We start from the raw sequence: 143,463 nt of genomic DNA on the forward strand, positions 1-143,463 counted from the left end.
TTCTAGACCCTGCATGTCCTCCACAAAGAAGTGCAGCCCTTCACACCTTTCCAAGAACATGAAGACCTGCAAGAACACTATTCAGCACTATATTTGGATTTAATGTCAACATAAAATCTTAAAAATGGTGATAGACAACTACGAAGCTTCAGGCTTCCCTCTTGACAGCAATTTTTCAGACTGCTTCAAGCAGTGAAAGAATACCACATAGCACATGCTTCCTGGACTATACTAATTCTTAAGATCAATTTTCCTTGCAAATGACTACATTCAGTGACACTTTTTTTAAAGTTTTGGATGCAAGAGTAATGACTTGCACTAGTTTGCAGTAAGTGGGGATAATTAGAGCCCTGCAAAAGCTATGGATATCAGCATCTACAGATGCAGATACAAAATTTTGTATCCATGCAGGGCTCCGAAGATGCTTACTATTCCGACATGGGCAACCAAACTGACCAGCAATCTATATAGGTTGAACCTCTCTAATCTGGCAACCTCAGGACCTGACGGTGCCAAACCAGAGAATTTGCCAAACTATGGGATGCTAATGCTGTCTAGCTGCATTGTCAACACTTCCATTGCTTACTAGGCTTTTAGAAGACATTTAGGGGTGAATTAGAGCTAAATAACAGCCTAAAACACAGAGCCAGGACTGGTAGCTTGTAAACAAATTGTATGGGATTCTAAGAAACTTGGCCATGCCCATAAGTAAACATCTAGCCAAAATCATGCTGGATCACAGATTTGCTAAGTAAAAGTGCTGAATTAAAGAGGGTCAATTTATACTTATCCCTGTGCTTGTAGTTTCCTGGATCGATTACTTTTGTGAGACTAGTTGAGTTCATCTCTTATGCTAGTTCAGTAAAGACAAGGAGTCCTCTTGCACCTTTAAAGACTAACCTTATTTGGCCATAAGCTTTTATGGGCTATAACCTATTTTGTCAGATGTATCAACAAATAAGCTTGTTTAGCCTTTGAGGTGCTGCTAGACTTCTCATCTCCTTGTTTTTGCTGAAACTGAAGAGGTTAGCTACTCCTCTGCAACTTGCCACCAGTTCAAGTAAAGGCTTCAGAGGATTGTATAAATTCCCATTTCTCCCCCAAAGTGCTCTCCAAGCTTATGCTGTAGAACAGGGGTCTCCAAACTTTTCAGCCCGAGGGCCGCATTAACTATCAAACAGCAGTTCGGGGGCCGATTACACACTTGAGGTCCAAATAAAAAACAATCAAAACATGGATGTTGTTTTTAATTATTTATTTAATATTATTTTATTCAGTTATTATTTAATAACACATTGATACACTACACATGAACACCTGTATTAGTGTGAATGGTGAAATTGTTTCCTGGATGCCAAAATAGCAGACATTTCTGGCTTTAGATTTGTTGTCCCTAACATCAACAGTGACCTGAGATTATCATCGGACAAGTTTGTTCTCAAATTGTTCTTCACGTAATTTTTTTCCGTAGACAAAAAGGTCTCCACGGGCCGGATGAGAGGGCCTCGTGGGCCGGATGTGGCCCGCGGGCCGTAGTTTGGAGACCCCTGCTGTAGAACACAGAAGTGAAGTGTGTAACGCCAGTTGCGGTGGAAGCACTGTTTAAAGGTACCATGCAGTTTGTAAAACAGCTGGATGTTACAGTAATTATGATGGGCGAGGACTGTGCGCCTGAAGCAGCTGTGGGCTGTTCATCGCCCCAGGCTTCTGACAGGCTCACTCCTTAACTGCTGTGAGTAGAAGCACGTCCCTGGTAACCCTCTTTTGCGCTCCGTCACTGGCAGCTTCTGGCATTATGGGCGAACAAAAAAAGGGCCCGCATGACAACTGATGTCTCGACTGGGGGGCGTGGCCCAACCTCTGCGGCCCCGGCGAGGGCAGGCGGCAGCTCCCAGCCCGGTGGAAGCGCAAGCCTCGCGGCGCGGGAGGGGGCGGCCTAACGCGGCCGGTAGTTCGCAGTCAGGGCCTTGGGGGTGGGCAGAAGCTCCGCGTTTCAGGCAAACCGCCGCACCACAGGAGGGCGCTAGTCCGCGGGCGGATCAGACCATTTACGCTGCGGGCGAGGGGGCTACCACCGGGGACACTAACCAGCGGCGTTTCTATAGAGATTAACCGCACTCGAGAGTGGTGGCAGTTAACTGGTTCCTTCTGTGGGGCGAAGCTGTGAGCAGCGCCAGTGCTGGAGTGCGCTCCCCCCCCCCCGTACACGGATGATGGGCGAGTCTGCCACGGCCGTTCGAATTGTCGCGGGAAGCTGCTCCCTGGGCGCGTGATCGAGCGCGCGCACGGTTCCTGACCGCGACTACTGAGCCGATCCCCGGCGCCGGTTTATTTTCTCCCCCTCCCCCACGCAGGCAGCGCGGGCGGGGGCTGCGGGAGGCTGTTCTGCTCGCGGTTGGAGCGTGTCCTGCCCTCGGCTCCCTCGCTAACCGGCCCGGGGGGCGGGGCAAGGTGAGTGGAGGGTAAGAGGGGGGTTGGGGCTTTGGGCAGCCCGTGGGGGTGGGAGCCGGAGGCGGGGGGGGGAGGGGTATCTGAGGCTGCGGCTGGGACATTAGCACAGTTTGTCCCAACCCCCAGCCGTGGCCTGGCGGTGTCACCTATCGGCTGCATGCGGGAGGTGCAAGGTTCGTCCCGGCCTCGCCGTCTTCCCAGTAGCGTGTGGGGTCGGTCCCCCGCCTTGTAACCAGGCTGCAAGCCCTCCCCTGGGTGTCTTGGCTCATGCACCTGGGTTTTGTTCCCTCTACTGAGGGCATCCTGCCTCATGCTAGAGCCCGCCCTGCGAGGCCGTGTAGCGACAAGTCCGTTTCAAGTAGCCTGTGATGACCTTACTGGATTGATTACGTTTTTTGTTAGATTTGTGTGCGGGGCTCCAGTGTGAGCATACAGGGGCACAGTGCTCCTCCACAGCTGAGAAACACAGGGTGACATTGGTAGCTTGGAGCTTTTTGGGGTTAGCTTCCCATATTATGCTGGTTAGTTTCTAGAGACTATAATTCCTGGAATTCGTTTTTGTTTTTCAACTTTCTTATGTGCCCTTTGAATGTCAGCATTTATTCTATCATGACCCCTAGGCGGTGTTCAAAGGGGCAGTCCTGCAGGGCTGATCCTGGGATAAGTTGTGCGGCATTGCCACACATGGAGGCCGGAGTCAGCTGGGGACTCCCCAGGTAATCCCAAGCCCCAGCACAGTATTTCTGCAAACCCAGTGTCAGCTCCAGAGTCCCCAGCTGACCCTGGGTTCTGGGGAAATGCCACAACACAACCCACGGTCGGCTGGGGAGTCCCCAGTTGTTTCTGGACTCTGCTTGGCATTTCAGCAGAACCCGGGATCAGATGGGGACTCCCCAGCTGCCCCTGGCTCTGCATGGCTTTTCAAATCCGCAGCGCAGCATGGAGCCAGGGGCAGCAGGGGACTCTGAGTCCCCCACTGATCCTGGGCTCCATGCTGCACTGCTGCTTTGAAATGCCCAAGAGTCCCCGCTGGGGACTCATGCACATTTCAAAACTGGAATGTGATGTGCAGACCAGAGTTAAGTCAGCAGGACTTCCTGCTGGCCCCGGAATGCATGCAGAGTTCCACATTCCTCCTTTGAAATGTACAGGTAGGAGCTGGTCCATAAGGGGAGCCAGTTTAAAAACCAGCTCCCTTCACAGACCGGCTGTCTGTCACCTCATGCTGTTGCCTCTAATAAAGAACTGAGCCTTGCTGCCTGTCCACCTGGCTCTTAAAACACTTTAAATGCAGAGCTGCAGCGCAGGTAGGTCCCATACCTGGCACAAGCCAGAATCTAGCAGGGTTGCTGGACAGCCTGCAAAAAAACTTACTGGCATGGGGGAGGAGGAGAAATTTGTGTAGTCTATAGCATTAACTGATAAGCTTTTGCTTATCAGTTAATTGACTATAGTATTATGTCCTTAGTTTAGACCACCGGATTATTTAGTCTGTCTACTACCCTCCAGTGAACCACAACTAAAAGGAGACCCAAGTCTTATGCTGCAGTCCTTCCTATGGACTATACTAATGCCTGAGGCCCCCTCAAAGACAGAGACATAATTGAGATGCTTCAGAAGAAAGAGATTCCTAATTCCCACACCCAGAATATTTAGGAGGATCACTTCCTGACCCCTGCAATGTCTCTTGCAGGTACATTACGTCTGCCCTCCTCCAGGTAGAATGTCAATTGAACCATCTGCACAGAATCCCTCCACATTGAAACTGACAATTTCCTTTAGCGAGGCTCTGAAAAGGGGCTGTTTATGTCAAGGATTATATTGGGGAGGACAGGGGGAGTGGGAATTGGGGGCTGGGTGTTTGAGGCAGGACTGGTATGTGTGTTACAGATATGTTCACATCGTGGCCCTGCTTTCTCCTATTACAGCTAGTTATATGAGAAACCAAATCTCCTAATATGCATTGCAACCAGCATAGAAGGGAAGCTGAATGATGGGAGAAGATTGCAGGAGATGGGACCTAACTGCTTTTTTGCCTGGTTAAATCTGAGGAACTTGCCACGTTTGGTGAAATTGCTCTGAACCCCCTTATCATGGCCCCTGCAGCAGCTTGCATGAGCTTGCCCTATTCACTCTCCTGGGCCCCAGTGCTACCCTGTGCTATATGGGTCTATGCAATACCTTGATTCCACGGTGCACTGTTAATGACATACAGGTAGCTTCATAGACCTACAATGCATTTCATGTACTCTTTGTTTGTAAAGGACAAGTTCCATGTTAAATGGAGACTAATGTGTCATTGCAGAAAAGTCATTTGAATACAAAACTTCTGTAAGTGACATGGATAAGAAAAGACACATGTCTGCCCTGTAAGTAAACAATGCTATAAGTTTTTCATTATCAATATACTCCCATTTCTTTAAAGTGAATTGAAATACTTCACCTTCACACAATTGAGACAGAGGTTGTTTTTTTTTTTTATGGGTGCCGAAAGTCAAAAGGTGCTGCTAACTGTTTAGCACTTTTAAAAATCAGGCAATTTATTTAGGAGCCTTATAGTCTGATCTGGTGGCTGTTTCCTTATAAACACAGGAGCTGCCCACGTATACCCATTTGTTGTCAGGGCCTAACTAAGGTCTTACGGTCCCTGTTTTGCAATTGACTGCGCTTGGGTGCATTGTTGTATGCCTGCATCGCCTTATTGGCTTGTGTAGATTTGAACTAGAATCTTAATAAGATGCACAATCTGTGAAGTGCATATTTTATTTTGAGTTTAGACTGCTGCGTAGACACACCCTTGCTTTTTCTCTGCAGTGGATGAGTAGGGAACAGGATATATGGCTCTAATCCCCACTAATAACTGGCCTGAGTAGGTAATTGAGGAAAAGAGCAGTTGATTTCTTGCTTACAACGGCCCTCTTTAAACTGTACCCTTTGGAGTAACAGTAATGCTTGGGTTTATGCCATTCATGCTCCTCCCCTTAGTAAGTATTGCCTAAATAGAAGTTTGTTGAGGAGTATGTGATGGTTATTTGTTTTTGTCTTTAAAAGGAAATAATTAACCTCTTTTTTTAAACATTTCCTTTGTCATTTGGTTTAAGATGTTATTGATAAGAAGTTAGGCACAGGTTATGTAATATGGCCCTAATTCTGATGCAGGAATAAAAAGAACAATAGTAGATTTATAATGGAGTTGTTTTTAAATAACTTCAGTATATTCAACTGTATATTTTCTTTTGTACATATTTAATAGCGAGAAGACCTCAAAGAAAAAAATGAAAAGAAATAAATTGGATGTAAGTTACCTTAGTTTTGCAGTCATTTAAACAATAAAATGTACTATTCTATTGAAGGACTAGATCCTCAAAGCTAATCTTTGTGTGTGGGCATAAGGGGTCTGCTTGCCTGGATGAGCTTTCATTCTCTCAGAACTGCATTTTGTAATCTGACTGTTTATCAGCTTTTGTGAGATTGATGCACCTTGAAGACAAATGGACAGTTTGCTTGAAAATGTGACAATAGTTATTAAGCCTTTACCAGGATTTGAAAAGTATACCATGATAAAAAGAGGCCATCCAAGACAGGATTATTTAATCCGTTTATTTTAAACTTTCAGTTTCACAATGAAAACTTTAATTTGGGGAACTATAGTATGCTCGTAGAATTGAAATGCAGGTAATTGATGTCTCTTCTCTGGTCTTCACTTGCACCTGCATAACTCTCCTTGAAATGTATCAGAGAGGTAGCTGTGTTAGTCTGAATCTGCAAAAGCGGTGAGGAGTCCTGTGGCACCTTATAGACTAGGCACCTTATAGACTAACCGAAGTGTTGGAGCATAAGCTTTCGTGGGCAAAGACCCACTTTGACATGTGTCTGACAAAGTGGGTCTTTGCCCACGAAAGCTTATGCTCCAACACTTTGGTTAGTCTATAAGGTGCCACAGGACTCCTCACTGCTTCTCCTTGAAATGAATGTGAGTTGCAAACATACAACTGGCAGGTTGATTGAGTAACCAAATTCAGCCACCAGTGACTTTTTTTTAAACCTGCCTTTTCCCTGTTCCACTAACAAGCAACTCCTGCTGAATGATCTACTTATACTTGCTGTCTGCAATTTTCAGCAAATTAAAATTATTTCATTTTTTAAAGTACAAGTTTTACAGCACTGGAAATCCAAATAAAAACACATTTTGAAAAGATATTGATTCTTAAAATGTGCTGATCTTTTATGTGTCTAAAGTAACACTTCTTACAAGTTTTATAATGTGCAATTAAAACTAATATTCTAGCATAATACAAAATAGTAATCCTCATCACTTCACATTACCTACATTTTTCTCATTAAAAATACTGAGTTTGAAAAAGAAAATGTATGCATGTTTTCAAATGTTTTGCATCATAGTTCATCATGGCTTCTATTTTAAATTTGAATTCTAAATAATATTATAATTAAGTATTTGAAATTGTCATTATATTTAGTTTGTTTTACACTGGAAAGTTTAGATGTAGAAGACTTTGCTTTAATATCCACCCAGGAATATAAATCCAAGTCTGATCCTCGCAGTGAATTACTTCCTTGTGAAGAACCAGATATTTCAAGGATATTGAAGATAACAGAGTCTGGGCAAATTGAGGAGACGGATGAATCATTTGGTTAGTATTTATCCTTTTAAAATTTGTTTAAGATGTTGTTTTTACAAGTTATCTTGCAAGTAAGTTATTAAAAACCATAAACAAAGACATCAAAGTATTACTCCTTGCCTATGGGAATGAAAAGGGGAAACTACCTCTTTTGTTTTGGGCTTTTGTACTTTTTACTTTTGAGTAAGGCTTACATACTACATTGAAAGGTGCTATATAAAAGTTTAAGGTAGACAGTAGATAGCAGAACATCTCTCAAAGTTATACAAAATGGCTTTTTTTTGTGGTTCTTGGTGTTTGTCATTTTCCTCCATTGTTGTTCTTCTAGGTAATGAGAACTGTGAAGTGAACCTGTCATGCTGAAATCTTAAGAATATATATGGAGATATTTTTAAACATTTTCAACAGCAGAGACGTGCTGTCATTCTCAAATATTATTAAAAGGAAATAGCTTATACTCAACCATATATGCATTATTTTCATGCTTCATGTGGGGCCCTTTTGATAGAAACCCCTTGCTTGCCCCAAAACATTTTTTTTATTTCTTCTCACAAAAATTTTAAACGGTGTATCTTTTTCATATTAAGTCTTATTTAAAAATACAAAGGAGACATACAAATCCTAACAATGCCCAATTGTATGAAATATGCCAAAACAGTGCTAGAATAGCTAGGTATTTTGCCTAAGCAGACAGTTGGAAACTTCTGTTTGTTTTTTTTATATATTAGATCACCCTTTACACAGCACTGCCATAGATGCTGGTGGCAATGTAGAATTGCTGAATGAGGAACACCTGTCAGCTGGTCATTCATCTGCTTCAGTTGCACAAGGGAAAAATGCAGAAAGAAGGTACAATAAAGTAAAATATTTTACAGTCCTGGAAAACTATTAGACAATGTTTGGAAAACTTGTTTGTTTTCTATGTTGTTGTTACCTCTGAATCATCCCGTTATTTCAAGAAAGATTTTAAAACTTCATCTCTTCATATCTTCATAGCTTTTTAAATGCCCCTGCTTAGAACTGCCCACGTAAGAAGCCAAAATCCAAATCAGTCAGTAAGTTGGAGGGAAAAGATCTATACAGTACTGTTTAGAATTTAGATGGCTGACATACTGTATCTGTATATTAAGACTTTCTTGCTGTCAGACATTTGTTGGGGGAAGTGAAGGGCGTTTAAAAAAAGATCTTTTAGTGAGACTTCTAATTGCAAGACTATTCAGCAAAAATGGCAAAGAAAATGTTAGAAAAAATTGAAAGAGAATCTAATTTACGTTGAGTCTGGAATACTTTTGTGGACCTGTGAAAATTCATCTTAATTTCAAACTCTTCTGTAAAACAATTTTCGTTCATACAGGTCTGCTCTGTTAAAACAGATTTGGTGTAAATACAAAGTAATGCTTGTTTGTATGAACTTATGAAGACCAAAAAATAATGGTTTTGAGCTTTCAGGGAACCTTTTGTATCTCGGAATTCTTGCAGATCATTTCTTCCCATCCCTTCATCCTAATTTCAACCACATGTCATCCACTTTTGGAGCCCAGTTAACATAGGGATTTTTATGGCAAGTCAGCACTCAGCTGAGCTCCTTTCAGAACTTTTTAAGTTGCGTTTCTTAAACTGACCATGTGAGTTGCTGTTGAAGGATATGTGGTTGCAGCAATGCTTTTTGCAGCTGATCACCAGGAATTTGAAAACAGAGAAAATTAAATGTGGGACTCCTGCAAGGTTGCACAGAACCTCCCCATTAGGTAACCAAAGGACACTTGGCTTTGTTTTTTTTATATATAAAGCATGTTGAGCACTAATGTGGTTACATGAGTTAGCATGTAATGTGTTGCACTTGCTTACAGATTTTTTTTTTAAATCATGCATCAGAAAAGTTTTTTACTCATCCTTATTCTAGAAAAAAAAGGTGCAGTTTGAAAATGCCTGAAGATAACAAATCAGAGATGGAGAATTCTGAAGATGAATCTCCAAAGGACAATGAGATACAGAAAAAAGTTCGTAAGAATGTTTCTAACTTTTATGTAGAACACATTCTATGCCATATTTGTATTAAATGAAGAAAAGGGAATAGTGAGAGTGATTTTAATCTGAAGAACATTATAGATATTTAATCTTCAGAATACTCCCATGAGACTGGCAGATATTTACTGCAATGGCCAAGGCTCAGATGGAATATCAGAGCAAGAATTAGAACGCAGGAGTTCCTGGATCCTACCAGTCCATTGGTCCTTCCTTGCTTGATTTGCAGCATGTTTTTTCCATAACAAAGAGGAAATAAGGTTATTTATGAAATATACTGTCATTCTTAAAGAAATATAGATAAATACTAAAGAACTATTCCTTATTTATCCAGTGTTAAAATTACAACAGACTTGTAGGAGTAGAATTTTGAGTTGATTATTAGAACTGCTTTTAAAAAAATTATATTAGTGCTAGTCAGGGCCATCTCTAGGGAGGTGTGGGACCTAACGTAAGAACATAAGAATGGCCATACTGGGTCAGACCAAAGGCCCATCTAGCCCAGTATCCTGTCTGCCTACAGTGGCCAGACCCAGGTGCCCCAGAGGGGATGGACCAAAGACAATGATCAAGTGATATGTCTCCTGCCATTCATCTCCAGCATTTGACAAACAGAGGCCGAGGCACTATTCTTCATCCCCTGGCTAATAGCTTTTTATGGACCTAACCTCCATGAATTTATCTAGCTCTTTTTTAAACTCTATATAGTCCTAGCCTTCACAGCCTCCTCTGGCAAGGAGTTCTACAGGTTGACTGTGCGCTGTATGAAGAAGAACTTTCTTTTATTAGTTTTAAACATGCTACCCATTAATTTCATTTGTAGTCCTCTAGTTCTTATGGTAACAAATAAATCACTTCTTTATTCACCCTCTCCACACCACTCATGATTTTATAGACCTCTATCATATCCCCCCTCGGTCTCCTCTTTTCTAAACTGAAAAGTCCCAGACTCTTTAGCCTCTCCCCCTATGGGGACCCATTCCAAACCCCTATTCATTTTAGTTGCCCTTTCCTGAACCTTTTCTAATGCCAAAATATCTTTTTTTGTGGTGAGGAGACCATATCTGTACGCAGTATTCAAGATGTGGGTGTACTATAGTTTTATATAGGGGCAGTAAGATATTCATCTTATTTTCTATCTCTTTTTTAATAATTCCTAGCATTCAATTTCCTTTTTTGACTGCTGCTGCACACTGCATGGACATTTTCATAGAACTGCAGGCTCCGCTCTGTTTCTGCTGCACACCTTCCTCAAGCTCCGCAATGTGAGCCACGGGAGGTTGCATCATCTTTCTTTGCCCTCTTCCCCCCTCACCCTCCACATACACACTCTCAATCTGGCCCCGCAGCCTTTGTCACTCCATCCCACCACCCTCTCCTGGCCGGCTGCAGTCATCTTCTCTGCAGCGGCAGGAAGCAGGGTGCCCTCTGCCATGGTGAGTGCAGAGGTGGTGGGAGAAAAGGGCATCTGCTGCTACTCTGTGCCAGACCCCTGTAATCCCCTGTGTCCCTTGCATCCATAGGATGGTTTAGGCAGCCACCACAGGATATGGGGCATCTGCACTAGGGATGTAATAGTGTAGTTGATAAGCAAAAGTTTATCAGTTAATAGGTTAGTGCTATAGATTACATATATCCCTCCCCCTACATCCCCCCGCCTGCCAGTAAATTTTTTAGCAGGCTGGCCAGCACCCCAGCTCAGTCCTAGCTTGTGCCATGTCTGGGACATACACTTTCATGCAGAGCTACTGTAGGGGTATTAAGAACCAGGTGGGCAGGTAGCCTAGCTCAGTTCCGGCTTGCACTGGGTCTGGGAGCTCAGACCCCACTGGAAACGGGCTGCTGCCACTCCACACTGCTGCCTCTGATACAGAGGCAGAAGCATGGAGTGTCAGGGGACTCCTTGGGAGTGGGGCCAGAGCACACTGGCTGCCAGCCCCACTCCTAGGCACTACAGAATAGTAGACTAACCGATGATAATTCATGCGATTAATCAGCTATTTAATTAACCGATATTGAACCATCCCTAAGCTGCACCAAATCATCCTGTGGATGGGAGGCTCTGGTGCTAGTTAGTTTGACACACGAATGGTTTTCCTTCAAAGCACTTATGCATTGCATTTCCACCATACTTAGTCTCTTGATACTTAAAAATTCTCTTCTCCCACTTTTTAATCTTGTTTTCTGTCAGTATGGAAGCTGTAACATAGTGGGGATTGTATTCACTCTGTTCGCTTCGTTGTGTGATATTCCTACTGTCCTGTACTGTTCTGTTGCAACTCTCTGTGTGTGCACCTCAGTTTCCCTGGGCACTGCACTGGTACCCAGCTGGGACTGGTTGCTGAGAGTGCAAGTTAGTCTCGGCTGGCTTAGGATGCAGGGAGAGGGCCCCAGCTGCTGGCTCTGGATCCCCCTCTCTCCAAGTTGGATTGTACTGACTGCTTCTGATTCCTGTGCTATGCTGTATCCCTATCAATGAATAAGCCTTCTATTCTACTTGCTTGCTAAAAGTCACATCTGAGTGCAGATGGGGATGCAGGGGCCGGTGAACTCCCCCACACTCTGTGACGGAAGCTCTTTATTAAAGTGACTGACTTGCAAATCAGTTTTTAATGAGAGAAATAGTACTCCATATGAGTCTTGCATGTTGACAGGAGCTAACAGGAGAGTTTGGAGAGGGAGTTCTCCAGCTAAAGGAGGAGTAAAAACGGGACCCTTGTGGTAAGTGGCTGTCTGGAGTGTGTGTTTGTGTGTGGGGGGAGTTATTTGCAGTGTGCTGAGCTTGTGTTTGGTTTGTTTGTTTGTTTGAAGGAGCTTCTAAAAGGTTTGAAATCTAGAAGCCTCTGTTAATTGGCTGAGCCTCAGTCAGGGGGAGAGGCTACCAGAGCTATATAAGCCTGAGACTCAGCGACCAGGAACAGCTAACAGGAGAGTTTGGAGAGGGAGTTTAGAGGGGGAGGTTAGAGGGCACTAGTGACTTCTGACCTTCTTTAAAACATAACTCTTAGAATAATCTATATTCCAGGGGTTTAAAAAGAATCCCAGTTTATACTTAAACTTATTCATTGGAAAAATGGAGACAGAAGCCCAGCAGCAGAGTGGGGGCTATCCTGTTTATTGTGTCGAATGTAACATGTATGATTACCTGCACTGTGGGCGGGTAGCGTATGTGTGCACCCGTTGCAAGGAGCTCCTGACCCTCAGAGACCGAGTTCGGGCTTTGGAGGCCAGGGTGGCTGAACTGGAGGAGCTAAGGGAGGTAGAGAGCTATGTTGATGAGACTTTCCAGGACACTGTAGTACAGTCCCACCTCCAGGCTGAGAGCCCCAGTGCTCTTAAGGAGGATGAAAGTCTCAAGGGAACAGAGCATTCAATGGGAGCAGAGGGAAACCATCCCATAGTTGGGACCCTCCTCCCAGAGGATGTTGCGGTATCCTCTTGCACTGAGGATACCTCTGAGGGGGAGGGAATGCCAGTTAGGAAGAGTCAGGTGTTAGTAGTGGGTGATTCAATCGTTAGAAACATAGATAGTTGGGTTTGTGATGACCGGGAGAACCGTATGGTCACTTGCCTGCCTGTTGCGAAGGTTGCGGATCTCTCGAGGCATCTAGATAGACTTGTGTAGTGCTGGGGAGGAGCCGGTGGTCATGGTACATGTAGTACCAATGACGTAGGGAAGGGTAGGAGAGATGTCCTGGAGGCCAAATTTAGGCTGCTAGGAAAGAGACTGAAATCCAGGACCTCTATGGTGGCATTCTCGGAAATGCTTCCAGTTCCACGCGCAGGGCCAGGTAGGCAGGCAGAGCTTCAGAGTCTCAATGCGTGGATGAGACGATGGTGTAGGGAAGAGGGGTTTAGATTTATTAGGAACTGGGGACACTTTTGGGAGAGGGGGAGCCTATACAGGAAGGATGGGCTCCACCTAAACCAGGGTGGAACCAGACTGCTGGCACTAAACATTAAAAAGGCTGTAGAGCAGTTTTTAAACTAAGAGATGGGGGGAAAGCCGATTGGTGCGGAGATGCACGTAAATCGGAGGGAGACTTCTCTTAGAGGAGAATCCATTGATAGAGATTCTCTAAACTGTAGTCAGAAAGAGAGGAGGGGAGAGGGCGAATCGTGGGCTAGGGCAGACAAACAACTGCATACAAAGGAATCCAATGCATCAGGGAAGGGCAGACAAATAAGCAGTGGCAAATTTTTAAAGTGCTTGTACACAAATGCTAGGAGTCTGACTAATAAGATGGGTGAACTAGAGTACCTCGTATTAAATGAGGAGATTAACATAATAGGCATCACTGAAACCTGGTGGAATGAGGAAAATCTGTGGGACACAATCATACTGGGATATAAAATACATAGAAAGGATAGAGCAGGCCGGGTGGGTGGCGGAGTGGCACTGTATGTGAAAGATAATGTAGAATCAAATGAAATAAAAATATTAAGTGAATCAACCTGTTCAATAGAATCGCTATGGATAGTAATTCCATGCTCCAATAATAAGAAATTAGCAGTAGGGATATATTACCGACCACCTGACCAGGACAGCGATACTGACATTGAAATGCTAAGGGAGATTAGAGAGGCTACCAAAATAAAGAACTCTATAATAATGGGGGATTTTAATTACCCCCATATTGACTCGGTACATGTCACCTCAGGAAGAGAAGTGGAGATAAAATTTCTCAATGGCTTAAATGACTGCTTCTTGGAGCAGCTGGTACAGGAACCCACAAGGGGAGAGGCAATTGTCGATTTAGTCCTGAGTGGAGTGCAGGATCAGGTCCAGGATATAACTGTTACAGGACCGCTTGGGAATAGTGACCACAATATAATAACATTCAACATTCCTGTGGTGGGAAGAACACCTCAGCAGTCCAGCACCCTGGCATTTAATTTCAAAAAGGGGAATTACACAAAAATGAGGAGGTTAGTTAAACATAAATTAAAAGACACAGAGACTAGAGCCAAATCCCTGAAAGCTGCATGGAAACTTTTTAAAGACACCATAATAGAAGCCCAACTTAAATGTATACTCCAAATTAAAAAACATAGCAAGAGACCTAAAAAAGTGTCACTGTGGCTTAACCATCATGTAAAAGAAGCAGTGAGGGACACAAAGGTATCTTTTAAGAAGTGGAAGTCCAATCCTAGTGAGATAAATAGAAGAGAACATAAACACTGTCAAATCAAGTGTAAAATTGTAATAAGAAAAGCGAAAAAAGATTTTGAGGAACAGCTAGCCAAAAACTCAAAAAGAAATAACAAAATGCTTCTAATGTACTTAAACAGGAAGCCTGCTAAAAAACCTGTGGGTCCCCTAGATGATCGAGCTATAAAAGGAGCAATCAAGGATGATAAAGCCATTGCGGAGAAACTAAATGATTTCTTTGCTTCAGTCTTCACGGCTGAGGACGTTGGGGAGATTCCTGAATCTACACCGTCCTTTGTGGGTGATGAATCTGAGGAACTGTCCCGGATTGAAGTGTCATTAGAGGAAGTTTTGGAACAAATAGAAAAACTTAATGTTAACAAATCTCTGGGACCGGATGGCATTCATCCAAGGGTTCTAAAAGAACTCAAATGGGGAGTTGCTGAGCTATTATCTGTGGTTTGTAACCTATCCTTTAAATCGGCTTCCGTTCCTAATAACTGGAAGGTAGCCAACGTGACACCAATATTTAAAAAGGGCTCTAGAGGCGATCCTGGCAATTACAGACCGGTAAGTCTAACTTCAGTACCGGGCAAATTAGTCGAAACAATAGTAAAGAATAAAATTGTGACATGTAGAAGAACATAATTTGTTGGACAAAAGTCAACATGGTTTCTGTAAAGGGAAATCCTGTCTTACTAATCTGTTAGAGTTCTTTGAAGGGGTTAACAAACATGCGGACAAGGGGGATCCAGTAGATATAGTATGCTTGGATTTTCAGAAAGCCTTTGACAAGGTCCCTCACCAAAGGCTCTTGTGTAAATTACATGGCCATGGGATAAGAGGGAAGGTCCTTTCTTGGATTGAGAACTAGTTAAAAGACAGGAAACAAAGGGTAGGAATAAATGGTAAATTTTCAGATTGGAGAGGGGTAACTAGTGGTGTACCCCAAGGGTCAGTCCCGGGACCAATCCTTTTCAACTTATTCATAAATGATCTGGAGAAAGGGGTAAGCAGTGATGTAGTAAAGTTTGCAGATGATACAAAACTGTTTAGGATAGTCAAGACAGAAGCAGACTGTGAGGGACTTCAAGAAGATCTCACCAAACTGAGTGGGCAACAAAATGGCAAATGAAATTTAATGTGGATAAGTGTAAAGTAATGCACATCGGGAGAAATAACCCCAACTATATGTACAGTATGATGGGGGCTAATTTGGCTACGACAAATCAGGAAAGAGATCTTGGAGTTATCATGGACAGTTCTCTGAAAACTTCCACACAGTGTGCAGCGGCGGTCAAAAAGGCAAATAGGATGCTAGGAATTATTAGGAAAGGGATAGAAAATAAGACCCAGAATATCTTACTGCCGCTGTGGGCGTACCATAGTTTTATACATCTTGAATACTGTGTACAGATGTGGTCTCCTCACCTCAAAAAAGATATTTTGGCCTTGGAAAGGGTTCAAAAAAGGGCAACTAAAATGATTAGGGGTTTGGAACGGGTCCCATATGAGGAGAGGTTAAAGCGACTGGGACTTTTCAGTTTAGAAAAGAGGAGACCGAGGGGGGATATGATAGAGGTCTATAAAATCATGAATGGTGTGGAGAGGGTGAGTAAAGAAGTGATTTATTTGTTACCATAAGAACTAGAGGACTACAAATGAAATTAATGGGGAGCAGATTTAAAATGAAAAGAAATTTGTTCTTCACACAGCGTGTAATCAACCTGTGGAATTCCTTGCCAGAGGAGGCTGTGAAGGCTAGGACTATAATAGAGTTTAAAGAGAAGCTAGATAATTTCCTGGAGGTTAGGTCCATAAAAGGCTATTAGCCAGGAGATAAATGGTGTCCTTGGCCTCTGTTTGTCAGAGGCTGGAGAGGGATGGCAGGAGACAAATTGCTTGATCATTGTCTTCGGTCCACTCTCTCGGGGCACCTGGTGCTGGCCACTGTCGGTAGACAGGATACTGGGCTAGATGGACCTTTGGTCTGACCCAGTACATCCATTCTTATGTTCTTACGTTGACCTGGCTGGTGTGTGAAATTCACTGTGTTCACACACTAGCCTAGTGTAGCCCTACGTGTAGTTGTTGCTGACTTTTTTTGGGGCGGGGGGTGGGGGAGTAGGCCAAAACGGTCTGCTTTTAGTGTTCAAAAGTATAGAGTGAATAATAGCTTGTGTAAAAGTCTGAGGGGTAGCTGTGTTAATCTGTAGCTGAAAAAACTTAAATGAATGGTTTTGCAGTACCTTAGAGACTAACAACAAATGTAGATAGTATCATGAGCGCTTGTGGGCACAACTCACTTCAGATGAATGGCTGAAGAATTGGATTGTGCCCACGAGAGCTCATGATTGTACCCACGAGACCGCATACTACTTATGCTTTTTATTCGTCTTAGGTGCAGCAGGACCATTTGTGTGTTAAGTTTTTTCAGCTTTTGTAAAAACCTCCAAATGTGGTTTCAAAACCACCACGGGATGTTGTAGTACTTTGTGGCTATTGTTTTCTCAAACTTGCTTTAAAAATTCTTACTATAGTTTTAATGCCATAGAGTTTAGATCTTTCAGAGTAATATTGCTGTTCATGTCTTTTTTCTTTTGCATACTTAAAAATCTGAAGATTTATTTTATTATTCATAAAGATATCAGAAAATGTCAAGACCAAAGTGCGGGACTCAAAGTTATCATCTGTATTAGCACTGAGGAGCAGCTCTTCAGAAAGCAGCATATCAAATAAGGTTACAAATTTAGTGAAGAAATTGAATGCACCAAAGGTAAATGTTGTCCCAGCTATAGAGTCCCAGAAACTATCAGAAATATCTCTACAATCTTGTGACACTAGAGAATTAAGCACCAAAACATATAGAGTGATCCCTCTTATCTGTTGAAAAGTGGGAAAATGTTTGTATTCAAGAAAGAATAATAGTTTTGGATGTGAGGGATAAGATAAAGGGGTGACTGAACAGAGGTCTTGTTTAATATTTCATTTAAATATTCTTACCTTGTGCAGCTTCATCAGTGATACTTGTCACAGTTCAAGACAACTGCATCTATATTCCTCTTCTGTGATCCCTCAAGGCCTCAATGCAAATCTTCTGAATTCTTAGCTGTTGTCTCTCTTGGGCAGAGAGGCCACATTTCTCTCCCTCCTAACTGAGGATTTTCCAGGCATCACGGTTCCCTGCCTACTCTTTGCTATCCCCAGCAAGTCAGTGTGTGTGCTTTGCTTCCTCTCCAGAGGCTATGCATTGTTTATTGCTTGCAGTTAGAAATTATTACGCAACTCTTTACAGGCAGTCCCCGGGTTACATGGATCCGACTTATGTCAGATCCCTACTTACGAACGGGGTGACTCACCTCGCACTAGCTGCGCCCTCCCCTCCCCCGCAGCAGACCGCCGAGACGTGCCGCGGCGGTCCCGCTGCCCGCGTCCTCCACGGCGAGAAAAGCCGCTCCGCGTCTCCCTGGTCTGCTTGGGGGGGGGGGCGCAGCTAGTCAGTAGCCAGTAGTGCCGAGGAGCGGCGCTGCGGGACCAACCCAGCAGCGCCCCACCTGCTCTGTCCCAGGCATCCTGATTCAGCCGCTGCTGAAACTGACCAGCAGCGGCTGAATCAGGACGCCAGGGGCAGAGCAGCTGGAGTGCTGCCGGGTTGGTCCCACAGCGCCGAGGTGCGGCGCTACTGGACCAACCCAGCAGCACCCCAGCTGCTCTGCCCCAGGTGTCCCCAAGTCAGCCGCTGCTGAAACTGACCAGCGGCTGACTACAGGAAGCCCGAGGCAGAGTTGCTCTGCCCCGGGCTTCCTGGAATCAGCCGCTGATCAGTTTCAGCAGCAGCTGACTTGGGGACGCCTGGGGTAGAGCAGCTGGGGTGCTGCCGGGTTGGTCCCGGCAGCGCCCCAGCTGCTCTGTCCCAGGCGTCCAGATTCAGCCGCTGTTGAAACTGATCAGCGGCTGATTCCAGGAAGCCCGGGGCAGAGCAACTCTGCCTCGGGCTTCCTGTAGTCAGCCGCTGGTCAGTTCCAGCAGCGGCTGAATCTGGACGCCAGTTCTGACTTACGTACAAATTCAACTTAAGAACAAACCTACAGTCCCTATCTTGTACGTAACCCGGGGATTGCCTGTATAAGAAGTACATTTACTCTTAAGATGAAAGTTGCACAGAAAACAATAAAAGAACTACAAACATGTTGAAAAGTTTACCAGAACTCATCATAACTCTAGTCTTGGGCTTAGCTGGTGTCAGTCCTTCAAAAACACACAACTGGATTATCCCTTTGGTTAGGAGTATGTAACTCTTAGAACCATCATGAATAGTTCAGTTGGGCCTTTGATCCTAGTCTCATACAATAGGTGATCAGCAGACAATTACCCACTCCTGAGGACTTAGCTTCAAAGGGCTGGGTTTTTTGGGGTGTGTGTTTGTTTGTTTGTTTGTTTGTTTTGCATAACTAGAGGTCCCCAGAGAGTCCCCAGGAAAACCATTTAACACTTTTTGTTCAAAAAATCCATTCTTGTTTGACACTTTGTTCAGCATAGTCCTTTGGGACTCTCCCCCCTTTCTTCCCCCCGACATGACATATATATCTCCACCCTCAAGAGGTTACATACATCCTGGTGCACAAAAATAAGTCATGCATTCATTTAATACAGTGAACACCAAAGCTACATTAACTTCAATAAGGTCTCCCAATAATATTCCCAGTAATACAGCTTTATCAGTGATATCAACAGTGGGAATGCTAATGCAATCTGGCACTTCTTTTTCACTGGCAGCATTATCAGTGTGTATTAAAACTCTACACCAGGGTTTCCCAAACCTATGGATCGGGACCCAAATATGGGTTGCCATTACATTTCAAAAGGGTCGCCAATTGTCTCCCCAGATAGCTCTGCCTCCCCTCCACTCTCCTCCCCCCGTTTTTGAATTGCTTTCGGTCACCAAGACTTTCTGAATTGTCAAAATGGGTCCCCATCTGGAAAAGGTTGGGAACTGATGCTCTACACAGAGCACATCTAGATTACACACTTGTTGACACTAATGTACAGCAAGCAGTGAGATTTTAATACCAACGGTTGTAATTAAAAATAGGTAATTGTATTACAGGTTTTAAATGATTGAATATAATTGTTCTTGGAAGTTAATCTGCTGCATTTTGTGTTGTAGAGGCCCCAAAACCGTGCTAAATCCCATGTGAAACCAAAGAAGTCTCCTCAAAAGAGAGCATTAGATCCTTCTGGTAAAAGGAATTCGATACTTTTCTCTTCATAATTTTAAACTTCCTGGTATTTTTTCCTCCTTAGCCATTAATTGGTTTTCCGTAAAATGGTTTTGATAATTTGGCATTGTGCAGTCTAGTAGGGTTAGAAATGGGAGTTTTATATAATTGGAATAGGGCGATTTTTATAGTTGGACTCAGCATGCACTCACTGGCACTATAACATCATGAGATACTGGGTTTCAAGACTGACCATTTTAAATATAAACAAACTCTTTGATGATGTTTTCAGATGTCTTTCTGACTCCCTCTGGATCCTGCCTGGTTGGAGTCGTGTATTTGGCTTTATATATGGAGATAACTAAACTGAAATTTATTTTATTTAGGGACTTTCTAAAACATTCATAAAATAGCTTTACCATAACAAATGCAATGCACATGCGATTGTATGGTATAAAAGCTTCATCCTCTTGAGTTTGGGAGGTCTGTATTACTCATGGAGGCCAGGAGTGGTTTATCTTATATATGTGTCTGTGTCCTTCATACCAAAACATTGTATATGTCTCAGAAAAACTATAGACTTTAAGCTTTATATGAAATGCCTTGAATATAATAATAGTCTTTCTAGCAAAGTAAAATATGTGCATCTCACCTTGTATATTTCAGGATTTTGTACTTTACTAGTGAGCAGAGTTAGTGACATTCAGTATGTTTGATGTTAGTTAAAAATAAATTTTACTTTATCATAAATATACCTTGGTTATTTATGCCGAATCTATCTTAAAGTTCCCTTACTGAATATCACTAGGCTATGAAATAAATTTACATGTTACCTTCGCACTTTGTTTTTTTACTTTAAAGTTTGCATAAGCAGATCTAGGTAGCTGGCATGCATCTTAGACAGGTGAAATAATTAGCATTTTAGAAAATTATCTCTTGTTAGGTTACTATGAAAGTCAGTTGAACATTTAATTTATTTTAAAACAAATGTTTTAAATTTTAATTGCATATTTATTTTAATTAGTTATTTTTGTTTCAGCTGATGATAGCCCATGTTCTTTAAAGATTTGGTGCCCAAAAGGGCTGAAAAGATTTTCCCAAGATATTACAGAATTCGATGTGGTTCTGGCTGAGTTTGAGAAGATAACTGCAGACTACAAGTAAATATATTGCTTTCCTTTGACTGAAAATTCAAAGTTGACAATATATTTAGGTTGTTTAAAACCAGACATCATAGAGCATTAGGAAGCACAGTATTGTGTGGGGGCAATCCTAATAGAGTGTGGGACATAAGATGTGATCCCGGGAAATTATCTGAAAGATTTGGTATTGCCCAAATATAAGTAATATTGCCATTGTAGATCACTATTTTGATTGGGGAGCTGTTTCTAAACACAATATATCTGAATATCAGCTTGAAGATTGTACATTGCTAAATCAAGACCCATGAGAGGTTGGAATCATCGTATGTTAAGCAGATTTCATGGGCTCAGTTTGTTTATAAGATTCCTAAATTAAGGAATAGCCTGAATTTCGATTGAAACATTCAGCTTTGAAGCTCCCTTAATATGCAGTTTTTTCTTTTCATCGGGGCTTTTGTGTTCTCAGACTGTTATTTTGGTCTCTTAATAAGAATTGAAGAGTTTATTCAGTATAAAACATCTATCCTAATTAATTAACCGTATAACTTTTTAATTCCTAGCACTTATGGAAAAACACTGGTGGTCGTCCCACAAGTTAGCTAAAGTCTACATATTAGACTTGCAAGCTTGTGTGGATTTGCGTTTAGAAAGAGGAGTGATTCATGATATATTATTACACTAGGAAAGTTACAAAGTGAAAAGGGGAAGCACTAAATGTAGTTTATTATTGGTATTGCTTCTTGCTGCCCAGAAAATCTCATTGCTCTTATTATCCCTGTGCTAATTTCTGTGTGCTTTGCCTCACTGAAGAATAGAAAACTTTCCTTTCAAGTAGTAACGTCCAAAGAGGTGAACTTGGGACAAGGAAAAAATTTTTTTAAACAACCAAATGTTTTATTTCCTTAGCTCTGCAGTAGGGATATGAAAAAGGGGGAGGAGGGCTGAATGAACTAAAATTCTTGGCTGCAGAAGTCCTCACAACTGGCAGACTTTTCAAGGGGAAGAGTTAGGCTGTTGTCAGTAATTGACAAGTCTGTCTCTGCCTGCTATACTCAAAGTCCAATGTTAGTATCTGTAAATTTTGCTACTTTAAGAAAATACTCAGATATGCACAGATACAGTTTTCCTATACTAACCCCAATTGTGTGCGTTCTACCCCCTTTCATCCATATTCCAGAGAAAGGGTGGAGTCTAGGATTTGCAGGTTGGCAATTGATAACTTCTATTCTGGCTTCAAGGAACAACTCACTAATATTGTAAGTAACTGTATTACTCAAATATGTTTATAATTACTAAGGTGATTGGAAAATTTTAGTACACGTATTTTTGTATGGTCTTTTACTAATGCATCTCAGGGCACTTTAAAAATCTACCTTTTGAGTTACGAATCATAGAACACTAGAACTGGAAGGGACCTCAAGAGGTCAAGTCCAGTCCCCTGTCCTCATGGCAGGACCAAGCACTGTCTAAACCATCCCTGATAGATGTCTGTCTAACCTGCTCTTAAGTATCTCCAGAGATGGAGATTCCACAACCTCCCTAGGCAATTTATTCTAGGGTTTAACCACCCTGATAGTTAGGAAGTTTTTCCTAATGTCCAACCTAAACCTCCCTTGCTGCAGTTTAAGCCCATTGCTTATTGTCCTGTCCTCAGAGGCCACGGACAACAATTTTTCTTCCTCCTCCTTGTAACTCTCTTTTAGGTACTTAAAAACCACTATCATGTCCCCTCTCAATCTTCTCTTTTCTAAACTAAACAAGCCAACTTCTTTCAATCTTCTCTCATAGATCATATTCTCTAGACCTTTAATCATTCTTATTGCTCTTCTCTGGACCTTCTCAAATTTCTCCACATCTTTCTTGAAATGTGGTGCCCAGAACTGGACACAATATTCCAATTGAGGCCTAATCAGAGTAGAGTAGAGTACAGAGTAGAGTGGAAGAATGACTTCTCATGCCTTGCTAATAACACTCCTGTTAATGCATCCCAGAATCATGTTTGCTTTTTTTTGCAACCGTGTCCTGCGGTTGACTCATGTTTAACTTGTCATTCATTATGACCCCCTGATTGCTTTCTGCAGTACACTTTCCTAGACAGTCGCTTCCCATTCTGTATATGTGAAGCTGATTGTTCTTCCCCACATGGAGTACTTTGCATTTGTCCTTATTAAACTTCATCCTATTTACCTCAGGCCATTTCTTCAGTTTGTCCAGATCATATTGAATTATGACCCTATCCTCCAAAGCAGTTGCAGTCCCTCCCAGTTTATCATCTGCAAACTTTTAATAAGCATACTCTCTATGCCAATATCTAAATAGTTGATGAAGATATTGAACAGAACCGGTCCCAAAACAGACCCCTTCAGAACCCCACTTGTTATGCCGTTCCAGCATGATTGTGAACTGTTAACTACTCTTTGAGAACAGTTATTCAGCCAGTTATGCACCCACCTTAAAGTAGCCCCTATCTAAGTTGTATTTGCCTAGTTTATTGATAAATAAACGATGAATGAAGATCTAAAACTTTGATATCACATTACTAGGGAGATTAAGAAGTGGGTATTTTGCTAATCATGTAGTTGATAAAAATTCTATCAACTACATGATTAGTTGATAAGGGAAGGAGCTTGCGCCTGGTTTGGGACCTACTCCTGCTGTGGCTCTGGAGTTTAAATGTAGTAAGAGCAGGGTGGGCTGGCAGCCCAGCTCCTATTGCATTTTGAATTGCAGCAGGGGTAGCTCCTGGACCACCACAGTGCAAGCTGGGACTGAGCAAGTCCAACTCAGTCCCAGATCGTGGGGAGTCCAGTAGCCCCTGTTTAGATGGCGGGGTCCTTGTGGAAAGCTGGGACCCCTCACTGACATGGACTGCTGCTGGAGCAGCCTCTGCCTGTGGTGGGCTCAGGCTTGCCATGGGCAGAGGCTGTTTTGCAGCTGGAGGCAGCAGCATGGGTGTGGAGAAGCAGGTGGCACTGCGTAGACAGTGCTGGGGGGAACCAGCTTTCAAGCCAGCTCCTCCTCCTCCTCCCCCCCCCTCCCAGCCCCTGCTGCCTTTGATACTGAGGCAGTGGGGATGGGGAAATAAGAGTAGTCAAGCAGTTGACTCGACTAACTGGTTAGTCAACTCAAATACTTGCTTAGATCACTAATCCTTATTCCAATTTGCTGCACATGGACAGATGGTGGCACCTGTGCAGAACCCCAGGGGTTCCAGCTGGGCCCAGTAATTTGATCATAGGCAATAAATTACAGGGTTGGAGTATTTGTCAGCTTTTGGGAGACAAGGACCTTCTCTTGTGCACTTACCACTGTAAAGCTGTGTGTTCAACATGTAAAGAAAAGGTGGAGACACTCCTACAATGAGCAAAGAAACGAAACAAGTAATCCTGTAGCACCATAAAGGCTAACAAATATATATATCATTTTATATATGTGTGTGTAAATATATAAATTTTTTGTTAGTTTTTAAGGTACCACAGGACAACTGGTTTTGGGATTTTTTTAAAGTTACAGATTAACAGGCTACCCCTCAGACTAATGAGTGGATGCAAATTGAAGGATTGAGACTTAGAGTTGAAGGTCTGCCAAGTTACATGATGTACTGCTTTTGTATATCTGCCTCAGCAAGCTTGCATTCATGAAATCGCTTTTCTGCTACTTGCAAGAGGGCCATGAATTTGGTAAAATTCAGGTCTTTAAAATTAGTTTAAGGCAGCGTTTCCCAAACTATGGGCTGCGGCCCAGTACCAGGCTGCGGGAAAAAAATACTGAGCCTCAGCATGCCTAGTGGCTGCCGGCAGGGCCGGTCTTAGCCCAATTCGGGCCCCGTGCCCCTGAACCCGGAAGTGCCGGCGAGTTACAGAGCCGGGGGTCCTGCTCCACTGATATGTGGAGCTAGGTCTCTCCCCCGGCTCTGCCTGGTGCGGGCGCGGGTGAACCCCCTGGTTTAAGGGGCTTCTAGAATATATTGCATGGAGAAGACTTCATTGATATCATTTTTCAGAACTTGACTGTAGAGAACAATAATTATAGTTGTGATAATTAAGATTTAATATATATAGTGAAATAAATTTAGATTGTTGGTCTTTAATTATGACGTTTGCCACAATCAATATTAAAATATTAGTTGAATGTTAAACTTGTCCATGCTAATAAATCATTTGAAAAAATAAAACTTCACATTATTTCTATAAAGAACCCAGAATTTTTAGATAGGGAGCTAGAGAGGGTCAGTCTTGCCTCCATGGTGGTGGAGAGAGTAGCATTTTATAATAGTCCTTGTTCTGAACTGGGGATGGGGAAAGAAAATGCCAGGCAAAATTACCAGTGACTAATTTCTTTAAACCAAAGTGAGCAAATTATTTTTTTTCAAAAATAATTCTTATAGCAGTGATTATAAAGAGAAACAATAAAAGGATAGGGGAAGGTTGTCACGCAAATCTTGCTGTCAGTACTCTGTTTTCTTTTTCCTGTAGATAACAGAAGTCCAGGAACTGAAGGATTTGAAAAGAAAAAATGCTAAGGTACAATAGAGCCGTTATCTCTTTAGTTGATGCTATGTTATTTTTAAACACTGGCTCAATACATTTCTGTATTTATAATGTTCAATTGTAAAATCAATTTTTGATGTTTGTTTTTAACATTATTAGACAACAAATATACCTAGATCTCAAAGCTGGTGAAACAAATTTTATCTGGGAATAACACTGTAATGTATTTGTAAAGTGCACCCAGTCAAAAACCCAGTTTGAAACGGTTTATTGCCAGACACAAAGATTTAACCAATTGTACTTGTTCATTAACCAGCAAACAGTCTATATAAACTAAAAATTACTGGAAGCTCTATATAGTCTGATCTGTGCTAAATCTTGTGTGTGGTATTACGGAAAGGTAAAAAATAATGCCTGCCTATGTGGAAGTGTATCAATAATTCAACGCTTTAAAACCAATACAGTAAACAAATCAATACACACTATTCGGTTTTTATTTTGCAGCAGTGGTGTCAAGATACCATTTAAAAGAAGAGTCCAATGTGACTAGGGATGTGAACGACTAGCAAATGCTTATTGAACAGTCTACAGGCTAGTCAACTAGTCACTCTCCTCCCACCCCCCATTCCCGGGTGTGTGTCTCAGAAAGAGGCAGCATGGGGGTGGAAGAGGAGGGAGTGCTTCAAAGTGGCAGCGCTATGTGGAGCCTGGGGCCAGAGCCCGGGCTTCGCACGGCACTGCTGCTTTGAAACATTGGTTGCAGCCCTGGGCCAGCTGGGGAGTCCCCAGGCTACACTCGGGATTTAAAAGCGGCAGTGTTGTGTGAAGCCTGGGATCTGCTGGAGATTCCCCCGTGGACCCTGGGCTCTGTGCGGTGCTGCCGCTTTGAAACGCTGCGTGGAGCCTGATGCCAAGCTCCCCAAGGCGTTCCAAAGTGGCAGTGCCGCAGGGAGCCCGGCATCAGGCTCCACGTAGTGTTTCAAAGCAGCAGCACTGAATGGAGCCCAGGGTCAGTGGGGGAGTCCCCAGCCGATCCTGGGCTCCATGCAGCACTGCCACTTTGAAAAGGTGCAGGGAGCACAGGGCCAGTGGGGGACTGCTTGAGCACCCCACTGTCCCTGTGCTCACCACAGCAGTTTTGCCTTCGGAGGTGCCCTATTGACTAATCGAATAGTCAATTCAATCTAAATTTAACATCCTTAATGTGTCCTTAAACTGCATTGTCAGTTTATTTTCATAAGTATCCTATGGCTGTAGTGTGGCTGCTGTGTGCAACTGATGCATATTGTGACTACAACCAAATGACAAAAATAAGCAAGTAATGTGCTTTTAAACCAACATGAGTACTCTGATCATATTCTGATTTGCCTTGTGCTTCATGTATATGAACATGTTCTCTTACTTGAAAATATGAGCACTAATGAATAGTTATTGGGACAGAGTGAGAATGACTTTATAGCTGTGATACTTTCATGTGTCTCCTGTAGCTTTTTATAGCACATGATATTAAAACAGTGTGATTTAATTGTTAACCTCTCAGGATGCTTTTACTATAGTTGACCAATTGTAGCTGATTAAAATATTTGGTCAGCCATTTTTGCTGTGAGAATATATATTTTTCTAGCATACTGCTTAAATATGAATATATAGTACTATGATAAATGCAGTGATGAATTCACACTACAGTAAACTTCCAATAATCCAGCACCTTTAGGACCCAGGGTTTGCTGGATTATCAAATATGCCGGACTATCGGAAGAGGGAGGCTATGAGGGCTCTGGGGTAGGGTGAGGGGGGATGCCACCCCAGACCTCTCATAGCCCCCCTTTCTGATAGTCCGGCGTCCTCGATTCATCCGCTGCTGAAACTGACCAACAGCTGAATCGAGGAAGCCGGGGGCAGAGCAGCTGGGGTGCTTCCGGGTTGGTCCAGTAGCGCTGCCCCTCGGCGCTGCAGGACCAACCTGGAAACACCCCAGCTGCTCTGCCCCAGGCGTCCCCAAGAGCAGCTGGGGTGCTGCCGGGTAGGTCCCGCAGCCCTGAGGGGCGGCGCTACAGGACCAACCCGGCAGCACCCCAGCTGCACTGCCCCCGGCTTCCCGGCGCAGAGCAGCTCCAATTGTCCGGCTGCCCGGAGCACTTCCGGGTTCCCGATGGTGCAGGACCATCAGGAGTGCCAGAGCATTGGATGCCAGACCAATGGAGTTTTTACTGTACTGTGACTCTTGAGTAATGTTGATTCCTACTTTTGGTTCCTGAAGTACTGATATCTGAGTATAATATAGCATTGTGGTTTAGGACATTCATCTAGTAGATGGGAGACCCACATTCAAGTTCCTGCTGCAGTAGCTATTTAATTATTTATACAAAATGAAACCCCTTCATCAAGAAAGCCCTGCCCCAGAATATTCCATTGGCTAGCAGGAACGATGATATTCTTAATGTGTAAGACCTGAATTCAAATATTCCCCCATCCAACAGGTTAGAATTGATCCTGCATCTCCCTTGTCCCTACTGAGTACTCTAGCTGCTGGGCTAAAGCATGTAAAGGAGGCTGCTACCTTCCTGACGTTTAAAGTCCAACAAATCTATTAGGCAGAAAATATTTATGAATGATGTGAATTCACCAAATAGTTTTGCTTTGCTCAAAACATCATTTATCATTGAATAAACTATTTGTCTGATAAACTTTGCCCTCTTCTAATTCACAAGTATATTTTAGTCCAGACCTGAAAATAGCAGATCAGCCTCACCCAGCAATTCTAGTACAGGCAGTCCCCGAGTTACAAACAGGGTTTGCTGCCCGTCTCCCTGGTCTGCTGGAGACCCAACAGACCAGGGAGACTGGGAGCAAAGCGGAGCAAAGCCGCGGAGCACGCCGGCAGTGGACAGCCCAGACGCACCGCGGCTTTGTTCCCCGTCTCCCTGGTCTGTTGGTCTCCAGCAGACCAGGGAGTCGGGGAGCAAAGCCGCGGAGCACGCGGGCAGCGGACAGCCCAGACGCGCCGCGGCTGTCCCGCTGCCGGCGTGCTCCGCGGCTTTGCTCCGCTTTGCTCCCTGGTTTGCTGGTCTCCAGCAGACCAGGGGGACGCCTGTGGTAGAGCAGCTGGGGCGCCGCTGGTTGGTCCTGCAGCGCCGCTCTGGGCGCTACTGGACCAACCCGGCAGCACCCGAGCTGCTCTGCCCCAGGTGTCCTGATTCAGCCGCTGCTGGTCAGTTTCAGCAGCAGCTGAATCAGGACGCCTGGGGCAGAGCAGATGGGGTGCTGGTGGATTGGTCCAGTAGCGCTGAGGACCGGCGCTACTGGAGCAACCCAGCAGCACCCCAGCTGCTCTGTCCCAGGCGTCCCCAAGTCAGCCGCTGCTGAAACTGACCAGCGCTGACTACAGGAAGCCCGAGGCAGAGTTGCTCTGCCCCGGGCTTCCTGGAATCAGCCGCTGATCAGTTTCAGCAGCAGCTGACTTGGGGATGCCTGGGGTTCATAAGTTGAATCTGTATGTAAGTTGGAACTGGAGTCCAGATTCAGCCTGTTGAAACTGATCAGAGGCTGATTCCAGGAAGCCTGGGGCAGAGCAACTCTGCCTCGGGCTTCCTGTAGTCAGCCGCTGGTCAGTTCTGACTTACATACAGATTCAACTTAAGAACAAACCTACAGTCCCTATATTGTACATAACCCGGGGACTGCCTGTATATTTGAATCATCATCTTTGCATTCTCCTGTCAAGTGGAGTCAGCGGCTTTTGTACGTTGTCTCCCGGCAATCTTGTCAAGTTCATCTGCTCTACCTGTGCAGAGCAACTTGCAGGATCAGGGCTGTATATTATTCAGTTACTTGAAGTAATTACAAAATAATATAGAAAAATCTTAAATTTACAGAGCATGTTTCATTCTGAGGGATCCTAAAGTACTATATAAACGTCATGCTATTCTTTCAAGGGAAAAGCATGCTTGTGAAAGCTTATCTAATGAAAGCTTACTTACTGTGGTGTAAATATTTTATAGATGAAAATTTGGGATGCCTATACAGTAAACTTCCGATAATCCAGCACCTTTAGGACCCAGGGGGTGCCAGATTATCAGATTTGCCGGACTATTGGAAGGCGGGGGCTATGAAGGGTGTGGAGGGGATGCCACTGCAGACCCCTCCTAGCCCCCCCCTTCTGATAGTCCGGCTCTGCCCCAGGCATCCCTGATTCAGCCACTGCTGGTCAGTTTCAGCAGCAGCTGAATTGGGGACACCTGCAGCAGAGCAGCTGGAGTGCTGCCGAGTTGGTCCGGTAGCGTCAACTCTTGGTGCGGTGAGACCAACCCAGCAGCCCCCCCGCTGCTCTGCCCCAGGTGTCCCCAATTCAGCCGCTGCTGAAACTGATCAGTGGCTAACTCCAGGAACCCCGGGGCAGAGCAACTCTGCCCTGGGCTTCCTGGAGTCAGCCGCTGGTCAGTTTCAGCAGTGGCTGAATTGGGGACAGCTGGAGTGCTGCTGAGTTGGTCCTGCAGCCCCGAGGGGCAGTGCTATGGGACCAACCCGACAGCGCCCCAGCTGCTCTGCCCCCGGCTTCCCCTATTCAGCCGCTGGTCAGTTTTAGCAGCGGCTGAATCAGGGAAGCTGGGGGCAGAGCAGCTCCAATGGTCCGGCTGCCCGGAGCACCTCCGGGTTCCTGATGGTGCCGGACCATCAGGAGTGCCAGACCGTGAGATGCCGGACCATCGGAGTTTTACTGTATTATGGCTCACTTTGCAATTCCTGAGTCCGAGATCCTCCCAAATTAGATTTTTTTTTAAATTAATACTTCACTGGCATTTTATGCCAAATGTTACTGACAACTTACTTTTGAAATGCTTGACAAAGTATTATTGGGATTTACCTCCTTAGATGGACAAAGATCTTTTAGTGTACAGCAAGAGGCAAAATTCTAAAAAATTTTAGAGACTTTTTGAAAACCCTCAAATAGCACTTCCATAGGTTGCATTGCCTTGAATTTTAAGACTTGATACATCTATCTTCCATGTCCAGAACCCAGAGCACTACAAATTCAAAAGGCAGAATGATAGTAGGAAGGAATCTACCTTGTCATTTCACTGTCTTTACTCTCGAGATTCAGGAGTGATTTTCAAGCGCTGCTGTTTCACTTACTTATAGGTGATCACACATATCAACAAGAAAAGATGGCGTTTGTTGGAAGTTAGAGAAGAACTAATTCGGTAAGTTTCCATTTCTTGAAATATACAGTGATTTACATTGATTGATTGAAAGCATACAATAACCACCTGTCAGTGGAAAATGAGGAGTCCTGTTAGTGTTCTGAAAATCTAAGAAATCTTTTTTGTTGAAATAGTAGGTGAAACATTTAAGACCTGCACCATCTAAGCATATGTATTCCTATCTATTTGCAAAAGATAAAGTTAATCCCTCCATCAACACAAGAGTTGTGGAACTGCCTAATAAACAGGGAGAGAGGCATTTTTGCAAGCCTTCTCTAACTAGTCTAAATTCTTGGGATAATGTCTTCCAGAGAGGCTGCATGTTCAATAAGAAATATACCAGCTACATGACTAGAGATGAGATAATGATCAGCTAGGTTAAGACTATTTAACATTAATAGTAGTTCTTGATCGCAAATGTGATCACTGGCTTCCTGTCAGTTATTGTATTATTGACAAGATTAAAGAGATACTTAAACAGTATGCACACTTTAAAGGACCTTATTCCTATCTAGTTACCAAGCATTTATCCTAATAGAGAAAAATAACAGGCTGTTGCACTATGTACACTTTACACTTTTATGACACTTCCCTCCCCATTAAGTTATGTTCAGTAGAAACGGTACATTTAAAGTATCAGAGGGGTAGCCGTGTTAGTCTGAATCTGCAAAAGTGACGAGGAGTCCTGTGGCACCTTATAGACTAACTGAAGTGTAGGAGCATAAGCTTTCGTGGGCAGAGACCCACTTCGTCACATGCATCTGACGAAGTGGGTCTTTGCCCACGAAAGCTTATGCTGGTACATTTAAAGTAACTCATGAAAGAAAAATATTTACAACACAATCCTTAAGCACTGATGTTTTTAAGGACTGGACCACAACTGAAGCAACTACAAAGGGAATATGCTGAGCTACAAGAGAGAGAATCTTCTCTGAGGAATACAACCCAGTTCCTAACTGATTTAAAGGAGGTGCAGCAACATTATTTAAATTACAGAAAAGACAACCCAAAAGAAAAAGTAGTAGTAAGTATATATTGACACACTGATGTTGCACAATCTAATTCAAGTTTTGTCTCTTGAGGACAGTGGTGGGCAACCTTCAGCCCCTTGGGATTCTGTGTGTGGCCCATGAGATATTGTTTACCATTTCCCACATAGAGGGTTGCCAGATTCCACTGGTCTCCATCCACATAAGTATTTTCCTACTGGTATTACTAAAGTGACATGCACGTAAAGCAAGGGTCTGTGAAGTGAGGTGCATTTTGACTGCACATAAGCTTACCTGAGAGGGGCAATGCAAGGGCATGCTGCCTAGCGACTTTCGTATCAGCAGCCAATAGAAGCAGCCGGAGGTGGTGTTTGAGAGTGCATGGGGCTATGAAGCTTGCCCACCCCTCCCCCCCATCTCTCATATGCCCAGACCCCCAACCTCTATCTCTCTCCTCTGCCCTCCCCCCCCCCCCGCCCCACACACACACTGCCAAGACTCTATACCTCCAGCCTGCTCCTGCACACCCTGGCATGCCCCTACCATCCCCCTAATTTTTGGCCTCCCTGTAAACCCTATGGGGGTGGGCCCTCAATCTATTAACCCCAGACCCCAAAAGTGTTAATCTGGCCTGTGGGAAGCCCTGAACCTTGGTCTTCCCTTCCTTGGCGTCCTCCCCCTCCCCCCCCCCCAAATGGGGCTGGAACATGAGGGAAGTGAGGTGTCTCAGTTGAGGACTTTTTTGCCCCTTGAGTGACATCCCCCTCCCCAACTGATTTTCACTCTGGAATAGTGGCCTCTGACCTAAAAAAGTTCTTCACCATGGCCATAAAAAGACAACATTGAAACCTTTTGTTTGACATACATTTATATTTTACTTTATCATGTTAGTTTGCCAAACTTCATTTTAAACCGCTTATCTGTTTATTTTGACTAATATTTCATTTCTTACCCATTATATACATCCCTTTGTTATTTATATTAGGCTACTGGAGCTGTAATTTAGTATTTAAGATATTTAGGAATATTAAGGGTTTTAAGGTATTTAGAGATAAGTAAATGCATTTTCTCATCATGGGTGGTTGGGCTGGTGATACACGGAAAGGATTTACATTGAGCAGAGTTGGTAGTGGATCAAAAAGTTTGAGAACCACTGATGAGGTCAAACTCTGGTGCCCAGGAGCTTCTCTACATACAAGAATGGCAGTGTATTTTGCAACCCTCTTTAATGCTCAAGTGTCTATTCAGCAGCTTAGCACTGATAGCAAGCTACTTAAACTACATATTTGAGAAAAGGAGGAGATATCCACAGGTGTCATCTCTCCTAGGGTACTGCTGACCTTCTGGTCCTCTACTTCAGGAAATATGATCTGCTTATCCTTAGCATAGCCAAACTTCAAATGTTCTGTTTAACTCAAGTTAGAGACATATCAAATCGTAATCCACTCTTTCAAATATGAAAAATAAATGGAGCACTTTCAAACAAACCGTTACTTTATCCTAAGGGTTAAAAGTAATGCTTTGTAATTTTTCTTCCCAATAACAGTACGGAACTTCCAGCATTCCTGCTCTTCTAGTGGAATCGCAACAAATTCTAAGAGCTGAAAATCATTTTCAAAATATCAGCTTACAATTGCAAGAAGTTCTGAAGTTGCAGAAGAAGCAGCCAGAGAAATTTTAAATGCTTTATACAATATGCCTTCTTATAGACTACTACTTGCAGCCAAGTACAGGTAACATCTTAAGTACATGGCTACACTTAACTGAAGCAAGCTCCTACTTATGGTAGGATAAATTATACATGGTTATGGTATTCCTACTCCATTTAGATATCGGTAGCTTGTGTTTTCACTCTTAACTTTTGGTATAACAAACAGCAACTATTTAAATATCCTATACATATTTAATAAAACAAACATTGTGATTAAATTGTTTGACTTAATCTTTCATCTCTAGTGAAGTTAAAATGTTTCTAAAGATTTATTAAAGTGTGAAGGAAGGTGTTGGTTTTTCCACTTTGATGTAGTTTGAGGTGAACATTTCTGTGCTTCCTCAACATGTCTCAGCAGTATAACAAACTATTAATGTAAGTGAAAAAAATTAATAAGCTTTTATTACCCGAGTAATCACTCAAGCAGCCTAAAATGACAATAAACATTAGATATTTTCTTTAGGATGAGTAAACAGGTTTTTCTGCTAAATAGTTAGAATTGCAACTGATAAAGTAGCCCACAGGGGTGGGCAATAATTTTTTGCTGGAGCCACTTAGAAAATTTTTGAAGTAGCCCCAGGCTGCACAGGAAGGGACAGGGCTGATATATTTCCAGCTTCCCCCCCCCCCCAAACAATGATTGGTCTGGGGGTGAGGGAGTGCCTTTGCCCCCACCCCAAGTTTCCCCAAGGTGCCCATGCCCCTGATGTCGGAGGAGACTTCCCTCACTCCCCTGACCCTAGGGGCGGGAGATCATGCAAAGCCTCCTCAGTTCTTCCTCCTGCTTGAAAGCACCACATGCTCCTGGCAGGGTGGGGGCAGAGCAGAGAAGGCTTCATGTGCTCCCCCAGACCCTAATTGGCTGGGGGGGGGGGAGCAGCAGGGCCTCCACAGGTGGGATCCACCCCGAAGTAGCATAAAGATAGGTTTGTCACAGGCAATTTACAAAGAGACACAATGCCATAATATGGATATTTCTAAAACTAGTGTGACTTTTAAAAAAACTGCTTAACAAGTCATACAGAATTAGTGAAAGACAGACATAGCCAAATCCACACTTTAGCTACCTCTACGTAGGCCTGCCTCTTGTAAAATGACTAAAAGTATAGTACAGTCTCTGCCAAAATCCTAAACATTTTGGCATATGAGAAGCAATATGTTTTAACTATGCTTCCAGCCCTCTGAGTTTTACCTGAATTGTTGACCATGAAGGTTTTTTTTTTTTAATTTAGTACTCCTAATACATACAAGAGTGATAACCCTTGAACCTGTCTCTAGCTTTAGAACATGCACAATACAGGTAACACAACTAGAGTAAGTTGATTACATGGATCTTCTAGGAGCCACCATAGAGAAGATAGTTCAGTTTTTCATAGATTTTCAATCTTTGGCCTCTGCAAAAAGAGAGGGAGACTGATGCTATGTTATATTGCTGAGGGTAATTAATGATGGTTCTACTAAGCTATAATTTAAACAAATAAGAGATTGTCCCATTTAGCCAAACTTCATTAGTATATAAACCTAATATACAAAACCACCACTAATGGCAAGTTTACTGTGCATTTTCATGTGAATAGAGACCGATGGTATGGTTCTATCACTTTCTTTTGGCAGTGTAAACTTCAGACATAGTACATTTTATAAAGCTAAAATTTAACTCCATTGTGTTTTAATGAATCTAAACAGCTGACTTTATTTTGTGCTTTACCATACACTTCCTGTTTCCTTAAAACCTCTACAAGCAGCTCATCAGGTATTTCTTCCAGGTCACAGTTCTGCTTGGTCATACTGCCTGCAGCTTCTGCAAGTTCAGCGTCTTCAGTAGCTTCCAAAAAAGAGGCATCATCAATCACATTATCCCAGTCTATATTTAAACAGAATTGGTCAAGAGACTCCTTATTTTCTTGACATGTCCTTGACGCTGTGCTTTCTGAGAAATCTGTAAGATTAGGTGACTTTGCTTTTTCTTCTATATTTCCACAGTCATCCATAAAAAGTATATATTCTTCCTTTAAAAAAATCAACATGTAAGTGTTCATTACTTCTGGGGAGGGAAAGAATTTATTATTAATTACACAATGAGAGCAGTCAGGCCAAGGCTAAGCACTTTGAAAATGTCACCATCTTTAATGAACACTGTAGGTCAGCTGACAAGGCAAATTAAGTGTTTTTGGATTGTGGGTAATTTACCACACAGCTAAACACTGATCTTATAAAAGTTAGTTTCAATAGGGTCAAAATGTAGTTTCTAAAAGCACTACTGAGTTTGCAATAACTGCATCCATAGGAAGATACTACATTATGAATGTGCTGTTGCAAAAAGAAAAAAATTAGATTGGGTGCCCCCTTTCAATAATCTAATCTTTTCCAAGCAGAACTAGGAAACTGCTAACAAGGTAGATTAAAGTTTGTCAGTAATGTCTCTAAATCAATAGTTCTCAACTTGTTAACCCAGAGAGCTGCATATGCTACTCATAGTGGTACTGTGAGCTGCAGCTGTGCTGAATGGTTTGCAAGAGGCATATGGGCTGAGAACCACTGCTTTAAATAGTGGCAATTCACTTAATTTTTACTGCAAGTTTATGACATCCCATATGAATCAAAACAAAGTTTGGTTGAGAATGGTAATGTCAGCTATTGAAAAGCTATTATATTAGGCTATGTCTACATTTGCGGCTTCTTGCGCGAGTAACATGCAAATGAGGCTAAGCGTGGAATATCGCCGAGCTTCATTTGCATACCTAATGAGCCACCATTTTTTTCAGAAGAGACTCTTGCGCAAGAAGGAGCATCTACACTGCCCCTCCTTGCGCAAGAAAGCCCTCTTGTGCAATGCTGTTACACCTATTACTTGACAGGAAGAATGGCATTACGCAAGAGGGTTTTTCTTGTGCAAGAAGAGGCAGTGTAGACAGCTCCTTCTTGTGCAAGAGCCTCTTCTGAAAAAAATGGTGGCTCATTAGGTATGCAAATGAGGCTCAGTGATATTCCACGCTTAGCCTCATTTGCATATTACTCGCGCAAGAAGCTGCAAGTGTAGACATAGATCAGAGTTGGTTACTTGGCTGATAGTCTTATCTACAAAGGTTGAATATTTACATTAAACAATTCTGAATGCTTTACTGTACTATGAAAGGACTTTTCTAAATGAAGATAAATTTTTAAAGTCAATGACTCATTTAATTGCTATTAAGTATGAATCACTTGTTTCAGAATACTAAATCACTAATGCAAAAAGCAGGATTGACATTCTTAAAACACATATTAATTATGCTACATCATATTGTGTGCTGCAAATGATCTTTGAAGTCTCATTTGTATTTGCCTAATCATCGAAAAAATAGAAAACTACTTTGTTGAGGATTCAAAGAATACATTTAAAGGTGGCATTTCTGTATTGGTCAGTTAGTGTATATATCACCAGAGAATTTAAGAGATCTTATGCTAGACCCTAAGGAAGAGATTTGTTTTAGGCATATTGACCAATATCTCACCTAAACTGTAACTAGCCTGTGTACCGCTTCCCTTGGCGAGAGGAGTAATAGCAGGAGAAGAAATATTTGGGGCCCAAGTATGTAGTCATTACATCCGATTACCATTGTCATCCATGGAACTACTGACAAAGAAGGACTACACAATCAATCAGGCCCTTTAGTATAGGCAAGACACTTAAAGCGCTACCGGAGAGGGCAGTTTGAAGTTACTGTTAAGCCTTCTCTCTTTTTTGCAGGGGATGGGGGAAAGGAATACAAAAAAAATGCATACCTCTTTGAAAAGAAAAGGGAGGCATATCTCAGGGGGTAATGGAATACCTAAACAAAATATAAATACAATGTGTATGATTTAAGTTAATGTTTCTGAAACAGTTAAGTGTTTTGTTGAAAACATACTCACTCTCTGATTTGAAGTTTTTGGCTCTGCAGACCGGGTCATAACATTTTTGATAGTAAACTTCTTTTTTTAGCTCTACGACAATCCTTAAAATAGAGATGCATGGGTTGACTAGCACTTAAACATTTACACCCTAGCTAATGCTGTTCTTACGTGGCTAAGGTTAACTGGGGGGGGGGGGGCTGCTCCAGCCCTGCTGGGTGTCCGCTACAGGCAAGGGCTGTGCCGGTGTCTGGAGCAGCCTCTGTTTGTAGCAGAAGTCCCCCACTCTCCCCAAGGACTAACCAGTTAAACAATATTTTACATCCCTAACATTAGCTGCATTATACACATAGGGCCCAGATTTCACCCAGAGTGTGAAGACCATGTTCTTTTTCTAAATAGTCTTTGTATATGCACTCTGACCCATTCACAATTGAAATTACATATAATATGCAGTGCAAAGAAAGGAGGGAATACTGTAACATTTATATATTAAATGTACAGGTTTTTGGTATGTTGTTCTAAAGCCTAGATATTGAAAGTGAGGTACAGGTTGAATCTTTCTAGTCCCAGTCCCTTGGGACCTGATTGATTCTGAACCAGAGAATTTTCCAAATGATGGGAAGTCGATATTGTCGAGCAGTAATACCAACACTTCCATTGCTTACTGAGCTGTTAAAGGACTTTCAGGGGTAAAGTAGAGCAAAAGAACAGTAAGAGCAAAACTGGTGGCTATAAACAAACTTTATGGGATCATAGGAAACATGACCGCACATGTGAAAAGTGAACATCCAGCTAACTAAAATAATTCTAGATGACGGATGTGTTTGGACTAGAGAGTTCTGGGCTAGAGAAGTTCAACTTGTACTATTCTCTTCAAGTGGCATTGATATCTTATTTTTCATCTTTGTTCAGAATTAAACTCTTTTAAGGTAGTTATAAAATGTGAATTAAAACCCTCTCTTGCAGTGAATATAGCTAAAACACTTTTACAAATTCTGGTACTTAACACAACCATATAACCTGGATTTGCAGTGTGGGACAAATCACGTTTTGTGGTGAGATACTACTATACCATTTTAGCTGCAGCTGAATAGACTATTGTTTAATAGCATGAATTGTACAATCTCTAATAGTCATTCTTTTAAAAACATTTGAATTTAGAAATAGGATCCATTTTGAAATTTTTTTAAAAGCATGCATTTGGTTATTCTCACAGGGTATGTCTACACTACAGCATTATATTGAAATACCTTATTTCAAAATAACGCATCTACACACAAAATGCATTTCAAAATAGTGTTTTGCTATTTCAGAATAGCGTGTCCACACTGAGTGGATGCTGAATCTCATTTAAGGCCGGCCAGAACCAGGTCCGGCTTGGCATCAAGTCAGGAGTTACTTTGTGTGGCTGCTGCCTGAGGCTATCTGAGGCCTGTGCTTAAAGGGACCCCCTGGACAGCCGGTTCTCAGCTTTCCCTGCTTGCTTGCCTACCTCGATGAGGAACAGCAAAGCATTTTGTCTCTGCGTGCTCTGTCCCTCACTCGGGACACCACAGCACTCTGTAACACGGAGCCAGAGCTGCCCCTGGGCACTCTGGTGCGTCTCGTGGCTGCACTTTCTGCAGCCGGGAGGTCCACTGGGGGCTGTCAGTATCCAGGAGGCCCTGTGAGATAACTTCCACCCAGAGGAACACTAACAGCCTCCCTGGTCTGCCCCACTGGGGGCTTGTGCCTCATTCCTCCCACTTACCTCTCTCTAACCCCCCTTCCTGATGTTAAATAAAATGCATGTTTTTCCATGAACACAAACTCTCTTTATTTAACAAAACTGGGGGAAGGGGGGAGGGATGAAACTCTAGTGAGATGGGGAGAAGAGAGAAGGGGAAAGGGGAGGGGGAAACCTGGGAGGAGGGAGGAAGCAAGAGGAAGAAGGGGGAGGGGAAGCTCAGGGTTGGGGGTCTCACCGGACCAACTTGATTTTCATGCAAGTCTGCTCCTGGGTTCACATGTGGCCTTTGGTGGCCATGCTAGCAGCTATCCTGCCATAGACGGCGCCGTTCCTCTGTCTAGTGCGGAGATCATGGATGTTGGGGGAATCCCCGCAAACCCGAATAAGTTCCATGATCTCCACCCTGGACCAGGAAGGCATCCTGCCTTCTCTGGGCCCTGGCAGGCTCCTGGGAGCTGGCAGACTGCTCCTGGGGAGCGGTGGAGGGCTGGTTGCCAGTGGTTTGCTGGTTCATGTTTTGGGGCCACTGGGTATGGGCCAGTGACTACTGCCTGTAGCCAGAGTCAACTCCTTTAAGGGCTCCGGGGAGGGAGAGGAGTGTTCTTGGTTGAAGCTGGAGTGGCCACCTGGGAAGGCTGGAGGCCCCCTATTTCAATATAAGTGGCTACATGGCACTTATTTCGAAATAGCTATTTTGAATTTGGCGTTATTCCTCCTGGAATGAGGTTTACCAAATTCAAAATAAGCGCTCCACTATTTCAATTTACTTTCGAAATAGTGGTTTGGCTGTGTAGAAGCTAGTAAAGTAATTTCGAAATAACGGCTGTGTAGACATACCTACAGTCAAGAAGACACTAGCAATTGCTAGTCAATTTTACTCTGAATAGTAATTTACATTTAGAATGTGTAACCTAAAAAATTGTCTCATCAATATTCAGTTTTCTAAATAAGATTAAACATTTTGAGTGAAATCCTGACTCCAGGAGATCATTACCTCCCCACTATTCTCAGCCACTGGAACTAACTCCATAAACAGGTATAAATGTATGCTCAGTTAAAGAGTAAAGTGAAAATATTTCTATTTCCAGTGAATAGCACCCAGTAAGAGGAGGGACCCTTGAATAGGTGCTGTAAAGAATACACTCTCTTACCTGAACAGTTTTCTGTTCAAGCATTTCTGGATATTATAATTACATACTGTAGAGAATGCTACATACTTAAAGAACATACATTATGTTGTTACTTTTGTGGGCTCTTCCAATATTTTTACACCAGCGATATCTGGATATGTCATAAACAAGAAGTTCTTCCAAGGAAAAATAATTCCATCGTCGTATCCCTGGAAAATTAAGTACCTTTTTTAAAGCAATTGTGTAATAGCTTGGAAATGGATGTCTGACTTTTTAAAAAAAAGGGGGGGGGAGAAGGGTTGTTCCTTACCTCCATGATGATCATCTTTATTAACTAAGGAAAGGACAAAACAATCAATTTCTGGATAAGGTGAATATGGATATCCTCCTATGGTATCTGTTTAATAATGCACAAATTACTGTTACAGATTATGCAAACTCCTAAGTGTACTTGAATCTCACTAACCATGAAAGATCTACTCTTGGTCTCATTAGCCTCAATAAAGCAGGGCCTACTGTCTATCTGGTATACATATTCAAAAGCATTTTTCGTTACACAGTAAGTTGCCCTTTTTCAGGAAATCAAGAGCTAGATCTCTATTTTGGAAATGGCAGGTAGCAATTTGCACATGCTCATATGGTTTAGAGAAGACTTGTCAGTGCTTACTATTCCTGTGAACAAGAAAACTGCACTGTGGACTGACCCTTGTACTGAATACTAGTTTCTACTACAAACGGCTCTATTGATGGAGTATGGGGGCATAAAATAAGAATTAGATCAGTGTGTCCCAATTTTATTTGGCCATGGAACCCTTTTCAGAATTTCAAGGAATCCCTAGGCTTGTCAAGGAGGGGGAAAAAAAAAAAAAAAATGGAGAACCCACCAATGCAGGAAAATCATATTCCTTCCCCAAGACCCCACCCCTTTGAGGCCCCATCCTCTCTGTTCCCCTCCTCTCCATCACTTGCTATCCCTAGCCCTTATACACTCTCACTGGGTTGAAACAGGAGGTGCGGGCTCTGGGGTGGGAATGAGGATTTGGGTGTGGGAAGGGGTGAGAAGTGCAAGACTTCATTTTTAAATAAAATACAGGCAGTCCCCGAGTTACGCGGATCCGACTTATGTCGGATCCGCAGTTACAAACGGGGCTTTTCTCGCCCCGGAGGACGGGAGCGGCGGGACGCCCAGATGCACCACGGTCCGCCGCCCCCGTCCTCCGGGGCGAGAAAAGCTGCTCCCCGTCTCCCTGGTCTGCAGGGAGACGGGGAGCAAAGCCTTGGAGCACGCCCGCAGCGGGACAGCCCAGGCGTGCTTGGGCTGTCCCGCTGCGGGCGTGCTCCAAGGCTTTGCTCCCCCTCTCCCTGGTCTGAGATGGGGAGCAAAGCCTCGGAGCACGCCAGCAGTGGGACAGCCGCGGCGCGCCTGGACTGTCCCGCTGCCCGCGTGCTCTGCAGCTTTGCTCCGTGTCTCCCAGGTCAGCAGACCAGGGAGACGGAGCAAAGCCATGAAGGACTTGGGCGGTCCCACCACCCCCGTCTCCCTGGTCTGCTGGGGGAGGGGGCTGCAGCTAGTGCCCCCTCCCCAGCAGACCAGGCTTTTCTTGCCTACCCCTGGGGTAGAGCAGCTGGAGGCTGCCGGGTTGGTCCCGCAGCGCCGCTCCGGACCAACCCGGCAGCACCCCAGCTGCTCTGCCCCAGGCGTCCTGATTCAGCCGCTGCTGGTCAGTTTCAGCCGAGGAGCCGTGCTACTGGAGCAACCCAGCAGCACCCCAGCTGCTCTGCCCCAGGCGTCCCCAAGTCAGCCGCTGCTGAAACTGACCAGCGGCTGACTACAGGAAGCCCGAGGCAGAGTTGCTCTGCCCCAGGCTTCCTGTAATCAGCCGCTGATCAGTTTCAGCAGCAGCTGACTTGGGGACACCTGGGTTTCTTAAGTTGAATCTGTATGCAAGTCAGAACTGGTGTCCAGATTCAGCTGCGGTTGAAACTGATCAGTTTCAGCAGCGGCTGACGCCAGTTCCAACTTATATACAGATTCAACTTAAGAACAAACCTACAGTCCTTATCTTGTACGTAACCCGGGGACTGCCTGTATGTCAAACTCAAAAGGTTTTAGAATTGTCTTTATTTATGAGAGGGGCGGGGAACCTGGGTGGCAGGATGCTGGGGTCAGGGACATAGTCCTGCTGGGTGCTAGGGTGGATGGCAGGCTGCTGGGGCTGGGGAACAGGATGGTGCTGGGTGTTGCGGTGGGTGGCAGGATGCTGGAGCCAAGGACAGGGTGGTGCTGGGTGCTAGGATGGATGGCAGGAGGCTGGGGATGGGGTGCTTCTGGGTGCTGGGGTGGGTGGTGGGGGGACAGGGTCCTGGGGTGGGTGGCAGGGTGCTGCTGGAGACAGTGCTGGTAAGGGACAGGGTACTCTGGGCTGGGGGGGAGGGGACGGTCTGAGCAGGGGACAGGGCAGCTGGGACCAGTACCTGGCAATCCTGCAACACGTCCGGATTCCAGGAAGTGTGCAACTACACTTCCCCTTCCTAAACATCTGGCACGTGCACTGCCTGAACAGCAAGGGCTGTTGCACTCCAGCAACTTACTTCCGTGATGCCGTCCTGCGATCGGGAGGGTGTGGGGAGTCCCAGGGCAGAGTGCGCTGCCTGCACAGTTGGAGCTGCGCAAATCCGAGTCTCCTGGCGCCCCGCCCCCACACCGTGCAGAAAGGCTGTGGAACTAAGTTACCGGGTGCCACAGCCCCAGCTGTTCAGGCAGCACACACCGGCTCCTTTGGGGAGAGGGAAGTGCTTCCCTCCCTGCTGTGGGTCACGTGGGGTCACCCCTGTCCAGCACCCCCCTAGTGTGCCGGCTGGGAGCAACTGTTCCCCTCTGTCCCCGCTTCGCTATGCCTCTGCATTGCCAGGGCGGAAGGGGAACCAAGTGTGCTGCTTCTTTAAGCTGGTTAGCTGGCTCTCAGAGGAGGTGGGGGAGTGCTGGCTCCTTGCGGAACCCCTACTTTCGCTTTGCTGGACCCCAATTGGGAAACACTGCATTAGACTCTTATCCTTACAAATTTCAGATTTACTCTACATCCTAAATGTAAAACACCCTAGTTATTTTTCCATATACCTTACTCTGGAAGGATCTATAGATCAGAGAAAGAGAGATATGAGTAACTAGTTTGGCAGTGTCTGTGGGAAATGAAGGGGATACTCCGTTGCAGGACTCAGCTAAATGGAAATTGCCTAAATAAGCTGCAGCAGTTAATTTCCACTGATGTATAAGAACAACAGCCCAACAAGAATGCAGTTTATCAGCTGTACAGTTTGATATATATAATCCATAATTACATTAGGTGAACTGTAATAATACATATAGCAAGTTGACTCAAACACTTAAGATTCTGAACAGAAGAAATTACATATTTGAATTATGTCATTATGAATTACCTGATGTGATACTGGTAACTCTGTCTGGATTTTTAGACATGATTTTCTTCCCTTCTGGGATGTCACAGGTTAGGGCTCTTTCAATTTCTGAGAACCTGGTGGAGAGAAATAAATCATAATTCTCAGACTTCTGGACATACTATACTTCCTTTTCCCATTCCTATGGGTCCCTATCTTCCTTGTTGAGACAAAGGATTCATTTTGACTTAGTCCAGCAGAGGGCAGTTTCCTCTTTCCACAGAAGAGAGGAGATCTACCTTACCAAATCCAAAATCTGCTGCACCACTTCTAGCCCTATTTGCTATGTCTGTCACTCTTGAAGAAAAATATTGTTTATTTTGGATGACTTTTATAAGTCTTGCATTTTATCCTTTTAGAGTTAGAATCATCATTTGCTAAGTTTTTTCTTTGCCACATTTCTGGCATAGATCCAAATTCTATAGATAATTTTTCCTTACTCAAAAAAGACTCAATTGAAGTCTCTCTTAATATGGGGATTTTAGGCATCAATTCAACAAGTTATTTAAGAACATGCTTAACTATCTGTTGAATTCAGGTCCAATGACAACCAAAGATTTATAGGAAGTCTGAATGTAATATGCATCTTTAAGAAGATATTTAGGGAAAAATACAATCAAACATCCATAAAAAATGCAGCTGCACTGTGGCTTAATCCTGTGAGGTGCTGAGCACTGAAATTCATTAGCAATTCTGGTTGCGTTGAATCTCCCGAAAAAAGCATTCAGTAAAGTGCAGGACCTTAGATTCTAGCCTCTTTTGATAAAATAGTGTGTTGCATGTGTTTGTGCAGCACAACGGAAAACTGCTGGTGCTCACTAAAGTTTATTCACAGAATAGTTTTTACTTTCTTCTGTATTTAGAATGAATATCTAGATTGGAGTTATTCCCTCAAACGGAGTTCAGGGGGGTAGTTTTATATTTTGTTCCATTTGAGAGTTCTGTGAAATTTACAATGGTAGAAATGTAGTACTTCTCAACTGAATAACCTTATTAACAACTCAAATTCTTCAGTTCAAACAAAAATAAAAACATACAGAATCCCCAAAACATAACCTCTCTCCCTTTATACAGACACAGAGTGCTGTTCAGAAACAAATGGCACAAGTTCTCTAGATTTATTGTATATTTGAAGCTAGGTGCATATTGGATTTCTCACAAACTTTTGCTTCAAGGAATAACCATCCTAAAATTTTACCTGCTGAAATCAATTGCTGAACTTTTCTAGAATAGAACTAATCAATGTCAATGGGATGCCATCCTCACCCCTCAATAGTAGTGGTTGCTCCTTTGGCGATTATAAACATTACTGAAGTCTACATTTTAAAGTATTTAAGTACCACTGTAATTAAATTCTTACCTAACATTGCAGACCAAGGAAGAAAGGAAATATTGCTCCTCAATAGAAGTGTTCTTTTTGGGTTTAGGAATAAATTTGTTATCTTCCGCTATATTCAAAATTGCATGCTTTCCTGCTTTTGATGATTTATACAGCCGGAAATTTCTATTCCTTGTATAAACGCCTAGAAAGAGGAGAGAGAGAGAGAGAGGTTTCATAATATATTTACAGTTGGCTAGGTTCTTTCATATGTATTGTTTATACACAATATTTGGCAGTATGAGAAAAAAGCATTTAAAGGTATAAAACACAAACATATTTAGTCCAGTTCATTTCTCACACTAGGGTTATATAGCAGGGTAAGAATGAATCATGCAGTCATATATTTATCCATAACATTCAAATATAAGGACAATCATTCAAAAGGGATGTACAGGCATTTTAAGTAAATACTACAGTTCTTTGGTACTGTTTCACAATCTCCCATTCTAACTGTTTTCCTAGCATAAAAGACCTTGTAACTGCCACACCTATCAATTTCCTGTTCTATCAGTGATTATATCATAGTCGTATTTCAACATGTATGGAAGTCAGAAAAATGCAATTTGCATCCCAATCTCAAAACAAATATAGATTACCAATTATGAGCCATGGGACCTGAGACTTTTTTTGGGGGGGAAAGAGATGGAAGAAAAGGGTTGTTTAATTCTGTGACTGAATTTAGTTCTCATGAAAGTAAAGGATTAAGAGTCATGACCAGTATATTGCTGGAAGTGAAGTTATAAGCATTTCCACCCATTCTGTCAATGCATCTCAATTTTGTCTGGAAATATCTGCTCCAATTTTTTCTTGGTCTTTGTTCTAGTTCACTGTGCACTAAAGCCAAAACTGAAGTAAAAAAAAACAAAAACCATGTTATCAGCTTAGTGTGTCATACAACTATACCCTTCCACATTTTTTATTCATTAATCACTGCAGGAGTTACTGTTAACATATGCTACATTTGTAATACAGCTGGGATTGACAATCTGAGATCGATCCACTGGCAGTCAATTAAGTGGGTCTAGTGAAGAAGGCCCACCAAACCAACTGCAGACTGCTCTGTAGCCAACCCCTGACTAGAAGAGTAAAGTAAGTCAATGAGAGAGTTTCTCCTGTCAACCCCCTACTGTGTCTACCCCAGCAGTAACTCAATGCAAGGTATATTGACCAGCTACATTATTCACATAGCTGGCGTTGCATAATTGTACACATTTGTTTGTCTGAATGATTGGCTGAACAAGAAGTAGGACTGACTGGATTTGTTATCTGGCGTTGCATAATTGTACACATTTGTTTGTCTGAGTGATTGGCTGAACAAGAAGTAGGACTGACTGGATTTGTTAGCTGGCATTGCATAATTGTACACATTTGTTTGTCTGAGTGATTGGCTGAACAAGAAGTAGGACTGACTGGATTTGTTAACTCAAGTTTTACACTGTTTTATTTTGAATGAAGAGGTTTTTTTGTACATAATTCTATATTTGTAAGTTCAACTTTCATGATGAAGAGATTGCACTACAATACTTGTATGAGATAAAATTCAATAAGGACTAATGTAAAGTACTCCACTTAGGAAGGAACAATCAGTTTCACATATACAGAAAGGGAAGTGACTATCTAGGAAGGAGTACTGCAGAAAGTGATCTAGGTGTCATAGGGGACCACAAGCTAAAGATGAGCCAACAATATAACAATGCAATAAAAGCAAACATCATTCTAGAGCAGGTTAGACAAACATCTATCAAAAGGATTCTAGATGGTGCTTGGTCCAGTCATGAGTACAGGGGACTGGACTTGATAACCTCTTGAGGTCCCTGCCAGTTCTAGTATTCTATGATTATATTAATTGAAAAATATGTTTTTGTTCTTTATAGAGCAAATATTTATATTAAAAATAAATGTGAAGCGAGCACTATACACTTTGTATTGTGTCATAGTTGAAATCTATATATTTGAAAACATCCACACATATTTTAAATAAATGGTATTCTATTATTGTTGTAACAGTGCAATTAATTGTGCAATTAATTTTAATTGCTTGATAGCCCTACTTTACATTATGTATACAAAGTGTTCAGAAACATACCTTCCTTATACTTATAAAACTATTAAACACTCTTCTAGCCCCCATCTTTGTGATCAAGCCACCCCCAACTAAGTGAGCCACCCCCAACTGAGAGTTTTTACTTATGTGGAATATAACTAAACTAAAGTAATACTACAAGTTCCACAAGCAAGTCAATATTTAAGGCCAAATTTAAAACATGCCTTTTAAAATCATTTGTTTGATTTTTATTTAATTGAATACTGCATTTTATTGTATCTTTATTACTTAATGATATTGCTATACATTAAACAGAACACTGTGCAAATGGTGCTGTGGTAAAAGCTTACATAGTCATTGGCTACTTAACCTTTGTTGCATTCCAGTACACTTAACTGTAATAGGAGTATTATACACATAATATGGAGCCTAATTCTCACTTACGATGTGCATGCTAATTAGGGATGCAAAAGGTTAACCAATTACCGGGTAAGCATTAGGCTTATCAGAATGCTTACTTGGTAACCAGTAGGGCTGTCAATTGACCTGCGTTCATACCTGCAATTAACGCGGGACAGGATTAATGTGTTAATTTTTTTAACATGTTAATCGCAGGCATTAATGCTGTGTTGCCTCTTTGAAGTGCCACTATGGCACTTCAAAGGGGCTTTGCAAAGCAGAGCCGGAGATCAGCTAGAGTCCCCAGCTGATCCCTGGCTCCAAAATGGCATTTAAAAGGGGCAGTGCAAGCGGAGCCAGGGATCAGCTGGCCCTTTCGAAATGCCACAGTGGCGCTTCCAAAGGGCGGTACTGCATGGACTCAGGGGGTCAGATGGCAACTCCAGCTTATCTTGGGCTCTATACAGCGCTGCCTCATTGAAACGCTGCTGCGGCGTTTCAAAGAGGAGTTGCTCATGTTTAATCGCGATTAAAATTTTTAATCGCTTGACAGCTCTAGTAACCAGTTAACCAGACTGCCAGCTGCATGGAGCTAGTTGGCATGAACCCAGCCAGGTCAGGATGGCAGACAGGCAGGCTGCATGGCAGGCAGGCGGGACCCTGGCTATGGGAGCCTAGTGGGGACAGACTGGACCTGCTGGCCCCACCGGTGCTCCGCCCCCACCTTGCTGCCAGACTTGCCCTGGCCACCACCTTAGTGGCCCCAACATGCCTGCCCTCACTGCTGCTGCAGTGACCACAACCTGCCTGCCCACAGCCTTGGTAAGATCTCCCGCCCTTGCTGTCCTACCCCACCAATAGTTAATTGGTTAAACAATATAATTTTAATCATTTAACTAGTTAACTGTTTTGATCAATATTTACTCCCTAAGGCAAACATCTCCTTTCCCCAGGCCTCATTTTCTGTGCAGAGTTTGGCCCAATGCTGTCAGTAACTAATTTTCATATTTACCCAGATCGACAACAAGTTGCTTGCCTCCTTCCTTATCATTTACAACTAGAAAGGAAAGATCTGGATTTTCTTTCTGTTGCAGTGTTCCATTTTCCAGCATTTTGTGTTTATTAGATTGCCATTTCCCAGAAGTCTGCTTCACTGCACCAATGTTTATAACAGAACCATCTAATTCAGTTGTCGCTTTGAAAGAGTGGGAAACACCGTCCATCCCGTCTTCAAGAATAAGAGCATCAGCTTTATTTTCAGTTAAAGTAAGAGCAGGTTGCAAAATTCTTTTCACAAAATTACCTTTAAAAATAATAAGAAAAAATGTATTAGGGTATTTAGTCACAAGTTAAATCTGCATTTAATAGGTTTTGTGCAAAGACTTTTAAGTGAAAAATCAAGATAGAGCATCCCTCTCTTTTTCCTAAGCTTGGTGCACTACCTGTGCTTTTACCTGCTAAATGGGAGGCCCAACTCTTGGAGAAAGGACATAAGAATGGCCATACTGGATCAGACTAAAGATCCACTTAGCTCAGGATCCTGTCCTCTAACAGTGGCCAATGCCAAGTGCCCCAGGGAGAATGTACAGAACAAGTGATCCGTTCCCTGTCATCCATTCCCAGTGTTGACAGAGGCTAGGGACACCATTTCTAATCATCCTGGCTAATAGTCATGTATGGACCTATCCCCCATGAATTTATCTAGTTATTTTTTGAATCCAAATAAAGTTTTGGCTTTCACATCTGGTATGGAGTCTCCCAGGTTGATGAGTATTAACTTTAGTTGAAATTAAAGTTTGTGCTGCTGGTTTTTGTTAAATGGGTATGGAAGAACTATCCATATTTTGTTCTATCATTCTCTCATGCCCTTTGCCGTCTTGTGAGCTCCTCAGAGAAGGAGCCATTTGTTTCTATATATTTGTACAGCACCAAGCAACAACTGGTCCCACTGGGTACCACCTCAAAAGAAACCAATAATAATTAAAATTGAACATGTTGTGAAAGGGAAATGTGTAGTAATCTCACTATAGCCGCTCTAACTAAAGTTTCACATTGAGGAAAAAATATTGGATGCCTGTACAAAGTCCCAGTAAACAAGCCTTGTGCAGGGTTTCAAAGGAAAATCATACTCTTCTCTACCAACTTGATAGGAGGGCACTTGCTATTGCCTAACGACTGTTATTACTGGTGATTGTCTGATGCTTCATCCCTGATTAGAGCACATAAGGCTGCTGATTTTATTAAAAACTGCCAATGATCAGCATGAGCCAGAATTTTGGTTTAGACAATGACTGTGTTCTTGGATCTCCCATTAGACCACTAGATTAGATTTCCAGTAAACAAAAGTGATGCTCCACTTTCTTAGAAAATTGAAACCTCAGTCTGGGAACACACTTACAAACATTACTGTACGTTATTTGAAGGGCATTGGACAACATGTCTGAACTGTGGCATATGAGGGACCATTAGCCACTACAGCAGTGGTCTCAAACTGTCAGCCCATGGGTCATCCCCAGCCAGAGCAATTGTGCAATCCAGTCTGGCACTCCAAGAGAGCTGGGCAGGGGTGGGGGAAGGGGAAGCTTGTCACCACCACCCCCAAGCCTGACCCCTTCCCTCCATTGCCCCATTCTCTGTCCCTGAGAACATAGCTTTGGGGATCACCGGGGCGCCTGGTGCCATGTGGTGTCAGCAGTTGAGTCCCTTGCAGTCCCCAGGGTGGCAGGAGCCACAGGGGAAGTGGAGCACAATAGGTGCACAGTTTCTGCCAGCGCAAGGGCTCAACCACTGCCACTGACCCACACCAGGCCTCCCTGCTTATCCTCGAAGCCACATCCTCAGGGATGGAGTACATGGGGTGGGGGAGTCAGTGGTGGAGGAAAGGGGCCTGGCTTGGGAGAGCTAGTAGTGGACAGCCTCCCCCTCCCGCTCTCTGGGAGTCCTGGTATGGATTGTGCAATAGTGGTGGCTGGGTATGGCTCACAGTCGGGGAGTTTGAGAACCCTGGACTACAGCTTGAAGACTGAACAACACTGTGCATGAATGAATGAGTGCAAGACCACGGTTTCAATGGAGCTGATCTTGCTTACACAGCTGTGAATTTAATCTCTGTTTTAATTTTGTCAAAGATTGGTAGAAAAGTAATATTCTAAAATATTAAGCCAGGAAGTCCGGTGGGCGAACAGCCAGTGAAGTAGGGGGATAGCAGCAGGAACCTGAAATGACCTCCTCAGGTCTGACAAAATCCCTCTTTCGGGACCAATCAGGTCCTAAGGGTGCTGGACCAGGGAGGTCCAACTTGTACTAGCCAAATGAAAACAATGAACAATATGCTGCTTATGCTATATGCCAGGTGAGGATAGTAACACTGTTGACCAACATTTCCCATTGTAGGAATCTGTTTGAATTAGGGATGTGAATGGTTAACCGGTTACCCAGTAAGTGTCACCCTTGCCAGGTAATGCTTACTGGTTATGGTTAACCGGCAGGGGCTAGAATAGCAGGTCTGGGCACTCCAGCCTGGTCAGAGCAGCACCCTTGGTGGACCAGGCCTGGCACATCATGGACAGGGGTGTTCCAACCCAGCCAAAGCAGCCCCCTGCCTGTGATGGGGAGTAAGCGGGAGTGGGGGGATTCTTCAGCCCGCCCCCATTTAATTGGTTAATCAGTTAAATAGAATGTTTAACCATTTAACTACTTAAATGGGATTTTACATCCCTAGTATGAAGTTGCCAGTCTTATCTGTTTGGTTTGAAATTTTCCATGTGAGGTATCAGAGGGATAGCTGTGTTAGTCTGAATCTGCAAAAGCGACGAGGAGTCCTGTGGCACCTTATAGACTAACTGAAGTGTAGGAGCATAAGCTTTCGAGGGCAAAGACCCACTGACTAAGTGTGTCTTTGCCCTCAAAAGCTTATGCTCCTACACTTCAGTTAGTCTATAAGGTGCCACAGGACTCCTCGTTGCTTTTCCATGTGAGGTGTCTGCCATAAGCTGGTTTCTTGTTCCTCCCCACCCCTTTCTTTCTTTTTTGGAGCAGGGAAGAGACAGGAAAGAGGTTTTAGCCAAAATAATTTAGCTGCTTATAAAACTGAGATTGGGGAAAATATGTTTTGCGATATTATAAAAGATTCTATTGTCCTCCTCTTTGATTGATAACTTCCGGAGCCCCTATCTTTGAACCAGGAACTTGAAATTTGGCAGGGTATGCCTTTGGGCAAGGATTTGTACATACCTTTTGCTGTTACCTTGAAAATCTGGTCAAGTTATAAAATTCTGAAAAATATCTCTGTTCATACATGCACAGTAAACACTTATTACAGCTTTACAGCTAAAATTGCAACAGAGTCTGTCTTCATTGAGCATGCTATATCCCTCACAGCCCCAGGCTGTGTATGATTGAAGTCCTGATAGGATTATAATTCAGAAAAATCTGAACAAACTGGAGAAATGGCTTGAGGTAAATTAAATTCAACGAGGACAAATGCAAAGTACATATTGAACTTCTCTAATCCAGAACTCTCTGGTCCAGAAACATCTGTGATCTGGAATGATTTCAGTTAGCTGGATGTCCACTTTTCATGAGTGTGGCCAAGTTTCCTGTGGTCCCATAAAGTTTGTTTTAAGCCACTCCTTCCTAGCTCTTCGTGTTCAGTGCTGTTATTTAACTCTAATTTATCCCTAAATATCCTCTAACAGCCCAGTAAGCAGTGGAAGTATCGGTAACTCTGGCAGACAATATTGACCTTCTGTGGTTCAGAAAACACACTCATTTGGAACCGGTCAGGTCCCAGGGGTGCAGGACTAGAGAGGTATACTCCACTTAAATGGGAAGTGACTGTCTAGGAAGGAGTACTGCAGAGTAAGTCATAGTGGATCACAAGCTAAATATGAGTCAACAGTGAGACACTTACAAAAAAGCAAACATAATTCTAGGAAGCATTAACAGGAGTTTTGTAAGCAAGACATGAGAAACAATTCAACCAGGATGGGTAGGAATGGTATCCCTAGCCTCTGTTTCTCTGGAGGTGGGTGACAGGGGAAGGATCATGTGAGGATTACCTGTTGTGATCCCTCTGGGGCACCTGGTGCTGGCCACTGTCAGCCGACAGGATACTGGGCTAGATGGACCTTTGGCCTGACCCAGTATGGCTGTTCTTATGTTCTTAACTGGAGTATCATATCCAGTTCTGGGCACCACATTTCAGGAAAGATGTGGAAAAATTGGAGAAGATCCAGAGAAGAGCAAAAATATGATTAAAGGTCTAGATAATATGACCTATGAGGGAAGTTTGAAAGAACGGGGCCTGTTTAGTCTTCAAAAGGGAAAACAGAGGGATAGCTGTCAATTACCTCAATGGCTGTTTCAAGAAAGAGAGAGAAAAATGATTCTCCTTAACCTCTGATAATAGGCCAAGAAGCAATGAGCTTAAATTGCAGCATGGGAGATTTAGGTTGGACATTAGGAAAAACTTCCTAGCTGTTAAGGTGGTCAATCACTGGAATAAATTGCATAGAGAGGTTGTGGAATCTCCATCATTGGAGATTTTAAGGGTAGATTAGGCAAAAACCTGTCAGGGATGGTCAGAGATGGTGATTGGTCCAGTCATGAATGAAGGGGACCGGACTTGCTGACCTCTTGAGGTTCCTTTCAGTTCTATGATTCTGTGTATTATCCTCACAGAAATGAGAAGTCCTGCAGCACCTTAAAGACTAAGATATATTTGAGCATAAGCTTTTGTGGGTAAAAAACACTTCCGTTTTTACCCATGAAAGATTATGCCCAAATAAAATTGTTAGATTTTAAGATGCTACAGAACTCCTTATTGTTTTTGCAGATGCAGACTAACAAAGCTACTTCTGAGACTCATCCTCACAAAGTGATAGCACATGCTCCATGAGAACGGTTGCAGGGGCAACGTCAGATTTTCTTTGTAATTGTTGCTCCAGGCTGAGGTATGGCCAGCGACTGGAAATGAGAGCAAGGAACCTGTCTCTCCAGCCCTCTCAAATCACCCCCAGGCAGCTTTTTTTTACTCCTACAAAATGAAAGATTTTATTGGAATTCCATTGGTGTCAATAGCAAAACTCCCAGTGACTTTAATGGGAGCAAGAATAAGGCCCAATGTGGGCATTCAGGACCAGATTCTTGGTTCCAGTTTGGCTTCTTTCGATCTCTCTAGAGCAGATAACAGCCAAAAATCTGCTCTGAAGGACTCCTGAATGTTCTCCCTGCATGGCAAACTCTCTGGCTAACATAGGGCTAGCTATGCAGGTACTACACCACTTCCTGCAAGCCCCACAAGAATAAGTGGCACTGTTCTTTGGTGATCCTGGGCTGGTAAAATGGCCCATGAAGAGCTGTTGTAACTTAGAAGACTTTCCAACTTATGTCCAGAATCAAAGAACTTCCTACTATCCCCTAGATCAGGCTAATGGAAAGGTGGCTTTAAGACATACCTTTGTTTTGTCATTTAGGTCTTGGCCTGAGCATATCTCAACTGGATTCAAGAATGTGGCCAATAACATCTAAATTCAGCCAATAAAAAAACCCTATATCTACAAAATAAGTAGGCAACTGTAAACCACTATCAAGCCTGTTACCAGCTTTTGTGATATCTTTTTTCAGTAGAGTATTACATACGCACCCAGTAGCTATTTCCTTGAAGTAGAAAATTGAGAAGATTGCACTGCTAGTCATAGAAAACTAAAGAAAATACATAAACATGAAATGAGCTGAAGCACAACAAAACGTAAATATGTAATGAAAAAGAGGGTTTACTCACCTTGTGCAGTAACAGAGGTTCTTTGAGATGGCTGTCCCTGTTCCACCTTAGGTTTTTGGGGTGCTGCTGCACACCTAGTGGGAGATTTATGGTAGCAGTGCCCTCAGTAGGCTGTACATGTGAATCCTGCCACTGCTACACATACACAGCCAACCATTTCCTCTGTTCCTTCTCTGCCCCAGACGAAACAGACAATGTCCAAAGCAGAGGGGAGGAAGGGTGGTTGGTAGAGCACACACAGGAACAACCATTCCTAAGAACTTCCATTACTGCACAAGGTGAGTAACCCTCTCTTCTTCAAGGAGTGTCCTTGTGGGTGCACAACCTTAGGTGACTATAGAGCAGTACCCATAATGAGGAGGTGGGTGCTTTGGCTAGTTAGTATGCTGGACCATGGACAGCACGGCATGCCCCAAATTGGTGCCCTGGGATAAGTAAGTATCAAGGGCATAATGTCTAGCAAAAGTGTGGGCGGAAGGCCATGTTGCAGCTGTGCAAATGTCTATAAGAGGGATGTTACTTGGAGATTCTTGATTGAACATGGGGTAGGCTAACCAGATGCAGTCCACTATCCATCTGGATAATCTCTAGGTGGAGATTGGCATGCCCAAGGATCTTTCTGTAGTGGACATGAATAGTCTAGGTGTCTTGTGGATTCCCCTTTTCCTGTCCAAATAAAAGGCAATTGCTTTGCACACATCGAGCGTGTGCCACATAGCCTCTTTAGTGTTGGCATGGAGCTTTGCGAAAAAGATGGGTAGTATCACAGGTTCACTGCAGTGAAAAGAGGTGAATACTTTTGGCAAGAACTTTGGGTGTGGTTGTAGAATCACTTTATCTTTGTGAAAAACTGTAAAGCGCAGATTCGCCTTTAATGCACCAATTTCACTCACCCTCTTGGCTGATGTAACAGCTATCGATAGAGCCACCTTCATCAATTAAGTGGAGCATGGAGCCATGGGTTTGAATGATGTATGGGTGAGGGCACAAAGTACTAAATTGAGGTCCCAGATTGGGACTGGAGATTTAATAGGCAGAAAAGTGTTCTGAATGCCCTTAATGAAGCACTTAGTTGTAGGAAGGGTGAAGATAGATTTGTTTTCAGTGGGTTGATGAAAAACTATTATAGCCACAAGGTGAACCTTTAATGAACTCAATGAAAGGCCTGAGTGTTTTAGGTTTAAAAGATATTCCAAGACGGCCAAGAGTGGTATTGTCAGTGGGATTGCTGACCTTTGTTTTGCCCAGAGCAAGAATCTACGCCACTTATACAGGTAAGATCTTCTGGTTGTTAGCCTATGGCTGTTCAGTAAAATTTGTTTAACTTGATCAGTGAATGTTGTTTCTATTGAGGAGAGCCACTGAGAAACTATGCTCAGAAATGAAGGATCTGGAGGGATGGATGGTGAATTTGTCCATCCTGCTGCGTGAGAAAATGGGGAAAGCAAATGGAGATGCCATGCTGACCTCCTGGAAATCTGTAGCAGGTAAGCGTACCAGGTCTGTCATGGTCAGGCTAGAGTGATAAGCATTACTGCTGCTGCATCTGCTGCTATTTTATTAATTACTTGATGCAGAAGCAGAATTGGAGGAAACACATAGAAGGGATGCACTCCAGGGTATTGTGAACACATCCCCCAGGGAACACAAGCCAATGCCCGCATATGAACAGTATTGTGGACACTTCCGGGCATCAGCTGTCAACAGGTCCACTGTGGAGAACCTCAGTGACTGAAGTTCTGTTGTAGAAAGTTGGTGTCCATTTCCCATTTATGATTGGAGTTGAAATTTCTGCTGAGACTGTCTGCAGTAAGATTGTCCTTGCCCAGAAGGTAAGAGGCTTGTATGCGTACATTGTGAGCAATACACTATGTCCACAGACTGATAGCCTCTCTCAATGAGACCTGGCTCCCCCCTCCTGTTGATGTAACACATTGTGGCTTGGTGCCCGTAAAAATCTGAACTGTACTGTTATATACAAGATGAAGGAAATGTTGGTATGCGTAAAATACTGCTCTGAGTTCTAATATGTTTATGTGCAGGACGTGCTCCTGTGGAGACCAACATCATTGAGAGCACCAGAGAGTACACCCCATCCCAGGAGGGAGGCATCTGTTCTGATGGTCACCGTCGGGGAATGTCTGTGGAAAGGTACCCCACAATATACTTTTTCTGGGTCGTAAGCCCACCCGACTAGTGATCTCATTTGATTTTGTTTAAGATTGAGAGTAATTTGCTGATGCTGTTGTAATGAGGTCTGTATACAGTCCTTAGCCACTGCTGCATGGGCCTCATGCATAGCCTGTCATGAGCTACCACTCGTGTGGCTGCTGCCATATGGCTTAGTAACTGAAGACAGGCGTTGGCTAGAACTTGTGGACTGGTTTGGAGCAATGCAATAAGGTTCTTGATGGACTGGAATCTTTGCTGTGGGAGGGAGGCTCTCACCTGAACACAGTAAAGGTGGGCCCCGATAAAGTCAATAGTCTGCACTGGTTGTAGTCTGCACTTGGGTAGATTTATTTGTAGCCTGAGGGTCTGGAACAGAGTCCTGGTTAATGAGACTATGTTGTGGGCTTCTAGGCTTGTGGTTGCCCGTATCAGACAATTGTCGAGGTAGGGGAATATGGATATGTCTTGCTTGTGGAGATGAGTGGTGACCACCTTTTAAAAAAACCATTGGGGCTGTGGAAAGTCCCAACGTTAACACCCTGTATTGGAAGTGGGCGCTGCCCAGGGCAAATCTTGGGTATTTTCGATGTGCTGGGTGGATAGATATGTGGAAGTAGGCATCCTGAAAGTTGAGAGTTGATAACCAGTCCCCCTTGTTTAAGGATGGTATTATAGTAGACAGAGTGTCCATCTTGAAGTGTTGAGAACATATGTGGCAGTTGACCCTTCTGAAATGGAGCATTGGTCTCCCTCTTCCCGATGTTTTTGTTGTGAGGAGGTAATGGGAGTAAAACCCGTCACTGTACTGGTGGGGTATGGGTTCTATCTAGAAGAAGATGATATTTGATCTTTTGTTGGTCTCGTGAGATGGGTCCCTGAAAGGGGATGGGAGGGTGGATGGGAAAGGGAATAGAAGAAAAAGAGGTGCAGTATCCACCCTTCACGATGTCCAACACCCACTTGCCAGTCGTAATGGAGGACTATTGATGGTAGAAAGGAAGTAGGCGATGGTGGAAAACGTGGTGGGGTTGCCTTAGATGAGGGGTTATCATCAGACTCTTGACCTGATCTTCAAAATGTTTGTCTCGAGGTTGAAGGTTGGGAGGTAGAGGGCTGGGCAGGGATCTGCCTCTGTCTAGTTTGGCATTGCCTTCTATTGTTGAAGCACCTCTGAGCTTGAGTAATAGGCAAAGGCAAATAGCATTGTATAAAATATCTGCCCTGTTTATGCTTTGTTGCAGAGACATGGATGTTGAGGGGTTTTAATGTCATCTGCGAGTCCTTGAGAGAACGGAGTAACACATGAGTAGTATCTGCAAACAATTTTGAAGTGTGGAAAGGAAGGTCCTCAACTGTGGCCTGTACCTTGTGGTAGACAAGTGGAGCCATGAGAATATCCTCATTACAATGGCAGTGGCAATTGATCGTGATGCTATGTCAGATGTGTCCAGGGCCACTTGTAGGGGCATGTGGGATATCAACATGCCCCCATTCATATTAGCTCTGAACTCTTCTCTTTTCTCATCCGAAAGGCTGTCAAAGTGAAAATTGCTCAAAGATGTGATACGTATATTTTGCGAGCATTGCTATGTAGTTGGATATACGCAGCTATAAAGATGCAGAGGAGTAAACCTTTCTACTCATAAGGCCTAGGCACTTCCAGTCCTTATCATACAGCGTGGTTCTGACTGCGCTCTGCTTTCCCCTCTGGTTAACAGCATCCACCACTAAGGAGTTAGGGAATGGGTGAGGGGAAAAAAGGAAGTTGGCACTTTGAGGGCAACATACTATTTACAGTGAGATCTATTGCAGATTGTGGCTGGCATCTGCCAAATGATATTGGCAGGATACATAAGCACCAGGGCCATTGTTAAGGCCTGTTTAGCAGCCGGGGAGGCATGAAATATGCTGGTCAATTCATGTTGCATTTTGGGGAGACTCACTAGAGAACATCCACAACCCTATTGTATAGTTCTTAGAATAAACGGAAGTCATATCCCACCTTGAGAGGTGGAGGCATTAGGGTATCATCAGGGGAAGAAGAGGATATGAGAGTTGGAGGATGAGAAGATACAGTGGATCCCTCATCACTTGAGACTGGGTAATCTTCCTCTTGGTAGGCTGACCTGTCAAAAGATGGCAGGGATGTCGCTCTTGATGGTGCTGCAGGAGTGAGGTGGAATGAGATGTAATTGCTGGGATCAGTATGATGCCATGGGTCCCAATAGGGCCAGTTAGGCGGGAGTGGTACAGAAGTGGGCAACCGCTGTGGTGGCTGCCATTACAGTGCTATTTGTTGCTGTTGTGGCTGCTTTGGGGAGAAAGGGTTTGGGTATCAACCAAGGGTTCATCTTCCTCGTCACTTGACAGCAGCGGTGCCGAGCCTGATGTAGTTGAGAGTGGGAAGCTGCCGGACGAGGGTATACTGTCAGTGCCAAATAAAGGGGTTGCGAACACTGACATTACTCTGAGCTCCTCCGACGTAGTGAAAGGGAGTGGTTGCAGGGTCTCCAGTGCTGATCGCAGCATAGATGGTGTTATTGCCATGTGGGAGATCATCGGCACCAAACTCTTCAGTGTTGATGGTGCCATGTGAGGCCTGGCCTTCTTTGGTGCCAACAGTGCTTCAGCTGAGGCTGATTTGGCCTTTGCTTTTGTTGGTACTGGGATGGGTGGAGACGGTGCCGGTGGTGCCAATTTTGACTTAGGCTTGTCTAGCGCCTTTGTGCCTGTCTTGATGAGGTTCTTGGACCCTCAGGAACCGTTGGTGCCAGACAGTCCCAGTACCTCCCTGTCTGGTGCCCTGGTAGAGGTCAGTGCAGGGGGTATTTTGGGTGCTTGTCCCTGTTTCTTTGAGGTAGAGTCATCCGTACCTGAGGAATGAAATCTCTTCCTGGATTGCTCAGAGGAAGAGTCTCAAACTAGAGCTCGCCAAAGCCACGTTCTCAGACATGGCAAGAGGAGAGGGTTACCAAGGTGGGGTAGAGTGCTCTGGGTCTGAGGCTAGCTTCACTGTGTTCTCAACTGAGAGAGGTTTGAGCTGGAGCTCCCTTGCTTTGCACATGCAAGCTGTTAGCTGCTTGCAATGCTGGCAATGAGCAGTGGCGTGGCCCTAGGCACCGTATACAGTGTGAGTGCCTGTCAGAGGCAGAAATTGAAAGCAGCATTTAAATCCTGGGGAACCAGGCATCCTAGGTAAACACTTTGTCTAAGGCAGAAGACAGCCTTAACAGGAACAGAAGAAGAAAAAAAATTACAAGAATTAACTAGAAAGAACTACTGCTACCTATAAAACCACTGACACTATACTAAAAGATAAGAACAAGATAAATTCGAAAATCTATTGTAAAACTGGAGAGCAACTGAGGTTCCAACCAATGCCACTGGTGGCAGAGAAGGAACTGAGCGGATGGTTGGCTGTGCATGTGTAGTAATGGCACTATGCGTACCATAAATCTCCAACTAGGCACACAGCAGCGCCCCAAAGTGCTAAGGTGGAACACCCACAGGGACACTCCTTGAAGAGCGAATATATTGGTTTCCACCTATGATCCCCATTACCATAATATCTGAGTGCTTGATTATACTTTTAAGACATAAACTTTCTACACATTTCCTCTTTATGTACTGGAAATAAGAAAACTTGCTTACCAACATGAATATTATCCTTAAATGCTGTCTTCTGAAGCAGAAATATTAAGTGATGGCTAAATTTTTCATCAGTACTGGAATCTAAGTTCAAGACATCTTCAGCTGAACATTTAACTCCATAAAGTTCTTCCAGCTTTTTACTAACAAGCTGAAAAATACAAATAATCGGGCTTTTTTTAATGTTTTTTTAAATAACTTAGTGGTATCCATAGATATTGACAAAAGGGGAGATTTTATGTCTTCATTCATTTCAAAGATATTTTTGGTTTTAAACATCATTTTTTGTATAATGAAATTCCATGGCTTATTAAATACTAATAAAAATACAAACACAGGCTGCACCAGTAACAGATTCTTGCAAATTTCCAGTTTCTCACCTAAAAGCCTAATATATGGTTTCATCTGCACATTTTTGTTACATTGCTTCCAAAGTACAGTTTACCGGGTGTCCAATAAAAACATAGTATCAGTTAACTGTTTAAACCAGTGTTTTTTAAACTTTAAGACCAAGGAACACCAAACAATTTTTTTTTATGAGGAACACCAAAGATTTTTTTTGTTGAGCAAAAAAAAAAAGTCGCCTGCCCCTTTAAACCCTTGAAAGGCGGTCATTTTTAACTCTGTTGTTCTCCACTGCACACCTCCAACTGCCTCGCAGGACACCAGTGTGCAAATGAATACAGTTTAAGAAACACTGGTTTAAACAGTTATACAGTCAGGGAGCCAGCTGCGCAGCTGCAATGTAAAGCTTATAGTGCAGGGCCAGCAGCTGGGATCCAGCTCCCAGCCACACTAGCTGCCAGCTCTACTCCCAGGGATCTTGCAGTGTGTAATCATGTAACTACTGTAATCATGTAACCATTGTGAACAGTTACATGGTTACCTAATTAATGATTTTTAACATCCCTAGTGAAAACTAATATTGGAGACTTTACAATCCAAACTTACAATAATTTAGTCATATTATATCTAGAGCCAGACTAAACATCTTAGATCCAGGAAGTCCAAAACTTTCAGATCTTGGTACCTCAGATCCCTCTCTTTTAGATCCAATAATTTTCTTTGAGGATTCCTTATATTTCAGAACTGACTCACATGCCCACAAAGAATATGGACCCTCCAAGCACTTCTCCAAGAGGAAACCCCTCATTCAAGTCTGTGACTCCTTTCTCTCCTAGCAATAAGCACGAATGCACAAAGCTCTGGAGATAACATTGGAGATAACATTCCATTACAAGCCCCACCAAATCTACTTGAAAATCTCACATGTGCTAATTACTAAAATCAACAGTTAACAAGAAGTGATTCTATTGAAGAATAAAAAAGGTCTAAGTTCAATAAAAACCAACGGGGGGGGGGGGGGAGAGGGACTGACAACTGCAGTAGCTAGGAAAGAGAAGAACTTAGGGAAAAACAGAGGGGGAGCATGTTAGAACCCAGGAGCATGCCAATATGCTTTTGTTAGAACCCAGGAACATGCCAATGTGCTCCCTAATTTTACTTCTTTCTTTGGTTCTATGGTTCTTGTATTAGCAGGGATGAAAAAAAATTCTTACAGGTACTGTCCTATCACAATCCACCCCAGGGATGTCAGGTAGCTGGGCTAGGAGTGCCTCTCCCCTCCCGCAGCAACTAAGCGCCCCAGTCAGCCAGTTTCTTGCTGGAGTGCTGAATCCAGAGTGTACTAGCTTACTTTTGCCTCTGTATACAGTAAAACTCCATTAGTCTGGCATCCAATGCTCCGGCACTCCTGATGGTCCGGCACCATCAGGAACCCGGAAGTGCTCGGGGCAGCGGACAATTGGAGCTGTTCTGCGCCCGGCTTCCCTGATTCAGCCGCTGCTGAAACTGACCAGCAGATGAATCGGGAAAGCCAGGGGCAGAGCAGCTGGGGTACGGCTGGGTTGGTCCCATAGCGCTGCCCCTTGGGGCTGCAGGACCAACCCAGCAGCACCTCAGCTGCTCTTGGGGACGCCTGGAGCGGAGCAGCCGGGGTGCTGCCAGGTTGGTCCCGCAGCGCTGAGGGGTGGCGCTACGGGACCAACCCGGTAGCACCCCAGCTGCTCTGCCCCAGGCGCCCCTATTCAGCTGCTGGTGAAACTGACCAGCGGCTGATTCCGGGAAGCCTGGGGCAGATCTGCTCTGCCCTGGGCTTCCCGGAGTCAGCCGCAGATCAGTTTCAGCAGCAGCTCAATAGGGGCGCCTGCGGCAGAACAGCTAGGGTGCTGCCGGGTTGGTCTTGTAGCGCCGAGAAGCAGCGCTACGGGACCAACCCAGCAGCACCCCAGCTGCTCTGCCCCAGGTGTTCCCTAGTCAGCCGCTGCTGAAACTGATCAGCAGGTGACTCCGGGAAGCAGCTCTGCCCCGGGCTTCCCGGAATCAGCCGCTGGTCAGTTTCAGCAGCAGCTGAATAGGGGTGCCTGGGGCAGAGCAGCCGGGGTGCTGCTGGGTTGGTCCCATAGCGCCTCTCCTCGGCACTGCGGGACCAACCAGGTAGCACCCCGGCTGCTCTGTCCCAGGTGTCCCCAAGAGCAGCTGGCGTGCTGCCGGGTTGGTCTTGCAGAGCCAAGGGGCAGCGCTACCGGACCAACCCGGCAGCACCCCAGCTGCTCTGCCGCAGGCATCCCCGATTCAGCTACTGCTGAAACTGACCAGCAGCGGCTGAATCGGGGACGCCTGGGGCAGAGCTGGACTATCGGAAGGAGGGGCTATGAGGGGTCTGGGGTGGCATCCCCCCCATAGCTCCCCCTTCTGATAGTCCGGCATATCTGATAATCCGGCATTCCCTGGGTCCTAAAGGTGCTATATTATCGGAAGTTTACTGTATCAGGGCACATAATCCATCATGAAAGAGAAATTACAAACCTCTGGTGAACATGCTGTCCTAGCAATCACCACCACTTTTACTGTTCGTTAAAAAGCAAAGTTTCCTGGTTTTCCTTTGAAGCAGAAAAACCAGAAACTTCACTTTTAAACTAGCTGTATCTAGTTTTCTTAATTTTCTCTAAAAATGTGTTAATCAATTTTCATTTCATTTGGGATAACGTCAGCTATGGACTAACTATAAGGAAAATGTCTTCACTTTATTCTCCTTTTGAGCCGTATTAATGCCATTAACAAGTAAAACAGACCTACAGTAAGTTCTATTTTAATTATTTCAGTTTTACCTCAATTAACTTTGCAATCATCCTCTTCCCATCAGCTCCTGGATTAACTAGTTTATAGAACTCCAAATCAAAATACAGTTTGCAAACTGCTTTTTCAGGAATAACTTCATAGCAGTGCATAAGACTTGTTTTACGTTCTTTGCTAAACAGAAAATAGTCAAGAGTGATCATCCATGTTTAGGAACAATAATTCAAAAAATGAAAGATTTTTATTCCTCTTTGGTGAAACACTTGTTGAAATTCTTTAAAGACTAGCCCTACTTTGTTCTGATCAACAAAGTATTTTGTGATTGTAATGAAAGAAACACTGTAAACATACATTTGGTCTAAACTTTAAATTTTGTAAAAAAATAAATGTTTACAAACACCTAGGACCAACAGATATGTTTTCATGATTAAAATTAACTAATGGAAACAATCATTTTAAACAATGAAACTATCTTTGTCACATTTTATAGTGCAAACCACCAGTGCTGAAAATCTTAAAGTAAATCTATAATGAAAATGGAACCAACTTCTCTTAATTTTGATATAACACTGAGAAAAATGCAAAATGTAAAGAGCTTAAATAAAAATTCTGTCACTTGATAATCAGATGCATCATTGCTAAATCATTTACAGATATTTTAATTTTTAAGATGATTTTAGATCTTTATTAGACTTTTCAAAACCAGAACTTGATCATGTGATAAGTTTCTATTAAATGACTGTTAAGAATTATATATTAAAATGGTTGCTGGAGATGTAATCATTTCATCTGCTGATGCACTAGAATGGATCATTCACTATGGATACGAATTCTCTTCTGTGTTCAAGCACTATAGCACCTTTGAGAGGATCAGTGTTAGGGAGCCAGTTATGGTACCCTGCTTCTGAGAGCTGGTTTATACCAGCCCCAGTCCTGATGAGATTTAAAGCAGCTGAGTATACTCACTTGTAATAAAACCAAAGCTCTGTATATGTTGTCACAAGATAGTACCTTTGTCCATCTTCTTTGTTCATTTCCAAAGCAAACACATGAACATCCTTTTTAAATTAAAAGAAAGAGTTAACTGTTCCTTTTTCAGATCACTAATTGAAATCTTTTGCTTGATATTAGTTTCTCAGAGCAAAGATTAATAATTATTTTCTAATTAGCAACAACCTATCAAATGATGGTTTAGGCTTTTTTCTTTAAAACCCAAGTACCTTTTATTGCTAAGTAAGAGCCAACTTTTTATTTAAATTACACCACTGTAACTTTTGAAAAGCTCACTTAAGCCAGTAAAAGCTACTAGGGATTTGCATCGGTACACATGAGATCAGAATCAAACCCTAAAGTGGTACAGTAAAACTCCATTGGTCTAGCATCCAATGCTCCAGCACTCCTGATGGTCCGGCACCATCGGGAACCCAGAAGTGCGGGCAGCTGGACAATTGGAGCTGCTCTGCGCCCGGCTTCCCCGATTCAGCCGCTGCTGAAACTGACCAACAGCTGAATCGGGGAAGCCGGGGCCAGAGCAGCTGGGGTGCTGCCAGATTGGTCCTGTAGCGCTGCCCCAGCGGCTGATTCTGGGAAGCCCATAGGGACACCCCAGGGTGCTGACCAGAATCAGCCGCTGGTCAGTTTCAGCAGCGGCTGACTTGGGGATGCCTGGGGCAGAGCAGCTGGGGTACTGCAGGGTTGGTCCCCGTCTGAAACTGACCAGCAGCGGTTGAATCGGGGACGCCTGGGGCAGAGCCGGACTATCGGAAGGGGGGGGGCATGAGGAGTCTGGGGAGGCATCCCCCCCCACCCCACCTCAGACCCCTCATAGTCCCCTCTTCTGATAGTCCGGCATATCTGATAATCCGGCACCCCCTGCGTCCTAAAGATGCCAGATTATAGGAAGTTTACTGTATTAGGGCACATAATCCATCATGAAAGAGAAATTACAAGCCTCTGGTGAACATGCTGTACTACCAATCGCCACCACTTTTACTGTTCGTTAAAAAGCAAAGTTTTCTGGTTTTCCTTTGAAGCAGAAAAACCAGAAACTTTGCTTTTAAACTTGCTGTATCTAAACACACTTTTCTTAATTTTCTCTAAAAATGTGTTAATCAATTTTCATTTCACTTGGGATTACTTCAGCTATGGACCCTACCCCACCCCACTGCAGACCCGTCATAGCCCCCCCTTCTGATAGTCCAGCATATCTGATAATCCGGCACCCCCTGGGTCGTAAAGGTGCCGGATTATCGGAAGTTTACTGTATTTTCCTAGTAAAATCTTATTTTGATCATTGGCACAGTACTATCAGTAGGAAGAGAAAATGTGGAGAGAAGAGGATTCCTAATGAAGAGAGAAGCAGCATATGGCCTAAATCAGTGGTGGGAGAACCTTATTTGGAGCATCATGGAGTGGCAGGCAGCTCCCCAGGTGAGGGGCCAAGAACGTATTTGCTGCTGGCCCTGCTCCCAGGGACTATTGAATAGTCATGCAACCAATAATATTTTGTGCGGGTACACGACTATTCAATTAATTACTAACATCTCCACTTCTATTATTAGACATTAATCACACAACTAGAATCTTATGTTAGAACGAGCCCCCTATTAAATCAAATAACAGAGTCTAATGTTAAAACTGCGGTGTATTACAACAGATATATCATGTTGCTCTTTAAGGAAAAAAATTGTCTGATATATCAGGACTGCACAACTAAAGAATTCTAAAACCTGAACCAAACTGTGTAGGTTAACAAATGAAGTTTCTAAATAATGAAGACACCTTCTACCAATTTAATACCTTACCTCCTTACAGGTTTTTGCATAGTTAAAAGCCTGAGCTTGTCGATGAAACAAATTCCAAACAGAGCGCGGTTGCCATGGTTTAGACAAGTGTGGCCTGTAAATAGGGCAAAGTGGCTTTCTTTTATATTGAGATGCTAGTTCATCAACTTTCTTCAATCTTTCTTCCCATTTTCTCTTCATTTGTCCTAAAGCAGTCAGGAAATGAACTTTTAGTACTACATTAAAAATAACGAAATCAAAAACATGTTGCATGTGCTTCAATTTCTCATATAGCTGTGCATACCTCTGTAATTGATCTGCACTCTGCTTCATGACTAAGAACAGCCTATATTCCCAATCAACACACAATTTAGCTGTGAAACTCCTTTTAATACTAAGTTCCCCACATGATTAGAAAATATGAGAACATCAATTGTATGAACAATCAAGTTATAAATGGCCAGGCCTATTTTATTATCAACATAAAGTGGAGGTTACTCACCTTGTGCAATAACTGGAATTCTTTGAGATGGGTGCCCCTGTGGCTGGCTCCACTGTTGTCTTGATGCCCCAGCACTTGGTACCGGAATTTTTCAGCAGCAGTACCCCCGAACCTAGGTGGCAACGAAAACGTGCTGACACACGCGCGCCATCAACCGCCTGTCCGTTCTTTTTCTACCACAGAAAGACGTTACAGCTTCGCAGCAGAGGGGAGGAAGGCAGGTTATGGAGCACCCATAGGGACACCCATCTCAAAGAATTCCAGTTAGTGCACAAGGTGAGTAATCTCCACTTTCTTCTTCAAAGAGTGTCTCTGTGGGCGCTTCACTGTAGGTGACTACAGAGCAGTGCCATCAGTCTCTGGAAGGAGGGGCTTCAGATGCAGACGGTGAACTGTGGCTAGCACTGTCTGCCTGAACGTAGTGGACTGTGAAGCTTAAGTATCTATAGCATAGTGCTTCGCAAATGTATGGACAGAAGCCCACTCTCCTTACCGTTGTGGTTGCTAAGAAGAAAGCCACCATTAACATGTAAAAGTATGCATCCTGGAGATCAAGGGACGACATCCAATTTCCCTATTCCAATGACGGAATTATCTTTGCTAACATTACCATGGTGAATCTTTGCTTTTTTAGATACTGGCTCAGTCTGCGTAAGTCCAGAATAGGCCTCCAACCTCCTGTTTTTTTGGAGTAAAGAAGTATCTTAAGTAAAATCCCTTTCCCCTGTGATGAGCTGGTACAATTTCTATTGCCCCTAGTTGTAGCAGTCTGTTTACCTCCTGTTGTAGCGGGGGCTCGTGAAAGGGGTCCCTGAAGAGGGACAGCGAAGGAGTTTGTGTTGCAGGGAATTTGGTGAATGGTAGGGTGAAGCCTTTTTGCATTACCTCTAAGGCTCACTTGTATGTAATAATCTTGGCCAATGATTGGTAACAGGGCTGCAAACTGCACTGAAAAGTTGCACAGGGAAAACAATGTTGAACCCTCAATAAGATCTTCAAAAGGCTTGTCAGCCATTGGTCGTATGAGACGTGGTTGGCTGATCCTGTGTCTGCCTACGTTTTTGTTGTCTTTGCCTCCTCCTGAAGTTATAGCTTCTCAGGGGCGTGAAAGATTATGATGCTCTGCCCTGCGGTGTATATTGCCTGTTTAGTCTTTTTCTGGGGTTGGGTAACATATATGCCCAGGGTCTTCAAGATTGCTCAAGAATCCTTGAGGGAGTGAAGGGAAGCATCTGTTGTTGTAGAAAAAAGTTTTTGGCCCTCGAAATTAAGATCCTCAATGGTATTTTGTACCTGTCTAGGAAATCTTGAGAGAGAGAGCCAGAATACCTGTCGAATGACTACTAAGGTAGCTAAGGACTGTGCTGCAGTGTCTGCCATGTCGAGGGATGCCTGAAGTGCCATTTTGGCTATAAGGAATCCCCCTTCAATGTTGGATTGGAAAGATGGTTTACTATCATCCGAAAGCTGTTCAATAACATTTTTCATATGATCAAAGTGGTGGTAGCTGTATTTTGCCAACAGCACCATATAGTATCTTTTGCAGATGTCACTTCTCGAGGTTTGTCCATACCGGACTTCCCTGGTGCATCCTCAGCAGCCTTTCCCTTAGGTGAAGGAGGGTTACTACGGGGAGATAATCTCTTCAGTGCTCTCTCTGCAGAGGGTGAAGAACGCTTCCTTTTGGTGCTCTTTTTGGCCAGGATATCTCTTGGAACTGAGGGGCCTTGGTCAGGAGCTGCCATTGGTGAGGTGCTCACCGGAAAGACTTGAGGTGCCGTTTCGGAGGCTGGTCTCTCCATTTTTTCCGAGTGAGGAGTTCTAACTGCAGCTCTTTCGTCTTCAGAGATCTGGCCCAGAGTTTTTTGCAATGGTGGCAGCTCTTGAGCGAATGTTCTTTGCCTAAGCATCAGATGCATTGGACATGTCCGTCCAAAATGGGTATGGACATGCAGCATGTCAGACACCGTTTAAATTCCAGTGAAACTGGCATGTTTGAACAACCTACTGTAACTATTGAAGCAAAAATAACTTTTTTTTTTTAAACAACTAAAACTAACTACTCGGAGGGGTAAACCGTGACGAGACCTCAGCTCTTAGTAAATATTGAGTACTTCATGGAACGCTGCTGTGTTCCGACCAAACCAGAAGAGGTTGAGAAGAAACTGACAAGCAGTTGACGGCACGTTCGCTACGGTGTGGGCGGTGTGCGCGCTGCCATTCGGAGGGTGGGGGGAGGGGGAAATACTGCTGTTGCAAAGTTCCGGTTCCAAGTGCTAGGGTATCAAGACACCTACAGTGGAGCGCCCACAGGGACACTCCTCAAAGAACAACAGAAATTATTTAGAATAGGGGTAAGACTCAGGATAATGCATGATACTGTGTGTATTTAATAACATTTACATCTTCAAAATGTACAGATTGCATTAATTCATTCTCACACCATCCTGTGATGGTAGGTAAAAGTCATACCCATTTTATAGTCAAGAAAATGAATTAAGAAAAGTTAAATGATTTATCTAGGCTGACACAGGAAGTCACTACCTGAGTGAGGATTAGATCTCAGTGGATTCTGTCTCTTAGCCTTATGCCTGTAAGGCCCAACTGCCACTCAAAGGGTACATCTAGACTGCAAGGCTCTTTCGGAATAAGCTTTTCTGGAAGAGATCTTCCGGAAAAGCTTATTTCAAAAGAGAGCGTCCACATGCAAAAAGTGCAATGAAATAGATATTTGCTATTTCAAAAGATAGCATCCACACTAATTGGATGCTATCTCTCATATAAGGCCACCCGGAACCACTTCAGGTAGGGCATTAGGTCAGCAGTTGCTTCCAGGTGCTATTGCCTAAGGCTGTCTGAGATGCATGCTTAAAGGGACCCCTCCAGACAACTGTTTCTCAGCGTCTTCTGTGTGCTTGCCTACCTCTCTGAGGGACAGCAAAGCATTTGCAGTGTGTGCTGTAGTTGCCCAGCTTTTGGACACCATAGCATGCTCCTTACCATGGAGCCAGAGCTGCCTCTGGGCTTATGATAATCCCATACTGCCATGCTGCAATTTCTACAATAATTTGTGCAGGCTGCCTTCATGGTTCTGCAGGAGCTTGACTCCGAGCTCATCATTAAAACCCTCGGCCTGTGTGCGGCAGTGAGGCCCTTGCAACTGCACCCCATGGTGGAGAGAAGGTTCTGGAGGCTGGACACCAGTTCTGACTGGTGGGACCGGCTGGTGATGGAGCAGTAGGATGACCAGCAGTGGCTCCAAAACATCAGGATGAGGAAGGCCACCTTCATGGACTTATGTGCCTGGCTCGCCCCTGCCCTCCAACAATGACACACCCAGATGCAACCCAACATCCCCCTGGAGAAGCAAGTCACCATTGCCATCCGGAAACTCGCCACCCCAGATAGCTACCGATCTGTGGACAATCAGATTGGTGTGGGAAAGTCCACCATCAGGGCCCTCCTTGAGGAGGTAAGGCACTGTGGGGCTGCAGTCCCTGGAAGGGGGGAGGGGGAAATCATGAAAAGTGGAACCCTAGGGAAAGAGGGAGGTCTAGGGTCAGAAGCCCCATCCCTGGGGGGTTCTGCAGTCCCACCCTCACCCAGTCCTGTGGGGAGGGGGGAAGGTAGTCTCACAGGGCGAAGCTTCTGGAGTGTTTGTGGAGGGGAGGCAGGGGACCTTCCAAGAGCTCTGGCTCCACTTTTGATTCTCTGTTTTGTGTGTTTCTTTGTCTCCTGTGGGTGGTGAGGGCCATCAACTCTGTCCTGCTGTGCAGGGTCATCTGCCTGGGCGACCTAGGCACCATCATGGCTGAATTTGCCTCTCTGGGCTTCCCTAACTGTGGCAGAGCCACAGATAGAACCCAGAGCCCCATCCAGGTCCCAGAACATCGAGTTGCCCAGTACACTAACAGTTTATAGACATTTTTGTTGTGTGGTCACAGAGGGCACGTGACACCTGCACTTTCAGAAACTCCAGCCTATATCAGAAGCTGGAGGCTGGCACATTCTTCTTCCGGCATGACTTCAGGGTCGAGGACTTGGAGATAGCACTGTACGGGATGTGGCCTACACCCTCATCCTGGGTATGTGTACACTACCCTCCTAGTTCGAACTAGGAGGGTAATATAGGCATACCGCACTTGCAAATGAAGCCCGGGATTTGAATTTCCCGGGCTTCATTTGCATAAGCGGGGAGCCGCCGTTTTTAAAACCCCGCTGGTTCGAACCCCGTGCAGCGCGGCTACACGGGGCTTGAACTAGGTAGTTCGGAATAGGAAGCCTAGTCCGAACTACCTAGTTCGTGCCCCGTGTAGCCGCGCGGCACAGGGTTCGAACCAGCGGGGTTTTAAAAATGGCAGCGCCCCACTTATGCAAATGAAGCCCAGGAAATTCAAATCCCGGGCTTCATTTGCAAGTGCGGTATGCCTACATTACCCTCCTAGTTCAAACTAGGAGGGTAGTGTACACATACCCCCTGTGGCTTAGGAAGCCCTACACTAGCCACCTGGACCTGAACAGGGACCGTTTCAATACCCACCTGGGCAGGCCTATATCCAAGCCTAAAGCACCTTCAGCCACTTGAAGGTAAGGTTCAGGTGCCTCCTGACCTGCCTGGATACAGGGGAGCACAACTTCCCCCAGGTGGTCTTGGCCTGTTGTGTTGTTCACAACATTGTGGAGAGCAGGAGGAGGCCTTCCTTCCAGGATTGGGGGCAGAGGCTGGCTGGGAGGGAAGGGCCTTGGAGCAGCCACACACAGCTGCCCTCTAGCAGGCCCATGAGGTGGGAGTGAGCATTGGGGAGGCCCTGAGGGAGAGTTTCTCTCAAGGACCCCAATAACTCTCCCCAGAGCCTCCCCACTAGGGGCATGTGCCCCTCTCTGCCTTTCCCACAACAACTCCACCCTTTCCTGTACACTCAATAAAACAGTTGTGTGTTCAAAAACAATTTTAATTTTTTTTTAAGAAAATAAACTTAGGCTGACCGGGGCTGAGAACCGGGATATTGGGGGGGGGGGGGCGGTTCAGCCTGAATATGGGGAGGGAGTCTCAGAGCTGGGGTTGAGAGCAGTGCGTGGTTTGGCTGGAAGTTCCACTTCGGGTCTGGGGACCTCAGGGGTGGGAGGCCAGGGATAACAGGAGGATAGGCAGGTTGGGGGCTGGAACAGGGTCAAGCATGGCAGGGGGAGGGGAGGCAGAGACAGGAGCCGGGTATGCCATCTCCCGGATGGGGGCACACATGTTGCAGCCCTGCTGCACGATCTCGATCCACATTTAGGTCTGCATTAGGGCAGCAGCCCAGACCACCTGGGCCAGGGTCTACTTCATGTCCTGGATGATGGCTATGTGCTCCCTCATAAGGTCATCCTGGACCCTCCAACACCTACAGCTCCCCCGGGGTCAGGTGGCTGGCTCGCCTACTGGTGATAGCCCCTCAGTCATGGCTGTGGAGAATAAAGAGGGAGAGGTGGTCAGTCATCCATGCAGACACTGTCCCTGAGGCCTTGCCCTCCTCTGTGAGCAACAGTCCTTGAACTAGAGTACAGGGATGTCTTGGGAGCAAGGCCATGTGTGGCCTGGACCCTGGGCCCTGCCTCACAGGGGCTCTGAGGTGCCATGGGGACCATGCTTCCCACTCTCTCACTCCCATCCCACTGACAAGCAAGCAAGGGAAGTATCCGTCCACACTGGGATCCCATGGGCAGGAGAGGGGCCTGGAGCAGCCTGGCTTTCCATTCACCCCCCCCCCCCCCACACACACCCCTCCACCCTGCACCTGGTAGCGCTGTCCTCAGGAACAGAATGATGTCTCGAGCGTTCAGGCATCCCTGTGTGCAGCACTCCTCAGTCTGAGTGGGGGGTGTGTGTTGATGCGCCTTTGTCCCCAGCCTCCTTCAAGCAGTGGCTGGTAGTGGGATGGCATCCTGCCTGGGGGTCAGATGTGTTTGGCCTCCCCAGAGCCTATGAGCAGGAGCAAACGGGGTACACCTGGGCTGCCTGCTGCAGACTGGTGCTGCACATGCAACCACATGCACGGACTGCATTGTAAGGGCCAGAACGAGAAGACCAAGTGACGATCGCACCCTAGCCCCTCAGCACCCACCTTCCCCACCCTGTGTTTGTGAAAAACTAAGAGCACTCACCTGATGATCCCTCCTCAGCCTCAGAGAATGCCTGGGAAACATCCAGGCCATGGGGTACGAACTCCAGGCTGCGGGTGACAGTGCTGGCCACCTCTTCCTCCTCATCTGGGACCCCCAGGTCGCTGACGACAAGTGTCTCCAGCCCCAACTCCACAACCATGGGTGAGGAAGGGGCTGCCCAGACCCCCAAGGATGTGGTGGAACTCATTGAGGTAGGGGCAGGAGTAGCATTCTACCTCAGAGCAATAGCTGCACTCCCCGGCGTAGCCCTGCTGGAGCTCCTTGACCTTGCTCCAGATCTGCTTAAGATTCGTGGGTGGTGGCCCCTCGTGGCCAGGGCCTTGGCTATCCAGCCGTAGATGTCGGCGTTTCTGTGTCTGGAGCAGAGATCCTGGAGGGTCTCCTCTTCACTCCAGGAGGGCCAGAATCTCTGCCCCAGACCAGGATGGAGCATGTCTTTTGGTGCCCCTGGCAGGCTCCTGGGAGCCCTGGGCATACTCCCTGGGAGGGCAAGTGGGCTCTTGGGGAGCTTGAGGCTGGGCCATGGGTGCCAAGGAGTGTGGGAGCGTGAGCTATGTGGTGAGGTGCAGCTCCCAGGGCCAGCTTCCTGCCATAAGCCTTGTCCTGGGTGCCTATGGCTTTAAGAGCTGCCAGGAGATGAACTATAGAGTTGTGAGGAGTGCAGACGGAATGGCAAGCAGGACACCTGTGATTTCCTGGCAGAGGTGGAAAGTAACTAAGTAGAAATACTTTGTTACACTACTAAAGTACATTTTTCAGTATTTGTACTTTACTCAAGTAATTTATTTTTGTGATACTTCACTACAATTTCTGGAAGCACTTAGTTACTCACTACTTTCATCATTCTGATTTGCCTAAGCATAGCTACATGTACAAGTACCCAAATCATCCAAAAAAAAATAACTGATCAATAAACACAATAACCCTGCCAACAAAGAAGCCTTCTAACAGCCCCAGCAACACCTTTTCACTCAAAAACAGTATCTATGCAGGCACTGCCAACCTAAGACCTGAGCAAGCAGGGTGGCTGCCCAGGGCAATGTGCTGATGGGGTGTATTTGAAGAGTCTCATGTGACCTTACCTGGGGCTAGCCAGCTAAACAGGAGAGAAACCCAGCTGCCAGCTCAGCCAGGGTCAGAGAGGACAGAGGCACCTCCTTTTGTCAGGTAAATCTTCTGCTCTTGTGGAAGCAGCAGCAGGGTGGATGGCCAGGGCAGGGGCTCCCCATTCTCCCTGGGACACAGGGCCCCCCTGTAGAATCCTTGTGGCGAGAGGGTGGGGTGGGCTGTGCTGGAAGAGACTCAGGGTGGGTAGCTGAGTTTGGTGGGGATTGAAGAATTGTGTCTGTGTGCATTGCTTCCCTCCGAGTGCTGGCTGGCTGGCTGGGATTTGGAGCAATCCTGCTATCTGGATGTATGCTAGTGTGGAGCAGGTATGGGTCCACCCCCTCCCCCCAAGAGCCCTATAGGGAAACTGAGGAGGGCTGGGTTACTGGCTCTGGAGGGGGATAGAACACTGCGTTGTTTGGGGTGGGGTGGGGAGACTTTTAAATTGCCCTCCCTACCCCCATGGAGCAGTTGGTCTTATCCTCCTGTTTCTCCTGGCTGGCTTAGAAGTTTTGCTCACTTTTTTGGGGTGGGAGGCTGCTGCTTCCCCAATGTGAGGCAGGTGGGTGCAGAGGAGATGCGTGTTACTGAAATCAGCTCTCCCATATGTCCCCTGGGAAATGAGGCAGTGGGTGATGTCTGACTGGATGGTTGAAACACATTTACCTTCCATTCAATTCTTAATGACCTATTCACACCCTCAGGTTGTTTATGTTTTCACTACACATTGTATTTATCAGTACCCTGAAATTTCTCAGGTCAAAGGGCCTTGTTCAAGCTGTTTTGAGCAATGTTGTTCTTTCATTAAGATTAACAATAAGGAAATGTTCTTTGCTCCCATCGTAACCTGCAAACCTTCTTCATGCTCTGGGAGTCACTGTGGTTCCTAGTGTGAGAATCTGAAGAGAAGGTGTGATTGTCCTGACTTGCAGTTTCAATGAGGCACTTAACTCAGAACAACTCAGTGGGAATATAGGCTCTCTCTCCTCTCTTCCCCATCCATCTCCTGTGCAATGCTTCACCCCTGGTGCTCTGGCTTATAAAAAAGCTTGGTGGAACGCACTCTATGTTTTTAACTTTGTGTAATGTTTTAAGCTTTTCTTCTTTTTATAATTTTCAGAGTTATTGGGAAATTATGGAGGGAGGTCCGATAATTTTTTAATGATAAAATGGAGATGCAAAGAGTTCAAGCTTTAAAGCAGTTAAAACCCAAACAAAGACAAGGTAGGTGAAGTAATCTTTTTTTTTTTTTTTTTTTTTTTTTAATTATTTTGGAACAGTTTTGGTTGGTGAGATTAGCCCTTTTGAGCTTCACGGACCTGGAGAAGAGCTCTGAGGAGTTCCAAAGGTCCAATGAAAGATATTATTTCACTCACCTTGTCACTCTCATCCAGGCACCAATATGACTACAACAAAACAGCAAAACCCACCATATCACATGTCAAGATACATGTCCAAATATACAAAATAATTATCCTAACACCAGACAGGATTTGTTAAATTAACTATTCAGTCACTCGTCCATTTGTGACAAGCCCAGTTCAAAAGTTTATATAATTGAATTTTAACTCTAACAGGTGCTCAGGAAGCATTTTTATTGCTTTCCCTATGTGTAAATAATGTTATTATAATGGGAGGGGGGTGTTACCTCTCACTTGTGTGATCCCACTTGATCTTTCCATAGGTCAGTAGCTCCTGATCCAAAAAGGGTTCCCCACCCCAATCTACAGTTTTCCAGAAGGAGCATCTTCATCAACAGTGATTGTGGCTTTAAACACGCACATATAAATATATATGCATACAGGTAGTCCCCGGGTTACATGGATCCGACTTACATCGGATCCCTACTTACAAACGGGGTGAGGCAACCTCGCACTAGCTGCTTCCCCCCAGCAGACCAGGGAGACGCAAAGCTAGCGCCCCCCCCCCCCGCCCACAGCAGACCAGGGAGACGCCGAGCGGCTTTTCTCAGCAGACACCTCAGCTTGAGAATAAAGGACTGAGGGAAGTGAGGTGTGGGAGAATAAAACTGAGCTCTGGAGAAATGTTTGGCTAGAGTTTCCCCTACAATATGTACCAGTTCCGACTTACATACAAATTCAACTTAAGAACAAACCTACAGTCCCTATCTTGTACGTAACCCGGGGACTGCCTGTATATATAAATGCACAATGAGCATATGAAAAATAATGGTGCCTTATGATAACTTAGGTGGTTAACCATAGCTGTCCTATGGAAATCTATTTTTTACTTCTGGATACTTGAGTACAATTAAAATGTGATACTTTTGTACTTTTACTCAAGTAGTTTTCCAGAAGGATACTTTGACTTTTACTTAGTTACATTTTTTTCCAAAGTAGCAGTACTTTTACTCAGCTAACTTTTTGGGGTACTTTATCCACCTCTGTTTCCTGGAGGCCTCTTTTCAATAGAACTCCCTCTTCCACATCCACACTAAGGACGTTAAGTCACAGTTAATTTACTAGTCAAGTAGTCGATGGAATTTCCATCAACTACTCGACTAGTTGATAGGCACTTCTACATTTCAAAGGAGGAATGTGGAACTCCACATGCAGTCTGGGACCAGCGGGAAGTCCCGCTGACTTCGGGCTGCACACAGCGTGCCAGCTTTGAAACGTACAATAGTCCCCAGCGGGGGCTCTTGTGCATTTCAAAGCAGCAGCGCCGCCTGGAGTCAGCAGGGGACTCTGAATGAGAGAGGGGCAGCAAAGAGGGGAGTCCTCCACTGACCCCGGGCTCCATGCTGCGCTGCCAATTTGAAATGCTATGCAGAGCCAGGGTCAGCTCCACACAGCATTTCAGAGGCAACTGGGATCAGCTGGGGACTCTCCCCAGCTGACCACAGGTTCCACATGGCACTTCCCCAGCTGATCCTGGGTTCTGTGGAAATGCCGTGCTGGAAGTCCCCAGCTGACCCCAGGCAACACGCATGGCAGTGCTGCACAGCTTATCCCTGGCTCAGCTGTGCAGCACTGTCCCTTTGAAACAAGGTGGCTTTTCAAACAGGCAGCGCCACAGAGCTGATCCCGGGGTCATCTGTGCGGCACTGCCATTTTGAAGTACCCCATTTTTGCCACCTCTCTCTCAGAGGCAGCAAGGGGAGGAGGGAAATCAACTTGTCGACTAACTATCTGATAAGATTTGCTTATGGGATAGTCAACTAGTCCTTTACATCTCAAGTCCACACACACACACACACACACCCCCCACACACCCATCCACCCACCCACCCTACCTTTTTCTGAAAAAGGCATTATTCCTTGTAAAAAGAGGTTTACCACTGTTGGAAAAAAGCCCTCTGCAATTGCAGTGTGGACGCAAATATTGTTTTACTGGAATAACGCCCGCTACTATGGAAAAACGTTGCAGTGTAGATGTACCCAAATAGACAAAGCAAGAGGATTCAAAACTGAGGAACACTCTTAGCATATGGCTCCATATCAACGAGGCATGAAAAATCCCTTTAAATTATGTTTAACTGGTTAACCACTTGAACAGGGACAGGGAGGGGAGCGCTCAAGCCCAGATGGGCCAACAGTTAACTGGTTAACCATTGACATCCCCAATATCAACAATACTTTCAACTTAATAGCCTCAATATGTGTTAGAGTAAATAAATTAGGGTATCTGTCTCAATTTTCAAGACTTTGAAATACTTAACTTACCAGTACTCAAAAGAGACATTTTGCCCAACAGCGCTCGCTATCTCTCAACCTTTGGACTTCTAATCACATAAAGCAAGCACATGGTAGGAAGTCTGAAAAAAAAAAAAAAAAAAATCAATGCACAATCAAAAACTATAATTACATTTAACATTAGCATCATTACAGATATGTTTCAATTTAATATTTTTTGTCCAGGGAAAATTCCTTTCCCTCAGAATTCTTCCAGATGGATAAGAATTGAGCTTCTTAGAAGCAGAGAGAATGGGAGGAAGGCAAATGGAAAATACGTTATTACAGAGGTTGTTCTGTTTGAGTACATCTAAACTGCATCCCTTTTTCAATAAAGGGATGTACATTAGATGTATCGAAATTGTAACTGAAGCTGGGATTTGAATTTCCCGTGCTTCATTTACATAATGGCGGCCACGGCTTTTTTTTTGAAAAGCCGCTTTTCAAAAAAAGCGTGGTCAAGACAGGTATCTTTCAACAGAAATGCCCCATTTAGAAATATCCTGAAACCCACATTTACGAAAAAAAGCCGCAGCCACCATTAGGTAAATGAAGCACAGGAAATTCAAATCCCGGCTTCATTTACAATTTCAATACATCCCTTTATTGAAAAAGGGATGCAGTTTAGATGTACCCCTAAAGCTACCAGACCAGTCGCATTACTCTGTCCCCCAACCCTCTGATTTTTTTGTCTGTATTTTGTGTTCCCCCTATCCCTGGTTTCTCCACATCTCTCTTCTTACCTCCAATTACCCCTCACTGATCCCCCTCCTACCTGTGTGTGTCAGAAATTTCTCAGTGAGAAATTATCTTCTTATAGTAGAAAGACAAGGTGGCTGAGATAATATCTTTTACTGTACCAACTACTGTTTGAGACACAAGCTTTTGACCCAAACAGAGCTCTTCATCAGGTCGGAGAAAGGAACTCCGACACCTCTATTAAAAAGAGGGGGTTAGTGGATTACAGATTATTGTATGGGTTTCCCTTTCCTATCATGCTCAAGGGAAACCTGTACAACAGATTTTACTCCTTCTCATGACAAATAGTCAACAGATTAAAACAAACAAAAGGAAGTATTTCTTCACACAATACACCGTTAACCTGTACAACCCTTTGCTAGAAAGCCAGGACTACAATAGGGCTGAAAAAAGAACTATATATATATATATATATATATATATTCATGGAGAACAGATCCATCAATGGCTATTAGCCATTTTTAATTTCTTATTGTTTTGATTAATCTTTTAAGTATGCTTTTACTCAAAAGATATTCAGTTGGAAAAGTCATTTGAGAATTCATGTCATGATTTCATTTCTTCAAACAAGGATTCAGAAAATGAATCTACAGTGGAAACTGGATATTTTTTCACAAGATAGTCTTACATTTTATTTATTTTAGAATTAATGGAACAAAAGGGACTAAAGTGCTTAGTAATAAAGATTAATGCCATACAACAAAAGAGTAAACTGTTTATATCATCACACATGGAATTATAGCATTGTAATTGGTTCAACAGTTACTTGTTAGTTTTTCCATCAAATAAGAATATATCCATCTGAACAGTTTTTTAAAACCAGTTCAGGCTAACATTTTTAAACCCAAGTTCCCTGGCCTATGTGGACCAGGTGTAATAATGTGATGGTAGAAAACATGGGTTGAAAAATGGTTATGTATGGTCCACAGTGACCAAACAACTCATGTTTGAAATTGATTCAAGTGATTTTCCCTCTCCAGTATTTGGCCTTAATAGAATCTACTATGATTGCTTGTTCCTCCAGTGCTAAACGTCATAATCTTATGGAAAAGAAAGAGAGGAATGTATCAACTACTTAGAGCCGTGTGCAGAGATCTGTGGCTAGACATCAGGATCCACAGATCCACTGAGTTCACCTCCCAAGAGCCACTGCAACCAATGGAGAGGAGTGTGATCCCATCGCACCTATGAGTCAGTACCCTGCACCAGAGGCTTCTACCAGCTGTGGGGCTATACTGCTCCTGTAGCCCCACCCCCAGCTGCCGTGTCATCTGTCTGGGGTTGTATAGCAGGGTTAGGGGTGGTGCAGCTGCACTGAGTTGCTGGTGCAGAGCACTGGCTCCCAGGCACAAGAAGACCATGCTCCTCTCTGTTGGCCTCAATGGCTCTTGGGAGTAGATCCCTGCAGGTCTGTGGATCCTGATGTCTATCTGCAGGTAAACATTTCTATCCGTACAGGTCTTTATACTTTTTAAAAAAATACCTCCAGGCAATCCCTCCGAGTAACAGAGACTACTTCTTCTACAGTAGAAATACATTCTAAGGAAAATCCTGGTTTCCAAAGGAAACCTCAGGTCTTATTCAGGGCCGGCTCGAGCCATTCCTGCGCCCCAGGCAGCGAGCACACGGCGCATGTGCGGCACCGCCCTCAGGCACACAGCGCATGTGTGGCCCCACTCCCCCAGTGGGCTGCGCACCTTACAGCTGCAATCGGGCACACAGAGCCTGATTGCAGCTCTAAGGGGTGCCATGCGGCCCCCAGCCCCAGGCACAAGGCGCCTGATGGCACCTCTAAGGGGCGCTGCGCAGCCCCCGGACGCGTGGAGCCTGATGGCAGATCTAAGGGGTGCCATGCGGCCAGGCACACAGCACCCCTTACAGCTGCCATCAGGTGCCCCCCATAGGTTGGCACCCTGGGCTGCTGCCTGGTTAGGCCCCCTCTTCCCCCCTTAATCCGGCCCTGGTCTTATTCAACATACACCAACAACTGAGACTTTTCTAGATGGGCATTCCACCAAGTTAAACAAAAAACTCAATACATGCAAATTCTCTGCTACTTACACTTGCATTAACTATGACAATAATACTGGGATTTGGGCTCTTTACCTTACTAATGTTAATAAACCTGATGGAGAAGGAAAATTCCAAGCTGAGGTGCATTTTAAATTATACAAGAAAAACCTGCCCTAGTTGCTGAATCAAGAGGGAAGTCTAACTGAGGCATATCAGAATGATATCCCTGACTTGCAACAAAGACAGGATATTCTGGAGGGCTGTGTCTAGACTGGCCAGTTTTTCTGGAAAATCAGCAGCTTTACGGAAAAACTTGCCAGCTGTCTACACTGGGTGCTTGAATTTCCGCAAGAGCACTGACTTCCTACTGTAAGAAATCAGTGCTTTTTGCGGAAATACTATGCTGCTCCCGTTCGGGCAAGAGTCCCTTTTGCGCAAAAGGGCCAGTGTAGACAGCTGAGTTTTGTTTTCCGCAAAAAAGCTCCGATCGCAAAAATGGCGATCGGGGCTTTTTTGCGGAAAAGCACGTCTAGATTGGCCACGGACGCTTTTCCGCAAAAAGTGCTTTTGCGGAAAAGCGTCCGTGCCAATCTAGACACTCTGTTCCGAAAATGCTTTTAACGGAAAAGTTTTCCGTTAAAAGCATTTGCAGAAAATCATGCCAGTCTAGACGTAGCCTAGAAGTAAGGGTAGACTATTCATAAGAGGACCTGATTTTGAAAATCCTCATCCCTGAAAATAAGTCTGACTGAAGTCAAGATATTTATGAGTATTACTTACATCCAGCAATGATTAATCCCCTGAGGATCAACTTGCAGTTTTGCCAACTCCAGTATACTTCAAGTTTTTAACATTCCAGTTCCTGAAGTCATGAGAATCTCAGCTTTCATTCTTTAAAATAGATGTTTAGACTTCATAGTTAGAGAAAGGCTAAAAAACACTAATCCTAACAGCTCAAAAAGCAAAAGGCAAATAAAACACTTATCATGATTTTAAAGCTAATCCTCATGATTTTGTGGGGCCTGCCTCAAGATTTTTTTTAAACACTTTTTAGGACTGGCAATACAGAATTTGTAGGAACTTCAATTATAAACACCTAGGTTCCATCTACACAAGAAGTTTTCTCTGCAAAAAATATGTTAATGAAGGACTTATTTTCATATTTTCTGCTGATACTTATTTTTGCACAAAAACAGTGTGGACATTTTATTTTTGCGAAAATCCCGATCTTGCAGGAAAAGAGGTTTTTGCACAGAAAGAAAACGTCTACACTGCTTGTTTTTGCACAAAAACCCTAGCGCAAAAACAGATCGGCAGAGGATATGCAAATGAGTCCCTCATTAACATATTTTTTGCCAAGAAAACTCGTAGTGTAGAAATAGCCCTAGGGAAAGGGAATCAGTCTTCTCATGTATCTGCTGTGCATTACTTTGATTATGTAAAACATGTTTATTCCTAATTTTCTCCATAGTTGATTTCTCTAGCTCTGCTTCCAGTTCAAAACCCAGTTGTGGAGATCAGAAGATGGTTGCTAGAGAAAACTCATTGCCTGCCCTTGTGGCCAAATTTTTGCCTTGCGCAAAAGAGAAATCTGGGGGAGCACAGTTTCCAAAAGTAAGGAAGGAAAAATTCTAGGAATTAAAATGTAGTAGTAGAGAATTCATATTTTTAAAGCCACAAAATACAAAGTAGTTTGGTAACTTGATCTTTTGGATCTATGAAATTTTGGAACTTTTTTTAAAGTCAGGCCTCCTGATCAATTAATGGGAAGTTGAGGCAAACTATAATTAAGGGCTCATCTGCGCTTAAGATGCTGTGATGGAACAGCTACACCACTGTACCACTTCAGGAGGACACTACCTACTAGGGGGATGTAAAGTCCCATTTAATTGGTTAACTGATTAAAGGGCAGGTAAGGGGCCCACTCCAGTCCAGGGCTGCTCCAGCCTGCTAAAACAACCCCTGTAGACAGGGACTGCTCTGGACAATTGGAACACCCCTTGCTGTGGAAGGCAGGGAGCTACTACTGCCTTCACCAGTTAACCAGAACTATAAGTTTCATCCAATAAAGGCAAGGCTTACTGGTTAAGCATTCACATCCTTTCTACCTACTAGATCAGAGGTGGATAATAAGTAATCCACAGGACAGATGAGGTTCACCAGGGTTAGCCTCTGGAGGATTGCCAGATGTTTTTTTTTTACTCACACATCCACATGTTCAGTCACTTGCAGCTCCTATTGTCCACAGTTGACAGAAAGGGAGTGGGAGAAGAGCAGAGGGTGCTTAAAAGTAGCAGCGCTGTTTGAAGCCTAGGGCCAGAACCTGGGCTCCACACAGCACTGCCCCTTTGAAATGCTGCATGAAGCCTGGGGCCAGCTAGGGTGGCCCCAGGCTGCATGTGGCATTTCAAAGTGTGTGGGAGTCCCCAGCTGACCCTGAACTCCATACAGCACTTTCACCTTTGAAGTGTAGCAACAGCCCTAGAGGGATTTATTAGCACAGATATAACCAAAGAGGCTGATGGTAAAGAGACCTATAGAATAGAACATTGATCTGTTACTGAAAAGAGTTCTCAGCAACATATCCCTGAACCTCATTACACTGGAGAATCATGTGTTTAAAATATTAGTACTGGACTATGGGTGAATGCCACATTAGAGCTCACTACATCCAGCTCATCAATCCTATTTCACTTAGATTTATCCCCATGTCTTAACCTATGTCTTTACAGCCTGTTCCCGTGTTACAAATGGTCGATTTACGACCGTTTGTACTTACGACCAAACCTCCCATTAAGCAGTCATAAAGGCGGTCCCCAAGTTTCGAACAGCACGGTTGCATGTAAATGAATGGGGTCCAACTTATGAACACTTCACCTTATGACCAAGTGTTTGGTCTGTAACTTGTTGGTAAGTTGGGGGACCAGCTGTACTGACAATTGAGCACCAAAACTTTTGTCATTCAGTGGTCCTAACCTCTCCTCCCCCTCCCAAAAGACAAAAGTTTTGCTGCAGCAAGCGTCAGTGTGAACAGTATCAGCAGGAGAACTCTTCTGTCAACAATGTGAACACTGCTCATTGGGGGTACCTTGTCAGCAAAAGTGCCAACAATCAGTGACTATACTGCCTGACTTTTAGTGACAGAGCTATGCCACTGAAGGCTGTATAGCATAGACAAAGCCTTACACTTGCATTTTATGGTAAAGAAAGAAACACACTGCCACCAGGGAAATTCTCATAGCTCCCAGAAGAACTGATTAATGCAGTGGATTGTGATAGGAGTGACTGGTCCACTGTGTGAAGCAGAAGGGGAAGACTAACTGTACTATGACGTTGGTTCTGGATATCCAACACGCCAGTCATCTGAAGAAGTGGGCTGTGCCCACGAAAGCTCATGATACCATCTACATGTTTTGTTAGTCTTTAAAGTGCTACTAGACTGTTTGTTGTTTTTTAAGTTTGTACCATGATAGTGTTGTAAAGTTAGATCCTGTCAGAATTTGCTACTGGTAACACAATGACATACCACATGGTCTGTCAGAATTTGCTAACCATCACTAAGGCTAAGATTTTATCATTGTTATTTTTACTAAAAGTGACAAGCAAAATACAAAAATTCAGAGAGCTGTGACACTCAAAAATAATCTGGGGGCAGGGCTAGGTAAGGGGGAGGAATGGAGTCCCAGGGGAGAAAAGGGGGACTGACAGGCCGAGAACCCTGCCATGAGCCTCATTTCACTCAAGCACCATATATTTAAAGATTTAGCCCCGACTCCAGCAGCTGCAGGACATGGATGAGTAGCCCAGGTAGCAGTCGTCCCCCTCCCCAAACCTCAGCCACAGCTAGGAACATGTGGAGGGGGGAGAGAGGTAAAAATTAGTGGGCTGCCACAGGTGCATACTACCCCCATTTTCCTAGTGCAGCCCTTGACAAATGCCAGACTGAAGGACATGGCCCAAGCTGCAGTCCCCAATTAGAGCCACAAGTTGGGCTGCAGGGTCCTGGTTCCAGCCAGCCCTAGCTGCAGGGCAGGGGCACACAATCCCATCTCCACTTCCTGTAGCCCTATAATTTATACAAATAAAGATGCTGTGGCTTTACTTGGACTGCCATGACCTCTTCAAATAAATTGAAGCCTCACTCATCATCCTTGTCCATTTGATTGTCAGGGTACCTATCAGTATTTGATTACTGGCCAGGAAATAAGGATAGCAAGTTCTGTTAGATGACTGTCACAATTTTTCTACCCTTTCCCCTCTTTCTCCGTTCTTGTCCTCAGTAGTAACTTTAACAGAGGTAGAGATCCCTGTCAGATATCCCACTTACCTTTCTGCCTCCTCTAGACCTTTAGATGGCAGTTTATCCTCCAGTACTCACAATAGCTACTAGAAACGGTGCAGTAGCATAGCTGCATTTGTAAGAAAACACGAGGCAGGTTTACAAGACCGTGCCATTGTTTACATGGAGTCTCAGATTTGAATTCCAGTATTTATCAACTTGCCATACAACTGCCATTAACTGGGTTCAATGTCACTGTATTAAATGATTGAAGGATTAAGTAGGCACATATTGGCAGAGTTGTCACTGATATATGAAGAGAGAGATACATGTGTACATTTAGAGATCAATCATGCTTTGATTACCAAATTCTATAGGCTGTCAATAAAGATAGCAAGAAGAGAACCTTGTGTATGGGGGCTATTAGCAGGCTGCTGGCATAGAATACAGTAACCTCCAGAACTTAGTGAGGAATGGTGAAGGTCATGTCTCAAGAAACTCACAAGGAAGGGAAAAGAGGCGGTGACATTTTCAAGTCAGGGTGGTTAGTATGGAATAGGCTTAGTTTTTAATTTTACACCAAGGCTGCGTCTAGACTGGCAAGTTTTTCCACAAAAGCAGCCACTTTTGCGCAAAAGCTTGCCAGTTGGCTACACTGGCTTCTTGATTTTGCGCAAAAACACTGACGTTCTACTGTCTGAAATCAGTGCTTCTTGCGCAAATGCTTTGACGTTCCCGTTCAGGCAAAAGCCCTTTTCCGGAAATGTTTTTGTGCATGAGGGCCAGTGTAGACAGCTAAAAACTGTTTTGCGCAAAAAAGCCCCGTTGGCAAAAATGGCGATCGGGGCTTTCTTGCGCAAAACCATGTCTAGATTGGCACGGACGCTTTTCCACAGAAAGTGCTTTTGCGGAAAAGCGTCCGTGCCAATTTAGATGCTCTTTTCCGCAAATGCTTTTAATGGAAAAACTTTTCCGTTAAAAGCATTTGCGGAAAATCATGCCAGTCTAGACGTAGCCCAGATTTAGGTACCTTCTGTTTGCTATATACCCAGACCACTGTTCCCTCTAAGCCACTGGTGGGCAACCTCCAGCACAGATGTGATAAATTGAGGTTATATGGGTAGCCTACAAGACATTTTGTTTACCACCGTTCATGCAGAGGATTGCTAGATTCCGCTAGCTTCCATTCACAGTGTTTTTTCCTACCGGTATTACTAATGTGACACAGGAAGTGAGGTGTGTGCTCATTTCACTCAACATTGACGGTAAAAACAGTGTGGTCCATCTGCATTCAAAGTGCTGCTGTGATTCAAACGGTACCTGCTGCAAATTCTAGGTATGCAAGCGGAGTTGGCAAAACTACCCTAACCCAGGAGACAGTGTTTGTAACAACCTTATGGCCCAGTAAGATGAAGGAGGGCTACACACACGATGCATTCACTAGCCTAGGTGAGTCTGTCTCCATTGCTGTGCTAAGCCGTGCACTCAGGTGGCCACACAGGAGAAATTCAAATATCACCCAGCTAATTAGCAGAGTGCTGACAGCTGACAGCATGTGCTTCTTCTGGTGGTACTCATCTGCACATGCCTCTGTATAGATAACAAAAAGTTTATTCTGTAGACAAGTGGGAAAAGTGAAGGGAACATTGCCTCTGACCTAAATCCTAGTTTCATAAGAGCAAAAACAGATGTAGTCCACTGTAAGTGTGGTTTCCAGGGAACAGGGTACTACTGAGGCCATCAGAGCACCAACTAAAATAAATTTTCTGAGCTGCTATTAAGCTGTGCGTGTTTCCCTTAGGTAAACTGACAAGGAATTAATGTAACGTCAAAGACAGGTTTGATACTCCTGGAGAGCCTTCAGAGGACGGGGGTGAAATATTTCACTAAAGCCAGTCTCCTCCTCTGGCAGCGCAGCAATTCAACTTTGAAAATAAAAAGCTGCAGAGCCTACCCTGCAGCGTGGAGAGCACAGCTGGCGGGAGGCGGCACAGGGCTTCCCTTTCTCTACCCCCCTCCCCGCAACCCCAACAGCCCGCGCTCTGCGCGGGGTCACTTCCGCGGCTCCGGTCTGGCCACTTGTCTCCCCCTTTCGTAGCCCCACCCCGGCTCTGATTTCGGCGCCTATTTCCCTGCCCACCCGCACAAGGGCGCCCGCCTCGCCCTGCGACCAGCCCCCGCTCCCCCTTCACAGCGCGAGCCCGACTCACCTGGGGGTGCGGGGAGAGACGCTCGCCAGCTCAGCGCGCCCTGGCCGCCCTTTGAAACAGCCGCCGCCCCGCGCCCCCTCCCCCAGCTGGGCGGGGCCGGGGCGGAGCTGAGCGCGCAGTTGAGTCCAACCGACACCCGCCCGCAACGCGCGTGCGTCTGGCTCCGAGGGGAAGCGGCAGCCGGCGGAGGCAGGTCGGTGGCCGTGTGGGGCGCGGGGCGGCGGGCAGCGATCGAGCGGGGGGGTCCCAGTGCCGGGGGCGGGCGCGTTGCCGGAGCCTGGCTGCTCGCATGGCGGCGCGGCCCCGCTTGGCCCGGGCAGTTCCTGCCCCGCCGCCTTGGGGCGAACAAAGAGCCGGGGCGGCGCCGCTCCCCAGGGCGGGCTCGGAGCGAGCCCGGGACTCCGCGGCCCGCTCAGAACAGGGGCCTCGGCTCGTCCTCGCCGCCTCGCCCCCGTGCGTGGGAGCAATAGACAATCCGGGGTCACTGCCCCGAGGCATCTCCCCCCCCCCCCTCCTCGCGCGCGCCTTTCCCCAGCCCCCCGCCCCCCCCCCCCCGCCGCGGAAATGCGGCCGCTTCTGGGGTGCGAAGTGTCCTGTGCCTGTGCAGAGCGAGAGGATGCGCTAACGGGGTGCGCTTGGGCCAGTCACCTCCCGCGAAAAAATTAGTCAGTTATTTCTGTGCGAGGCACTAGCCCGGGAGCTCCTTTCAGTTTAGCTTATTTCATGTGGGCTGGTTCTGAAATAATTCCAGGAAATTTCCAAATGTAGACAAGCCCGGACCCATACTGCATTACAGTGTCAAAGATGAGAGTAAGGAACAGTAAAAGTTAATATATGGATGTAATAGGAATTAAAGAATATAATGTTTATAATATAATGCAAGAGGCTTTCCTTTTCCTCTTATCTGCAACTAGAGTCACAGGCTGTGTCTAGACTGGCAAGTTTTTCCAGCAACTTGCCAGCTGTCTACACTGGCCACTTGAATTTCCGCAAGAACACTGACGATCTCATATAAGAAAACAGTGCTTCTTGCGGAAATACTATGCTGCTCCTGTTTGGGCAAAAGTCCTTTTGTGCAAAAGGGCCAGTGTAGACAGCTGAGATTAGTTTTGCACAGAAAAGCCCTGATTGTGAAAATGGCGATTGGGGCTTTTTTGCGCAAAAGCACGTCTAGATTGGCACGGACGCTTTTCCGCAAAAAGTGCTTTAGCAGAAAAGCGTCCGTGCCAATCTAGACGCTCTTTTCCACAAATGCTTTTAATGGAAAACTTTTCCGTTAAAAGCATTTGCGGAAAATCATGCCAGTCTAGACGTAGCCACAGTGTTTCTCAACCTTTTTTTATAAAATACCCCCCTTTAAAAATATATATAAGTACCCCCAGTACCTACAGTTTTCAGAGACACACGCTTTTTTTCTACAATTGTAACATATTTGTTTAAACAACTTAATCGTAGCCAGGCGGGTGATTAAATTTTTGATTGTAAAAAGTACAAAAATAATAAAATGCTGTAAAACTTAAAACAAAAATTCATTTTTCTCCAAATTTCAGTTGTGTTGATGTACCCCCCAGACTTCTCTCCCACTGAAGGTACTCATACTGGTTGAGAAACACTGGACTAGTCCAACCGTTTTCAGTTTTCTAGTGTTCGTTTCTGTCTTTCCTATTCCTTCACAGTGCTGTAGGAAAATGTTGAAATCTAAGTGACTAATTGAATTGACTTTAAGGTTTTGTTTGGAAATAGTAATGATAAATTAAACTAAAGGTCTAATATTTCTGGTGTTTTACTGTCCACATATAGCAGTGGTTTTCAAACTTTTTGGCTTGTGGCCCACTTAGGTCAATGCAAACCTTTCCATGGATCACCAATTGCTAATGGAAACTCGTTAATTACACACAAGTCATTTTGCTAGTGCTGAAGCTAGGGAGAATTGTTTAATTTAACCAGTAAGAAAGGAAATATTAATTTAAATTATTAAACAGATTAAGCACTTGAACTTTATCATGGTAGTTTACCAAACGTCATTTTAAATAAAGTTAAATATTAATTTATGTCCAACACAAAAGGTTCCCATGTTTACTTTATGGCAGGGGTAGGAAACCTTTTTTGTATTGATTGTCACCGGCCCACAGAAAAATCAGTTGGGGACCACACAAGTGAGTAGAAAAAAAAACCCTCAAAAAATCCCCCAACCCTCACTGATGTGGCCCCCAACTGAGATACTTCATTCCTCTGGTGCTCCAGCCCCATTGGGGAAGGGGGAGGGCCAGGGAGGACTGAATGTTCAGTGCTTCCCAGAGACCAGATTTGCTCTTTTGAGGTTCCAGAGTTAGTGGATTTTGTGGACCCTCCCCCCAGGCTCTGGGGTTGGGCCAAAAAATGAGGGGTTCAGTGTATGGGACAGCTGCCAGTGAGAGGAATTGGGGGTGTAGGATCTGGGTGGGAGGTGAGGTGCAGGAGGTGGTGAGGGTTTGAGGTCTGGATGGTAGGTAGTGTGCAGGAGCAGGCTTGGGAATAGGGTGTCTAGCCAGGGGTTGGGAGCAAGTGCAAGGGAAGATGCATTGTGTGGCCTACAGAAGTTAAAATTAGATTAATGAACTAATCCAGGGGTGGCCAACCCGTGGTTCTTCAAAGGAAAAATTACTGTTCCTGCACACGCAGCTCTTAAAGAGGCAGCATTTTTGTTTGGTTGGTTTGTGGGTTTTTTGTTTTTTGTTGGTTTTTTTGCTCAACTTTCCGGCCGACGGAAGCTTGGGTCACACATGGCTGGTAAAGAGGCAGCTTTTTTTGTTTGTTTGTTTGTTTGTTTTGCTCAGCAACTTCTTTCCCTTTGCTCTTTCCATTGTATCCACCACTGTTTTGGCTCTTTGTCTGTAATGGGGTTGGCCACCCTGAACTAATCAATTACTCAATTGGATTTCCATCAACTATTCGATTAGTTGATAAGGGCACCTCTGCCATTGAACTGTAGCAAGAATCCTGCCTTTTGTTACAGTTCAAAAGTGAAAACCCCACAGAGCTCTTGTATGTTTCAAAAGTAGAAGCCCCACAGGGAGCCTGGAGCCAACAAGCTCCTCTCCCCTCTCTCTACTAACATATAGTAATACTAAATTACAGTGTAGGACAGAAAACTGGCTGCAGCATTTACCCACTTTTTTTTTTTAGAATCTTTAATGAAAAACGGTACCTCAACTCATTTTTCCAGAGCAGGAAGGTGGGGCATTGGAGGTTTAGGAAAGCCTATCTTGATACACACAAGTAGCCATGTATCCCTCCTTGAAATTAGAGTCAGTCTGTTTAGGTAGGTCTGCCCACATGTAACAGAGTGTGGAATTAGCACTTTAAAAGGAAAAGGTTAGTATTTGCTCGGTCACTGACATAGTACAAATAATAATAATGTGCTTCAGAGGAGTAGCCAAGTTAGTCCATAACAGGAAAAACTTAAACAACAAAGTCTAGTAGCACTTTAAAGACTAACAAAACATGTAGATGGTATCATGAGCTTTCGTGGGCACAACCCACTTCTTCAGGTGACCAGAGTGTTGCCCCCAAATCCCGCTTTGCCTCCTGCATTTATAATAGTGTTAAATATTTTTAAACGTGTTTTTAATTTATAAGAATGGTTGAAGTCAGAGGCTTGGTGTGTGGAAGGAGTCACCAGTACAAAAGTTTGAGAACCACTCTTTCTCCTACTAGGAAGAGTGAGAATGATATTTCTGCCAGACTGCTGTCACTGGACTCTGCCTTGTGATCCAATAGGTATCTGAGAAATTTGAACTACTCCTCACTCTAAGAGCCTCTACCAGATGCTCAGATACTATGGTAATAAGCAGGGCATGACAAACGGTGGCGAAACCTACTCGCCAGGCAAGACCTGCATTGCACATGCGCGTGCTGCTGGTGAATGGAGGCGGCCGGCTGAAATTTACTCGCTATGGGCGAGTAGATTCAGTGATTTGTCGAGCCCTGATAATAAGTATAGTATAAGACTCTATGTAGTAGATAAGAGGTTATCTACTATTCTAATCAGCCTCCAGGCTTGATTTTATTATAGCTGCTTCTCAAGTTGCAGTATGAAATTGACATAATTCTTGATAGTTTTACTACAGCCCAATGGATTAGAGTAGCATCAAGGAAATTGACTGATTGTATTAACTTCACTTTTGTGACTGGTAAAATTATTAACTTAGAGTCCAACTGTATAAACTCCATTAACTTCAGTAAGCCTTTGAATAGGCACATGGAGACACATAACTCTACTTATCAATCACTATATATCAACATAAATTGCCACCAGTAGAGCCCAGTGCTTGGAAGAGAGTGTTTAAGAGTGCTCTTGGATTCCTTGCTGATGCTAAACTCTCACATAGTAATATTCATCAGTGACTTTTTACCATCTCTGGTTGGATAGGAAACTGCCTCATCCTGACCAACAATAAGTTCTACACAGTTCTACAGGTCTTTATCACATCCTCAGGCAAAGTGGAACTCTACCTTAAAGGTAAAGCACTTCTGTGCAGGAGATAAGGGGTAGTCAATTATTTTTTGTCACGGTCCAGATTTCTTGGTCAAGGTATAGTCAAGATCTAGACTCCAGTGAAAATAACAGTAATGATATAACATGTAAATAAAATATTTGGGGTTCATTAAAAATGTCTGGCTCACAGTCCACTTGTTTACTGTTCATGCTCTCTAAAATAGCCTAATACTCAAATATTTCCACCTTAATATTGTAATCTGAATAGGTAGTTTAAAATAGTTCTGAGAAATTAATATAATATAGCCACTGTATTAAATGTTCTGTGCTCCCTAAACAGTAGCAGCGTGCGCGCACACACACATCTCATCTATAAGTATGTAATACAAACTACATTTAGATTAATTCACTAATCACATAGTTGAATTTGATTAGTCGATAAGGACATCTCCACCTTTGAACTATAGCTAGAGCCTTGCTGGGTTTTTTGAAGCTTTTCCTTAATGATTCATGAGAGATTCTTCAAAAATTCTGCTTTAGGGTTTGGGAGATCAGGCAAGATATTTATTTCTGGGTAATGAAATGCATGATCAGCAATGTTCCCTCTGATCTTTTCCATCCATGTGCAGATTTATACCATTTATGTATGGAATACGTTTTTTTATGAGCACCAAGGCATTGAAACAAAAACCTAGCTGTGGGCACTCCGTAATCATCTCGGCAGCATTTAAATCTCCAGAGTGGCTGCATAAGTGTCCAGCTTACAGGGAACACTGATGATCAATATTGACTGTCAAGGCCCAATGTCATTTATTGTTGTCTTTCCATGTGTAGAAGACTGGGTGAGACTCTCATTAGAACTTTTCATGCTACTCCATAATTGTCTGGACATGGTGTTGCAAATCCCTTTCATTTTCACTTCTTGTCCACCAATAATGGACAAGACATGGACATAGCTGCCTTGATTATTTTAAATAGAAAGGCGGGGTAAAATATTTAAATAAAAATATTTTCCAGTAGTAATTGAAGCATCGTCTTTCAACAGTATTCTGGTGGCAGCTCTTTTAAGTTATGTAACCATTTTACAGTATATTTGTACATATTGTAATGTTATTTTTTTCAGTTTTAAATTGTCCTTGATATTCATGGATTCTAAGCTAAGAAATGGCTTGTGAGACATTTTTCTGATTGTGTATTTAGAGTGGCTTGTAGTCTCTTGTTAAGTGAGCAGCTCACCTAGCCAATAGTAATCACAAATCAAGGTTTCAATAGCATTATGATTACAACCTGTAATGTTCATTCCAGTATTTCATTCATGAATGTATTCTACTTGATCACTTAGTTGAATATTTCCAGGTTTTACATTATAAACATGTAAAGTCGGAATTTGTAAACTTGGAGAAAATCGCTAATGATGGGGGAAAAAAAGATACTGAGACATTTTGTTTTGCTATGAGGACTGCTTCATAACATAGCTGGTATATATTGAATATGTGTTGTCTCGTCCATTATGGTTTGTCTATTTCAGGGTTAACAAAAGACCATTTAGTTATTTGCTTTCTCAAGTCAAAGAAGTGTTAATATTATTTATATTCTGATTCTCCCTTACTTTCTCTTAACATATGTTTCATAGTTGACATGTAGTGCTAAAAAACCTCTCAGTGATTGCACTACTTTAAAACATTAATGTCCTACAATGAAGTATTGTCTGACTGAGTGTAATTTCAGTAAGTCCAGATGATGTTAGGGATTGGATTTGCAGTTGTTATAAGTCTTTTGACTGCAGTCAATAAATTATTTTAGTAGTTTGTCATTGTCCTAGCAAAAGGAATAACTTAGAACATCTGTGTCATTTAAAAAGTATCTTCTTTGAATAATATTTTATGCAGGGAGACTGTTATTGCAGTAATATGTTGTAATTTGCTAGCAATTTTGGGACCTGTTTTAACTGATTCTTTTTGCTCCTTTCGCATTAGTAAGCTCTAGGGAAAGTATCTTTTTTTGTATCTTTTATCTCTTTTGTGGCTGCTTATCCACTTGAGTACTGATTTTTTTAAAAAATAAAACAAATCAAACAATCCTAAATGATAAAGAAAATAGCCCAGAAACGAAGGAAAAAGGATCTGTATTTTGCCAGTAATCACATCAGCTTTTTAAAAATGCTTCCTTTTTATATATCTGATATTTATGACTCAGGAAAAAAATGTCAAAGAGCAGAATAACAGTTATGATTAATTCTAAACATGGTTGCTCAAACGTACTTTTTTGTCCCCTGTTGCATGAGATCACCCTCCCAAGATAAATGTGCATTTTCCGTGAAAGAAAATGACATCATTGCATTAGCTAAGATGAGGTAATTCTTAGTAATCTAAGTCAGCGAGAACCTGCATTGACCTCCCAAGAGTTTTGCTACTACTTAGTATTGGCATCAGTGCTATGGAAAAGAGAAAAATTATTGCTGACTGTGAGTGCACAGCAACAAAACAGATGTCTGCTGATGGGTCTCTGTTGTGTTTTTTTTTTTTTTTTTTAAACAAGTGTAGATAATTTGTTTTATTAAGAGACTCAAATATTCCATAAACATTATAGGTAAACTACCGGTCTCATTTTGAAAATGATGTAAGTGAATCGTAGTTACTTAATGTTCAAATAGAAAAAGTAAATAAAACATTCAACACATAACTCAGCTTAACTTTTTTTTCCTGGCACTGCACCATCCCAAAGTTGCACAGGCCATCTCCACTCAGCATAGAATGCATCAAATGGGAAATTTGAGCTACCACTGGAACACTGCTGAGCCATGGAATGGCCCCAATGGGATCAGTCTTTGGTCAAAATCAAATGGTATTTTTGTATTTTGTAACATAGTTTTGCGAAGTGTTTTCATATTTTTAACAGTATTATTAAAAGCGCTGAGTCATGTTATAATTCAGAAGTCCCATTTACTTGTGTCCCTATTGACAAGTCAAATGGGCTTTAGTGGTAACTGGGATGTTTCTAAATTATGTTTTTGTGGCTTTGGAGGAGAGCAAACATATCTGACTTCAGTCACCATGAAGTTGTGGGTAAGAATGAATTAATTTAAGATAATTTATTTGCTGGAGGCCCCACATTTTCTTCCTATCTGGAGCAGTCATTGTTACTCTGTTAATTATATTACACTAGCAGACTTACCCAGAGTTGCACAGGTCCTTCAGGGCAGAGCCTTGGGAATGTGTGCGAGGTTGTATGATAGGGATGTCAATGTATAGTTAACTACATGCTTAACCAATAAGCCTGGGCACTCTTCTCTTCCGTGCACTCTTCTCTTCTACATGCACTCTTCTCTTCCGTGTCCCACCCCCCCACCCTTGCTACCTCCGTATCTGGCAGCAAGAGGGGACAGGCAGGAGCCTGGTGCCTGTGGGGAGCCAGTTTTTAAGTGGATACGCATACCTGAGGATATAAAACGGACTTCCACAGATTTGCAGGGTTCTATATACAAAATTTGAATCCACAGCTTCAAAATTGAGCTGTGGATATCTGCATCCACATATCTGGATACCCATGGATATAAAGGGGCTGCTGTAACCTCACACTAGTTTATGTTGGAAGAAGGGTGTTCTGAAATAATCACATCTACACCGTGTTTTGTATTTAGAAATAGCACTATTTTGAAATAGTGCCATAATGTGATTATGCAAATGAGGCATGGGATATTTAAATCCCGGCTTCATTTGCAATTTCAAATGTCTTCATTTGCATCCCTCTCGAAAGAGGGTACAAGTGTAGACATACCCTTACAGAGCTACCCATATGATAATTATCGACAGTATGGCTGCAAAAGGATCAAACTTACGTTGCCAGCTCTACACTGAACTGAAGTAGAGAATGCTGGTTTTCTTCATCTTTTCTAATCAGCAGCACGTGCAACTTAATATCTTTGGCTATTTAAAATTTTATATATTTCCATCTACTATATATTTTGAAGAGTTTGTTTGTGGATTGGTTTGTGCAAAATAGTCATACTTCCCAATTACCTACAGATACCAAATTTTGCAAGTACAATCCTACCACTTAAATTAGCAGAATGAACTCCTTTTTACACTGGATTAGTCAGGGTGAAAGATTTAAACCAGTGTTTCTCAGTGGTCTGCAGAACTACTCTGAGAGAGCTGCTACCAGGCCACTCCAATTTATTTACTTACCTGCTCCGCAGTCACGGAGACTCACGGCTCCCATTGGCTACAGTTTGCCATTTGCAGCCAAGGAAAGCTTCAGGAAGTAATGTGACCTGGGCCATTGTTTCCCACAGCTCCCCTTGGCTGCAAATGGTGAACTGTAGTCAATGGGAGCTGCGAAGCTCCATGGCTGCGGAGAGCAGGTAAGTAAACAAACCTGAGTGGCCTGGTAGAAGCTTTCTCAGAGAGGATCTGCATACCACTTTGAGAAACACTGGTTTGAATAAATTTGTTTTTCATCAGAAAATAGTCATGACTATTATGATTAGAGTTCATAAAGTATTTGCTAACAATTAAAACCAAGTCACCTATTCAACTGTCATTTTAGTGCAAAGAAAATGTTGACTGTTACAAATCACAAAATAATTCAGATTAGTTATGGAAACAATAATGGAAGCTTTACGAGTTTGAGTCAAATTGAGTGTGAGTGAGAAAGAGAGACACCCTTTTCCTCTGGGTCAACAGAGTGACATCAGCATGTCACCCTGCATCCAACCTGACTCCTCCCTCCCCTTTTTCTATTGCTCAGCTGCCATGCTTCAGCCCTCCTCCTCCTCCTCCTCTGGTGGCTGAGGGGAGAGCTCAGGGCCTGGCGAGACCTGGAAGTGGCCCTATTCCCCCTCCCAAAGCAGCCCCTTTCCTCCCAGCAGCCAGGGGAGAGCTGGGCACGGCCTTGGAGCCCTCCCCGCCCCCAGTAGTCAGGAGAAAGCTGGACGTGACCTAGCTCCAGCACCCCTCCACAAGAGCCTGGGAGGGAAAGATCCGGGGCAACCTCAGACCATCCTTGGTGGGGGCAGAGGTTTGGCCTGACCCCTCCTGGGAGCCGGGCCTGCCTCATACCAGCCCGAGTGGCCAGAGGGGGAGAGAGCCACGCCAGCCATAACCAAGCCCAACCCCTTTGGCAACCGGAGGGAGAGAACCTTGGCCTGGCCCAACCTGCCAGCAGCTGCAATGGGGGAGAGCCAGGGTTGGCTTGGCCTCAGGGGGCCTAGTGGCCGAGGGAGAGGGCCAGGGCTGCCTGTCCCCAGATAAGGTGGTTGGCGAGTATAGTGAGCAGGGGGCACAGCCCCCTATTTTTAAATAAAAAGAATAATGTTTGAAGTTAAAATCCTACAAATTTAAAACTGTTCTTTTACTTCCCTTTTGCAACCAAATTAACAAAAATTCTATTACATATATTTAATTTTTTGAATTTTCCTATCATTGTAATCTATGCAAAATGACTTTGCCCCGTCAATGCCAGGCCTCACCTGCTAGTTTTACCATATTTTTCAGAAGGTGATGTAACCATCTTTGCAGTGGACAGATACAGAATAATCAGCCCATTGAAGAAGTTTCTTTCAAACTCATTTCATTTCATGCCTGGCTTAGTCTGTGAAGCATGAGAGTTTATATTTATAGCTTTCCCTTTTTTGTCCTCTCTTTGTGACAATAAATGTTCCTGCCCTCTGTATAATGGGATGTGAAAGGTAAACCAGGAAGCATCACCTTAAACTGGTAATGCTTACCGGTTCTGGTTAACTGGTTATCAGTGGGTGCTGGAGCAGCTCCCCACCTGCCACAGGCAGGGGGCTGCTCCAGACCTGCAGGGACCCTCCGTGTATAGGGGCTGCTCTCATGTTGCTCTAATCCACAGGGGGCCTGGGTGCCCTGTAGGCAGGGGCTTCTCCAGCGTCCAGAATAGACTTTGTTCGCAGCGAACCCAGGCACCCCGTAGGCAGGAGCTGCTCTGGCAGGGGCTCAGAGCCGCTGCTTCAGCTGGGTGGGAGCTGTCCCCAGCCTGGGATCCCTCTTAGTCAATTAACTGGTTAAACGTTAGGTCCCACTTAATCAGTTAACTGGTTAAACACAGCTCAGGGTGGAAGATGTGAACTGGTCTGTGAGGGGAGCCAGTTTAAAAACCAGCTCCCAACGTAGACCATCTGCCTGCCACCCCGCGATGTTACCTCTGATACAGAAGTAGAGGCATGGGGTGCTAGTAGCCCCTTTCCACAGCAGGTCTGAGTACCCCACGGTCAGGGACTGCTGCTGTGGTGAGCTCGGACACCCCCATAAACAGGGGCTGCTCCGACGGACCAGCCTCTGTCCATGCAGACCCAGGCTCGCTGCAGACAGAGGCTGCTTCACAGCAGTCTCCCGTGCCCCGCCGCTCCTGCGCTCTAGGAGGGAGTAAGGGGTGGGGGTAGGCGGGTCCACAGAGCCAGCACATGTGGGGATCCTGTTTGAAAGCTGGCCCCTCTCACTTTTCACACTGCTGCCTCTCATTAGCCACCCCGCACTGCTGTCTCTGTATCAGCCTGGGTTTATCTGTTAATCCTGTAGACTACATGCACTTTCTTTCCCCCTCCCCCTGCCCGCCCTTGCTGCCTCTCTATCAGAGGTGGCAGGGCAGGGTGCAGATGGATCTGGTTATTGTGGGGAGCATGCTTGAAGTCAGCTCCTCACAAACACCGGCTCCTGCTCCCCCTCCCCCTCCCTGCTGTCTCTGATACAGAGGCAACAAGTTGGGGAGAGAGTAAGTATAGTCTACAGGATTAACTGATAAACCCAGGCTGATACAGAGGCAACAGTGTGGGGTGGTAGGGTGCTCCCCGGGAGTGGGCCCAATAGCACACTGGCTGCCGGTCCCACCTCTGAGGACTGTCAAATAGTTGTTTAAGCACTGAAATTTGATGGCGTTACATGACTCTTCAATTACATGCTGTCAAACACCCCAAATATATTTATTTGGTTTTAAACTTGCTGCCATTCAGTTCTCATTTTCATCATCAATTCCTTTTCCTGTGTTATGATTGAAAGCAAGATATGTTTTCTATGCTGTTTTGTTATTTAATCTTTTTTTTTTTTTAATTATTTGTTACGTAGCATCTAGAATGCTCATTAGGATGAGAACCTCTTGTTCCAGGTGCTGAACACAATCTGTAGGAAAATGTTCTCTCAGAGGCTTTCAATTTAAGATCTATCCTATGGAAGAAGTCGTCTCAGATCATTTTTATTGACAGTCTCTGGTCCTCTTCTGTTTCTCTTGTGGGGTGGTGGTTTGTTTGTTTGTTTGTTTTTTGTTTTAGATGAGGGTATCAGAACCGAACACTGTATTTAAAGTAAAATCGTGCCATGCATTTATGTAGCAACATTATAATTTTCAGAAATATTATTTATCCATTTCTTTCTACATCCCTTTATTTTGATCGCTTATTTGAGTTGATGTTTTGAGTGAGTATAATCAATACAGGCAGTCCCCGGGTTACGTACAAGATAGGAACTGTAGGTTTGTTCTTAAGTTGAATTTGTGTGTAAGTCGGAACTGGCGTCCAGATTCAGCCGCTGCTGAAACTGACCAGTGGCTGACTACAGGAAGCCCGAGGCAGAGTTGCTCTGCCCTGGGCTTCCTGTAGTCAGCCGCTGGTCAGTTTCAGCAGCAACTGACTTGGGGACGCCTGGGGCAGAGCAGCTGGGGTGCTGCCAGATTGGTCCAGTAGCACCGAGGAGCGGCGCTGTGGGACCAACCCGGCAGCACCCCAGCTGCTCTACCCCAGGCGTTGTCGTCAAGAAAAGCCTGGTCTGCTGTGTGTGTGGGGGGGGGGGAACGCACTAGCGGCGTGCCCCGCCACACCCCCCCAGCAGACCAGGGAGACGCAGAACTTTTCTCGCTCTGGAGGACGCGGGCGGTGGGACCACGGCACATCTGGGCATCCCGCCGCTCCAGTCCTCCGGGGTGTGAGAAGCCCCGTTTGTAACTTCGGATCCGACATATGTTGGATCCACGTAACTCGGAGACTGCCTGTATAGAATCCAGATACCTTTTACCCAAATTCTGTCTTTTGAATTTGTAAACACTGAATTTTGTCTGTCTTGCTATCCTGTTGCCTAATTTTGTCTGAATATCTTCGCAATAGCATAACAGGAAACAGTTATTGTTAAATTGTGAATAAAAGGAATGTGTGTCTTACATTTCTATTTTCTTATGTTTTCAAGTTAATAAGAACAATAATGGCGAATATGAAAGATGGACTGCAGTTGGGTCAAGATGAGGCAGACACAAAATCTCTCTTTGGTTCCCAAGGGTGAGTGTGGTTTTTATAGTTTTCTTTAAGTTTTTTATTTAATGTCCTGAGAAGTAGCTCTCTAATAAAATTGTATGTAGAAACTTTGAATAACACAAAAAATAAATATCCCAAATGTTAGTTCCTCAATATTGAAAAGCCAGTAAATAACTCTTTTGAAAAATCAAATTCATACCCAATGTATCTTGTCTACTGCAAAACTGAAACTGTGTGTGCGCGCGCACAAGGAACTGAAGAAAAAAACACAAACCATGGAGTCACTACACCCCTAAGAACTAACAAATAGTTTCTGTTAGTGTTCCAGTTAACATTTGTTTGGATTTGGCAGCCTTACAAGTTTTGAAATCAGGTTCTGCACATGCAAATATGGTTAAAGTGCAATAGCACTAAGATGTACAGCAATGAAGGTGAGGCTACCGTAATTGAAATGTTTAGTAGATGAGGACAATGAGTAAGGGATTTTCAGTAAGCATAAAATTCTCTGTTTGAAGCTGTATAGGCTTGGTGATTTGACAGTTTTATCCAGAAGACGTGTAACAGTTTCACCATTGAGAATAACTTTGCACAGGACTCAAACCAGTTCTTTTTTGTGAACTCTTTTGTGTAGTTTGTAAAGCATACAGACAATAAAAGTTCTACATTAGTGTTTGCGTGGGATGGTTTGAATTTTGTACATCCACTGGCCATTAATAAAAATTACTTTAAGGTCTCTATCTGATACATATATACCACACAGAACTGCGAGCTAGTATACATATGTACCTATTGTTTTTTAAAAAGGTTGTGTATTATTTGAAAAATAGAATGTTATATAATCATGTAAGCTCCAATCTTGCAACAGCTTACACATGAGCGAACTGCAAGAATGTGATTTCAGTAAACTGGATCAGAGCAATGAACTGTATTGTAATTAATATATACATGGGAACAGAATTAAGGTTGCACATGAAGTTTTAATTTTCATTTCCTAACTCTTGAGCACTTACCTATGTAATCTTAGAATTCTGTTAATAGAGGTTTTTTTACATATACATTAATTTTAAGTTTAAACTCATAACACCAATTTTGTCATCAGATACACACACAACTATTATTTATTCATGTAAGTAGAAGTTGTGTGTGTGTGTGTGTGTGTGTCTGAGGATGAAAGGATACAATCTGAAGGATACAATTTTTTTGTTGGCTGTGCTTTTTGGTATGGCCATCTGTTTTTTTAATTTAGATATTTATATCCCCCTTTGTTCAATTTAGGCACACTTCTGTCTAAATATTTTTACCTAAGATTGTTGCAGATTGCATAGTGGATTATTACACATGAGAGATTAAAAGTAGATTTTTTTTTTCATTTGTGTGGCTGCATGTGTGACAGGACAGTATGCAATCAGTTTCACACTTTAGCACCTAGCTATGCTGGGCAATTGTGCAAGTTGTTTTGTGTGTATGACTCCAGAACCCATAAGGAGCCTAAGTGACTTAAAAATCAAGCAGTTGATTTGGTCTCATAGATGTACTTACAATATTTAATGAGCAAGTAGTGAAAATTATCATCACTTTCACTATTTGCAGAAGACTCTCTCCATATTTCTTATTAAAAATTAGAAAAAAGGCTACTTATAAATCAATTTTGGAAGTTTCCTTTTGTTAAGAATGGTGGTTGTTTTTTGTAAACTCATCTGTTATACTGTCTGGTTTCCATACAGAAAGAGCCTACCAGTTAGCAAATCCATGGACTCTGGAATACAGTCAGATGAGAGTTACAAAATGGATTATCCAGAAATTGGAATATGTATAATAATAAATAATAAGAACTTCCATCCAGCCACTGGTAACTGTTCATACTTCTGTTTTATTTTTCAAGCTCTTCTTAATTGAAAGAAACTGGTAAAATTTAATTTTCTTCAATCGTAAGTATGCAACCAGATGACAGATTTTTTTAATGTAAAAATGTTGTAGTTTAATTGTGTGTAAATTCTCATATTACCTATTTCTCATATTGTGTGTAAATTCTCATATTACCTAATTCTCATATTACCTAAATATCTGTTTGGAGGGAAGAGAATTGCAAATACAGGAAATTCTACTTATCAAGCTGCTCTTAATAGCCAGTATCTCACCTTTGCAGTTTTCGAGATATTAATGTGGTTGCTTAGTCCCAGAGACTTTGCAAAAAAAAATCTATTTAGAATAAAATACCATTTTTCTTTGAAAAATCCTTTGTTTCATTTGTGGTAAATACATAGAGTCAAATCCTGTTGTAAATCTGGAGTATTTGCTTCAATGGAGTTGGTCTAGAGTAGACTTATTCTGTAGTAACTAAACAGAATTTGGCTCTGACGTCACACATCAGGAATACTGTGGTTTTTTACATTGTTAAAATGATTCTTCTTTTCATATCCAAAGGAATGGCATTCCGGTCAGGTACTGATGCAGATGCTGCACATATCAGAGATACTTTTATGACTTTGGGATATAAAGTCAACCTTAACAATGATCGTACATGTAAGCAAATGGTGGACATCTTGCAAAATGGTAAGTGGTATCAGTGGTCTATATTAAGATAGATATATAATCTTTTTCTAAAATTATAAATGTCAAAATTTTAAGTAAAAGAATAAGCGTTCAGTACTTCTTAAAGTGGAACATTGTAGATGCACTGAAGCATGTGCATAGCTATACATAATCAATAAACTACTTAAAGTGAATCATGTGCTTTGCTGGATTGTTCCATATGGCTCAGTACCATGCATGATCAAACCCAAGAACCCCAATATCGCAAGAGTTGTGATTTGTACTTTTTTTCTGGGGGAGCTGAGAAGCCTGTTGGGGCTGGCAGCAGGCTGGAGCAGAAATGACTTCCCATGTCTGGCAAAATCCCTCACCCACAACTGGTCAGTTCCTGAGGGTGCCGGATCAGAGAGATCCAGTGTGCAGTACTAATGACTTTCGGAACTGCTCCTCTAAACAATGCATGAGATTTTAAAGGGACAGATCCTCAGAACCTGTCTTGGCTGTTGGGAGTATAAGGAGCAGCCAGGCAAGCAACACCCGTAGAAATTAGGTGTCCAGAATAGGGATGTAAAATTTTGATTAATCGGCTAATCGAATAGTCAATACAATTTGCATTGACTAATCAATTAATTGATAAGGATGCTTCCACCTTTGAAGTGTACCAACAGCCCTGCGGCTGTTGCCACATTTCAAAGGTGAAAGTGCTGTGGGGAGCACGGGACCAGTGGGGTACTCAAGCAGTCCTCCTCTGGCCCTATGCTCCCAGCAGTGTTTCAAAGCAGCAGCACCGCATAAAGCCCGGGGTCCACCACAGAAATCCCGGGGAGTCTCCGGCTAGTCCTGAGCTCTGTGCAGCACTACCGCTTTAAAACGCCATGAGGAACACGGCGTCAGGCTGCACGCGGCGTTTTAAAGCAGCAGTTCCATGTGGCGCCCAAGGTCAGCTGGGACTCTCCAGCAGACCTTGGGCTGAATGTGGAATTTCAAAGCGGTAGTGCCACGTGGAGCCTGGGGTCTGGTTCCACACTCCACGAGGCACTGCAACTTTGATGCACCCCCTCATTTCTTCCCCCCTCCCCCTGCTGTCTCTTATAAAGGCAGCAATGGGAGGGAAAATGACTAGTTGACTAGAGTGTCGACTGTTTGATAAGCATTTGCTTATTGTATAATAGACTAGTCAGCCACATCCCTAGTCCACAGCAGCCAACAAAGTAGTCTACTTCTAATGTTTGCTCTGGTCAGTTTCTCATTGTCACATGAGAAACTGACCAGGTGAGGCACAATGGCTGACCTGCATGTTTGTGTGTGCCACTCTCACTGTGTGTATACACAAAGGTCTTCATGACTCTCATCTGGCATCTTTCATGAGTACAGTAAAACCTGTGCTATCTGGCACTTAACTCGCCGGAAAACTTTAGAAACCGGCAAATTTCCGAGCTGGGAAAAAACTTGTTAAAAGCAAAAAAAAAAAAAAAAAAAAAAAAAAAAGGAAAAGTAACTGGTGCTTTAAGCCAAGCCGCTCCTCAGATGCTCTCTCCTCCCCGCTTCTGCCAGATGTGCATGGAGCACATACCTGGGGAAGTGGCGAACAGCTGCTCTGGCCTCCTGATGCCAGGCCGCAGCCCGGCACCGCCACAGCTTGTGGGCTTCCGGCACCCCCGCCCCATGCCTCCTGGCCTTCTCCCCAGCAGGTCAACCCCCTGCAGCTCCTGGCAGCCCAGCCTCCCCGCACCTCTGCCCCCTGGCTTCCGCCCCCCCCCCCCATTAGGCCACATCCTGCCCCCCCAGCAGGCTATATCCCGGCCCCTGCTCCGCTCCCCCCTCCCCGTAGGCCCCGCACAGCTCTCCCCCCCCCCCCCCCGCATACTTGGAATTTTTAGAAAACTGGCATGACCTAATCCCCAGGTATGCTGGATAACACTGTACTACGTTCACACTCTCTCTCACATGCACACAGTTTCATTTTGGTTATTATGAAGTGATGGCTGAACCCAATATTGCCAAACAAGATCCTTGTTAACATAATAAACAAAACTTTTCTGTAATATGGGAAGTTTCAAAAACCAATTATTTCTCTTATTTTTTTCAAGTTGCTAAAGATGATCACAGCAATCAAAGCAGTTTTGTGTGTGTGTTGTTAAGCCATGGTGAAGATGGATTAATCTATGGTACAGATGGTCCTCTTGAATTGAAAATATTAACAGGCTTGTTCAGAGGAGACAGGTGCAAGAGTCTGGCAGGAAAACCAAAACTCTTCTTCTTTCAGGTAAAGCACATCTGAGCCGGTACGTACTTGAATAATGCAATTTTTCCATTAGATACCGAAGCAAAGCTCAAAATTGTATGCTGCATATATTGATTTCAAAGGAACTATTTCCAGAGTAAGATACTGTTCTTCTTGAGTAAAGGTGGCACTTTCTAGCTTTATGTAAGTAGGCAGATGAACATCAGTCAGAATTTCAATAGGCTCTTAGATGCAAAACCAAAATTTGGAATTAATAAACCCATAATGTAGTGAAACTAAATTGATGCATTCAGCTACCTTAACTCCAGTTGTCATATTTGGCATTTAAACATCCGTAAAAAAGTGAAGTATTAGGAATCTTTATTTTCATAGTTCATTTAATTGTTCTTCACAAAGTTTGAAATAACTGAATACCACGGTGGTGTTTATTGCTAACCTTTACTGTTTGTTTAATTTGTTTCCCCTCCCTTCTCTCAGGCTTGTAGAGGGACAGAATTAGATTCTGGCATTGAGACAGACAGTAGATCAGAGGAAAGCACATGTCAGAAAATACCTGTAGAAGCCGACTTCCTCTACGCATATTCTACTGCCCCAGGTAAGAGCAGCTCATGAAAAAATTCTTCATTGCTAAAATCCATAGATATTTGTTTGTATTAATATTATATTTGATTTGAAGAAGGTTGAATACATTATTTTATTCTTTTATAAAGCAATTCCCATTGCCTTTCATTTTTCACTTTCTTGTGCTTATGTACAAAGTGAGGTAGAGCTTGAAATGCTCATTCCTACAACAAATTGAATGTTAAGGTTTTCTTTTTCACTGTCAAATCCTCCAAATTCAAACATTAATTTGCGTAGTACTGTGTGCCCACTTAAATGGGTCTATGCAAATAAATTGTGGTGAGAAACAATGAGTATATTACTATTTGAGATGCCATCAGGAATACCTGACAGTTAAGTTTCTTCTCGGGTATCGATTCTATCCTCATTTGTGGTACAGTAATTCCTCATTTAACACTATAGATATGTTTCAGAAAATGATCATGTTACGTGAAAACGTGTTATGCGGGGTCAATTTTCCCATTGAAAATAATGGAAAAGGTGGGGGTTGCGTTTCAAGTGGTGGTGTCTGTTGGGACCCGGACATAAGGTTGGGGGAGGAAGGGGACTGGGTTACAGCAGGAAGGGGAGGTGTTTGGCTCTGGGAAAGCGAAAGAGAGGAGAGCGGAGGGGAGGAGGATTGGGTTGGGAGTATACTCCTGTGACAGGTCTGCCGGGACTGCACTGCATTCGGCGAGGGGGTTTACTGGGGAATGGCGCAGCGAGTGGCAAACCCTCCGCCGCTTTGCAGGGAGATGGGGGAAGCCCTGCACAGCCACCGGCGACGGGCCGGCTGGGGAAACCCAGCCTCTGGCCTGCAGGTGGGGGAGAAGGAGAGGGGACAAGGCGTCCGGCGAGGGGGAGTCAACAGGGAATGGCACGGTGAGCGGCGAATCCTCCGCTGCTTTGCAGGGAGGTGGGGGAAGTCCCTCACAGCAGCCGGCAACAGGCCGGCTGGGGAAATCGTGTTATTCCGGGGACAGTTGTGTAATTCAAAAAACGTTCCCTATAAAAAAATCGTGCAATCATGAAAACGTGTTAAGCGGGCACATGTTAAATGAGGCATTGCTGTACCTGCACAGCCTAGAAATAGTGATTGTGAAGAGGGTCTCCAAATTCTTCACATTGTCCATATGAGACTTAGTACTGTAACTCATCTGAAGCCATTTACAATTTCAGTGGCAGGGTATAGATTATTTGCAGAAATAAAGAATTAAATAGAAACTGCTGCATTTACATCATTGGGTGGTGAAAGAGGGATGTCCCAGCTTTGACTCTTCCTTTACGTAGGGTTTGTCTGAACTTGTAAAGGAAGTCAGGGCTTCGCAATCTGAACTAACCCTTTGTGCTGGAATTTGGGGTCACAGTGGTCATGTCTGTTGATGTTATATTGTGATTATTTAAGTAACAAGCTAGAGTTATTTATTTTTAAACTTTTATTTGATTATTTAACTCTTGATAGAAAATTACTCCTGAAAACAAACTATTTTTTCCTGACTGCTAGTCACATTTTGCAGAACATACATTGGACCAATTAAGTGTATTTTATTTAATAGTTTTTTTTCTTCTGTAGGTTATTACTCTTGGCGAAACTCATCAGAAGGCTCCTGGTTTATTCAGTCACTATGTTTAATGCTGAAACAGCATGCAAAGAAACTTGAGCTTATGCAGATATTAACACGTGTAAATCGCAAGGTTGCAGAGTATAGTTCGTATTCAAACCATCCAGATTTTCATGCAAAGAAGCAGATTCCATGTATTGTGTCCATGCTCACCAAAGAACTGTACTTCCCTCACTAAAGCATTTCACCTTGTAACTTATATTTCTCCCACTAAATAATTTCACATATTTGTATTTGTAATGTATGCACAAACTGAGAGAATACAAAGCTAGCACTGAATACCACTTACAAATCTGAATTAGTGTTCACTACTCTACGTAGGTTATATAGATGAGACTTTAAGACTCTACTCAGAGTTAAACTTGTCTGTTAGAAGAGTAGAACTTGATGTTGCTCTCCGGAAACTCAGATTCAGGTATGGACAAACTTGAAAGTAATGCTCTGACCTTGAAAAACAGATGGAAGAGACTGGTTGAATTGCTTATTTGTTCTAGTATGACATTATATTTCATTCTGGCTGAAGGAAGAAAAAGGAAAAATCAGTGTATTCTAAATAGTTTCTCTTTTCATCTTTGATATAATTAGGGAGCAGATTCAGAATATGGCATATACCAGCACCATGTTGTTTTTGGCAATATTAGGCTCACTCCAAATGAGTGAGTTTTAAAAGTACCACAGAGAAATGTGCAAACAATAGAATCAGGTTATTTATACAATGATGTAGCTTATTCAGAGTTACAATAATTTTTCTCTTACATTCTGGCTTTTATAACTTTTTATCAAACATGAAAATGTATAAGAGATTTATCTTGTTAGTGCTTTCTACCCACTTAAAAACACAATTGATTTTTTTTCTCCAATTGATTTTTGGAATTGAAGAACTAAGGGATCTATCTTGCAAAATGCTCTTTGCATTCTATGTTCAACTCCCTGGGATATGAGGGTCCGCAATGTCTTGCAAGTACTTTGGTCTCAATCCTGCAAGGCAGCAAATGGAACTGCATTTCTGAGTGTTAAATTTTTCTTTTTCTGATACATTTGATAAGTATTTTAAGTTTTTCTTTGCATTATGTACCATATTTGATCAGTCCCGTAAAGTAGTTTTGTAGTTCTAGAGAAAAGTTAGTGGTTATTGTTTAGTATCAAATTAGATAATTAACTTTAAAGGTTTGGTAAAACAGGTATAGAGAGTAAAATATGACACTGTAAATTAATTCTCTTGATTTTGCATATTGTGACAGTAAACTACACACAGCTTCATTAAAAAAAGTGAACCAGATTTTTTGTTATATATTTAATCGTACATTAAATTTTTTACTTTTGATTCTGACTGTGACAATCTGTACATTTTGATTAATGAAAAAGAAAACTCAGAATTGTCATGGCAGCATTGAGCACTTGCAGATATGACTTTTTAAACTTTTAAAAAAATAAGTAGCATACCTTATGGTAGCAACTTGACCATGTCATTTCAATAAGGAGTCTTTGGATCTTTTTTAATTACTAAATTAAATATTTCCTAAGTTAAATACAGTGCTTTTCTGTCTTTCTTCTACCATTCATTTTAAATTCTAGAAATCATCTGGTTCTAACTTTTTAATTTGTTTAACTGCTTTTTACCCACATGTGTTACGGAGCATTTTTTTTCTTTCCCCTCTTCACACCAAAAATTGAGAGGTAAATTATTTAAAATACTATTAATTGAAACCCAATTCTCAGCATTTGGCATTGATTGATTATTGGAATAACGGAGTTATTAGTGCAACTAATTTTCTCTGGAATTTTGTCCTCGGATTTGCATGTAACATACTTTTAATTGAATTGGTATTTTGAAGATATATTTAAGGGCAGAATTTGGCCCTATAGTTGTATATGTTCTATGTCTTTAAAATCATTTTGTAATTTTTGAGTAAGATATTGACTTCATCTAAGTACAGGCAGTCCCCGGGTTACGTACAAGATAGGGACTGTAGGTTTGTTCTTAAGTTTAATCTGTATGTAAGTCGGAACTGGCATCCAGATTCAGCCGCTGCTGAAACTGACCGCCAGTTCTGACTTACATACAGAATCAACTTAAGAACCCCAGGCGTCCCCAAGTCAGCTGCTGCTGAAACTGATCAGCAGCTGATTCCAGGGAGCCCGGGGCAGAGCAACTCTGCCTCGGGCTTCCTGTAGTCAGCGCTGGTCAGTTTCAGCAGAAGCTGACTTGGGGACGCCTGGGGCAGAGCAGCTGGGGTGCTGCTGGGTTGCTCCAGTAGCGCCGCTCCTCGGTGCTACTGGACCAACCCAGCAGCACCCCATCTGCTCTGCCCCAGGCATCCTGATTCAGCCGCTGCTGAAACTGACCAGCAGCGGCTGAATCAGGACCTGGGGCAGAGCAGCTGGGGTGCTGCCGGGTTGGTCCAGTAGTGCCCAGAGCGGTGCTGCAGGACCAATCGGCAGCGCCCCAGCTGCTCTGCCCCAGGGTCCAAAACAAAAGCCTGGTCTGCTGGGGGGGGGGGCCACACTAGCTGCGCCTCCCCCCCCCCCCCAGCAGACCAGGGACACGGAGAGCAGAGCCGCAGCGGCAGCGGGGTGCCGCGCCTCTGAGGCTTTGCTCTGGCAAAGTCTCAGAGGCGCGGGACCCCGCCGCCGCTGCGGCTCTGCTCCCCGTGTCCCTGGTCTGCTGGGGGGGGGGGGGGGGGCGCAGCAGACCACAGGCACCGGGACTGAAGCGGCAGCCGCGGCGGGTTCCCGCGCTTCTGAGGCTTTGCTCTGGCAAAGCCTCAGAAGCGCGGGAACCCGCCCGGTGCCCCTGGTCTGCTGGAGACGGTCTCCAGCAGACCAGGGGCACCGGAGCAGCTTACGAACGGGGCTTTCTCGTCCCAGAGCTCGCAGGTAGCAATCCGCCACCTCGACCTCCGGGGCGAGAAAGCCCCGTTCGTAATTGCGGATCCGACATAAGTCGGATCCGCGTAAGTCGGGGACTGCCTGTACAGACTTCTCATTTGTTGCCAGTAGGATTTATATGAATGAACTGAAAGCAACAAATGCTTCTTTTTGTCATTCAGCGAGGGTAAGGATTTTCTTTATCCTAAAACTTGGGGGTCCTGTATAATGAGAATAATCTATTTGTGCTTCTGAGTTTAAGAAATACATTATAGTTTACTGAAGTAATTCTAAAACAGCTTTTTAATCCTTCCTCGGTGTCTAAAGCACGTAACTATTATAAATCATGTAATTTATATTTTAGTGCTTTCTATGAAGAAAGTGAATTAATGCTGCCTGTGGTTCAACACTTATTTGCCTCTTGAGACACACCTTCCTTTTTCCTATGTAAATCAAATGTTTTACCTAACAAGGGCTATTCTTGCTAGATATGTTAAAGACGAATATATCTGCAGTTCAGTTGGGCTTCTGCTTCAATTTAGCTATATGTTTTTATAGGTTATGATCTCGTTTAAAATATAAAAGATGGTTTTAAGATTGCAACATAATTTGGAATCATGCTAACCAAAGGCATATTTTACTTGTTCTCCCTCACTTTCTTTAAAAGCTAACAAAACATGTAGATGGTATCATGAGCTTTCTTGGGCACAGCCCACTTCTTCAGATGACCGGAGTTATGACTAGAGGATAAGAAAACTCAAAATAAATAGGAGAAGGGAAGGTGAGGGAGGGGGACGGAAGAGAAAGATGCTCTGTTGCCCACCCGCCTACCTCTATACATAAAGTATCAGGAGACAGGGTGCTAAACCTGAATAGATAAAGATCAAAGTCAGTGGATGGATTGCTAAGGCAGGAAGTAATTTATACTATATACAGGTCCAATTTTCCAAGTCCTGCCCCAGAGATTTCATGACATCTTCCTTGGCCATTAACATGCCATTCTCATGTGAATGTAGCTTTTATGCCATTACCTTTGCTTTTAGATACAATTTTTGAAAATTTGCTCTGTTTTAAAAAACAATGATCCTGTAGCACCTGAGAGACTTAACAAAAATATATAAATAGTATCATGAGCTTTTGTGGGCACAACCCACTTCTTCAGAAGACAAATATGGAGCAAGAATTGCACAGGGTTTGAAATATAAATCAGAAAATTAGAGGAGTGGGGGAGGAGAAAGAAAGGAAGGGAAAAAAACCTGTCAAAGTGTCCGTGGTAAATGAGGCTAATCGAGTAGGCTGCAGGTGCCTGATACTTAGCTTTTGATGTCATTTGGTTGCCTTACCTGATGTTCCCATAGTCATCCTATTCACTTCTTTTATTCATTTATTGTGACTATTTTAATAATTAGGTAATTTAGATAAAACATGCTGTAAATAAAAAGACATAATGCTAGATATTTAGTGCCTCGGCACACAGACTGACAGATAGGTTTGCCCCTTTGCACTGTCAGCTCTTTATTTTCCAACTGTCTTAATTTTTTGTTTGATGCTGTGCTAAGCACATATCTGAATTTAACAAATTATTGTCATAATTTTAACAGAAATTAAACAGTAACAAAATTTTATTTTTTGAAATACCCCATACATTTTGTTCAATCAGACCATAAATTTGGAAACATGGTATGTCAAACAGTGGCAGTCATTTTCAGTTCTATATTTTTTGCTATTTTTTGTAGGTGGTACTATTGACTTGTCAGACTATTCCATGTTTTTCAGATACCAAAGACAAAGTGGGTGAGGCAATATGTTTTACTGGACTACCTTTTCTTTGCAAAGGATATAAATTTTCAAGCTACACAGAGAATCACAGGGCAGCACATGAACTGTCGCTTTATTTCCATTGGGTGTCACTGGAGATAATAGAATAAACCATACAGGCTAACAGTACAATGATGCTTTGTGATTTTAATCAGCCTGACTGCATTGCCTTTTGTGGGCCTGTATCTAAAAGCACTTGATGACATCAGACTGTTGGATTTTAAAATGTTTCCATGTGAAGTATTTTTTTCCTCTTCTCTCAGCGAAACATGGCAAAAATGTATTCCAGGAGAGAATTGTTTGTCTGTTTGTGTAATCAGGCCCTATTGAGATAATCCTGATGAGCAATTGGCTCAGGGGAACATAGACTTTGAATTCAGACAGCACTACCAAATTTGCAGACAACTACATTGTGGAGCCCCATTTTTCCAATAACATATTGAAAGGCTAGTTTGATTGCTTCAGCATCTGTCCTGTACGGTATGAAATACTATGCTGATTGAGAGCTATGAGATCGTAACAATTTGTCATTATGTTAACTCTTTATTTTGGCCCTTGTTGGAGAATAGCACAGGTTTTCCCAATCCTATTCATCAAGAACCATCATCTGTTAGCCTGCCTTGCTCCTCTGGGATTCATCCTCTCTAGCTGACATAAGAACAACCATACTTTGGTCAGACCGAAGATCTATCTAGCCCAGTATTATATCTTCTGATAGGGGTCAGTGCCAGATGCTTCAGAGGAGATGAAGAGAACAGGGCAATTTGGACTGATTCCTCCCTTGTCATCCAATTCCATCTTCTGGCAGTCAGAAGTTTAGGGACACCCAGAGTATGAGGTGTGCCTGGCCATCTTGGCTAATAGGTCCATCAATGCCTATTTTCCATGAATTTATCCAATTTTTTTTCATGCCCAGTTATACTTTTGTTTTTCACAACATCTCTTGGCAACGATGTCGGCTGTGTGAAGTACTTCCTCATTTGTTTTAAACCTGATTAACAAAAGAATCAGGAGTCACAGGATGAAATTAATAATGTGAAGGGATAAATAACACTTCCTTATTCACTTCCTCCACGTCATTCTTGATTTTATAGATTTCTATCATATTCTCTATTAGTTGTCTCTTTTCTAAACTGAACAGTCTCATTCTTTAATTTCTCCTGCTATGGAAGTTGTTCCATACCCCAATCAGTTTTTTTGCCCTTCTCTATAACCTTTTCCAGTTCTAATATATCTTTTTTTAGATGGGCCAAACAGAATTGAATGCAGTATTCTATGGCTACGTGTACACTACAAGGTCTTTACGCAAAAACTGGTGGAGCATCCACACCTCAAATGCGCTTTTGCGCAAGAAAACCGACCGAAGAGAGGGCTTCTTGCAGTAGAGTTATTCCTCCCCCATGAGGAATAACTCCTTTTTGCCCAAGAGTTTTTGCACAAAAAGACAAGTGTAGATGCTCTGCAGGGGGGTTTTGTGCAAAAATTGGCCTCCAGGGAAAAATACAGGTAGCCATTCGGGCACTCTAGAGCAGGCAATCACAACTCTCTTGTTCCTGTCTGCTGGCCCCTCTTAAAGAGGCAGACACCCTGCACAGCACTTGCCCACAGCCAGCTGCCTTGCCGCATAGCTTTGTCAGCACGGATGGTGGAGCAAGTAGGTGCCTGAGACCCTCCTGGCCCTGACAGGGAGCAGCCATGGTGCTCCCAGCCCCCCCCCTCCCCCCCCCCGGGGCAGCCTGGTGATCAGCAGAAATTGCAACCCTTCTTGAACTGTGGGGCGAGGAATCGCTCCCAGAGCCAAGCCGCGAAATGCTGAGATTTTCACCCACGTGGCCACATCCCTGATGGAGCAAGGTCACCCTGCCCGGACCACGGAACAGGTCCAGGCCAAGGTGAAGGAACTCGGTCAGGGGTATGTGAGGGTGACAGACTAGAGGGGGCGCTCAGGGGCAGGACCCCACATCTGCCCTTACTACAAAGAGCTCCACCAAATCCTGGGGGGGAGGAACCAAAGCTGCTTCCGGGCCGGAGGAGACAGAGCCAGGTCCTGCTGCTGACAGAGCAGGACAATAAAGATCAGGAGAGCAGGATCATTACACTGTCCCTGGAGTCAGTCCCTGCCAGCCTGAACATTTCCCAGGCCTCCAAGGAGGCTTGGGAGGGATTCTCAGGTACATTAGCACACTCAAACACACACCGGGTGGGGGAGGTGGCTGAACAGGGAGCCGGGGACACAGTGTCACATGGGCAGCTAGGCCATCACATGCTGCTGCAGTATGGGAGGGTGTGGCACGCGGCCACAGTAACCAACTCCTCAACCTGCCCAGGAGCCTGCTGCCAACCTCATGCCTGGCCACATGAGCCTTGCCCCCAGGAGGGAGGGGTCACAGCCAGCTGCAAGCAGGCTACCTGCAAGGGCATGGGCACCACCCCACACATGATGAAGTGCTGATCACAGCGCACAGGCATGCCTGCACGTTAGAGGCAGCAGCCATTCCCACTTGATAGTTCAGCGAGCTGCAGCTGTGTGTGCAGACCCCAGGGAGGGCCAGGCTGCTTTCAGCTCCTCTGTCACCCGTGTCATGCATCACCAGGATGTGATGCGGGCTGTACACATGGGGATGTGTGTGCGGTCGATGGCTCCCATGCATTTAGGGACCCCCAGCACAGCAAAGCCACCTATGGTGACATCCAGGTCCTGCAACTGGATGACTCTGCACAGCAGCAGGGAGTTGATGGCCTGGACAACCTGCAGAAAGAGAGAAAGAAGCACACAAAACAGAGAATGAGAGAAGGGTTGTGTGCTCCCACTGGTATGTGGCCTCCCCCCATGAGCCCGTGGCCTCCTCTACCTCCCCTCCCCTCCCCGGCCAGTGTGAGGGCGAGAAGGCACTAGTTCCCACTAGGACTTTCCTCCCACCCCCAGTCCACTGTGTACAGTACCCAGCCCTCCTGTCCTGAGGGTCCTCCTTATGCAACACTCCCCCTTCCCCACATGCGGGGGCTGAACCCGTGATGTCCTTACCTTCATGAAGACGGCCCTGATGGTGGACCTCTCCACCCCAAACTGGTGTGCCACCAAGCAGTAGCTGTCTGAGGTGGCCAGCTTCCACAGGGCAATGGCGACCCGCTTCTGAAGTGGGTTGGCAGGCCACAAGGGAGTGTTGTGTCGTTGGAGGGTGGGTGCCAGCCAGACACAGAGCTCCTGGAAAGTGGCCTTCTACATGTAGAAGTTCTGCACCCACTGCTGATTGTTCCACCGCTCCATGACAAGCTAGTCCCACCAGTCCGAGTTGGTCTCCAGCTTCCAGAAACTTCTGGGTATAGTGGGCTGGGGGAGTCAGGCTGTGTCTAAACTACATGGCTCCATTGATGGAGCCATGTAGATTAGGCTGATTGGCAGAGGGAAATGAAGCCGCGATTTAAATAATCGCGGCGTCATTTAAATTTAAATGGCTGCTGCGCTGAGCCGACAAACAGCTGATCAGCTGACCTGAAAGCCCTTTATCGACCTCCCCATTATGCCTCGTAGGATGAGGTTTACCAGGGAGGTCGATAAAGGGCTTTCATGTCGACGGGAGCGTCCACACTGCCCTGATCTGCCGACAAACAGCTCATCGGCAGAGCGGGGCAGCCATTTAAATTTAAATGAAGCCGCGATTATTTAAATCACAGCTTCATTTCCCTTTGCCGAACAAACAAATCTACATGGCTCTGTCGACGGAGCCATGTAGTCTAGACGTACCCTCAGAGTAGAGCACCCGCAGTCATGCAGAGGCTGATGAGGAAGACCTCGGGGTCCTCCCCCAGCTGGAAGAGGACCGCTGCAGGGAGTGCAGCATGGCCCTGAGGGTCCGTCGCATGCCTGGAGACAGCTCTGGCTCCATGGCACAGGGCAGAGTAGGCAAAAGCTGTGTCATCCCAAAAAAGCACAGGGAAGACACTGCTGAAGCTTGCTTTGCCAAAGAGGCTAGCAAGCAGGAGCAGCGACAGCGAAGCAGCTGTCCAAGGAGGGTCCCTTTAAGTGCGTGTCTCTGGAGGGATCCGGCAACGGTGACCTCTTGCCCAGCTAGAACTGGTTCCGGGGGGCTTTTATATGCAGGAGAGCATCCAATAGTGTAGACGCTCTCTTGCACAAAAGCGCATCACAAAAGCAAAGCACTATGAGATGTGGACACATTTTTGTGGAAGAAGTTTTTGCGCAAAAACTTTTGTGCAAAAGGCTGCTTCTGCAAAAACCCTGCAGTGTAGATGAAGCCTATGTGTGGGAGTACCATAGACTTAATATAGTCACATTATGATATTTTCTGTCTTATTTCTGTCATTACTTTCCTAATGATTCCTAACATTTTCTTAGGTTTTTTTGCCTATCACTGCATATTGAGCAGCTACGCATGAGTTTCAGGAGAAGAAGAAAGATTCCACACTGGATTCTGGGAGTTATATTAGGAGATCCCAATCAGCAATCTTCACGGGGGGGCCCAAATTTGCCTGTGCCAGCCCTCTTGGAAATCACACCCTATTGTGTATTGTGAGGTCTTTTTGTTTTATTGTTGCTGTACAGTGCAGATTAAAGCAAGCACTAATTTAGAGTCATATTAGCATAATAATGTGGGATATTTAAAGAGAATGTCATTGTTACTGATATCAACACATCTGAACAGATGCCGAGTAATAGTCATGCTGCTAGTTTGCCTTTGTCATACTGAACACTTGTTTCATTGTACAGAAAAAATGGCTGAGGTGAGGGACTGGGTTTAAAGACATCTAGATTTAGTTCCTGGCTCTGTCAAACTTCATTTAGGACCCTGAGCCAGTCATTAACTCTTTATGTACCTCGGTTCCCCATTTTAAAATGAAGATAAGACTTTCTTTGTCTGCTTTCCCTGTTTAGATTGTAAGAGCTCCAGAGTAGCATCTGTCTCTTACTCTGTATTTTGGATGGTGCCTGGCACAATAGTCCCCTGATCTTGGTTAGGGTCTCTAGATGCTATTGTTATAATAAATATTAAATTATCCAACAATTATATAAAGGAAGTGCAAAGTCCTCTGTAATGTCTGTACTATTTGGTCTTTATGCCTGTCAACCCTACAAATATAACTCTGAACCTAAAGCATCAAGCTGGGATTGTCCTGGACATTTAACATTTGTATCAGTGCTTTAGCTGCTATTTTAAACCCTGGCCCTCATGGATTATCCCCTCTAGGAATTCCAGATCCATGCCTAGTCAATCATTTCTTTGCTGAAACCACCAGCTGAAGTGGTGGCTTTTGGGGTGAAGAGTCTTCTGAGAGCCAGACTAAGGTTCACAGTCATGCCTTATCAACCATAATTAGAAATGAGGACTATCTCAGAAACCCCAATACAATAGCTAACTCCCTATACTTCAAGGATTTAGGAAGTTGGAGATATGACTCAGACCACTCAAAAGAGAAAGGTCCAGCAGAATCAAGTTCAGATTTCAACACATCTACTTCAGCCTTCAAAACACTGATATGGATCCAAACTACTGTTGGTGACTAACAAAGAAACCCAGAACATTCAGTGGAGGCCATTCAGAAGTATCCTGTTACCTTTAAAGAAAGATCACAATTTTTCCAGCATTGTCAAGCATTAAGATCTGTTAACATATATTATGTTGTTTGATGAATATTACACTAGAAGCACTTGATATTAATTAAAAAATTTCAGTGCTAGTTATTTAACCAAGGCACCCTTAAAAAGAATGGTGGAAACTGTTAACATTCAGCACCTTATAATCTTCCTTATGAAGATATAATTAATGCTATTCTTTGAAATCTACCTTGGAATTTCTCTCCGAGGAGATGTTCTCAAAGTAAAAGACATAGTTTCCTCTTCTACTTCCTGTCGGTGCTTCAAGTTTGAGTGTTAATATAAGAGCATAGGTTCCTTTACTGAGTTCAGCTGGAAGTAGTTTTCTCAACCCCTCTCACATCATCCACACATTCCCTGCAATACTTGTCTGTGCAGTTCAGTCCTGGGCTCCTGATCTGGACTGAGTGATACAATAATAATAAGGTAACATGTGATATATAGTTTTTGTTTAAAATGGGAGGCACAGAAATGACAAGAGGAGAAAATTTTAAAACATCACAGACCCTCATATTGCAGGAAAGAGTGGGCCATACATGAATGGACAGTACAGTGTTTAAGTCTAACAGTGATTGTTACAATCCCTACTGAACTAAATTAGAGGAAAGCATCCAGGTACAACATGAAAACCAGGAACTGCTTCTCCTCTAATTAGTTCATTTATTTTGAATTTATTATTATAGTCTGTAATCTATAATCTAACCTGTAAAATGGGATCGTGTATATGCTATAATATCTATTATCTTGGTATCTTGCTACACATAAACATAATTGCTAACGCTTGATATTTTTCTGTTCCAAAAAATGCAGTGCCAAAATGTTTCATGGATTTATATTGGTTTTGCCACATTGTTCATGTTGGGAAAAAAAATCTCAACATTTTTGGTTTAAAACGAATTAGGTATTTGGGTGCTGTTGTGCTCAGCCTTTGCAAAGGTGAAGTAGACATCTTGGTACCTTTGAGGTGCTGGGGCATAGTAGCTGCCTGAGTCACTGTAGACTATAGTTATGCCTAAATACATTTAAAATTAGGATCAGCCAGGCATAAGATATTAAGACTAGACTGCTTAAATCTGCATGCCTGTAGCGAGGCACCTTATCTATATGGAGATTCCTAAATAAGTGGCTCGGTTTTAAAATGTACTGAGCATCCACTTCTCCCATAGAGTTACATACACTTAGGAGAAGCACTATATGAATCCTGGATAGTTATTAACATGTTCAAGATTGGTAGCAATGAAGTTATACGGCCATTTTTATGTGCAGCCAGGACAGCCCCCTTTGAGAGAGATGGGGGCTCTACAAGGGAATAACACAGTACCTCTGCCACTTTTACAGAGTCTTTTAACTTGGGCATTGACCTTAGGAATGTAATCAGAGATCTGATTATAAATAGTTCATGCAGTTGCTGATGGGATTAAAATATGCTGTGGCAGCCAATTAAACAAGAAGCCTATCCCAGTGTAGAAGAGTGTGCCTCAGATATTGTATGTTTGTCAATGGACAGCTGAGTGACTGGCCTAAAATGAGAAGTGACTGGAAAAAAATGTTTAATAGAGCCAAGCAGTGAAGCAGGAGGGAGCAGCCTTAGAATGCAGAGAGGTGAGGGGCATGGGTTTGCAGTAGGCAGAGAGAAGCGGGGAAGGGGTGGGGGGACAGTAGTAGGAGGGAAGCAGTGGTAGAAAAGGACTAGGCGAGAGGGGGGGGGCTGCAGGACCCTGACCTAATTCAGAGTACAGAATACATTGTACTGTGGGAATGAATCATGGTAACATATAAGCAAGTCATTCATCAGGTTTTAAATTAATCTCCTTTTTGGGTGATTTGTCTGCTGCTTGGTACTGAGGCAAAAATGGATGTGGTTTGTCCAATTAATATCACATGGAGGATGCCATTTTGAATAACACAGTGCTCTGCAACAGCATGCAGTGCATAAGAGGTCACACTGGTGGGGGGTGGGCTCAGCCATTGCCGGAAGTACAAAAATGGCTGGTATTCTGGGAATGTCTGAGTGGCCACCATAATTATGTAGTGGATTAGGCTGTTGTCTATAAGACTCTTGCTTCATTTGATGCAGAAGTCTTTATGGTGTTAGTAGCTGCAACTTTAAGGACTGAGCTTCCCAGATAGAGTCTGCTGGGATATTATGAAGCTCTATGCATAGCCTGTTTTGGTACCAGACGCTGAATGAAGCAGAGCTCTTCTGACACTTTGACAACTAAGTAATCACTGAAAACTTCAGTGATTGAGACACGCTTGCAGGAAGAGAAAGGATGGTCTTGTGGTTAAGGCAATTGAATGTCATGCTGGAAACTTGAATTATATCCCTGTCTCTGTTATAGAAGTCCAGTGTAATGCCAGACAAGTCATTTAAACAAAACTTTTAAAAGCTGGTCACTAATTGTCTGTTCTTCCTTTTCTAGGGACAAACATGAGATACCCTGGGTAAAGTTTGCAGCGGTAATGCATGCTTGCAATGGCAACCAAAGGTGATTGGTGCTAAGCTCTGAACATATAATGTACTATACAAATGTTAAGTACTCTAGGTAAATCAGGCCATAGGTGTCTCAAATTGGCCACCTAAAAATCATTAACAATTAACATTAACAAATATGACCTTTATTTCAATGCTCAATCCCCAACTGTAAAACTATGACGATGATAAGTCTGTATGCAGTGCAAACTTTGGATATAGCTAAAAAGGCCTGGGATCTCTCATTGCATAAGGAAAATCTATAAAAAAAAAAAAGAACTTCTTATTTAATGAACAAGGCAGGAATGTTATGGAAAAACAGTTATCTGATTAAAGAGGGTATAATATTGTAGATACATAAGGGAGCTGAATTGATTTTGCACCGGTAATCTCTGGCATATCCTACCAGAAAATTAAGATTAAAGATTTTTAGACTATGAAAAATACTCCTCTGTGCTTCTGTTCATACTAGGGATGTTAAGAAGCAGGTAATTTGCTAATCATGTAGTCGATAGAATTTGTATCGAATATACAATTAGTCAATAAGGGAAGGCAGATAAAATGCTCAGGGCTGGGAGCTAACCCGTTGCAGCTCTGCATTTAGTAGGAGGTAGGTGGGCAAGCAGCCCAGCTCACTTCCAGCTTGCGCTAGGTCCAGGACCAGACCCTGCTACAGCTCTGCATTTAAAACATAGTACGAGCCAGACAGACAGGCAACCTGGTTCCTACTACAGGCAGTCCCCGGGTTACGTACAAGATAGGGACTGTAGGTTTGTTCTTAAGTTGAATCTGTATGTAAGTCGGAACTGGCATCCAGATTCAGCCGCTGAATCTGGACACCAGTTCTGACTTACATACAGATTCAACTTAAGAACCCCAGGCGTCCCCAAGTCAGCTGCTGCTGAAACTGATCAGCAGCTGATTCCAGGAAGCCTGAGGCAGAGCAACTCTGCCTCGGGCTTCCTGTAGTCAGCCGCTGGTCAGTTTCAGCAGCGGCTAACTTGGGGACACCTGGGGTAGAGCAGCTCGGGTGCTGCTGGGTTGGTCCAGTAGCGCGGCCGCTCCTCGTCGCTACTGGACCAACCCAGCAGCACCCCAGCTGCTCTGCCCCAGGCGTCCTGATTCAGCCACTGCTGAAACTGATCAGCAGCGGCTGAATCAGGACTCCTGGGGCTGAGCAGCTGGGGTGCTGCTGGGTTGGTCCAGTAGCGCCACGGAGCGCATCCCCCAAGGAGCTGCGTCCCCCCCCAGCAGACCAGGGAGACGCGGAGCAAAGCGGCAGAGGACCCGGGCCAGACCGCGGCGCTTCCAGAAAAGCACCGCGGTCCGGCCCGAGTCCTCCGCGGCTTTGCTCAGCGTCTCCCTGGTCTGCAGACCAGGGAGACGCTGAGCAAAGCGGCGCAGGACCCGGGGCCGGACCCGCGGCCGCTTCCAGATCAGCTGGAAGCGCCGCGGGTTGGGCCGGGTCCTGCGCCGCTTTGCTCAGCGTCTCCCTGGTCTGCAGACCAGGGAGACGCTGAGCAAAGCGGTGCAGGACCCGGGCTGGACCCGCGGCCGCTTCCAGATCAGCTGATCTGGATCCCTGCAGACCAGGGAGACGCTGAGCAAAGCGGCGCAGGACCCGGCCCGACCCGCGGCGCTTCCAGCTGATCTCCCGCAGCAGACCAGGGAGACGGGGAGCAGCTTTCCTCGCCCCGGAGGAGGCGGGCGGCGGGACCAGGCGTCCCGCCGCTCGATTTCTCCGGGGTGAGAAAATCCCCGTTCGTAACTGCGGATCCGACATAAGTCGGATCCGCGTAACTCGGGGACTACCTGTACATTTAAAATGCAGTGGGGGTAGATCACCCTCTGCAGCTCTTCAGTTAAACGCATATAATTGATAGCCTTAACTGATAAGCTTTTGCTTCTCAGTTAATCAACTATACTATTACATCCCTAGTCTGTACTGCAGTTCCTGAGAAAAGAAGGGAAAATGCATTTTCTTAGCTAGCTAGTTTTAAAACAGAAAGAAGTTTTCTGGCAGGTTAATTGGAATGCACAGAATGTGTGTTAAAATAGGTATTGAGACATTACTGTTGAAAGTCTAAGGGCTGAGGGCAATCTTTCTCTAATATTCTATGGGAATGTCTGGTTGTGATGAGACTTTGGGATCTAATAACTGTAGAACTAGTATGACCATAAAAGCATCAGGATCCCATGCTTCTCAGATCACAAAGGCTGTATGACTCAAGTCATTCACCAAAGAGGTGTCTGTCACAGGCCCCCTTTGCTGGCAAAGAATATGTTCCTATAGTGATGGGAGGTATTTTTTTAAGTCATGCTCTTCACTTGCGCTGTAGGGGATAGACTGGGATATTTGTTATCATTATAATATTGATGTTGTAGTACTTTGTTCAGAGATGTTCCAGAGATTGCTACATTTTTTTATAGATGGTTTTATTGAATTTACAAGAGATACAGTAACAGAAATCATAGCTGCCGAGTTGTACAAAATTCTAGATCAATAATGGGGTTTCCATAGCTACTCTTGAGGAACTAAATGTAACTGGTTGTTGTTGTTTGGGTAGCTTCTTTCCCCAGCAGTAGTATTTGCAACATGAACATTGTCAATCTGTGCTAGCATGTTGGAACCAGAAAGTGAGACAGAATAGACACTAAAGAGAAAGAGACAAAGTGGAGTAGGTAATATAGTTTATTGGACCAACTTATGCTGGAGAGAGAGAGAAGCTTTCAAGCTTACACACAGCTCTTCTTCAGGTCTGGGGAAAGTATTCCCAGCATCCCAGCACAATGCAAGATGGCGACTTCTGGAGATGATGTTTTCTTTCTTGCATTTGCTAAGCTTGTAGATGTCATGTTGTGCAGTTGCCATTTCCAGGAGCTAAATTTGATAACTACACTACTTAGAAACCAGAGCAACTGTTATCCAAGCTGCAGGCAGCACAAAAAAAGGAATGCAATCAGCTGTAATGTGAAAAGTAAAATCAGATTGCTAGGCTTTATTGTGTTTTAACAAACTAAGCTGCTGTTGTTGCCTCAGGTAAAGATATATAGATATAGATAAGGTCACCAAATGAACCTTATTTTTCTTTTCTATGTCTAGCATGTATTATTTATTTTATGTGAAGTAAGAGGAAAAATAAATTTTGTATGTGATTGTAAACCACACACCTAACTGTGGTTACTGAACAATGCAAGTGGTACCTAGACCACAGCAACAGTTAAGACCAAGAGACCTCTACAGCACAGACTGGTAGCAAGTTGGTTTTTAGCTCAGAGGGTAGAGGCTCCTATATTCTTTCTCAGAGGTCCCAGGTTCAAATCTGCCTGGTGTTCTCAATCTGGGGAGTTACTATGAACTCATTTTGATGTAACTGAGATCAGAGTTGGATTTTGGATCAGTTGTCTGAATTACATTTGCAGCTGAATCATATTTGCATAGAAATAAAAATACTGTGGTACTGAGATCGGGCTTTGTCATAAAACACATATTTTAGATGATATTATAGGACCCCTTCAATTTATGTAGAAGATACAGTAATTCCTCATTTAACTCTATAGATATGTATCAGAAAATGATCATGTTAAGTGAAAACGTGATATGCGAGGTCAATTTTCCCACTGAAAATTATGGAAAAGGTGGGGGTTGCGTTTCAAGCCGTAGTGTCTGTTGCAAGGGGATGTGGAGTGCAACTGCTTTAAACAGTAAGGAGAGGGGATCACCACATAGGAGTGTAAAAGGTCTGTTTATTCAGTTAAAACTGGGAAGGGAGGGGAATCTCACTCATATACTCAATCACACTTACAGTCCCAGGCAGGATGATAAGGCAAGTAGAAGGCAGTTCATGGTATCTGATCTTTCCATGTTTACTCCTGAGCTGGTCTGCTGGCCAGGCAATCCGAGCAGAGGGTGTTCTGGGAGGCTCCACTTGATGGTCAACCAACCATGTCTCTGTCCCTCTCTCCTTTAAGGATCAGCTACATGCAGTGTCTGAGGGTACATCTACACCAGCCCCCTAGTTCGAACTAGGGAGGCTAATGAGGGTGACCAAAGTTGCTAATGAAGCGTGAGATTTAAATATCCAGCGCTTGATTAGCATAATCCCGGCGGGTCACCATTTTGAAAACTGACTAGCCCGAAGTAACTGCCCGCGTCTATACGCGGCATAGAAGCGGGATTCTGAGATAAACCCCTTAGTTTGAATTAACTGTTAAACCTCATTCCACGAGGAGTAACAGTTAATTTGAACTAAGGGATTTATCTCGGAATCCCGCTTCTCTGCCGTGTATAGACGCAGGCAGTTACTTCGGGCTAGTCAGATTCCAAAAACGGCGACCAGCCAGGATTATGCTAATCAAGCACGGGATATTTAAATCCCGTGCTTCATTAGCAACTTCAGTCACCCTCATTAGCATCCCTAGTCCGAAGTAGGGGGCTAGTGTAGACGTACCCTTAGTCTCTGGGCCTCTTGGAGCCGTGTGCACTCCCTGCTCGGGCTGTGTACACTATTGTTTACTCCTGCTGTTTACCTCAAAGTTTTCCTGCCTCCGGTGTCCAATTCAGATATTCTTCTGTACTCACTCAGGAAAGGGATAGGGGGTAAACAGATAACACTTTTAACAATTTAGGGAACCAAATAACACCATTAACAGGTGAGAAAGAGAACAACATCCATTTTAACTCTCCCCTTGCTCCTCCATTGCCTCCATCAGTATCAAAGTCAATTTTCTGTTGGTGCTGAGTCATCAACATTAGACGATGTAGATGGAACAGGGCTGCGTGGGGCTTTTTAAAGCGTTCAAACCAACCATGACTTGCATTAAATGGCTTGGCATCAGTTTCATTCAATTCTATTTTAATAGCATTATATAAAGCTTTGGCTTTTTCCTGAATAACAGCCAAACTCACTGTCATCTTTCGTTGTGTTTGTTCTTCAATCCACATAGACAATCGCCTCTCCATATGTTCCATTAGGTTAGATTGTATACGAACAGCCTTCTTCACACTTACTAGGGTTGAATTTTTGCAACGTTCCTTAATTTTCTCAGCTTGGGCACGGATTGTGCGCACACTAGACACATGCATATTCAAAGCACGGGAGATATCACAAGCGCGTTCACCTTTTTCAATTTGCTTAATCACTTCAAGTTTCTCTTCTAATGTAAACGATTGTCTATGCTTCTTGCTTTCAGAAGCAGATGTATCACTTTCCTTACGCTTTCCACTCATAATAAGGGATACAGTAATACACAGCAAGATACAGTATCTAACAATTCAGTACAAGACGTCGCAGTTCGTTATCACACAATAAACACGTGAGAGAGTGGAGGAGCACTGTGACCACATGCGCAGTATTCATCTGCTCACGTGTACAGTAAAACTCCCAATAGGGCATCAGCTGGAACCTGGACGTGCTCTCTGGGCCGGGCTGCTGAGAGCCACATGTGCAATGGTGGCTCCAGCCTGCACTTGTTAGCACCCGGCCACTGAGCATAGGCAGCTGCCTTGGGACTGGGACGTAAGGTTGGGGGAGAAAGGGGACTGGGTTACAGCAGGGAGGGGAGGTGTTTGGCTCTGGGGAAGGAAAGGGGAGGATAGGGGAGGGGGTTTGCAGCCAGCGGCTGGGTTTCCCCAGCTGGCTGGTCACTGGCAGCTGCGTGGGGCTTCCCCTGCCTCCTTGCAAAGCAGCGGAGGTTCGCAGCTGGCTGCGCTGTTCCCTGGCGACCCCTCCTTGCCAGACGCAAGGAGGCAGAGGAAGCCCCGCGCAGCTGCCGGCAACCGGCCAGCTGGGGAAACCCAGCCGCCAGCTGCAAGCGGGAGGTAAAGGAGAGGGAGCGAGGCATCTGGCCAAAGGAGGTCGCCAGGGAACAGCGTGGCCAGCTACGAACCTCCGCTGCTTTGCAAGGAGGCAGGGGAAGCCCCGCGCAGCTGATGGCGACCTGCCGGCTGGTCAGGGAAATCATATTATTGCGGGGACGGTCATGTTGTTTGAAAAATGTTCCCTAAAAAAAAAAAATCATAATCATGCTATCGCGAAAACGTGTTAAGCGGGCACGTGTTAAGCGAGGAATTACTGTAATAGCATTGAATAAGAGGCTGTTACAAAACAAGGAGACTGCAAGAGATGCGCAGAACTCATTGGGTTATGTCAGAAATGCTGACTCCAGGCCTTTGATTTGAAAAGGAATAAAAATGAAGAGGCAGGAATGGTAATTTTTTTTTCTGCTACAAGTTTCTTTTTCTGACTCATGTCCTGATTGCTGTATAAGTAGAAGAGATAACATATCTGCGGGATAGCTCACCATTTAATTACTTTCTAAGACACAGGATCATTTGTTTCACCAGATCACAAAATACTGCAAAAGGATAAACATGTCAGTTGCAGAAAGAAGTTCACTTTACCATAGCTGCAGCCAGTATAGTCTAACTAACAAACCCATTTTGCTTTATTGCTTGACTAGTCACAGGTCTTACAAAAGATAGCATTTTGGTAACTGTGATGGGGAGTCTGCCCTGTGTTGGTCCTTTAAGGGTGAAACCCAGCCCTGACTGAGAACAAAGCCACAGCTGAAGCAGATACTGCTAATTAGGGCCCAGCTGGGGGATGTATAAAAAAAGGCTCTGGGAGGGAGGGAGAAAACACTTTCTCTAGCTGGGGTTCAGGAGGGGCCTAGCTGCTAAGGAAGCTTGGACACTTCCCAAGACAGAGCAGTGCTGGGGAAAGGCGGGCAGGGCTGGGGAGCACTGGCCCCTGATGTCACTCCCATGCTGCAGGGCCTGAAGCAAGGTCTGAGGCTACTAGGGCTGCAGAGAGGCAGCCAGGATAGGGAAAGGTGGTAGGTCCATACCTCCTTGCCAAGGATAAGTGGCCATTTCAGACTTGGTAAGGGGCTGAATGTAAGGGGCTAAATGAAGACTATTAGTGGGTCACTGAGGCAAGGCAGGTACAGGAGGATTGGGGGTTCCCTGGGAGGGGAGGACCCCAGAATGCGGGGAGGATAAACACCCCGTGGAAGGGGAGCCTAGAGACACTGGAGTGGGCACTGCTGGAGGGCAGTGTCCTGATGGGGACACCGTGGTCCCAGACTCACGTCACTCTCCTGAACTTGAACATGGGGAGACACCAGCTAGAGGGAGACGCCCTGGTGATGAGCTAATTCCAGTGCTACCAGCAGGAGATGCTGTGGTGGTGAGTGTCCACCCCATGACAGTAACATAGATATTTATTGCACGCCTCCCAGCCTTTGTCAACACTGTGGATTTAACAGAGAAATGGATATTCAAATATGATGTGATTTGGGTTATGGATCTATGTTAGAGACATGAGCCAGATCCTGTCTGCCTTGCTTATGCAATCAATTCCATTGACTTCTGCAGGGTGACTCACATCACTAAGGCAAGCAGTATTTGGCCTGAAGTCATATTCAACACTCAGTCATTATGAGTGAAATAGACCTGAGGGCAAACCATACATCAGGCTCAGAATGAATTTCACCCTTTGGGCCTAACCTTCAGCAGGTATGAGTTGATTTACATGCATGAAAATCAATGGAACAGTGCCAGTTGAAGATCTGGCCTTTTGAGTCACCCCTGCTGACTGTATTGACAAGGGGCCTGAAGAATTGTAGAGTGCTCATTCCATACTTGCTGAGGCAAAAACCACAAGGGCTACATCTATACTGCACCTCTCTTCTGCAAAAGCTTATGCAAATGAAGCATGGATTAGCATATTGCTGCACTTCATTTGCATATTTAATTAGGGGCTGTTTTTGTGCAAGAGGCTTTTGCACAGAGGAGCTGTGTAGACAACTCCGTTTTGCGCAAAAAACCCCTCTTGAGCAAGAGACGTTCTTCCTCATTTTTTTCAGGAAAAATGACTCGCGCTAGAGGGGTTTTTTGTGCAAAAATGAGCCATCTACAAAGCTCCTTTTTGCGCAAAAGCCTCTTGCAAAAAAGGCCCCTAATTAATTATGCAAACAAAGTGCAGCAATATGCCAATCTGTGATTCATTTGCATAATACATAGATGTAGCCAAGGAGTCTAGTGGCTCCTTAAAGACTAACAACTTTATTAGGGCATAAGCTTTTATCCTTCATGAACCTGATACCTTGCTGAGATAAAACTCGCATAAAATCAAAAGGATTTTGTCCAAGAAAGGACCACAAACTAACTCTGTATCCTAGTTAGCAAGGCCAAATCATTGGTGCAATGGAAGACGGATTCTTCTGCACCAAGGATGGGCAATAATTTTAGTAGGGGGGCCACTTAAAGAATTTTGGTACATGGTCACAGGCCAGCTCCACCCCTGAAAGGGGTGGGGCTTAGAGCAAAGGGGCGAGGCTGGGGACTAATCTCCCCCCCGAGTTATCTGAGGCCAGAGGCTTTGAATTAAAAACACAGCAAAGGCCCTGCACCTCCCAGCTCTGCTGATGCTACGTTGCCTGGCAGCCACTTGGGCTATTTAAAGAGCTTGTGGCCCCTGCCCCTGCCAGGGTAGTGCTGTGACCATGAGCCATATATATAGAATCCTGCTGCCTGAGCCACCACCTGGAAATTCAGTAGCATGGGCAGCAGGATATAAATAGAAAGCAGCCAGATGTAGACCATGGGCTGGATCAAAATGTTAGATGGGCCAGATCTGGCCCTGAAGCCACATCTTAGTCTTGTTCTACACAGTGCGTATCATTAGGACTGCATGTTTGTCGGGGATGGAACAGCAATCCTGGTCTTTGTGTTTGACTTTTGACCTTTTTGTAGGAGGTGGGGGGAGAGTGCATCCATGAATACGGGATGGGAGACAGTTATAAATTTTCACTGAAAACCTTGAGAATTGCCAGACTGCTCTAACAGACTATGGGTATGTCTACACTACCACCCTAGTTCGAACTAGGGTGGTAATGTAGTCAACCGGAGTTGCAAATGAAGCCCGGGATTTGAATTTCCCGGGCTTCATTTGCATGTTGCCGGGCGCCGCCATTTTTAAATGTCCGCTAGTTCGGACTCCGTGCCCCGCGGCTACACGCAGCATGAACTAGGTAGTTCGGACTAGGCTTCCTATTCCGAACTACGGTTACTCTACACGGGGCCAAATAGTGGCAAAACCTCTTCTGCAAAAAGAATCGGAAGAAGATATGCAAATGCGAGCGCAATTTGTATATCTTCTTCTGGAAAAAACGGCAATTTAGCCGTAGCCTCAGAGAGCAAGAGTTCTGGAACAATAGCACAATGACCAGAGCAGGGAACTTTAAGAGTGGGTGTACCGCAGGGTAACAAAACAAAATAAAAATATATGAAAAAATACCATATAGTGCTTTCCATTTAGGTCTCCAAAGATTGGTTCTGGTATAGTGACAATTTTACCCATATCTTTGTAGTGTTATCTCAGCTCAAGAGGTTATTTGCACTAATATGGGGGAATAAAGGTTGTCTGAGGTTCAAAACAATTCCACAGGTTTTGCTTTTTTCACCATGACCCTTGTGACTCTTCCTCCAGACAGTAGCAGCCCTGCACAAGAGGATGAACATGGTCTGTGTTTTTATTAGGAAGAGATGATAAAAGCAACACTTCTTAATTTTTTATTAATATTGTACTGTTTTAATCTGTGCTATCAAGTGGAGAAACAGAAGAGAAACTGTGAAACTAAAGTCTTTTATAAGTGCATAGATAGTCCAATTTTCCTGTTAAATGAATTCTAAGTGTAGTAAATGAGTAAAAATAGGAATAGTTTGCAAAATAGGCAATTAGGGGAAAAATCTTCTTTTGACTTGAGAACTGAATGAATTCACTATGGAATTCCTTGAAAGGAATAAATATGTATCCCCAAAATGCTAGTTATAGACACCTTTCAAAGTATAATCATACTTTAAAGGGCAAATTCAATTCTGTTCTAAGTAGGCACAGTCCTCTAAAAATTAGTGAATCTCCACAGAGCCTGAACTATCTGTAGTTGGATCAAGTCTCGCTAACATTTGTTGATCAGAACACCAAACTGAAGTCAATGGAGATGCGTTCACTTGTACCCCTGCTGAAATTGTTCCTAAAAATTGTTTCTTATTCTCCAGAATTAAGCTTTAAATTTGCTATAAGCACTATTTTAAAATCAGTCTTTGTAGCGCAGAGAAGTTTTTTTTTTTAGAAAATGTACTGTAACTTTTTGTACATCCACATTGCTGGATAATTTACTGCGTAATGTCCATTCACGTTCCTGGGAGCTTCTGTGATAGCTACTGAATACCGGTGAGAAAATATTACTTAATCCAAGCCAGGACAGTCATGTTCAGGTATTCTGGATACCCATGCCACACTTTTTGAACTTTCTACCGTCTCCGAAAGCAATGTTAGGATGTTTAAAATAGCTGACCTATCTTCAATTTAACTGTAGAAATAATACATGAATACACTCAATGGCAGCACAGTCTAACTTCAGACTAGCTGCTCTATGAATAATGTCAGAAAATAACTAGGGCTCCCATTTTATCTAGCCAAACACTTGGAACACCTGCTTTCTTTTCATTGACTTACTGGCTCCGCTCACCTCATATGCCTGAAGTTCATCATATGACGTAAATGCTTTGTTAGATCAGGGATTACACAAGATGATGTGAGTTTGTTATTGTTTTGGTTTGGAGTTTGTTGGGGAGTTTGGTTATTGCTGAAATCATTATTTATAAAAAAGAGGGAATTCATGGCTCACAGCCTATGTTAACATGCAGCTTTTGAGGGTGAGGGTTGTTTTGAAAGGGGATGTTGCTTTCAATTTAAAGTCAGCGCTCTTGAAAAGTGCTGGATTGGCAGTACTTGAGAGAGACTGGAGTTCTCTTTTTATTCATTGAACAAGTCCAGCACCAATTGTGGAAGTAAAAGGTTCACATATTGTCCCCCTAATGTGCCTAAAATCTTTTCTAAGGGTAAGGGGTAGCTTTAGACTCCAGCATCATTCAGATTTAGGCATTACTGATGAAAGCTGCCAGTCTGACAGCAAATAAATCTTCTGTGGAACAGAGGCAGACACATGGTTTTTTCTCTACGGAAAGCGACAGGAAAAATGCCAGTTAGCCAATTTTATAATATGTTTTTTATTATTTGAATTCAGCTATTTCAGACAGTCCTAAATCCAAATTCCTTCAAACCTTGAAAGTTCAGCTCCAGATCCAAACTTGGTGGCTCTTTCATCTAATAGGAAAAAATAATTTTATGTAGCCATCACCAAATAGTGACAACTTTCTATTGAAACTGAACACCTCCATTTCCTGAGAAATACCATTTTTAAGGTAACAAATTCCAAGGGTTAACAAAATGGACAACAAGATCCTTTTTCAAACAAAACCAGAGAAGATTATAGCTTCATTGTAGATTACTAAATGTAGAGGTGCACAAATATCTCTCCTTAGCATATGTCTCTTCTAATGGTAACTTCATTAGTGGAAAATGATTATTTCAATCCAACACAAACTCATAAACTTTTCAAATATGGATAAGGGCCATGTAGCTTTCTTTTTTTGCTGGTGGAACTTTTCATAGCAATGATTGTTTTTGTAAGCACTTTTGCTGTGCATCAATCCTAACAATTTAATGAAGAAATAAACCCTTGTGTTTTATGCTAAAGTTGTCATCATCAACAGCATTCTTATATTAAGTCTTTGCTGTGCATTTTGTTATAAATCAAACATACTTTTGAGAGACAATTCAAAATTAATATTCAAAGACCTGATCTTGCTTTCATTGAAATCAATGGCAAAACATCACAGACTCCTCTGGAAGCAGAAATAAGAATGTAGTATTTAAATCAATGTACATGATCTTGCTTGGATTCATTTAATAAGTTTGCCCCATATTTCAGCTATAATTTATTAGGAACATAAAAACAGCCATACTGTGTCAGACCAAAGGTCCGTCCAGCCCAGTATCCTGTCTGCCAACATTGGCCAATACCAGGTTTTCCAGAGAGAGTGAACTGAACAGGTAATGATCAAGAGATCTCTCTCCTGCCATCCATCTCCACCCTCTGACAAACAAAATCTAGGGACACCATTCCTTACTTATAGTGGCTAATAGCCATTTATGGACTTAACCTTCATGAATTTATCTAGTTCTCTTTTAAACCCTGTTATAGTCCTAGCCTTCACAACCTCCTCAGGCAAGGAGTTCCACAGATTGACTATGCGCTGTGTGAAGAAGAACTTTGCAGAAATTCCTTTCTCTGGACTTTTCCCCCAATGGTAATCAATAAACCATTATTCCCGTGAGTCAGCACAGCACGGAAGTACTTGTTTAACTTCCAAAGAAGTCAGTGACACTTAAGGATATTGTTGAATTGGGAGTTATAAAAGAGCTTTGCTGGATTCTTTTTTAATGGCCCAAATTCTCTTCAGGTGCAAATGGGGGCTGACCCACTGACTGCAGTAGAATTCCACCAATTCAGTAGCAGAGAATTTGTGACCAACTCTTTTTGAACCAACAAGTTCATCTTGATACATTTGTGAGAGAAAGAAAGCACATTTTTCTTAAATGTGTGAAATAGTAAAAAGATATCTAGCCAAGACTTTAGATGCCCTAGCATATCATTTGTGATATCAAAGCATCCCAGAAATATTAAAGGAGTATTTTAATAGGTGAACTCCTTGTAAACTTGCCTTGTGATTGATTCAGAGTTCAATAAAAATGGCAAGTTCTGGGAACAGATCACTTAAAAATAATTTTGTCATCTATACTGCTCAATGAAGATAAAATCGTCTAAGCTTTGCTGCTGATTACCTATGCTTTCTTTGTAACTTGTGTATGAAATATGTTTTCCTTTGTTGTATGGGTTTAGCTGAGCTGAAAAGGGGTAACTGTCAAAATGACAGAAATGACTTGTCAAAGAGAAGTGCAGAGGAGATGGGCTAAGAGAAGGATGAGTCATCAGTGGTCGGTATTTCAGAAACTGCTCACCCTGGCCAGCTGCTGTACATCACTATATTGCATCATTTCAGAAAATGAATGTGCTGTACTTCCTGTGCAAAGTATTGCTGTGGAGCACATAGGCACAAGATGCACTAACATGACTTCAATTACTTCATTGACTTAAATGGAAGCTGCTCCAGTTTGTCAGGTTTGGATTTGGTCCCCTTTACATGGAAAGGTGGGACACTGAAAGATGGGCAGTTTTGTATGCAAGGAGCTACAAATCTGTTCCTTAGCTCCTTTTGTAGTGTGTGTCACACACAGACTCAAGGATACATTTGGCACCTTAGTAAAAATATTCAGTGGTAATTAATAGAAATAACTAATGATTTAAAAATTTTTCTTTTAATTAAGTGCTGACTATGATGTTTAAAGCAGCTGAAACTTTAAAGCTGTTTGCACATGGACTGGAAATATTTAATAACTTTTAATGGAAAGCAGAGGAGTTTTTTTGTTAAACTCGCTTAGAGAAGCTCAAGTGACAAACTGCCAAATAGTCCACTCGGTTGCAGTCAGGGAGAACCCCTAAGTAAACTCTTAGAAACTTAGTACCTATTTCTACCACCTTTGCTGACACTGGACAGACTGTGCATTACAAAATGGCCCATTGTGTTAAAGGAACGGTAAAAGGCTCTTAAATAGCCCTCATAGAATACTTTGATTGTAAGTGCTGGCATAGAGTTGCCATAATGGCATTATGCTGCTCACTCTCCATACCCAGCATAGGGGAGCATGTCAAGGATGGGTTCAAAGATGCAGAGGTGAATGGCCACATGGCCAGAGAACACTGAACTCTGGCTGTTCTAAGTCAACACAATAGTCAATAGAGCAGAGGTAATCAATTAGTTTTTGTCAAGGTCCAAATTTCTTGGTCAAGGCATAGTCAGGTGCAGATTCCACAGAAAACGCAAAAAATAATAAGTAAATAAAAAGATTTTGATGTCCATTCAAAGATTCAGGCAGTCTGGATTTGGCCCATGGTCTGTCTATTTACTACCCCAACTATAGAACAATGATTCTCAGCCAGTGGTATATGTACCCTTGGGAGTACATGGAGATGTTCCAGGGGATTCATGGATTCATCTAGATATTTGCCTAGTTTTACACCAGGCTACATAAAAAGCACTAGTGAAGTCAGTACAAGTTGAACCTTTCTAGCCCAGCACCCTTGGGACCTAACCAGTGCCGAACCAGAGAAATTGCCAAACCATGGGAGGTCAATATTGTTTAGCAGCATTCCCAACGCTTCCACTGCTTACTGGCTCTTAGAGGTAAATTAGAGCTAAATAACAGCACAGAACAGGAGAGCCAGAACTAGTGGTTATAAACAAACCTTATGGGATCACAGAAAACTTGGACACACCCATGATAAGTGAACATCCAGCTAAATCATGCAAGACCATGGATGTTGCTGAACTAGAGAGGTTCAGCCTGTACAAACTAAAATTTCAGATAGACAGTGGCTTGTTTTATACTTCTCTATATACTATACACTGAAATGTAAGTACAATATTTACATTCCAATTGCTTTAATTTATAATGCTATTGTTACCGGCAAAGGCGCACTAGTAAACGAAATTTAATGGGGCCTGCTCTGATTAGATGTTAAAATGCCTTTGTCCCCAGAAGGAGGCCTAGAAACCACCATATCTGTCACCGGTGGATTTACCCCCTGTCTCGTTGAGTAAACACGGACACGTATCAGATTTAAATTTAAAAAGATATATTGAAATACAACAGGCAAATAACAACAACACAACACCGAACTGATAACCCAGCCCCTCACCCTCTGAAATAAAAGAAGATCGGAGCAACAGAATATTATACTTAGTCCGTCAGAGGCAGCTTTGATGTTCAGGACCTTCTACCCTTTTGCTTAGGATAACTGTCAGGGGAGGAACACTGAGCGTCCCTGAGGATATGGTGAGATGTTTGGTTCACTGTAAAGTCTCACGCAGTTTGTGAAAGAGTGATTCTAAGCGTCGTGAGGGCCTTCATCACAGCAGGTGCCGAACGATGTGTGAGGCTCTGTGTTGGTCCCGATGATGTAAGGAGCAATCAGGTAGCTAAGGCTCACGATACTGGGCTATCGCCACAGTGTGGCCGAAGCACCCTGAGGGTGGCAGGAATGGAATCAGGTAGGTCTGTCAGCTAGACTGGGCCTTCACTACAGTCTTCTCTTGTGACAGAACGTCTCCTCCTCCAAGATGGTGCGATAAACTGCCAATCCAATCTCCTCAGGATTCTAGATTTTATAGAGTTCAAGGCGGGAAAACTCCAAGGGTCTCTAGTGCAAAGCAGGGCGTGGTGCTCAGTGCAAACCTAGAGCAGGGTGCAGACTTTCGTGCTGTGTGCAGATAGTGATTTTGGAGGCAAGTACTTCCCAGGTTTCCATCTTGAATTGTCCCTCAGTTCACAAACTCCATTTTGATTTACATGGTTCGTAGATGTTACATTGTCTATATGGTGCACTGTTCAGGGTTAATACTAAGGTAAAAATGAGAAAGTGAGCAAATTCTCAGAAATAATGTGCTGGGACACTGGGGCTACGTCTACGTTGGCCCCTTTTCTGGAAGGGGCATGCTAATTTTTCAGACCGTAATAGGGAAATCCGCGGGGGATTTATATATCCCCCGCGGCATTTAAATAAAAATGTCCACCGCTTTTTTCCGGCTTTTAGAAAAGCCGGAAAAGAGCGTCTACACTGGCCCCGATCCGGCCCGATCCTCCGGAAAAAAGCCCTTTTCCGGAGGATCTCTTATTCCTACTTTGAATAGGGCTTTTTTCCGGAGGATCGGGCCGGATCGGGGCCAGTGTAGACGCTCTTTTCCGGCTTTTCTAAAAGCCGGAAAAAAGCGGCGGACATTTTTATTTAAATGCCGCGGGGGATATTTAAATCCCCCACGGATTTCCCTATTACGGTCTGAAAAATTAGCATGCCCCTTCCGGAAAAGGGGCCAACGTAGACGTAGCCTGGTATTTTTATATCTGAGTTTGAAAGCAAGTAGTTTTTAAGTGAGGTGAAACTTCTGGGTACAGAAGAAAAAACAACCCTGAAAGGTGTACAGTAGTCTGGAAAGGCTGAGAACCACTGCTTTAGAGGGTCATTACAATGTAGTGCATTCTACACTTCAGTTGGATTCCTGCAGTTGGCCCAAGCCAGACCCAAGGTCCCAAAACACCAGGTTCCAGTCTGAGCTCAAGTGTCTAAACCACAATTAAACAGCCCCTTAGCCCAAGCCCTGTGAGCTGTAGTCTACGCAGCTGCATGGGCCAACTGCAAGTATCTAATAGCAGAGTATGCAGAGTAGTTGTAGCTTTTGTTCTCAGGATATGAAAAAGACCCCCTGGGTGAAGTAATTTATTAGACCCTGGAACATGTGCAAGGGCATCTGCCCCCCAATAACAGTTGGCAGCACAAACTTTTCTGACTTCAGAGGCAGGGAAGATGGAGCTCCTGCCTGTGCTAGGGATGGAGGCAGGGAGGAGGGAGGGGAGATGAAGCTATTCCAGGGGCCAGGTTGGGGAAGGGGACATTGAGCTCTAAAGGAGAGGTGGTGGTCTGAGATGGAGATTGGGTGCAGAAGAGACCTTGGAGTAATGTATTGGGGATGTAGCAGGGGCTGTGGGATCTGTGAGGGAGTATGTGTGAAGAAGGAAGTTGTGGCTTGACCTGGGTCAGGAGACCTATTTTTTTTTGCTTGTTCCTGCTTTACCAACAGGGTAGGAAAGGCATAGGAATGAAGTGCTAGGGAGAAGAGAGAGTGTGGCAGGCTCATTAGGGACAACAGCCTCATTGGACCCCTAGGCAAGGTGGGGAGGGTCAGCTCTGTGCTCCAGAACGGGAGGGAACTTGGTCAGAAGGGGCAGAAATAAGGGCTAGTCTCCCCCTCCTCCCTAGCCCTTCAACGCTGCCTGGGGTGCACTGTGCGGGGCTCCAGTTGCTACTGTTGCTGCAGTAGCAGCAGCCAGAAACCCCAGGGCCTTTTATATCACTGGGACCCCAGGGCAGTTGCCCTCTTTATTCCCTGCTGTTGGCAGACCTTGGCTGGCTTACCAGAGCCTTGGCTTGGCCATTGTCATTGCATTTCTCAGATATATCATCTGTTTTTCCAGTCCTTGGCTCATTGAGCTAAGGATTATATGAAATACAGTGTTGCACAAGTTTAAGGTGATGGGAAAAAAACCCAGTAAATAAATTGCACAAGACTAGAAGAAAGTCTTCTAGTGATTTGTGTCTAGAAAAGTGATAGAGTGGTGATGCCCTGTCACAGAATCTAATTGTAAAAGATCTAAAAAACTTATAGAATCATAAAATACTAGGACTGGAAGGGACCTCGAGAGGTCATCAAGTCCAGTCCCCTGTCCTCATGGCAGGACCAAATACTGTCTAGATCATCCTTGATAGACATTTATCTAACCTACACTTAAATATCTCCAGAGATGGAGATTCCACAACCTTTCTGGACAATTTATTCCAGTGTTTGACCACCCTGACAGTTAGGAACTTGTTCCTAATGTCCAACCTAAATCTCCCTTGCTGCAGTTTAATGAAGCCCATTGCTTCTTGATCTATCCTCAGAGGCCAAGATGAACCAGTTTTCTCCCTCCTCCTTATGACACCCTTTTAGATACCTGAAAACTGCTATCATATCCCCCCTCAATCTTCCCTTTTCTAAGCTAATCAAACCCACTTCTTTCAGCCTTCCTTCATAGGTCATGTTCTCTAGACCTTTAATCATTCTTGTTGCTCTTCTCTAGACCCTCTCCAATTTCTCCACATCCTTCTTGAAATGCAGTGCCCAGAACTGGACACAATACTCCAACTAAGGCCTAACTAGCGCAGAGTAGAGCGGAAGAATGACTTCTCGTGTCTTGCTCACAACACACCTGATAATAGATCCGAGAATCATGTTTGCTTTTTTTGCAACAGCATCACACTGCTGACTCATATTCAGCTTGTGGTCCACTATACCCCCTAGACTTTCTGCCGTACTCCTTCCTAGATAGTCGCTTCCCATTCTGTATGTGTGAAACTGATTGTTCCTTCCTAAGTGGAGCACTTTGCATTTGTCTTTATTAAACTTCATCCTATTTACCTCAGACCATTTCTCCAATTTGTTCAGGTCATTTTGACTTATGATCCTATCCTCCTGAGCAGTTGCAACCCCTCCCAGCTTGGTATCATCTGCAAACTTAATAAGCGTACTTTCTATGCCAATATCTAAATAGTTGATGAAGATATTGAACAGAGCTGGTCCCAAAACAGACCCCTGCGGAACCCCACTTGTTGTATCTTTCCAGCAGGTTTGTGAACCATTAATAACTACTCTCTGAGTATGGTTATCCAGCCAGTTATGCACCCACCTTATAGTAGCCCCATCTAAGTTGTATTTGCCTAGTTTATTGATAGTAATATCATGCAAGACCATAGCAAATGTCTTACTAAAGTCTAGGTATACCACATCCACCACTTCTCTCTTATCCACAAGACTCGTTATCCTATCAAAGAAAGCTATCAGGTTGGGTTGACATGATTTGTTCTTTACAAATCCATGCTGGCTGTTCCCTATCACCTTGCCACCTTCCAAGTGTTTACAGATGATTTCCTTAATTACGTGCTCCATTATCTTCCCTGGCACAGAAGTTAAACTAAATGGTCTGTAGTTTCCTGGGTGGTTCTTATTTCCCTTTGTATAAATATATATTTGCCCTTTTCCAGTCTTCTGGAATCTCTCCTGTCTCCCATGATTTTCCAAAGATGATAGCTAGAGGCTCAGATACCTCCTCTATCAGCTCCTTGAGTATTCTAGGATGCATTTCATCAGGCCCTGGTGACTTGCAGGCATCTAACTTTTCTAGGTGATTTTTAACTTCTTGTTTTTTTATTTTATCTTCTAAACCTACCCCCTTACCACTAGCATTCACTATGTTAGGCATTCCTTCAGACTTCCTGGTGAAGACCGAAACAAAGAAGTCATTAAGCATCTCTGCCATTTCCAAGTTTCCTGTTACTGTTTCTCCCCCCTCATTGAGCAGTGGGCCTACCCTATCCTTGGCCTTCCTCTGGCTTCTAATGTATTTATAAAAAGTCTTCTCGTTTCCCATTATTCCCGTAGCTAGTTTGAGATCATTTTGTGCCTTTCTAATCTTGCCCCTGCATTCCTGTGTTGTTTGCCTATATTCATCCTTTGTAAACTTGGTGTTAGAAAAATGTCCGAAAGAAGAGGGAGTGCTCAATTTACTCACAAACAGCACTTAAGAAATTGTTAAATGAAAATCTTCACTTATATCTAAAATTTGATAAAGATATTAATAATTCATTGTTTCTGGAAGATAAAATTTGCTTTGTTTCAGCAAAGTGAATGAAGATGTATCACTTATCCTTTTTATCCTACACTCAATTTAATTGGCGGAAAAATTGCCTTAGATGCATCCATTTAGAGTGAAATTGTCTACTAAAGTACAGAAGCTTTTGAGATTAATTTCAGCTAAAGTATATTGAAGTTGTTTGGCTCTATTCCATGCCCTTTACACCAAGAACTACTTAGTCCTGAAATTGCAAGATAAAGTACAGTTTTTAAACGGGATAGATTTCCTCTCTATTAAACTGTTCAAAACATGAGCATGAGGAAGTGTCAAGAGACACAAATAACAAGCAAAATCATATTGTTGATATTAAATCAACCAGTGATATCTGCTACCCTCCTCCCCTAAAGAAAATTTTCTAAAAATGAACAAGGAAAACTGTTTGACAGAAAGATGGAGCTTATGTACTGCAGCAAAATTAAGAACACAACTAATAAAATGAAGAGGACAGAGAGGCTAGATTTCAGTTATACTTTTCTATTTCATTGCTATTGTTGTTGGCTTAAATGCACCCTGGTCTTTTCCCCACTCCTGTACTCTATTGTTTAGCCAACAGGACAAGGCCTGTTCAAGGCCAATATTGTACACTTTAAATAAAAAAGGCATCACTGCAATATGGCTTTTGTTTGTGACATTAATAGTTATTTGTGTCTTCCTGGCATGCATTTCTTCAGCAACTTAGTAAAGTGGCATTAATGATGTCTCCTATTTTTGCAGTGATGGGTGGAGGCAGGAATAGGGGGAAGAGGGCAGCCTTAGGTTTTAAGTGAACAGACCAACCCTTGCATTTGACAACTCATCAGCTACCCTCTTCAGGAATTTCCCTGAACACAATTAGCTGCTGGAGCACTGGAAAGAACTGCAGCTCTTTAGGGGCAGGGACTATGTTGTTTTCCTGTGTTTGGACAGTCATGGCACAATGGGATCCAGACCCAGGATTAAGGTTCCTAAGGGCTATGATGACAAAAATAATCATACTGTTGGCAATGAGAGAGGCTGGGTGGAGAGGTATTTTTATATGGGCGCAAAACCTGGCAATTAAAAAAAATCCCATCCAGAACATTTTCTGCAAAGCTGAACATTTCACTATTAATTCAAATTTCTGACCTGAGTTCACTTTGTAACCTCCTTCTCCTAGTGTTAAAATAGCAACCTGCTTGGATAGTTCTGTCCTGAAGCAGCGTTCTGAAAAAATTGTTATTAAAAAACAAACTCCTATCATCAGGAGGTAAAGTAGGGTTTTAAAGGACTTAAGATATATGGGGTACCTGTGTAGTCTCACAGCAGTCAATAAGCCCTGTTTAGGGTCACTAACCCTTCAGGATTGTCCTCTAGTCTCTAGGGATTTAAACCTCCAGGATATGGAGGAATATGTCCCACCAAAATTGGCAATGCTAGCACTGTACCTGTTTCCATTTAATACCTCAATTGTAAAATCACATACACAATAGCTTAATTTTGTGCACAAGAGTAGTCCTGCTGAGCTCAGCATATGACCTGTGTGAACAGGATTGAGTCCAGGTGCAATACTGGACATTAATACAGATACTCATCAAGAATCTGATGCTACTCCCATTGGAGTTAATAGCCCATCTTATCAATAGTGCAGGCCTGACCCTAAGTAACCTGAGCCTGTAAAATCTTGTGTGTGTAATACAGTTGTCTTTCATGGGATTACATGTATAAATAAGAGTGGCAGGATCAGGCTCTCGCATCAGAAAGGCTAAGTGCTTAGCATCTGAAACTATCAGCCTTTTCTGGTTCCTTCTATAAATACTTATAGCCCCATTGTGCAATACCAATGTCATATTCTGATACCCCTTTGTCAAGAAGTGGCCAAAGTCCAAGGCCTTCTAGGTACCTCCAGGGGAGGAGAAATCAGTGGCAAAAATTCTATATTTTAAACTTGTCTTATGTACACATATATACCAATCTGAAACAAAAGGGGTCAAACACCATGCAGGGCAATCCCTTCTTCCAGGAAACTCAGCCCAACCACCAAGATAGCACCCAGGGAGCAAATCTGCATCAGAAATTGATTATATTCAGAGACTTGAGGCCATGTCAACACTATGTACTATGGTCAACACAAATTACGTTGGCACACAGCTGCCATAGTCTATTGCCTGTGGGCATGGGCTCCTTAAATCCATGCTGTGTTTGTGTTGATGCACAGCATGGTGCACCATTGGTAGGTATTGTAGTGTGCAATGCACTGTGGTTCAGCACTCTGCGTTTCAGGACATTTTGGCAATGCATAGATGTGCCTGAGAGAAAGGGTCAATTTCCCAGCATGCAACTTTTTCCATTCCATAATTGCATCTATAGCTCATAATTGTCATGCTTTTTAAAAAAACCCAGGAATGCATGTGGTCCTTCTCAGTATCCATCATCTCTGACCTACACTGCTCTGTACTACTGTCATGAGTGTTGCAAACACAAGGTGAATTATCCCTTCCTGCAGCAGGGAACAAGACACTTTCTTGCAGGAAAGATTGCTGTGGAATATAGTGAAAACCAATTCAAAGCTGTTGGTGGCATTCATGGAGCAGCTGCAAATGCTGCTTCTGGGTCTGAGAAATGAGCACTGACTGGTGGGATGACATCCTAATGGGGATGAGACAATGAACCAAGTGGTTGCTGAACATTTGCTGCACAAGATCAGTTTCCTGGATCTGTGCACTGAGCTTATCCTAGTCCTCCAACAGGGATACCAAAATGACATCTGCTCCAACAGTTGAGAATCAAGTGCCATTTGTACCCTGAAACTTGCAACGCTGGACCACTATTGGTCAGTGGGAAACCAAAAATCATTTTGAATTTGGAAAAATCCATTGTCATATGGTCATCGTCACTGAAGTGTGTAGGGACTTTAATCATGTCCTGCTATGCAAGACTATTACTCTTGGGAATGTACAGGGCACAGTGAGTGGGTTTGCAGCTATGGGGCTGCTGACCCACGGTGAAACAATAGACAGAACTCATATCCCTATTTTGGCACCAGACCACCTTGCCCCAAATAATATCAACAGAAAGGGCTAGTTTTTATGGCTATACAAGCACTAGTGCATGGGTTCCCAAACTGGGGGGTGTGCCCCCCTGGGGGGGCATGAAGAAATTCCAGGGGGGATGCGAGGTGACCCAGCCTCCCCCCCCCCCCCATCAAGTTTTGCTGCCCCACTCAGTTCCTTTTCTTTTTCTCAACAAGTTATGCTGCTTTTTTTTTTTGGCGGGGGTGGGGGGGGTGAGGGTTTTTTCAAAAATCAAGAAGGGGGGGCATGATGCCGAAAAATTTGGGAACCACTGCAGTAGTGGATCACCAGGAATGCATCACCATCGGTGTTGCCCATCCAAGAAGATACATAACACTTGTATCTTTAAGAACACAGGACTTTAAGTTCTACAGAAAGTTGAGACTTTCTTTCCTGACTGACAGATTTCCTTCCCCCTTGCCCCTCTTTTTCTGCTATTTATTTGTACCTCTGGACTCCATGCTCCATTCATCGGAAGAAGTGGGTTGTGTTTCAATGAATAACCTTGACAGTGCATCATGATTACATTGAGTATTGCTCTGTTGATAAAGATATTAGTATTGATGAAACCAGAATTAATATACTCTGACAACTAATCTCCCTTCTTATTAGAATGCTTTGTACCCTGTAATAAAAATTCTTAAAACAATTTCTCATACACTGATTGCCTGATATTCCATCAATTAAAACAGTTACACTGTATAGAACTTGGTAAGATTCAACACACTAGCTTGGGATCTGGTTCTAATAAGGTACTCCTACACCAGTGGTCTCCAACCTTTTTAAGCACAAGATCACTTTTTGAATTTAAGTCAGTCCAGGATCTACCTCAGACCCAAATACCTCTGCCCCACCCCTTATTTGAGGCCCTGTTCCACCCCTTCATCAAGGCCCCACCCTCCTCACTCTGTGAAGATAGGTTACAGGGGAGCGGGACAGAGAGTCATCAGCACACCCCTGCCTCTGTTTCCTGCACCCTGCACAACAAGCAGGAGACTCCCGGGGGCAGCTCTGAGGCTCTGGACAGGAGCAGCAGGGCAGTGGGGGGGAGGGGCAGCTGAAGTGCCTCCCAGCCAAACAAGTCAGGATCACCTGTCAGAGGCTCCAAGAACTACTGGTTGGTGAGCACAGCCCCACACTAATGACAGTACATGTGCCCCCTCCTTGTCTGGCCACTGCATGTGCCAACCTCCACCCCCATCTGGCTGCTATGCATGTCAACCGCCACATCTGGCCACTGTGCACACCAACTGCTCCCGTCCCTTCCCCCCCTCCTCTGGCTGCTATGCTCGCCAATGCCCTCCGGTCGCTAGGCTCGCCAACCCTTCCCCCAGCAGCTGTGCTTGCCAACTCCTGCTTCTCTCTGGCCACTATGCCCTACCACCAGCCTGCTCCTGCACATACACACACACACCCAGCCAGACAATCTATCCCTATCCTGCTCCTGCACCCTTCCCCTTAGCCCCACACTCTACCCCCAGCCTGCTCCTGCACCCTTCTCCCTGGCCAGACACCCTACCCTCATCTCATCTCCTGGCCAGATTTTGCACCCTCACCTCCTCTTGCACCCCTCTTTCCACCCAGATCCTGCATCCCCATCTCTATCCCATTCACTGGTGTGGGGGAGGGTGCACAGAAGGGAGGAGGCCACATGGCTCCCACCTCCCTGCCCCCTGAAGCAGGGAGAGGGAGGCATCCATGTGGCTCTTGCCTCCACAGAGTACTGGGAAGAGAGGAGGCCGCACAGCTCCTGACTCCCTGAGGTACCCGAGTGCAGCTCTTGCCCATGTGTGGCTGCGGCAGTGGCTCCCCCAGGAGTTGCAGGGCAGCTGGGGAGCTAGGCTCAGATGGTGGAGGGGACCCAGCCCCAGCAGAAACAGCTCCTCCCCCGCAATGCAGCCCCCAGGGTGTGAAGTGGGAGCTAGAGCTGGAGCAGCCCATGGCTGGAGAGCACGGCGCTGAGGCTGGTCACAGCAAGCGGCTGAGGATGGAGGCGGTGGTGGGCAGTGGTGGTGCATGAGGATGCAGATGATGTGATGACCTCATTTTGTCATCCCACAGGAATTTTTTTTATATATATATAGGGAGATATAAGAATGATTAATAAAAATGAACATATAAGCATGCCTGAGGGGTATGGGGATCTATATGCCTTGGGCAGTGACATGACTCCTTTCCCATGCTACTGTGCAGTGTGGACAGGGGAAAATGGTGTGTACCAGGTCCCATATTTCAACAGTCCATCAGCCTAAGTCCCACAATGCAGTGACCCTTTTCCTGCCTGATCTTTACCCAATCTATTAAGGTCCTCATCTCCCG

General features: G+C 44.0%; 4 protein-coding genes across 10 annotated transcripts; 3 read left to right on the forward strand and 1 right to left on the reverse strand.

Annotated features, from left to right (window-relative positions):
* The first annotated feature begins 1,619 nt into the window (after positions 1 to 1,619).
* On the forward strand, positions 1,620 to 33,255 carry CENPU (centromere protein U). 2 transcript variants are annotated; one of them, XM_075930296.2, is made up of 14 exons: positions 1,621 to 2,451; positions 4,757 to 4,820; positions 5,705 to 5,747; positions 6,986 to 7,103; positions 7,820 to 7,940; positions 8,995 to 9,091; positions 16,913 to 17,044; positions 19,436 to 19,508; positions 20,527 to 20,647; positions 21,807 to 21,885; positions 25,105 to 25,152; positions 30,259 to 30,320; positions 31,188 to 31,344; positions 32,856 to 33,255. In XM_075930296.2, exons 2-14 carry the CDS (start codon positions 4,792 to 4,794, stop codon positions 32,988 to 32,990), a joined length of 1,215 nt encoding a protein of 404 aa, XP_075786411.2. In that variant the 5' UTR covers positions 1,621 to 2,451; positions 4,757 to 4,791; the 3' UTR covers positions 32,991 to 33,255. The 2 variants fall into 2 exon arrangements, with proteins under 2 accessions (XP_075786412.2, XP_075786411.2); XM_075930297.2 differs by lacking the exon at positions 4,757 to 4,820 and having other exon boundaries at positions 1,620 to 2,451.
* Positions 33,256 to 33,396: 141 nt separating this feature from the next.
* Positions 33,397 to 86,431, reverse strand: PRIMPOL (primase and DNA directed polymerase). 4 transcript variants are annotated; one of them, XM_075930294.2, is made up of 16 exons: positions 86,291 to 86,418; positions 80,582 to 80,692; positions 77,021 to 77,112; positions 66,063 to 66,174; positions 65,582 to 65,766; positions 63,744 to 63,835; positions 62,810 to 62,951; positions 59,643 to 59,790; positions 48,048 to 48,338; positions 44,572 to 44,734; positions 43,194 to 43,288; positions 40,066 to 40,152; positions 39,856 to 39,964; positions 36,915 to 36,997; positions 36,786 to 36,832; positions 33,397 to 35,029 (listed from the first exon to the last, which is right to left on the reverse strand). In XM_075930294.2, exons 5-16 carry the CDS (start codon positions 65,759 to 65,761, stop codon positions 34,667 to 34,669), a joined length of 1,800 nt encoding a protein of 599 aa, XP_075786409.2. In that variant the 5' UTR covers positions 65,762 to 65,766; positions 66,063 to 66,174; positions 77,021 to 77,112; positions 80,582 to 80,692; positions 86,291 to 86,418; the 3' UTR covers positions 33,397 to 34,666. The 4 variants fall into 4 exon arrangements, with proteins under 4 accessions (XP_075786409.2, XP_075786408.2, XP_089634024.1 ...); XM_075930293.2 differs by lacking the exon at positions 66,063 to 66,174; XM_089777898.1 differs by lacking the exon at positions 80,582 to 80,692 and having other exon boundaries at positions 86,291 to 86,335.
* On the forward strand, positions 50,991 to 69,591 carry LOC149524518 (uncharacterized). The gene is made up of 4 exons (XM_089777899.1): positions 50,991 to 55,306; positions 55,862 to 55,970; positions 66,245 to 66,338; positions 69,139 to 69,591. Exons 1-4 carry the CDS (start codon positions 55,156 to 55,158, stop codon positions 69,301 to 69,303), a joined length of 519 nt encoding a protein of 172 aa, XP_089634025.1. The 5' UTR covers positions 50,991 to 55,155; the 3' UTR covers positions 69,304 to 69,591.
* CASP3 (caspase 3) lies at positions 86,347 to 107,555 on the forward strand. 3 transcript variants are annotated; one of them, XM_075930299.2, is made up of 7 exons: positions 86,347 to 86,479; positions 98,963 to 99,051; positions 100,752 to 100,876; positions 101,452 to 101,580; positions 103,650 to 103,825; positions 104,282 to 104,399; positions 105,978 to 107,555. In XM_075930299.2, the coding sequence occupies exons 2-7, from the start codon at positions 98,978 to 98,980 to the stop codon at positions 106,202 to 106,204; spliced, it is 849 nt and encodes a 282-aa protein (XP_075786414.1). In that variant the 5' UTR covers positions 86,347 to 86,479; positions 98,963 to 98,977; the 3' UTR covers positions 106,205 to 107,555. The 3 variants fall into 3 exon arrangements, with proteins under 3 accessions (XP_075786414.1, XP_075786413.1, XP_025043220.1); XM_075930298.2 differs by having other exon boundaries at positions 86,358 to 86,483; XM_025187435.3 differs by lacking the exon at positions 86,347 to 86,479 and adding an exon at positions 90,764 to 90,791.
* The last annotated feature ends 35,908 nt before the right edge of the window (positions 107,556 to 143,463 follow it).

This window comes from Pelodiscus sinensis, chromosome 4 (assembly GCF_052426305.1).
Source record: "Pelodiscus sinensis isolate ZL-2025 chromosome 4, ASM5242630v1, whole genome shotgun sequence".
NCBI classification, from domain to species: Eukaryota; Metazoa; Chordata; order Testudines; family Trionychidae; genus Pelodiscus; species Pelodiscus sinensis.

Coding starts and splice junctions, on each gene's coding strand:
- CENPU (XM_075930296.2), top strand. CDS start 4,792: ATGGATAAGAAAAGACACATGTCTGCCCT. Junction 4,821..5,704: donor AAAAGACACATGTCTGCCCT/GTAAGTAAACAA, acceptor CATATTTAATAG/CGAGAAGACCTCAAAGAAAA. Junction 7,104..7,819: donor GGAGACGGATGAATCATTTG/GTTAGTATTTAT, acceptor TTTATATATTAG/ATCACCCTTTACACAGCACT.
- LOC149524518 (XM_089777899.1), top strand. CDS start 55,156: ATGTTGTTTCTATTGAGGAGAGCCACTGAGAAACTATGCTCAGAAATG. Junction 55,307..55,861: donor CTCCTGGAAATCTGTAGCAG/GTAAGCGTACCA, acceptor GTTTATGTGCAG/GACGTGCTCCTGTGGAGACC. Junction 55,971..66,244: donor CGGGGAATGTCTGTGGAAAG/GTACCCCACAAT, acceptor TTTCTACCACAG/AAAGACGTTACAGCTTCGCA.
- PRIMPOL (XM_075930292.2), bottom strand. Junction 40,153..43,193: donor AGTTACCAGTATCACATCAG/GTAATTCATAAT, acceptor ATTATTAAACAG/ATACCATAGGAGGATATCCA. Junction 36,833..36,914: donor CAAAAACTTCAAATCAGAGA/GTGAGTATGTTT, acceptor TATTTTGTTTAG/GTATTCCATTACCCCCTGAG.
- CASP3 (XM_075930299.2), top strand. CDS start 98,978: ATGGCGAATATGAAAGATGGACTGCAGTTGGGTCAAGATGAGGCAGAC. Junction 103,826..104,281: donor CAAAACTCTTCTTCTTTCAG/GTAAAGCACATC, acceptor CCCTTCTCTCAG/GCTTGTAGAGGGACAGAATT. Junction 104,400..105,977: donor CGCATATTCTACTGCCCCAG/GTAAGAGCAGCT, acceptor TTTCTTCTGTAG/GTTATTACTCTTGGCGAAAC.